The sequence below is a fragment of the Amphibalanus amphitrite genome, unplaced genomic scaffold (assembly GCF_019059575.1).
Source record: "Amphibalanus amphitrite isolate SeventyFive unplaced genomic scaffold, NRLGWU_Aamphi_draft 001788F_arrow, whole genome shotgun sequence".
In the NCBI taxonomy this organism is placed as follows: Eukaryota; Metazoa; Arthropoda; class Thecostraca; order Balanomorpha; family Balanidae; genus Amphibalanus; species Amphibalanus amphitrite.
This window is the reverse complement of record NW_024883281.1, coordinates 1-108,846: the sequence shown is the minus strand read 5'-3', so window position 1 is coordinate 108,846 and position 108,846 is coordinate 1. Positions and strand designations below refer to the sequence as shown.

Here is a 108,846-nt window from a genome sequence, read left to right as displayed (position 1 = left end):
TGCATTTAAAATTAGATCTATCATCTATCAATAAAGTTCCAGCCTGATGGGATTTTTAAAGCAAAACAAATAGGTACGTTCAACCTCTAAAAGTATTTGAGTGAAATCAGATAACTATCTGATGTGAACTGGTATTTGCAGTATTTCCATAACAAACTATGTAAAACCACCAAGTGTTTGATTGTTTCAAGGGGTTATGCTCTTTTCATTCTTAACAAAACCATTTCACAGCAAGGATGTTGACTGGCAGGAGTTAGGGAAAGTCATTGCTCTATGCAGATTGCAGCCACCCTGGTAAGCTGCCAGGGGTGAAGCCATCACACTTCGCATGAACCCCTGGACTGCCCAGCCAGCCCCCTCACCATCACCAGCGTAACCTCACTGCTCGATAGGCCTGCTCCAGGGAGCTTGAGCTAATCACATCAGTTGGTGAATGACTGACCAGTCCAGATCGGGGGTTTAAAGCGTGGAGAAGGGTTACACTGTGCTGAGGATGGAAAATGATGGAAAGATGTGATAGGTATCCATCAAAAGTTATTTTATCACAATAAGAACAGCAGACAACAAAAATATCTAATGACTAATAACAGCAACACTGGAAAAATAAAGACACCAATGAATAAAAAATCTTCCACATCCAATGGAGCAAATATTAGAGTATATAGACCACCATATATATCAATTAACTATATCAAATATATCAATATGAGCCACACAAAAAAATGTGATAAATTCGTTGGAAATTGAAAATAAGGCTAAAAAGATTTGCCTACAATTTACAGGTCCCAATCACCAAAGAAACAAATGTTCGAAAGCTCAAAACATCAATATCAGCTCACCAGGGCAATCAAATGAGCACCAATAAGAGCATTGATTTGTGAATTTTCCGAAATCCCATTGGTCCCCTTGAAAGGGAAGCGGCTCGTGTTGACAATTATTTGAACATAAAAGCACCAGATTCGCTGCTGGACAGCGTTTTTGACGCTTTTGCGGCATTTGTTTGCATGCTGCCCGGCGCATATCGACGTTCATAAAGTTGGCTTCAAATTCGGATTCGGATTCCAGCACCACATTCGTGGAAAAAATGACAAAAACGGACCCCTCAGAATCGATTTAAATTAACAGGATAGATAAAGCAGGACATGCTTATTATGAAAATAAATCACCTAGGCTTGGCACCCCCTAAGAACTGAGGAATCTTAGGTCAAAGTTCAAGGTCATTCTCGGCGGACCCTTTGGATTCTCGTAAAAATTTGTACAACTATAGTCCATGAAGAGCTGATTTCAAAAATATCAGTATCTTACTTTGGCAAGCAGCACGAACTGATATATAGTAGGTCAAAGGTCAGAATCAAGGTCACGTATGTGTAATACAGGAAGTGGAAGTGACCACGTGGTCAGGTGAGAAAGGAGGACCCCTTAGATTTCAATAATTTTTTGCTCAATGATGCAACCAATGTTGGAGATGCTACTGCTGGTTTTTCTTGTTTTGGCAAGGTCAAACTACGGAGAAATGACGGGTCAAAGGTCAAGGTCATTTTTAGCGGACCCTTTCGATTCACATATAAATTTTTATCCCTATACAATTTTTAATTCTGGTTATTATTCTGCGTATTGTTAGGCTTGGCAGGTCTTAAATTATTTTAAAATATTTAAATAATTTAACCTTTAATTCACCTATCCCAACATGGCTACCGTGCGAGCACTTATCAAAACCTTGATGAAAATAACAAACCGAAAATCTGAGAAACGCGATTTGACCTTGGACGTGCCCCGTGCCAGTGCACTGGCCTTAGGGGTGCTGAAGAACTTGATTTGGTAGCTATAGTGTGTTTTGGTGTGGGTTATTGTAATTTTAATGTATTGCACGTTGCATGATTTGCGACACAACTTACAAAATTGAAATAGCAGTCGTAAGTAGTGTCAGTGTTGTGGTGACGTAGCCCTTGCCCTCTGAACTTTGTGCAGTAGACTAGGTGGCGCTGAGCTCGCTGCGCTCGTGGGCACGGTGCGGCCGTGCAGCAGTCGGGCAGCGGCCCCCGCCGGACACCGATCACCAATACAGGACTACGTTATTCAGAACGCTGTGTGAGATCGCGGACCGAGATCGCGGACCCGGAAGCTGGAACGAACTCAGCCGCGGATACAAGCGGCGTAACAACTTGGCGACACGGACGAGATTCGCTTAGTGGTGCACTCGGAAGGAAAAGTGGCGTTCTCACGGATTTGGCGTTCTGGTGATGCGGCACCGGTGGCCGACGCGGATATACGTCACGGGGAAGTGACAGCGTCGGGACTCGGACAACCTCGTTTGGCGTGCTGGATGGTACAGTGCGCGGCGGTCGGCGCGGATATACATCACGGTGAAGTGATAGCGTCGTGCCGGGTGATATTGCTTAGTGCTTAGTTCTGCTTAGTGCTTAGTATTTTTTTTTTTTATACTGCTGCATAATTTTGTGCATTAACGCTGTAAGCTCTGCCGCTGCGTTTCGCTGTATCGTTGTTGGGAACATTTGTATTGCACCTCCGTGTTGGGTGAACAGTGGTGCGGGCGGCGACGGCGGCCGCTGGACTCTGAACTTTGGACTCTGCTCGGTGTGGCGTGACTGGTGAGTCAGCGCGGTCAGTGCAGTGTGCAGTGCCTGACCCCGGTGCAGCCTCGGGGCGGTGGCAAACATGGCGGCCGGACTGCCGAGCGTGGCTCCTTTTGCAAAGGGGATGGACTTTAGCCGGTGGCTGAAGGGTTTGGAATTCTACGCCGAGGCGATGGACATAACAGACGACCGGCGGCGGACTGCAGTCCTGCTCCATCTAATGGGGCCGGACATCCAGGACGTGTTCGACACCCTGCCGGAGCCGGCTGCAACGGCTGCAACGTCACAATACGACACAGCTGTGGCTAAACTACGCCAGTATCTACAGCCGACGTCTAACCTTATGGCGGAACGTGTAACGTTCCACCGCACGAGCATGTACGCCGGCGAGTCATTCGACGCGTACCTGGCTCGTTTGCGGGCGGTGGCTGGGCGGTGCGGGTTCCCGGCGGCTGACCTCGACCGTGAGCTCCGGGACAGGAGCGTGGCCGGCGCGACTCCACAAATTCAGGAGCGACTGTTGCAGACGGTCGGAACCAAAGGAGATAACTTTTCACTGCAAGATCTGCAGGCTACGGCTCGTGCATACGAGCAAACGCAAATGCTAGTGACGCAGTTCCGTAACGCGTCTCTGAGCACGGACGGCGTCGGACGGTCAACTACCGCATTGGACGAGCGGCCAGAGGTCGATGTGGTGACCTCGGGGCCGGATCAGCTTAACGCTGTCCGGCCACAGCGCACGGCTGACGGTAACCGGAGCCGCCAGCGGCGCACGGTCCGCTGCTACCGCTGCGGTGCGGCGGGACATTTTCAGCGGGACTGTCAGGACAGCCGACGCCCGGATGAGTCAGCGCGTGCGGCACCAGCGTCACGGCGGCCGACGGGGCCGGGGCGCCGGGAATCTGACACTCGTGGGTCCGACGGGGTCAGACCGGCACCGGAGACGCGGCGGTGCTACCGCTGCAAGCAGATCGGACATCTGCGCAGTCAATGCCGACAGCGGACTGCCACGGCGGGCATGTGGGGGCTGGGGCAGATAAACGCTGTTAACCTGACGGAAGCGGTTAAAATGACTCTGCCGGTGAACGGGGTGGCCATCAAAATGGTGGTGGACACCGGCAGCCCTATCACTGCTGTGGGGCGGGACACGGTCATCCCGCGGTTGCGATTGAAACCTACACAGCTACAGCTGTCGTCATTCACTGGTCACCGGATCCCTCTCCGGGGTGAGGCAGACGTCTCGGTAAGGTTTCGCGGTCGGGACTATCGACTGCGTCTGGTCGTGGTGGACCTGCCTGGCGATCGCCGTCTGCTAGGCCGCGACTGGCTGCGGGCTCTGGACATAAGTGTGGGCGGCGGAGAGACGGCGGTGATGGACGTCACGCCGGAACGGGGGACGGCGGATCTGGAGGCGGTCTGTAACAGGCACGAGTCGGTGTTTGACGGCACACCGGGGCGCATCAGTGGAGTAAAGGCGCACCTGACACTGAAACCGGATGCACGGCCGGTGTCACGGCCGGTGCGCTCGCCTCCATATGCACTGAAACCGGCCGTCGAGCAGGAGCTCGACCGCTGGGTGCAGGCCGGGATCGCGGAAAAAGTCGGTCCAAACGACGCGCCCGGCTGGGGAACACCACTGGTGACGGTGCCACGGGCTGATGGCGGTGTGCGTCTGTGCGGTGATTATCGACTAACGGTAAACCCGCAGCTGCAAATGGCGACGCATCCTACGCCATCCGCCGAGGACATCTTTGCGAGCGTCCGAGGACGGCGGTTCTGCAAACTGGACCTGAAAGACGCCTTCCTGCAGCTGGAGCTCGCGGAGGAATCGCGGGATATGACAACAGTCGTCACGCACCGAGGACGGTATCGGATGAAATCCCTACCGTTCGGCATATCGGCGTGCAGTTCGGTGTTTCAGGCAGCAATCGATCACATCCTGGATGGCATAGACGGGTGTGTGGCCTATCAAGACGATCTGCTGGTGACGGCGGCGAACATGACGGACCTGTGCGAGCGCTTGGATGAAGTGCTAACTCGGCTGGAAGCTCATGGAGTGAAGCTGAAACGGGAGAAGTGTCAACTTGGACTCGACGAGGTGCAGTACCTCGGCTGGCGCATCTCAGCACAGGGGCTGCGTCCAGTAAAGGAGAAAGTTGACGCAGTGATCGACATGCCGGACCCTAAGGATGTGAAAAGTCTGCGCAGCATCTTGGGGAGCATCAACTACTACCAGCGCGTGCTTCCCAACCTCTCCACGGAACTAGCGCCGCTGTACGATCTCTTACAGAAGGGCGCCACGTGGAAATGGACTAATGTGCACAAAAACGCACTGGTCAGAGTGCGGAAACTGCTGGCAGGGGACACAGTCCTAAAGCGGTACGATGCAGAGGCGCCGCTCAAGCTCGTCACAGATAGCAGTGAAGTCGGCGTGGGAGCCGTGCTTCTGCAGCCTGACGAGGAAGGACTGGAGCGTCCGGTGATGTACGCCTCTCGGACACTCACAAAAACGGAAAGGAAGTATCCGATGGTAGAGAAGGAGGCGCTGGCGGTGTCTTTCGCCGTCAAGCGTTTCGGTCAGTTTCTCTACGGCCGGAGGTGGACCCTGGTCACGGACAACAGGGCGCTGTCGCGCATCTTGAGTCCGGAGCGTGAGCTGCCAACGCTGGCTGCGGCCAGGCTACAGCGGTATGCGCTGCAGCTCGCGGCTTTCACCTACGATGTGGAGCTGCGTCCATCAGAAGACATGCACCTGGCGGACAGTCTGTCTCGTATGGCAGTGCCAGGCGGAGAGGTCGAGCCAGCGGACGCTGAGGACAACACCAGCGGCGGCTCGTATCTGCTGTTCATGGACGGTGTAGCTCCAGTTCTGACGGCCAAACAACTCGCGGCGGCGACACGCCGCGATCGGGTACTGTCGCGCGTCCTGACGTACGTGCACAGTGGGTGGCCCGGACAGGTGGAGCAGGAGCTGGCCCCGTTCCGTCAGAGGCGGGATGAGCTCTCCACGGACCTGGGATGTCTGCTCTGGGGTGGCAGGACGGTGGTTCCCCACTGCCTTCGGCAACAGGTGCTGGCAGAGCTGCACCAAGGTCACCTGGGCAGCGCCAAAATGAAAGGTGTGGCGCGCCGATACGTATGGTGGCCTGGCATGGACGCCGAGCTGGAGGCCCTGGCGCGTGACTGCGCGGCTTGCATGGAAAAGCGCGGGGCACCACCGCGTGCTGAACTTCACCCTTGGGAACCGACGGACAGCTGCTGGTTCAGGGTTCACATCGACTTCGCTGGACCCTTCCAGGGCTCTTTCTTTCTGATAGTGTATGACAGCTACTCGCGCTGGGTGGAGGCAGTGCCGATGCGTGAGACCAGCACGGAAAGCACTGTGCGTGTTCTGCGCGAAATGTTCGCCAGGTTTGGATTGCCGGTCCAGGTGGTCAGCGACAATGGACCCCAGCTGACCGCCACTGCGTTCTCCCAGTTCCTGAACTCGAATGGGATTCGGCACATCAGGACAGCGCCGTGGCATCCCAGTAGCAACGGGGCGGCGGAGCGCGCAGTTCAAACCGTAAAGAATGGCTTGAAAGCTGCACTCAAGGACGGAGGAACGCTTTCTCAGCGCCTCCAGCGGTTCTTGCTGGCATACCGGGTGGCGCCACACGCGACCACGGGGAGGTCTCCAGCGGAAATGATGTTGGGACGGAACGTGCGAACCAACCTGGACCTCCTAAAGCCGGATGTGCATGTGCGGCAGCGCGAGGAAAAACTTCGCCAGTGGCAGGCCGGTAGGCCAGGTCACAACAGGCAGTTCTCGATCGGAGACCACGTCTGGACACGGGCCTACGGTGGACCGTCCAAGTGGCGGCGGGGCGTCATCACCGCCCGGACGGGCCCGCTGTCGTTCGAAGTGGACGTGGGGAGCGCGATCTGGTCGCGGCACGCCGACCAGCTGCGTCTGGCGGGCACCCAACAGGCTGCTGCAGCGTCCGATGGCGCGGAGGAAATCAGCCGGCAGCCGACGGTGGCAGCACCGAACCGTACTGGACAGGTTCCGGTGGCACCCACAGGGATTGGCGAACCACCGGTGACCATCAGACCGGGGGTCATCGTCGGGACAGGTGTGACCGGCGGGTCGGAAACGACGGTCAGGTCACCGGCCACAGACGGACCAGAGGCGACGGGCAATGATGCTGTGACAGCACCTGCTACCGCTACCGGTGGCAGCTCCGAGGAAGCGCAGGTAGCTGCAGGCGGCGACGCTGGTGCCGAGGAGGCGCAGGTCAGCAGAGGTGGCGGTGTGACCTCATCGGCGACAGGAACAGGAGCTGGATCAGCAACTGGAGGCATCGCTCAGCGTGTTTCCGTCAGGCAGCGGAAGCAGCCGCGTCGCCTCATAGCCGAAATGTGACGGCGACACAAAGTCGTGTTCGACGCGACTGGTTTTGCTTTGAAATAGTTTTAGACGGATGTTTAGTCTTATTTCGGCCAGTTTTTGTGTTGTCTGCTTCGCCACGACTGTCATTCCTGTTGAGGGGGGTAGTGTGTGGTGACGTAGCCCTTGCCCTCTGAACTTTGTGCAGTAGACTAGGTGGCGCTGAGCTCGCTGCGCTCGTGGGCACGGTGCGGCCGTGCAGCAGTCGGGCAGCGGCCCCCGCCGGACACCGATCACCAATACAGGACTACGTTATTCAGAACGCTGTGTGAGATCGCGGACCGAGATCGCGGACCCGGAAGCTGGAACGAACTCAGCCGCGGATACAAGCGGCGTAACAAGTGTCGCAAGTTGACCTTGCCTTGGGGTATACCGAATAGGTCACAGGTCATTCGGGTCATTGCCTCGAAATTTACGTGGTACGTGTAAAATTGTTTGAACTTAAGATCCTGAAAATTTTGTTGCAATCCATTGATGCTAATGCAAGTTATAGAGCTTGAACTGACAGGTCGTTTATGAGGCCTCCATCCATGCCAGCGAGGCAGCAAGAGTGTTGAAAATGGTCCATAATATGCTATTTCACATTTATTGGGGTATTCAGGAATTGGAAGTAGCCTAACACCATTCCAGCAACTACTGGCGAATCCAGAAAGGCGGTCTTGGACGCTGCAAGGGTCATCCCCCCAAAAAATTCTCCCGATTCCAAAAATGTGTCCCAGATGACCCCCACGACCTCCAACGAGCTCTGCGATGACCCCAAGTTGACCTTTTTGACCTGATGTGTCCCAGATGACCTCTGTGACCTCCAGTTTAGCTCTGATAACTCTAAGCTGACCTCTGTGACCTGGCATGTCCCAGATGACCTCCATTTGAGCTCTGTGATGACCCCAACTTGACCTCTGGGACCTCACGTGTCCCATATGACCTCTGTAACCTCTAAGTGATCTCTCTGATGACCCCAAGCTGAACTCTGTGACCTGACATGTCCCAGAAGACCCCCAGTTGAGCTCTGTGATGACCATAAGTTGACCTCTGTGACCTGACGTGCCTCCAAGTTGCCCTTTGTGACCGACGTGTCTCAGCTGCATCAGTGGTCTCCAATTGAGCTCTGTGATGACCCCAAGTTGACATCTGTGACCTGACGTGTATCATATGACCTCCAATTGAGGTCTCTGATAACCCCAAGCTGACCTCTGTGACCTGACATGTCCCATATGACCTCTGTGACCTCTAAGTGACCTCCCTCATGACCCCAAGTTGACCTGTGTGACATGATGTGTCCCATATGACCTCTGCGACCTCTAAGTGATCTCTCTGATTGCCCCAAGCTAACCTCTGTGACCTGACGTGTCCAAGATGACCCCCATGACCTTCAATCAAGCTATGTGATGACCCAGGTTGACCTCTGTGACTTGACATGTCCCAGATGACCTCCGTAACCTCCAATTGGGCTCTTTGATGACCCCAAGCTGACCTCTGTGACCTGACGTGTCCCAGATAACCCTCAATTGAGCTCTGTGATGACCCCAAGTTGACCTCTTTGACTTGACGTGTCCCATATGACCTCTGTGACATCAAGTGACCTCTCTGATGACTCCAAGCTGATCTCTGTGACCTGACATGTCCCAGATGACCTCCAATTGAGCTCTCTGATAACCCCAAGCTGACCTCTGTGACCTGACATGTCCCATATGACCTCTGTGACCTCTAAGTGACCTCCCTCATGACCCCAAGTTGACCTGTGTGACCTGACGTGTCCCAGATGACCTCCGTGACCTCCAATTGAGCTCTGATGACTCCAAGCTGACCTCTGTGACCTGATATGTCCCAGATGACCTCCAATTGAGCTCACTGATGACCCCCAAGTTGACCTCTGTGACCTGACGTGTCCCATATGACCTCTGCGACCTCTAAGTGACCTCTCTGATGACCTTAAGCTGACCTCTGTGACCTGACGTGTCCCAGATGACCTCCGTGACCTGCAATTGAGCTCTGATGACTCCAAGCTGACCTCTGTGACCTGATATGTCCCACATGACCTCCAATTGAGCTATTTGATGATCCTAAGCTGACCTCTGTGACCTGACGTGTCCCAAATGACCCTCAGTTGAGCTCTGTGATGACCCCAAGTTGACCTCTGTGACTTGACGTGTCCCATATGACCTCTGTGACATCAAGTGACCTCTCTGATGGCTCCAAGCTGATCTCTGTGACCTGACATGTCCCAGATGACCTCCAATTGAGCTCTCTGATAGCCCCAAGCTGACCTCTGTGACCTGACGTGTCCCAGATGACCTCCGTGACCTCCAATTGAGCTCTGATGACTCCAAGCTGACCTCTGTGACCTGATATGTCCCAGATGACCTCTAATTGAGCTCACTGATAACCCCAAGTTGACCTCTGTGACCTGACGTGTCCCATATGACCTCTGCGACCTCTAAGTGACCTCTCTGTTGACCTTAAGCTGACCTCTGTGACCTGACGTGTCCCAGATGACCTCCGTGACCTCCAATTGAGCTCTAATGACTCCAAGCTGACCTCTGTGACCTGATATGTCCCAGATGACCTCCAATTGAGCTCACTGATGACCCCAAGTTGATCTTTGTGACCTGACATGTCCCATATGACCTCCACGACCTCTAAGTGACCTCTCTGATGACCCCAAGCTGACCTCTGTGACCTGACATGACCCATATGACCTCTGTGACATCTAAGTGACCTCCCTCATGACCCCAAGTTGACCTGTGTGACCTGACGTGTCCCAGATGACCTAAGTGGCCTCTCTCATGACCCCAAGCTGACCTGTGTGACCTGACGTGTCCCAGATGACATCCGTGACCTCCAATTGAGCTCTGATGACTCCAAGCTGACCTCTGTGACCTGATATGTCCCAGATGACCTCCAATTGAGCTCACTGATGTCCCCAAGTTGACCTCTATGACCTGACGTGTCCCATATGACCTCTGCGACCTCTAAGTGAACTCTCTGATGACCCCAAGCTGACCTCTGTGACCTGACGTGTCCAAAATGACCCCCATGACCTTCAATCGAGCTCTGTGATGAACCAAGTTGACCTCTGTGACTTGACATGTCCCAGATGACCCCCATGATCTCCAACAGAGCTCTGTGATAACCCCAAGTTGACCTCTGTTACCTAATGTGTCCCAGATGACCTCAATGACCTCCAATTGAGCTCTCTGATGACTCCAATCTGACCTCTGTGACCTTAGGTGTCCCAGATGACCTCCAATTGAGCTCTCTGATAACTCCAAGTTGACCTCTGTGACCTGACATGTCCCATATGACCTCCACGACCTCTAAGTGACCTCTCTGATGACCCCAAGCTGACCTGTGTGACCTGACGTGTCCCAGATGACCTCCGTGACCTCCAATTGAGCTCTGATGACTCCAAGCAGACCTCTGTGACCTGATATGTCCCAGATGACCTCTAATTGAGCTCACTGATGACCCCAAGTTGACCTCTGTGACCTGACGTGTCCCAGATGACCCTCAATTGAGCTCTGTGATGACCCTAAGTTGACCTCTGTGACCTGACGTGCCCCCAAGTTGCCCTTTGTGACCGACTTGTCTCAGATTGCCTCCGTGGTCTCCAATTGAGTTCTGTGATGACCCCAAGTTGACCTCTGTGACTTGGCGTGTCCCATATGACCTCTGTGACCTCTATGTGACCTCTCTGATGACTCCAAGTTGACCTCTGTGACCTGACGTGTCCCAGATGACCCCCATGTCTCTCTCTTTCTCTCTTTCTCTTCACGTGCCGGTGTCGCGGATCCTATAGGCAAATTTTGTACATACCAGTGTTGATCCCCAGTCTCTGACCGGACATGTATTTTTCCTTCCCTTAGGATGCCGGCGGCGGCGACGACAGTGCGCCGGCGCACATCTCTATGGAGGTGGACACGGCGACCCGTGGGCGACCGCCGCTGCCGCGGTTTGCTACAGGTGGCGATGGCCACTAATCTGTTGGAGGAGGCGCCCCCGGCACAGGTCCCAACCGCCGGAGACGCGGCAGAGACCGGGCAGTGGGCTGGTTTCCAGTCGCGATACGACGCGGTCGTGACAGCGTCTCAGTGCACAGGAGCCGCGGCTGTGGACGATTGTTGAGAGACGGCGCGGGGCACCGATAGAAGCTTGTCTGCTAGAGGGGGCATTCCACGATAGATCGTACCACTTTTTTCCAATTTGACACCCTCATCTCTCGAAATTTGACGAGAATTGGTCTAAGGGGTAATCAGGGGCTCTGAATCCACCTGTAACAATTTCAGGCTTATCAGATAAGTATTTTTTGAGTTATGGTGTATAACATTTTTTTGATCTTGCTTTGCAGCGCTAAGTTTGGCGGGCTGTAACTCTAAGACGAATTATTCAAATGCCAAATGTTATATAACATTGAACTTGCAATGAAACAGAGATTAATATGTATTTTTGAAATTTCGAAAAATACGCTATTTTTGATATATGACATATCAAGTTTTCTTTCATTTGTATTTTTTGGACTTTGGGACCAAATTTTTTTGAATTTTTATTTCTTTAAAAAAATATTTGGCTCATTGTTAAGAAGTATGCAAAAAATTAGGAAGGTGTTCTTTCTATAAATGTATTTATTTTACGTCACGATAACGGTTTCGAATAGTGATTTCGGGAGGGGAGCTTACAAATGGCGTGGTAAAGCTGCCTAGTAACATCACGGGTTACTGAAATTTCAGTTCAAGTCTGAGTCATCTGAAAAAAGTAAAAAGAGGGTTCATTCAACCCTCTTTCCTATAAGCGCGAGGGTGAAAAAGGCTGTTTGGTTATGACATTGTTTTGGACGCCAATGACCATAGCTGTCCGAGATGAAAGTTACAGGACGCATACATGGTGTCCTCCAGAGGTCTCACAACTTGTATATCTGGGAATTTTTCAAGGTTACATGAGGTCAGGTCGGTCACGTGACATCACTGTTATCAATCAATGGGGAAATATAAAAACTGTTATTTTGGCGCCGAGAATGATCTAAAACTATCCCACGTACATGGTATCGTGATTTCATGCACTCCTTGCGAAGTCCAATGCTTTACTTTTGCATTGTTAACCTTGCGTGACGTCATTTATGACGTCACTAGGGTCGCACGAGTTTTTCGTCAATAACTCCCGATCAAATGGAGCTAGAGAGTCGGGAAAGCCATCACTGGACTCGGGAAGACCTTCCGAATCGAATGATATGCCATATGATACCCTTTGCCCAGCTTCATGACCTGAGGGGCTCTGACCTGACCTTGACCCGAGGTCAACTACTTAAGTTGACCTCACCCTGGCAAAAAGTATACCATTCGATGCACCTGAGCTAGGCGAACACAATGATGCCAAAATCGCGGCTCTGCGGCCATTTTTTGCGAAGTTATTTACTAAAAACCGAACCCGTAACTTCAGTCACGTGACCTGACCTCAGACGCTACCAGTTAACCTGAGACCTTAAAATCGGGTACCAATCGCTGCGACTTGTAACGGCACACACGCTCGTTTTTTCCGCGAGGCTCTAGCTCTATTAGAAGCGAAACGGCGTGCTGGGGTCGTATCAACCCCTCCGAAACCCATTTTGTTTGCGGGAAAATGAGGAACTTATAGAAAGAACACCTTTCTAATTTTTTGCATGTCGATTTGCAATGACATGAAGATTATTTTGAAAAAATAAAAATGTGAAAAATTTTGGTCCCAAAAGTCATTAGAGGCAAATGAAAAAAGATGAAGGTTTTTGCTCAACAATGAAATTTTTTCTTTGGAATTTTTAAATAGTAATATTAATTTTTGATTCATCGCAAGCTTAGTGTTGTTTACTTTTTGTTGGTTGCTTAACCCGTTCTTGAGTTATAGGCCATCAAACTCACCGTTACATACCGAAGTTAAAAAAATGTAATGCAATATAGCTCAAAAAGTTTTGATCTGAGAAGTCTGATATTTTGCCAGGCGTCTTTGGGGCCTATGATTACCCCTGGGACCGATTTTCATTAAAATCTGAGAGATGAGGGTGACGGGCCTGGTACGATCTATCGTGGAATGCCCCAGAGATCAAATCCTGTCTGCTGGTAGTATATAATGCCGCGTAGGCGCTAATGCCGCACTTCTCGCTCTCGATCACCTCCAGCAGTCGCGCGGCGTACCTACGCTCGCTGCTCCTCGAGTAGATGGGGCGGCAGCGGCGCGGGCGGAGCCTGTGGAGGTGGTGGCGAGGGCGACACAACTCTGAAGCTTTGGAAAAAAAGCTGATAATACATACTATATAATAATAATACATACTATATATAAAAAAATGCTGATAATGCATACTACATACTAAAGCTGATAATACAATATATACGAGCGGAAGCGGCGCGCGCACAGCGCCAGCACCGTGTCGAGATCCTCCGGCGGCCTGCGCTCGTCGCTGAGCGTATGTAGACTACTTGTGTCTTGTAGACAGTAGAGCTCGTCTTGACGGCGAAATGCCATTGCCCAATTTTTCACTGTCCGGCGACCGCGGGATGACATTAACACTGTATGTCACGCCGTGCACATTATGAGCTGACCTTTCCGTGACCTCTCACTGGTAGCCCGGCCCCGCTACATAGCCATGAGGGGTGGTTGTGTCTGTCGTTAGGCGTCCCGGCCGGTCCGCCGGCTGTCTGGGTGACGAACGGCGTCCGTGGCGACCCCGCGCGGGACGCACCAGCCGCTGGCTCTCCAGCAGACGGTGCACGACCTGGGTGTTACCCGTTGCCATTATCCATTATCCATTAGCAATCCACATGTGCCTATGTCTGTTTTCGTTGTGAATAAATGTTTGCCTTGACAAGCGAGCTGAAACATCTTTCAATCGCCCAGTGTCATTCGATGCAATGCCCGATCACGTGCCGTCGAAAAGGTTATATCTCACTCCACGCTGGGGCTCCTAGATTTTCGCGCCTGGTGGGGGAGGGGCTGAACCGTGAACCTCCCAGTGAAGGGGCTGAACAGCCCCCATCCCCTCGATTTCAACTCAGCTCCTTGACTAGATGTGTTGGTAGTATTAGAACGAGTATTAGAACTCTACCTGAGACGAGGCCACTTGAAGTACCTGGTGCCCTCACCCTGCTGACCTTGAAAGACACGAGCCTAAACTTTTAGTGTAGCACAGATGCATGCTAAGGCGTGCCAAAGAACGGCGGCGCTACCGTCTGATCGCTTTCAAAATGACCTCACTCTATTTCTCGTCAAAAGCTGTAGCTTGATCACCAGGGTTCTATATTTACTTTGAAACTGAACACGCCCAGCGCTGGTACACACGCGGAGCGGCTTCACATGCGTATACACTCGGTCATCACATGTGGGCATTACACGAGGCCCGGCCGAACAGAACTTGGTGCCGCTAGCGGCCTGGTTGTGCAAGGTCAGGCACGGCTCGAAGCCGACGCCATTGACGACGGCGAAGCGCTCCATGTCCTTGACTAGCTGTGCGGGACCGATGCGGTCCACGAAGCGGAAAGGTCCGCCGGTGAGTGGCGGGAAGCCGAGACCCAACACGCTGGCTCCGAGGTCGCCACGTCGAGACCTGTCAAAATGCGGTGCACTTAAGGCCTACAACTGAGGCAACCACAATCACGAGTCAGGAGTCAAGTTAATGGTGGCAATACGATTAATACAAATAGATTAAGCTAAATAAATCAGGCTATGAACTGAATAATTTGAGTCACATCCACCTTCTCAGCTAGCAATGTGAATCTCTCACCGACGTCGGGCTCGTCTTCCATAGCCTGTTCGGTGAGCCCCAGAAGCCGGGCGCCATCCACAGAGCGGGCGACGAACGCGTCGGCGTACTGGGCCAGACCGAGAGAGCGCAGCCAGCCGCCCACCGGAACGCAGCTCCATTCAGAGACCTGACAAAGAACGGAACGGTCACTCTACCTGTACCATAGCATTGCAATATTTTCACTGTCCACGTAGCCATCGGGAGTCGGTGTGCCGAACCCTACCTGTGTGGTAGCAGCGCGAAGCGGAGCGCTGGGCGTCGGGTCCACCACGACCGGCGCCGGCACTCCCACCGGCCACTGCATCACGGCTCAGTCTTAACAGCCTAATATCAGCAAACATCCGTCTCTAGAAAACCAGCAGCACGTGACGTACCGCTAGTAGCCCTGTGGTGCTCGCAGCAGCGTCAAGCTCTCCTGGCGACCGACGAACAATGGACGGTCAAAGAAAGTGAGGGCAGGAATATGGTCAGGGTGGGATCAGATATACAACTTACGGGAGCTGACAGGAGCTGCCAGGAGCCTACGGCAGCTGTCATGAGCTATCGTGAGCTGCCAGGAGCTGAAAGGAACTTACGGGAGCTGAAAGAAGCTTACGGGAGCTGCAAGGAGCTTACGGGAGCTGACAGAAGCTGACAGGAGCGAGGCTACAGCTAGGCGAGGTCACAAAAGTCGGTATAGGTCACAGGAAAACAAACGAATGTCACAAGTAGTCACACGAAGACGACGGGTCCTACGAGGTCACAGGAAGTCAGGCGAGGGTGGGAGAAGCCACTCAAAGTTCAGCGAGATAAAAGGAGGTTGAGGAAAGCTCACGTGGTTATGCGAAGTCTCTAGAGGTCATATGAGATCACAAAGAATCAGTAGAGCTCAGAGCTCAACTGAGGGTCATTTGGGACACGTCAGGTCACAGAGGTCAGCTTAGGATCATCAAAGAGCTCAATTGGAGGTCATCTGGGACATATCAGGTCACAGAGGTCAGCTTTGAGTCATCAGAGCTCAATAGGAGGTCACGGAGGTCATCTGGGACACGTCAGGTCACACAGGTCAACTTGGGGTCATGAGGGAGGTCACTTAGAGGTCACAGAGGTCATATGCGACATGTCAGGTCACAGAGGTCAGCTTGGGGTTATAAGAGAGCTCAATTGGAGGTCATCTGGGACATGTCAGGTCACAGAGATCAGCTTGGAGTCATCAGAGAGGTCACTTGATGTCACAGAGGTCATATGGGACACGTCAAGTCAAAGAGGTCAACTTGGGGTCATCACAGAGCTCAATTGGAGGTCACGGAGGTCATCTGGGACACGTCAGGTCACAGAGGTCAGCTTAAGGTCATCAGAGAGGTCACTTAGAGGTCGCAGAGTTCATATGGGACACGTCAGGTCACAGAGGTCAACTTGGGGGTCATCAGTGAGCTCAATTGGAGGTCATCTGGGACATATCAGGTCACAGAGGTCAGCTTGGAGTCATCAGAGCTCAATTGGAGGTCACGGAGGTCATCTGGGACACGTCAGGTCACACAGGTCAACTTGGGGTCATGAGGGAGGTCACTTAAAGGTCACAGAGGTCATATGGGACATGTCAGGTCACAGAGGTCAGCTTCGGGCTATCAGAGAGCTCAATTGGAGGTCATCTGGGACATGTCAGGTCACAGAGATCAGCTTGGAGCCATCAGAGAGGTCACTTGATGTCACAGAGGTCATATGGGACACGTCAAGTCACAGAGGTCAACTTGGGGTCATCACAGAGCTCAACTGAGGGTCATTTGGGACACGTCAGGTCACAGAGGTCAGCTTAGGATCATCAAATAGCTCAATTGGAGGTCATGTGGGACATATCAGGTCACAGAGGTCAGCTTGGAGTCATCAGAGCTCAATTGCAGGTCACGGAGGTCATCTGGGACACGTCAGGTCACAGAGGTCAGCTTAAGGTCATCAGAGAGGTCACTTAGAGGTCGCAGAGGTCATATGGGACACGTCAGGTCACAGAGGTCAACTTGGGGGTCATCAGTGAGCTCAATTGGAGGTCATCTGGGACATATCAGGTCACAGAGGTCAGCTTGGAGTCATCAGAGCTCAATTGGAGGTCACGGAGGTCATCTGGGACACGTCAGGTCACACAGGTCAACTTGGGGTCATGAGGGAGGTCACTTAGAGGTCACAGAGGTCATATGGGACATGTCAGGTCACAGAGGTCAGCTTGGGGTTATCAGAGAGCTCAATTGGAGGTCATCTGGGACATGTCAGGTCACAGAGATCAGCTTGGAGTCATCAGAGAGGTCACTTGATGTCACAGAGGTCATATGGGACACGTCAAGTCAAAGAGGTCAACTTGGGGTCATCACAAAGCTCAATTGGAGGTCACGGAGGTCATCTGGGACACGTCAGGTCACAGAGGTCACTTAGAGGTCACAGAGGTCATATGGGACACGTCAGGTCACAGAGGTCAACTTGGGGGTCATCAGTGAGCTCAATTGGAGGTCATCTGGGACATATCAGGTCACAGAGGTCAGCTTGGAGTCATCAGAGCTCAATTGGAGGTCACGGAGGTCATCTGGGACACGTCAGGTCACACAGGTCAACTTGGGGTCATGAGGGAGGTCACTTAGAGGTCACAGAGGTCATATGGGACATGTCAGGTCACAGAGGTCAGCTTGGGGTTATCAGAGAGCTCAATTGGAGGTCATCTGGGACATGTCAGGTCACAGAGATCAGCTTGGAGTCATCAGAGAGGTCACTTGATGTCACAGAGGTCATATGGGACACGTCAAGTCAAAGAGGTCAACTTGGGGTCATCACAGAGCTCAATTGAGGGTTATCTGGGACACGTCAGGTCACAGAGGTCAGCTTGGGGTCATCAAAGAGCCCAATTGGAGGTTACGGAGGTCATCTGGGACATGTCAAGTCACAGAGGTCAACCTGGGTCATCACATAGCTTGATTGAAGGTCATGGGGGTCATCTTGGACACGTCAGGTCACAGAGGTTAGCTTGGGGCAATCAGAGAGATCACTTAGAGGTCGCAGAGGTCATATGGGACACATCATGTCACACAGGTCAACTTGGGGTCATGAGGGAGGTCACTTAGAGGTCACAGAGGTCATATGGGACATGTCAGGTCACAGAGGTCAGCTTGGGGTTATCAGAGACCTCAATTGGAGGTCATATGATACACGTCAGGTCACAGATGTCAACTTGGGGTCATCACAGAGCTCAATTGGAGACCACTGATGCAGCTGAGACACGTCGGTCACAAAGGGCAACTTGGAGGCACGTCAGGTCACAGAGGTCAACTTATGGTCATCACAGAGCTCAACTGGGGGTCTTCTGGGACATGTCAGGTCACAGAGTTCAGCTTGGGGTCATCAGAGAGATCACTTAGAGGTTACAGAGGTCATATGGGACACGTGAGGTCCCAGAGGTCAAGTTGGGGTCATCACAGAGCTCAAATGGAGGTCATCTGGGACATGCCAGGTCACAGAGGTCAGCTTAGAGTTATCAGAGCTAAACTGGAGGTCACAGAGGTCATCTGGGACACATCAGGTCAAAAAGGTCAACTTGGGGTCATCGCAGAGCTCGTTGGAGGTCGTAGGGGTCATCTGGGACACGTTTTTGGAATCGGGAGAATTTTTTGGGGGGATGACCCTTGCAGCGTCCAAGACCGCCTTTCTGGATTCGCCAGTAGTTGCTGGAATGGTGTTAGGCTACTTCCAATTCCTGAATACCCCAATAAATGTGAAATAGCATATTATGGACCATTTTCAACACTCTTGCTGCCTCGCTGGCATGGATGGAGGCCTCATAAACGACCTGTCAGTTCAAGCTCTATAACTTGCATTAGCATCAATGGATTGCAACAAAATTTTCAGGATCTTAAGTTCAAACAATTTTACACGTACCACGTAAATTTCGAGGCAATGACCCGAATGACCTGTGACCTATTCGGTATACCCCAAGGCAAGGTCAACTTGCGACACTGACACTACTTACGACTGCTATTTCAATTTTGTAAGTTGTGTCGCAAATCAGGCAACGTGCAATACATTAAAATTACAATAACCCACACCAAAACACACTATACCTACCAAATCAAGTTCTTCAGCACCCCTAAGGCCAGTGCACTGGCACGGGGCACGTCCAAGGTCAAATCGCGTTTCTCAGATTTTCGGTTTGTTATTTTCATCAAGGTTTTGATAGGTGCTCGCACGGTAGCCATGTTGGGATAGGTGAATTAAAGGTTAAATTATTTAAATATTTTAAAACAAGATATCTTGGCTCGCTCCGCGTCGCTTTGGCCATAAAGAGATTCGGGAGAAAATTTGGGATCGAATGGTGTTTTTCCGGTGACGATTGGACGTCTAGAAGCTTCGATATTGGCGAAAAACTTGCTGAACTTGCAAAAGTACTTGGTACTTGCTTGGTACTTGCCAAAGTACTCGGTACTTGCCAAAGTACTTGGTACTTGCTTGGTATTTGCATAAGTACTCGGTATTTGCCAAAGTACTTGGTACTTGCTTGGTATTTCCATAAGTACTTGGTACTTGCTTGGTACTGCGAAAGTACTTGGTACTTGCACTCGCCCCCCGTTCCCCCGACTCTACTCCCACACCTACCCCCTCGGGATAATTCCGGGTTCGTCGGGTAGGAAAACTTGCCACTCTACTCCCCCCCCCCCCACACACACACACAGAGCCATTTGGTATCGATCGGTGTTTATCCCGTGTCAATCGGTCGTCAATAAGCCGAGATATGCACGGCGAATTATTTCAATCGGCGTCGATCAGAATCTTCAGAACGGAGGGACCCACACTCATTTCTGGCCGTATCTCACTTTTCCGAGATTTACGTCAAACTACGTATTTAAAACTACATATTCTACAGCCGAATCTTCAAACTGGGGGTACCTCAGACCGTGGGAACGACTCGGCTCAGCACTGCCGCACGCGCATTCAGCGGCGGCTTGTCGATTTTTCGAGTGTCGGCTGCCGATCTCCCGAGAGCCGGCCACCTGTCAGCCGCCGCTCGGCTCTGTGTTAAGCATATGGGGACGGCGAATTTCTCCCGGAGGGAAGCACCTCGCTCACAAAAGCACGTGAATCAGCCGCATTCCTGTGAGGCGCGCAATGTTGAAGAGATATGTGTGCACGCAGCTATCTCGCAAGCCCTAAGAGAAAAAGCTCGCTGCAAAAACTCAGCGTTTCAAAAAGTTTGTCACGTGAATCAGCCGCATTCCTGTGAGGCGCGCAATGTTGAAGAGATATGTGTGCACGCAGATATCTCGCAAGCCCTAAGAGAAAAAGCTCGCTGCAAAAACTGAGCGTTTCAAAAAACCCGAAATCCTACTCAAATGAATAATTAAATAAATAATTTAAGACCTGCCAAGCCTAACAATACGCAGAATAATAACCAGAATTAAAAATTGTATAGGGATAAAAATTTATATGTGAATCGAAAGGGTCCGCTAAAAATGACCTTGACCTTTGACCCGTCATTTCTCCGTAGTTTGACCTTGCCAAAACAAGAAAAACCAGCAGTAGCATCTCCAACATTGGTTGCATCATTGAGCAAAAAATTATTGAAATCTAAGGGGTCCTCCTTTCTCACCTGACCACGTGGTCACTTCCACTTCCTGTATTACACATACGTGACCTTGATTCTGACCTTTGACCTACTATATATCAGTTCGTGCTGCTTGCCAAAGTAAGATACTGATATTTTTGAAATCAGCTCTTCATGGACTATAGTTGTACAAATTTTTACGAGAATCCAAAGGGTCCGCCGAGAATGACCTTGAACTTTGACCTAAGATTCCTCAGTTCTTAGGGGGTGCCAAGCCTAGGTGATTTATTTTCATAATAAGCATGTCCTGCTTTATCTATCCTGTTAATTTAAATCGATTCTGAGGGGTCCGTTTTTGTCATTTTTTCACGAATGTTGTGCTGGAATCCGAATCCGAATTTGAAGCCAACTTTATGAACGTATGGTCATCCTTTTCGTGTCCGGTGGCTCTAGGACCTCGTGCAGGGCCTTGCTCGTGCTGTGCATATGTTCCGCTTCGAAATTACTTCGATAACCACCTAAGGACGGATATATTAGTACAATTGTTAGTTTTCTTATAGAACAACTGTCTACAAGGTAAAGTTTGGGGCTAAGGTTGTGTATGTCGATGATAAAGTTACCGTAAAAAATCAGATGTTGGCAGATGGTGTTCATGGATCGTGGTTAAAAGATATTTATATCATGAATTCATTTGTAAATTGGCTGCAGTCTGTCCCAAGTGACTTCTGATTAGTACTGCTGTTCATGTACTTGTGCTCCGGAGTCCGGACAATGTTGGAAATAAGACCCTTTGCTGGTCCCCGTCAATTTCAAAAGATTGTTGAGATGTGTGTAACATCTCAACAACATCGCATAGTGCACGTCAATCTTTGTGATTGTGGGAACTGGCATTTGGCAAGGAAAGTGGAAGAATAGAGGGGGTGATTTGACTTGTGAGTCACGAGTGCAGGGAGTCGCTGTGTTTAACTTGCTTTAACCACAATTCACAGCCCTAGCTAATAGCTTGATCTTATAAGTTCTAATCCTCTTTCCCTTGGCATTTTATGATCACTTGTTCCTGTTTTTTGTATTTTTTATTTATTTTTTAGCTTGTTACAAAAAAATCATAGAATTAGTCAAGTGCTGATATATTATTGTAGGGCAGGCAAGCTATTCCTTTAAAGGCTAAAAGAGATGGTATTGAGACCTAAATTGGGCATTGTTGCAATGTCATTGTCATTTCGCACTGAATTAGGGTTAATAAATAATAGGCATGGAGACTGTGCAGGTAATCTTGTGATGAAATAAATGGCATTAAAGCTAAGAAAATCAGGTTAAATGCTTACACAGTATCAACTGATGATGTTTTTGCTGAGATTCATCATGGTTCTATGTTCAAAAGTTCCATCTTCTTGCACTATAGAACTCATTGGAAGGGTTTTTGTCTAATTATGAAGTAGAGTACCTACATCATATTTCAGTATCTCAGTGTTTGTTTTAAATCAGTGTAGTTATGCTTCTCTATGCCTGTTATTTATCATCTCTCTTTGCCTTTGATCGCAAACAAGTCGAAAACATTTGTCTCATGCACGAAGCTGACTGAAATGTTTCTGTTTACATTGCAGTCGCCGCCATCATGCCGCTGTCGTGCCGATTTTATTCGCAAAAGTTCCCCGAGATAGACGACGTGGTGATGGTGACGGTACGTCAAATCGCCGAGATGGGCGCCTACGTGCGCCTGCTCGAGTACAACGACATCGAGGGCATGATCCTGCTGTCGGAGCTCTCGCGGCGACGCATCCGATCCATCAACAAACTCATCAGGGTCGGCAAGACAGAGCCCGTCGTCGTCATGAGGGTTGACAAGGACAAGGGTGAGTGGAAACCGCTGGCTGCGCGGTGGGAGTCGAGCGCTTTGCTTTGTCTAATTTCGTTGCTGTCGTTTTGCAAGTAAACCCCACTTCTAACTATTCAATTTATCTCTGATGAGCGCGGATAATGGTATAGTAGTAGATTGTGGTAGGTATCGTCTCTTTTTTTGTCGTTTCGCGGTATTTTACTTTTCGGACCAGACCACGGTATGTGCGTATCCTTCAGCCTTCTCATCTCGCATGTGCCTTGTGCCTTGAATACACCTATCAAAAACAAGAGGGTCCTTGCTGATCAATATACATCCGACACTCGATGTTTCAATGAAACATCACAAATTCACACTTCTTTGTAATAAATGTGGCTTTAAAAATGTATCAATAAAAAAAAACGGGAAAAGTAAGCGAAACAGGGTGCAATGTTTGCCGTGGAACCGGTCCTAGAGTCGTACGGGATAGAGATGAATGAAGAGAGATGCGTGTATGAAATGAAAGGATTTGGATTTTGGTATATAAAGCGAAAGCAAAGAGAAAAATAGAAGAGTTGGGATCAGTAAGCTCGAAACATTGCCGGAGTAGTACTGATGGTAAATCTGCTCGTCTATTTTCCTCTATTACCTTGGCTTATTTCAAATTTATATTTGCTTGTAACACTCATGCCGTTCTCTGGGTTTTGTACCTAATGTTGCACTACCGATTCACTGGTGATAGGCAGAAGTTCAGTCATTTGCTGAAATGGAATCGGAACTGTAACATTTCAGCTATTTCCTTGACGATTGACACTTGATGCGTATCGGTGTTGGTCGAATCAGCCGTGGAATCCACATCACGGGGTCGGGATCGGATCGTAAGCCGGGAGACCCGAGAGCGGCTGCCGCATTAGGAGTAGCTCGTCACGAGGCCCCCGTGACCGGCGCCCTGTCCCCCCCCCCCCACGCCCGTTGGAACTGGGCGGTCATAGTTCAGCGGCGCCGCGCGGGCCCACTACCGGGTTCTCGGGTTACATCGGAGCCTCGGCGACAGGCACCTGTAGCCGTGCCGGCTCATGTGACAAACAGGGCTGTCATGGAGCACGAGAGTCGCTTCACCGTTTTGTTCGACTCAGGAGGGCGTGGTGAATCACGGTCAGAAGTTGAAACGAACTGTATGTTGATTTTTTCATCGCAAGCGTCAGTCACTGATACAACAGTTACCTGTAATGTATCGATGTTACGAACTGTTGTTGGTGTTTTGTTAGCTTTTTTGCAAATATTGCTCGGATTGTTCCGGAGCCAATGTTGGAATTGTCGTTTTCGGTCGTCCCGGATAATAAAATCGGTCCGGAGAACCGGCCAGCGTTTACAACAGCCAACAGGAAAATCAAATGTTTGGCCTGCTAAATGTAATAGCCGATAAACTGTGTTCCTTTCGATGCTATCTCTGCATATTTTAGGTGTAATAATAGCAGTTTTTTATCACAAAGGCTGGGAAATTTAGAAGATTTCAGGTGCCGCGGAGTATAAAGTTATAGAGGAGAACAAAATCTTTTGAACCCCACGGGAACCAGCAAAGGGTCTTATTTCCAACGTTGTCTGGATCACAAGGCGAACAGATCCCGCACCTGCACAAGTTATTTTATATTTGTGAGATCCATCTCCTCAGTCAACAGCGAGTTGTTCTCTTTTTGTATTACGCTTGGCTTGCAGTCCACCGTCATAACATGGATGAAGTATTCCTGGATAGGACACTCCCTATTCCCCAACAGTAGCGCCGGCGACCAAGCGGCCGCCCTGGTGGCGGAGCTCCGAAACATCGGCGGCGAGTGCGCCGGCGGCCGCCGCACCGGGTTGCGTGCTAAAAAACGCGGTATTGGAGGGCGAAATTAGCGAGCTTTAGCTCATAAGACACGATTTCAGAGACTTCACACATATTTTAAGATCTTTCTTATAATTATTATGGCTCCATTTAGTCACTATCACATACGGAATCATTACCTTACCTACCTAATCATTACCTACGGCGCACGCGTTATTTCAGGCCGCCGCTAATACGACCACATCAGTGACGTGTTGAGAACGCTGAAGTGGCTGTCAGCAGAAAATCTGCACCTCTACCACTCTCTGACCATGTTAAAACAGGTTTTGTCAGCTTGCCAGCCTGAAACCCTGTACAGAAGCCTCGTGACCCGGGGTAGCATTCACCGCCGTGTGACCAGACAGGCTGACATGCTGGAGAGACCTGTAACACGGACGGAATCGGGACGCCGACGATTTCTGTTTTCTGCCGTCACGGGCTACAATGAATTGCCGCCGAGTTTCCACAACATGGGAACGCGAGAGTTCAGGCTAAAACTCCGCAAACATCTTCTGGCAAAACAACAAAACGAGTAGCGCGATGTACAAATGTGATGTGAGCTGAGTGTGTGTGCGTGAGTGTGTGTGTTAGTTGTGCAACTGAATCCCGATGTTCCGTTTTTATGACATGTCAATCATAATAGCCATGTGTTCATGGACCGATTGCACGATGTAAATACAATACAATACAATACAATACCTGATGCCCATAAACTGAGCCGGTATTCTTGACTTGCCGATGCAATTTATCATCAAATATCATCGTTCCTCGGCAGTCAAACAAGTACCTATTGATGATTTAATACAAATATCAACTTATTTTCATGTTATCGCATAAAACTTCACTTTATTCTAACATTGGCTCTTCGACTGTAATCGCGAACCCTCACTTGTCAGCAGAATTTAAGCAACTTCTTAAATCAAAACTGGGAAAAGAATATTTTCATGACATTCCTCAATTCCTGTTCTACCAGGTTCACAAAAATTTTCATCAAAATCGGTTACAGGTAAGTAATAAACGACAAAAATATACAAAAAAAAAAACACGCTCCGCCCATAGCACGCAATGCTAAAATGGCGCCAGCGCCCTCGCCGTCGGGAAATCCGCCGCCGCCGCCGGGTGGTCGGAAAATCGGCGGAGTGTCCAATCCAGGAATACCTAATCCATGGTCATAACTTGAAGGTGCTCTCTGAAAATGATCCGCGTTTTATTTCGAAGAACATATTAAGATTGTGCTGTTTCTGTCCTCAAAACGATTTTCATATTTTTATCTTGATTTTCATGCCACCCCTGGCCCATATAACTGTTATTTCAAATCGGGTTTTGTTCTATTTTAGCGGCTAAATTTTGTCGTTCGCGTTGTCAGTAGCGCGTCACGTAGCGCGCTGTCAGTACCTTGTGCTTAAATTTGGCGTTTGCCCGTGCGGCACCCTCGGTTCGCCATGGAGGCGTCGCTGCAGGACGACATGCAGGCGCTGCTGACCTACTCGGCCGTCACCTTTTTCGTGATGATATTCACCGCCATCACCATCATGGCCTTCTTCACCGTCCTGCGGCTGCTCTGGAAGGCCTGGAAACTCATCACATCGCTCTAGCTGAAATATCCACTCCCACCGTTATCCCAATCACCCCTCCCCTCCGAGCTGGATAAGGCCAGGCCGCCATGTTGTTACACACACCGCTCCGTCGGCAGGCTACATCGACCTGTCCAAGCGGCGTGTCTCGCCCGAGGGCATCGAGGAGTGCACTGAGAAGTACTCCAAGGCCAAGGCGGTGCAGTCGATCCTGCGGCATGTGGCAGAGCTGCTCGGCTACGAGACCAACGAACAGTTCGAGGAGCTCTATCGGAAGACCGCCTGGCACTTCGAGGAGAAGAGCAAGAAACAGGGCTCGGCGTACGATGTCTTCAAACAGGCCGTCAAGTGAGTCATCCTGTCGAAATGCCCTCATGCAGCGTTAACTAAACTGATGTGAACCTAATACGATCAGAATTTTGATGACGTTGGCAATATGTTCATTATCGCTTCTTCTATAAAAAGCCTTAAACATGTTTTTTGCTGTAATAAGGTTTTAAATTTTTATCTCTGCTTACATTTCGTTCATATTTAGATCCTATTTGTTATTTGAGTCCTATACAACTGCACTTACCTACAAGTCCATTGCACTTTTACTCTACCATCCTATCATAGAGCGTCTTACCTTAATAAACATCATTGTTTGAAATTGCACACGTGCCGTGAATCTGTCGGCTCATGTGGCGGTCATTGCGCTGACTGTGCGGAGTGTTCCGCTCGCTCACCCCCTTTGGCTGACCTGCCTGGTATATGCCTGGTACCCGCTGACCTGCCGCCAGTGAGCCGTCGCTGCTGGACGAGTGACCTGCCCCTGCACCCCACCCCTCTCCATTACCTGACCCGCTGACCTGCCGCCAGTGAGCCGTCGCTGCTGGACGAGTGACCTGCCCCTGCACCCCACCCCTCTCCATTACCTGACCCGCTGACCTGCCGCCAGTGAGCCGTCGCTGCTGGACGAGTGCGGTCTGGACGAAAAGACCAAGGAAATGCTGCTGCTCAACATCCAGCGAAAGCTGACGCTGGCCTCCGTGAAAATCCGCGCCGACATCGAGGTCGCCTGCTACGGGTGAGGGGCCGCGCGGCTGACGGACGAAGGGGGGGAAGATGGTTGACGGTGGGGTTGACGGTGGTATGACAGCCATGGAGTGGTAGGTCGGTAAGGGGCAGCTGAGGAGCAATTACTCTAACCATTTGCTCGCTTGGCGTCATAGTGTTTCTTGGTAACGAAATTATGTTGGGAGGGTTACGAGAGTTATGGGCTTGGTTGGCGGGCTGAGATGGTAGATATAAATCTAACCTAATAACAGGACATAGTACGGTATGTTTTTGAACATCTCTGTCAATTATTTACATAACGTAAGTTTGTGAATGCTTTCACCAACGACTTATCTGACAGCGGTATGTGTGTGAATGTGTTCGCCCACGCCTGACCGCACCGTTCATATGTTTGCCGCCAGGTACGAGGGTATTGACGCCGTCAAGGAGGCGCTGCGGGCCGGCCTAGCCTGCTCCACCAAAGATATGCAGATCAAGATTAACCTGATTGCGCCTCCCCTCTATGGTAAGACCTCTCTGTGGACGTAGCATTAGTGCGGGAGCCTGATGATGAAGAGGTTCCGAATAATGTCATCAGCTCCGTCCTCCTGGTCGCCATCCGTAGTCAGGATCGTCTGGAATCCGATATGCGCGTGTACTCTTAGATCTAACGGCTAATACTACCGTAGCGTTTCTGATATTTTTTTCTTTTTTAGATGCGTTAGAACCAGTAAAGTGTGGCGCAAGCATAGTTGAATTGCGCCTAACCCGCGCCCCACTGGGGTCTGCGTATAACACGCCCTACTGGGGGGGGGGGCTATGAATAGCCCCCCCCCCCTCCTAACTCCGAAACTACCGGGCCGATCGTCAAAATTCAAACGGCATTTGATAGCCCCGGAAAAACTGTCGAGCGAAACCTAATTTCATTGACCTCGAGGTCACCGATGACGTCACAGGTCAGGTCAAAGTAAAAATTATTAGCATTTTGGCTTGTTCACGTTTTGGGCTCTGGCCGCCGTCTTACAAGTCAGATCAGGCTCATTTTTGGATCACACACTCGGGAACAGATGCTCTAGTTACCCTGAGGGTACCAAACTTGTACTTTGATTTTCAGGTCAAAGTCAGGTCATCACAGGTCACGACAATATTATATCATACGTCGGTCGCGTGACACATGTTTTATGGTCCATTTAGGTCAGAGATTTCGAATTTGATGTCGTCTATGTCATTCGAGGTCATTTTGAGTCGAATTTAGCTTAGGTCAGGTCACTTTCAGGTCAAAAAAGGTCAAATTTTGAAGTTAAAATTTTTCAACAAAAAAGGTGTCTATTGGATGCAGTTTGAGCTCAGGAACACGATGGTGCTATTCATATTGGCGTACGATGTCAAATACGTGCTAAAAAAATGATTTGAAAAATTAATAATTGTGAATTTTTGCAATAATGCGTAAAACTTGGACATTTTTGAAGATATTTAGCTAAAACTTGCTAGAGTTAGTCATAATAATGCGTTCTATCACATATATTCGTTTTTTTTTTCGAAAAGTCAATTACTTTTTGAAAAAAAATGTAAAAATATAAATTTTGGATTTTGTTGTATTAAATTTTCCAAATTTTCAAAATTTCGAAAATCCGAGATAGAAGTTTGATAGCGCAGTCTATTCTGAGTCCTCTCATGCAAAGAAATTGTATCTAGCTTAAAAACTAAGCTCTTGGAAGCGATTGCAGTGGTTCAATGTTTTGCGTCGAAATCGGCCGAACATGACGTCACTCTGACGTCATTTTCCGCCGACCTATAGTAGTTACGAAGTTCAAATTTTGACACAAGGTGTCAAATTGATGCAGCCTAAGGTACTGAAAGTTTGTTGGCGTTGATACGTCAAGCGGTTTGGAAGTTATTGCAGAAAAACGGGAGGGAGGCTATGAATAGCCCCCCCCCCCCCCCAGTGGGGCGCGGGTTAAAAGAGCTGATAGTTTTTCAAATCACCAGTTACATTTTAACCCGGTCTCCCTTTTTATGTGCTGCGTTTATGTGCTATGGGCATCCGACTAGGCCTGTCTGTTACGCACTGTGACACGCGTCGTCCGGTGTCCGCAGTTATGACTACGAATACGCCAGAGAAGCAGGACGGCCTGAAAACGCTGGAGGCCGCCTGCGACGCCATCCGGGAAAGCATCAAGGCGCAGGGCGGCAAGTTCGAGATAAAAATGGCGGTAAGTTAATCTCACTGTTCCCAAATGCAACTTCCTGTGGGTTATTCAGGGATGAAGTCACCGCCGCAGGGGATCAGTATTTTGTCGGCACCCGAAGGAAGCGAAGAGGGTTGTGTCTGTTAGCGGCGTAATTTATTTTATTTTCGATATCAGTGTCTTCACCAACAAGCTCGCAACATACTCAATACGAATGACACTTTTACGATTACTATGTTATTTGTCTGACTTTCGCCCCTTCTCGTCACCGTAAACCTTGTTCTTTTCCTTTATTTCATACGAACCTTGCAGCATTGGGACCTTGCAGAACTTGAATTTGTTTAGGTGCTCGTTTGTCTTTATGCCGTTTCCCTGACCCTGGTCGTACTCGGTCTGTCCTGTGTCTGTGAATGGTGTCCTCTTTGAGTGTCTGAGTATCCCCTCCGAATTCCTTCTGTCTGTGAGTTTTCCCTGTAAGTGTCCCCTCCGCGTGTCTGAGTGCCGTGTGTCTCGGTGCCGCAGCCCAAGATTGTCACGGACGTGGACGAGGCGGACCTGCAGAAGCAAATGGACACGGCCGAGGCCGAGACGCGGCAGGTGGCCGGCGACGACTCCGAGAGCGGCTCCGGCTCCGGCTCCGACTCCGACGGAGAGGGCGACGGCGACGAGGACAAGGCCGAGGAGTGACCCGCCCAGCGGCCGGCCCGGGGCGCGCAGGACGCACTGGCCCCGTGAACGTGTGAGCGATGAGACCGCGGCGGTGCTGAGCAGGGCCGGCCTCCCTATACCGAACTCTGATCTGCCTCTGGAGTCCTTTCCGCTGCCGCTGTCAGCTCCCCGGACTGTGGCCAGGCGCGACTCAGCTGCCGCCGCCCGGCCTCTCACTGCAGCTCCTGCGGCCCGGCGCCCCGGCGGACGAACGGACGGAGCGGCCGACTGGTGGTGGGACCGCGCTGTCGGACCGGCCGGGCGCGCGCGGCCGTTCGCCAGACACCTGACACGTTCCAGGGTCCGAATGCTTTTATATTTTGGAGTTGCCAAGGAGCGCCGACCGGTTGTGAGGGCGTGGCGCGCTCTGACGTGACGTGACGTGATGAAATAGATGTCCACCGTGACGCCGGGTTTGCGCAGAGTGGCGTGGCGCGAGGGTGAAGGGCGACGGTGAGGTGTCTGCCGATGGCGGTCGGCCTTTGGGCTCGTGATGGATTGACTATTTTCCATGAGCGATGCGTTCAATATTCTGCTTGTCTGTTTAGGGAAATTGAATTTCGAACCAAACTGTCCTCATCTCGGTAATGTTTTATTTACGGTCACGTCAAGCAGTTTCATATTCCGTCACTTCCTTGGATATGGGCGAACACTGATTGGGTGTTGCTTCATGACAACCTTAGTGTTTTGGAATGCACGCATTCATAGCGGACACACATGGCTTGGTTTCCGGGCCTCGATTTGTTTTGAAATTGTGGCCATTACCTCTCAGGTTGGCGCTGTAACTCTGTTGTCCAAATCAAAATGATTGCCGTTTCTCTACCTGTTATCAGTTATTGACTTCGAAAGATGGATATGATCGCACGATAGGAAAGAAGGGGATAATTTCTAGCACCCATTAACCCGCGCTTGGGCTGTGCGTTTTTCTCCCACTACCAATTTGAATTATCTTGGTATGTGAACTTCTTTTCTTCCCAAGTGTTCCGAAGTGTATTCACAACCCAGAAGATAACCCAGTCAAAATCACGCGTTAAGGAGGGCTTCTTTCGATCTCCATGCCGAAACGATTTGTTTGCGAAATCGTTTGAAGGTCATTCCGCACAACCCAATGCTCGAGCCTATGGCTCGAGGTCATACCCCTATCTTAGAAAGTCGTCTCGCCCCACCCGGCTCGTACTCATAGTAACTATCCAAGGTATCTCCATGCATGTGGCATTCGCCTGCCCACTTTATGACGGCAAACTGTCGATCCTATCCCCCATTAAATTAGCTCATGACGAAAGGCACTTTCGACAAACCGCATGACGTGTATTGATTTGTGCAGCATCGGCAATACACATTCGCAACTGTGGCAGAACTGAGCCCTCTTGCACCAAACTACCTGTAGCTAGGTAAAATCGAAAAACCGGTTTCAGAATAAGCTAATCAAACGGTGGTAAATTTGTTTGCAATAGCCCAATATATAATCCTACAGGTGCTTGGTAAATTTTACACGCAAATTGTCACATTTGAGTCTTGGATTGGGTATACGATGCAAAATAATTCAAGCATTGGTGCAAGAGGATTTTGGTGCAAGAGGCCTCTGTTCGGGCAAAGAGTGGCTCTTCGTATAAGATATATACATACTAGTAGTCTTACAGATCCATAGAGGCACGATGCCTCCGCAGGTTTACATACAAAAGGCAGTAGCCCACACAATATAAGTAAACGCTCAACATTTATTTCAAGGGATGAACCACGGACGCGAGCATTGAAATGAAAGCACACTTAGACTTACCAATAGCGGGGGCACGACAGGTGCGCCGGGCTCGGGAGGGGACAGTGCTCGGCAGCAGGGACATCCTCTCCCCCCACCCCCTAAATATAGGATCCCAGTCATACATTCAACGGGGTATTTCGAGGCGATCATGGGCTCTTGGCTTCAAGCTGAAACCGCAGTATCACAGGGAAAGTATTTGATGGTTCTAGCCCAAGCTTGGACTCTGGTAACGTTTTATCCTCGGAAACAAAAAGAATAACGTTCAAAGCATACGTTGCTATGCAAATAACATGTTCGCATAATTTCTGAGGAAAATTCCAATGAAGTGTAGCATCGCCAGTGCATCTCATGCCAGCCCGCCCTCTCGGATGGTGGGCCAACTCGTACTGGCCTCTCTTATTCACACCTCACGGCGCCATCTGCACTTTGCCTCGCACGGCACGGCGCCACCTGGCGCGCTACACACCACCCGGCGCTGACGCCCCCTGTGCATAGCCCGCTCGCTGACCCGCGTCTCGGGCAGTGTTTCTCAACTCCCTCCGGTCCACTCTATGCAGTGGTCCGTCTCCAGTGTGTTCCCCTTCCCTCCTCCCTGTGATTTGTCCCGGCCGGGTCCGACCACTACGTCCCTCCAACCCCTCCCCACCCCGGTCCGTCGCTGGCTGCGCGTCCGGCGGCTACTGGCTGAAGCCGCCGTTCAGCCGGCCGGCGATGTCGACACTGCCGCTCCGCCGGCCGGCCGGCGGGCAGGCGACGTAGACGACGAGCACGACGAGCCGGACCAGCAGGCAGAGGCAGGCCACGCCCAGCACGGCGCCGAGCACGGCCGGCACGGCGCCCGGCGCGCGCCAGTAGTTGTTGTCGAACACACCGGACAGCGCCCACACCAGGGCTGAGGGGCACACGGACAGAGTCAGGGTCAGATTTAGCTGAACTGGCTCCACATTACATTGGCTTCTTGTCCGTACACGTCAGGAACCTATCAAAACAAAGAATGGGCTGCGGGCACACGCACAGTGTGTATGGCACACGGATCCATAATGTCGCCGTTCATTGCTCGACAGGGTATTAGAGACTAGAGAGGTTGTGGGTGAAGACTATTAGCGATTAGCTAAGGAACAGACGAACTCACTGAATCCAGGCGATATGGTCCACCGGGTGTATTTGTCTAGCACGGTGAGCTCCAGCACCAGCCAGAGGATGATGAGGGCGCCCAGCACGCAGGCGATTACCAGACTGGCCACCTCGTTCGACGCCTGGGGTGGACAGGGGTGTCAGGGACCAGACGACATCACCCGGGGGCGTGACTGAGGCATCGGAGAGGGACGATATTTCAGGGCTCCATAATAAGTTGTATGTTTCATAATTCATACTATAAATATTTAAGGGCTCCAGTTTCTATACTATAATTTGTTATAATTTGTATATTTCATAATTCATACTATAAATATTTAAGGGCTCCAGCAGGGGCGGATCCAAGGGGGGGGGGTCACATGGGTCATGGCCCCCCCTTGAGGCCCGGGGGCCCAAAGACCTGTCAGGGGCACCACCGGCCTATCAGGGGTATCACAGTCCTGACAGGGGCACCACAGGACCACCAGGGGCACCACAGGCCTAGCAGGGACACCACGGGCCTGGTGCCCCTGGGCCCTGACAGGACTGTAACGCCCCTGACAAGCCTGAAGTGTCCCCGGCAGGGACGTGGTGCCCCTGACAGGCCTGAGGCGCCCCTGCAAGGCCGGTGGTGCCCCTGGCAGGCCTGTGGTGTCCATGGTAGGCCTGTGGTGCCCTTGCTAGGCCTCTGGTGCCCCTGACAGGCTTGTAATGCCCCTGGAAGGACTGTGGTGCCCCTGGGCCCTGACAAGCCTGAGGTGCCCGGCCATGACAGGCCAGTGGTGCCTTGCTAGGCCTGTGGTGCCCCTGGCAGGCCTGTGGTGCCCCTGGCAGGCCTGTGGTGCCCCTGACAGGCTTGCGGTGCCCTTGGAAGGACTGTGGTGTCCCTGGGCCCTGACAACCCTGAGGTGCCCCTGACAGGCCCGTGGTGCCCTTGTTAGGCCTGTGGTGCCCCTGGCAGGCCTCTGGTGCCCTTGCTAGGCCGCTGGTACCCCTGCGCCCTAAGAGGACTGGTGCCCCTGAAAAGTCTGAAGTGCACCTCGGCAGGCCCGTGGTGCCCCTGACAGGCCCAAGGTGCCCCTGCGAGGCCGGTGGTGCCCCTGGCAGACCTCTGGTGCCCCTGGCAGGTCTGTGGTGCCCCTGGCAGGTCTGTGGCGCCCCTGGCAGACCTGTGTTGACTGGTGCCCCTGCTAGGTCGCTGGTGCCCCTCACAGACCTGTGGTGCCCCTGGGCCTTGACAAGCCTGAGATGCCTGGCTATGACAGGCTCGTGGTGCCCCTGATAGACCAGTGGTGCCCTTGCTAGGCCTGTAGTGCCCCTGGCAGGCCTTTGGTGCCCCTGCTACCCCTGCGCCCGGCCGAGGACTATGGTGCCCCTGAAAAGCCTGAAGTGCCTCTCGACAGGCCCGTGGTGCCCCTGACAGGCCCAAGTTACCCCTGCAAGGTCGGTGGTGCTCCTGGCAGGCCTCTGGTGCCCCTGGCAGGCCTGTGTTGACTGGTGCCCCTGCTAGGCCGCTGGTGCCCCTCACAGGCCTGCGGTGCCCCTGGAAGGACTGTGGTGCCCCTGCCCCTAGGGGTGCTCATGGGCCCAACAGGCCCGTTGTGCCCCTGACAGGCCTGTCGTGTATACTTGCTAGACCTGTGGTGCCTCTGCTTCCTGGCGGGCCTGTGGCGCCCCTACAAGGCCGTAGGTGCCCCTGACAGGTTTGTGGTGTCCCTGGAAGGACTTTGGTGCCCCTGACAAGCCTGAAGTGTCAAGGACAGACCCTTTAGACGCCAGGGTCAAGTTCGTCGGACTGACAACGATTCGCTTACCTGATAACGTTCCTGGTAAGTACTCACTACTCAGCGTCCACGACATATATACACATAGCACATTCATATATATTTGCTTACAATTGGTAAATGTGGTTGTGGCAAAAGTTAAGATACTGACTAAAAATAAAAATTAAAAAGAAAAAAAACTGAAAATGGGGGCACCACCAAAATGAAGTGGACGAAATCCGTTGAGTTTTTAATTTTGGGTATAGGTAGGGGCACCACTTCGATTCATGACCCTCCCCTTGGAGTTTTCCTGGATCCGCCCCTGGGCTCCAGTTTCTATACTATAATTTGTTATAACTTGTATATTTCATAATTCATACTATAAATATTTAAGGGCTCCAGTTTTTATACCACACTACGACCAAAACTCTTGTGTTTTGAGATTGTTTTGGATTTAGGAAACATATTTAACCCTCGCATGTGTAGGGGGGGTCGGATGGACCCCCCCCCCCCATGGTTTTTCGCGAATAACTCGCGTAAAAAGCGGCCGATCGCGACGAAACTTTCAGTACCCTCGCATTGATCAATTTTACACCTACCCTGAAAATGTCATGACCCTGACCCAAATGACCTTTGACCTGTGACCTCTTTTCCGAGACCGTGTTTGGCCGGAATCGCGATTCCGCGTATGTCGGCTCGCATTAGCCGCGCGTTTGCAAGCTTTTCGTGGTTTCAAACGTTCAAACATGTGATTTGATGTTGCTCCCATGCATTAGGGTGGGTGTCAAGGTCACCTGAAGGTCAGGTCAGGTCATTGACCTTTGGTGACCTCGTGTGACCTCGGTTCACTTTTTCGAGTTTTACATGTTTCTAGGCTAGTTTTTTAGCTGAATTCGAATTTAGCAACCATTTGAACATTTACGAAGTAGTTTTGTTGCCTTCGTAACATGTTACGAAGCTGTCAGAGGCGGTTGACACGTACTACGAATACCCGTCACAACCCCTACTGGTTGACCTGACCTGACCTGACCCGACCTGGTCTAAATGCTTAAAGACATCATTTGTGATCAAAACTAACACGATTTTCGTGATCAGCACCCCGAAAAACCCCTTAGCAGCCACACTTTACGACTTTCTAATAGGTCCCGATTTTCCCGACTTCGGGTCATTGATTGGGTATCATCGGCTTCCTCTCGTCACGGGCAACACGCTCGTTTTTTCCGCGAAGCTCTAGCTCGATCAGGGGCCAAACGGCAAGGGAAGGGGGGGTCCAACCGACCCCCCCCTACACATTAGAAGCTGGAAAACGCCGCACACATGCGAGGGTTAATAAGTTTTAACGTAATTGCTAAGAAACCCATTTATCAGAAAAGTATGGGCTAACATTTTAAGTGCGCAGTGCACACTAACTGTGAGGATGAAGGACACATTTTGTCGGGCGGCCGGAGGGTTCTGCAGTCTGTCGTGTCGGAATTCTGTCTTGGAAATCGTATTGCGGCACTGGCATGAACGTTTAATTAGCTATTGATCGCTCCAGCCGCCTCCAAATTAAAAAGACATTCACCGCTCGCCTATATGTACTACGCAACACGGTATTGGCAGGTACTTACCTATATTATACAACTTTCACTCCATCAGGTCTAGGGCTTTGTAAAACGTGCACCGTTACATCATTCACAGCCCATTAGCCTGCCGCGTAAATGATCCGCCCCGGCGACCGAATATACGCACCCCGGCGACGTATACGATGGCGATGTCGAGGTTGAGCAGCGCCGCAATCGTGGTCCAGGTCGTGTAGACGGCCAGCCCGTTATGCATGGTGACCCGGAGAGCGATCAGTTCCGGGCGGGGCAGCTCCACGGGCACGCCGTCCTGGATCAGCCTGACGGGCAGCGGCAGACGTCCCGTTATTACGGCAGCCGTATAACCCGCAGTTATTGATCGCTGTCAGCGCGGAATGACGGCTGCCAGGTGCAGGGATACACACCGGCGAGGACCGGGTGTGGGATGAATTAATTAATCATATATCAATGAGTGATAGCTGCAGTAACAAGCAGGTGAACCTAGCGACAGCATCGGCAAGTTAGTGCAAGTGCCGCTGGTCCCAGCAATCAATAGCAATGACATGCATAATACATATGTCACATATGCACTCGAGAGGAGCCGAGCTGCTTTGCAGCACTTAGGCCATGGCCAAATTATTCCTCACCTATGGAGTGCAGGATGTAAGTACAGTTGGTCCTCACCGGGAGTGCAGGATGTACATGGCCAGCCAGTTGGTGATGACGATGAGGAACAGGAAGACGGCGGCGGCCGTCATTAGCTCCCGGTCCCAGACGAACAGCCAGGAGATGTTGAGCGCCTGGTTGGTGATGAAGAGCACCCAAAACTGGAGCGGCACCGTCACAGGGCTCAGGTAGACCGGGCCGGAGTCGGAGCTGCGGCACAGCTGCGACAGCGCTGCAACGACAGCCAGACGCTCGTCAGGACTTCATCAGAAGAAAGGGCTGGAGAGAGGTCAACAATGGTCCCTTGGATTGATAAAGGGCGAATATCAGTCGCAGTTCTCGCTAGGTCATACAACCGCCAATGCCACTGGCATCTCGCATGGATATAAATTAAACGGCACACTTAAATTAGTGGCAATTAATCAATCAATTGACGCATACAACACAATTGTCAAGTGCACTGTGAGGCGTTATCGTGGTGATAACTAGCTGTCACCAACTGGCGTGAACGAACAGTTCGCACGTGCACTGTACTTGGTACCTAAATAAATTCATAAAATAAAGATATTTGCTGTAAAAGAGATTATGAGCAGATTTGGTCAAATAAGTGCACTTGCCGGATAGCCAGTCGTGAAAACGGCTTATAGGTACCGTCGGTCTGCGCGGGATGAATTGGCCGGCATTTCCCGGCTCAGTGGTGCCATTTGATACCCGGTGACGCCACCGTTTATAGGGTCGGTGGAGTGTTTATCGGTCACCGCTGCAGGTTATCTGTCCTCCAGTCGGCAGCGGTTAGCAGCCGAGACGGCGACCGGTAAACAACTCCCGTATCTATCGAGACGACTGGTTATATAAAACATGCATTTACCAACGATCAACACGTGCAGTATGCCACATTCCGCGGATGAAGGGACGAACGGAGAGACGGACTATGCTTCAGATACAGCACGTGCCATAGATACGCTCCAGATAAAGCACGGGACGGACGCGCTCTGCAGGGTAGGTGCGGCATGTTACCCTTGCAATGTTATGTCTTATGTTACGCGTGTCAGGGGTGTCGTTTTCCGAAAATGATTGGTAGTGCCCAAAGGCGGCGGCTGGCCATATATGACGGGGCTTACAAGGTAGGGTACCCCCAAATATGCCTTTCTCATCGGATTTCGGCCACTTATTTTTCGCCCTGGTCATTGACAAGACTAACCGAAATCTAAAAAAACACAAAAAAAAAACTTTGGAAATCTGGGTCCACACCGGACGCCATGCACAAAACGTGCAGTTATATAGGCAATAGTGCCGGAGGAATGCACGCCATTCTGAAAGAGGCCCACATCGACTTAAAAGGACGGTTGTGCTGAAAGGGGACAGGAACAGCTTTGAGGGCCCAAGCCGACTAAAAAAGACGGCTGCGGGGCCAGGAACGGTTTTGAAGACCCACGCCAATTGAAGGGTTCGACAAATAACGAGGACTGGAAACACAACGATAGTTAGACAGACCTGCTTGCCAAAATAAAAGGATGACAGTACGAGGGGCGTTCAGAAAGCTACGGGCCCGACCATGAAGGAGCAGAGAGATACAGCATCGACTCATTAGACCAAAAAGTTCATTTATTCAAATAAACACCGTTAAGACAAACACATTTCGCGCAGCGCTTCGCGAGAGCCCTCAAGGCCTCCATAACCAAGTGGGTTTTGGACCCATCCTGCACGTCCAAGACGGCTGATTTCGTCTCCCTGCTGTTAGCGAGGTTGCCGCTGCTAATTTTCTTATGTTGGGGAAGAGGTGGCAACCACTAACCAAAGTGTGCAAGGTTCGGAGAGAAAAAAGTGGATGCGACAACAACTCGAAGCTCATCGCTTCACTGTTCGTCATCCCGCCCATGTACGCAGGTGCGTGGTCGCGGATCAGGTGCACACTTTACGTCAGCTTCCCTATAGCCTCTCCTCGATGTTTATCGAATGGACGCACATCATCAATTGTGTGCCCCTGTTTTGGAAAGTTGACGAGCGGAGGGGGGTCGCATCGACCCCTCCCCCCTGCCAGGCCGTGTCATGAAAAATGCCCAGGGCGAGGGTTAACGCTTGGTGCCTTTTCTGCACTAACTACTATGAAACGAATCACTGCTCTCTTCTGGGCGTCGCCCATCCTATCCGAAATGGCGAACTATGCTACGAATAGAAGCCCGAATCAATCACAGAAGAGACTTAATTAATGGCCACTTACTTAATTTGCGTAAGTGGACATCCCAATAACACATCATTTAACACACCGCCTTGCAGGCCAAAATTCCAACTTCTTCATTGTTCGGCCCGAAACTTTTTGAACGCCCCTCGTAGTTACGAGCTTCAGTTTTCGGGGTCTGATGCGGTAATGACCTGGCGTTGAACCCTGGGGAATCAGGCTGTATCACCCACTCAAATCAATATACCTATGGCCTATTCTGGAGCACCGCGGCACCTTCCGAAGTCGGTGTAGGGCCTCCAGCGGCTGGTGTGCAGACGGATCGGGGTCTATTAGGGGCGGTCGCGTGGTATGCGGGACTCAGAGGCAGTTATGGACCTCTATAACCAATTGCGTTTTCGAGCCTCTTAAAATCCATTAACTCATTAACGACGATAATTCCGTGGGCAAATTTCGGCAGTTTTTCTTGATGCCCTGTGCTTCTACATGCACTAGAAATGCACATACGGTGTATTGAAAAATAAAAATATTTTTAACATATATTTCTGGACTGGCAACTATAGTTGCCACTCGGCGTTGGCGTAGTCAAAAATTGCCGCTATCGTAACTTTTCATTAAACAAATACTAATCGCCGGGATGCATTGAATCTATTTATGTCCCAACTTATCCCCCACGAGCCTTAATCCAATTTCCAAACAGAAAAAAGTGGTTACGCCACTTCAATATAAATTTTTAATAAGATAATTACGTCTAAGTAGTGGAATCTACACTATGCCCTATGGTATAAGCCTGTAGCCTGTGCCCAAAGCAGCTGCAGTCCTTGGTATCCAGGAAACACAGTTCATTTATCCATCAATAAGTGTTTTTCTGTACCAAAGCAGATGCTCTTTACCAGTCCTTTTTAACCATTTATCTTGACATGCATAAATAAAATCTGCTCGAAAACAATTCAACAAAGAATGCATATTATCTCATACGTAGTTCTCACCAGATCCCTATTTACTCGTACAGTGTGTCTAAAAAGAATGTACCGTCGCCACTACGTGGCGCTGGTGTCGCGAGCCGGTAGTTGGCTGAATCCGCACCAGACCACACATTCCCAAGCGCTAGGTGACAGCTGCGCAGCGGCCGGTAGTAGCGTAAGCCCGAACCTTCGTGACACGACCCCGGGGGGGGGGAGGGGAGCGCGGCGGGCGGGGCAGCGCGTGTAGGGAGGGGTGCTCCAGCAAGCTGGCAGTTGTCGCGGCCAAAGGTCAAGGGGTCACACACCAAGCGAACGGACGCTGATGTGGGTTCGTGAGGATCATGAACTTGTGTGTGGTAGGTGCGTCTTGCGATGCACGGGTGATACGCCAGGTCTAAGCCAAAGGATTCAGGGGAGAGCTGAAGAAAAACATCTGGTCAACTACGGCGAATAATGGTGCTGAAAAATGGAAAGTATGGGTCAATGCAAGCCTTCATGACTATAAACAACTTTTTTGAGGACGCAAAGGCCAGCATTGAATAACGATATCCGGATCGAAATTAGCAATGATTTATAATTAAATGCCGAATTAATAGCGCTGCAAAACCCTCCTAGTAAATTGTCAAGTCGGATTATACCCACTTGAATTAAACTATCCTAAATAAAATTGTTAATCAACTTTCTAACACTGACGTTCTTTATCATACGATAAGTATGGGGTTAACCAAGATTCAGCATCTTCCGCGTTCAAACTATCACCTGTAAGGCTAGAACATTAATGGCCAGGTAAAAACATGGTCGGGATTTGATTAACCGGATCATAAGTCGATTTTTTTTAGTCGGGATTTGATAAGTCGGATTTTTTTTACGCCAACCGCATTTTTAAGTCAAGTCAGGTCACTGATCTATGACGTCATAAATGAGCAGTCCTAAAATGAACTGTGTGAAACTGTCCTAAACTGTCCTAAAATGAACATTTTAGGACTGTGCTAAAATGTTCCAACTTCGCAGCACCCTCAGTGCATGGCTTTCATAGGGAGATGAAACTTACAGGATCTTATAGTATGATCGAGAGGTCTCACAACTTGTATAAATGTAGGTATATCTAGGATTTTCTGAAGGGTCGCCTGAGATCAGGTCAGTCTCTCACCATTAAAAGTCAGGGGAATATGGAAATTGCTAGTTTGGTCCGGAAATGATACACAACTATCTCAAATTCTCAAGCACACGGAATCGTGATTTCATGCGCTCCTTGCAAGGTCTGATGCTTCAATTTTGCTTTGTTGATCTTGCGTGACGTCATTTATCGCGTAACTAAGGCTATCAGTTTTTCGTCAATAACTCCCGATCAACTAAAGCTACCGAGTCGATAAAGCCACTAATGGACATGAAAAGACCTGCCGAATCGATTGATATGCAATATGACCTCCTTTGACCAGCTTCGTGACCTGACGGGCTGTGACCTGACCTTGACCCGAGGTTAACACCTTAACTCTCGCCCGTATTGATGTTTTTCCAGCCTCAAACGTCTAAGGGTTCGTTGGACCCCCCCCTTGCCGTTTCGCCCCTGATCGAGCTAGAGCTTCGCGGAAAAAACGAGCGTGTTGGCCGTGACAAGAGGAAGTCGATGATACCCTATTTTAAGGTCCTAGGTCATCGGTTGACTTTCCAGGTCAGGTCAATGACCCAAAAGTTGGGGAAATCGGGACCTGTTAGAAAGTCGTAAAGCGTGGCTGCTATGGGGTTTTCGGGGTGCTGATCACGAATATCATGTTAGTTTTGATCACAGATGATGCCTTCATGCATTTAGGCCAGGTCGGGTCAGGTCAGGTCAGGTCAACCAGTAAGGGTATTCGTAGTAGGTGGCAACCGCCTCTGACAGCTTCGCAACATGTTACGAGGGCACCAAAACTACTTCGTAAATGTTCATATGGCTGCTAAATTCGAATTCAGCTCCTAAATGTAAAACTCGAAAAAGTGAACCGAGGTCATCAAAGGTCAATGACCTGACCTGACTTTCCGGTGACCTTGACACCCACCGTAATGCATGGAAGCAAGATCATATCCCATGTTTGAACGCTTAAAACCACGAAAAGACTGCAAACGCGCCGCTAATGCGAGCCGACATACGCCGAATCGCGATTCCGGCCAAACATGGTCTCGAAAAGTAGGTCACAGGTCAAAGGTCATTAAGGTCAGGGTCATAAAAATTTCAGGGTGGGTGTAAAATTGATTAACGCGAGGGTACTGAAAGTCTCGTCACGATCGGCCGCTTTTTACGCGAGTTATTCGCGAAAAACCGAGGGAGGGGGTCCGTTCGACCCCCCCCCCCTCTATACGGGCGAGGGTTAAGTTGATCTCACCCGAAGAAAAAGTATACCATTCGACACGCCTGAGCTAGACAAACACGATGCTGCTAAAATCGCGGATCTGCGATCATTTTTAGCGAAGTTATTTACCAAAAACCGAACCTGTGCCTTGGGCCACTTGACCTGACCTCCGAAGTCATCAGCTGACCCTGGTCCTTAAATCGGAGAACAATCGCTGCATTTCGTAACGACGCACACGATCGTTTCTTTCGTGAGGCTCTAGCTCAATTAGGGGCGAATCGGCGAAGGGGGTTGTTTCTTCACTTCCAACCCCCAATGTCCCCTCGGTATTCAGAAAACCTGAAGGTCCGGTGAGGGTTAAAACGTTTCTCCTGAACGAGGAAGAAATGTAAAAGTCAAAGCTCTATAGACGTCCTGTAAAAGTGGCCATAATAATAAATTCGTTAGAAATAAGATGCTTTTTAAACGACTTCCTCATATAAAATCGGGTGCTGGGACCAATCTTATAAACGCTTTAGAATGGACAGGGTGTCACTGGCTAAAGTTTGGGTGCAGAAAACGGCTATTACCTAAATGCAAAATGGTTTCCATGCATTTCAGTCAATTGTATATTGTCGGTCCCTGTGGCCGAGCTAAAAAAAAAATCGGTAGTGTTTTGCATCTTTTACGCCCTAAGAAACTACACCATCTATCGAAGTGGGCGGGCTTATTTGAATGGGAGGGCGCATTATGCACGAATCGTGTGCTTTCGTTTATTTTGGACTGTATTTTACCACATCCACTGCTGGTATCACTATTAATATTATCTAATGCCGTGAATACGACAGCATTCCATTTATAAGATTGGGCCAATGGAGTCGCGCCCCGCGAGCTCGGTTTTCCGCTGGGCCGCTACAGGCCTGGAAGTTGGTCTTCGCCTGAGGGCAGGACAAAGGTCAGCGAGGGAGCGCGGGGTCAGCCAGGTATCGCCAAGTGCCGAGCGAAAGCCGCTCCCTCCCCTCTCTTCCCCTCTTCTCCCCTCCCCACCTCGGTATAGATGGGGAGGGACCGAACTGCCAATGACATGCGAGCGGTCAAGGCCGCTCGCGCGGCAGCGACCCTGGCGGCCGGGTGCCGCAACTGGGATTCAGCCAAGTTACCGATTCGCCTCCTGTGGGAGAGCCAAACCAGGGGACATACTTTTTAGATATACTGTACATGGTTGATGGCAGGTATACCGTCCTATCACAAAACTTTCTACCGGGTATGATACATTTGTAAAAACTCGGGGTACAAAGCAACTCGATTATTCATGCCTATTTGCGAGCACGCTGATTACAGGCCTACCGGAGCCATGGAATTGTATAGTATATTTCTGATTCCCGCATACGTACGTACTTCTGCTGTCCTTACCTAACCAGTAAATCCGTTCGCCTTCGAATGTTTTTTAGACTGTTCGGACGAGAGTCTGGACAAATTGGATCCCTTTCGTGATCACGCGACTCGAGCACACACTGGCGGTTGTACTTCAGAATAAGAAGGGGGATATGTTGATTGACGAGTAAAAGTGGTGTAAGTACAAGGCGACCACCACTACTTGCACTTGAACACATTCCACGTGTCATAAAAATATAGTTCAATTTCATCTAGTTTAGGACAACTGAACAGGCCCACATATTTTCTACCACCTGAATCCCCATTTCCTCGTTTCCAGCTGGCAGTGCCAGGAATCAGCACTGCCCCAAGTCAGGCGATGTCTCGCCTTTGGTTCACAATTTTCATTCAGTCCCATGAGACAACATCAGCTACGTGATCGTAACCTAAAGTTTCGTGTGCTGTTATCCTCGCACGAAACCCAAAGCACAAAGCCGCCTCCACCGTCTCATTCAGCTGAATCACCAGCATCTGCTGTGAAAGTTCAGATAGCAAGCAGCTTCATCGGAATCAATTCGGTATCACGACTGTGTCAAGGTCATAATCGGCGTCAATGGGAGCTCAGGGGAGGAGGTGGGGGAGCTTTCGTTTATGGGTCCCTGTTTGTAAACGTCATACAGCGTCTTTACGATGCTAAAAACTTAATTTGTTGATGCAAATAGGCTTAATACCTACGTGCCCCTCCAAATTGAAACACGAGCTGGTCACACGATTTAGCATCATGGCACGGTGCCTGCAGATGAGCATGCCTGAGTTTGGTTATGCATACTGCAAGTGGCGCGACTAACGAACGCTAGGAAAAACCAGCAAAGCATAGTCTTCGACATAGAAAGCGAGAGCGACTCTGGTTTATCCAGAAAGGTGATAGGTGATATCACACGCAGCAGGGTTTGAAAATTCTCGTACCTAAACTTCTCGGATTTCGGTTTGTTATAAATGCATTACTGTGCAATCGTAGGCAATCTTTATCGTATAAATGCCGTTTTAGTTCTCTTTCTTTACAAAGAAAACGAAACAAAATCGGGCAAGTCGGACTCTGTGAGCTATGAATGTCCGTAATGTTTCCTGCATCCGCCAGTGGAGGAACAGGGAAAGAGAGCGAGAGAGAGAGAGAGAGAGAGAGAGAGAGAGAGAGAGAGAGAGAGAGAGAGAGAGAGAGAGAGAGAGAGAGAGAGAGAGAGAGAGAGAGAGAGAGAGAGAGAGAGAGAGAGAGAGAGAGAGAGAGAGGAAAGAGAAAGCGAGATTGCATCCCATTCCACAAAAATATCTTCAGTAGATGATAAACATAAACAGATTTAACAATGTCGAGAATAGACCAAGAAAACAATGGATGGGGGTAGGGTTCACTATGGTAATGTATAGACATGCATGTATTTTTTAATTAATTTCTGCCTTAATTGTTAATTTATTTGCAAAAGTCTACACGGGGACAGTCTGGTTGAATAACATATGTTTCGTTACAGTATATCCGTAAATACAACTATTTAACTATGAACCGCTCATATTTTTGACTACGCCAACGCCGAGTGGCAACTATAGTTGCCAAGTACAAATCTAGTACAAATAACTACAAATGAGTAGAGTGCTTTCAAGTTTTGAGACACTGGTAGCCTGCCTACATCCTTTCTGGATCAAAATAAGCCGAAAATGCTCGGAAATACCGGACACTCTGGAAAAACAGCGTCGTTTTCTTCGGGACCGTCAAGCCAATATGGCGGCCGTCTCTGCAACGTCTGACTATTTCTTGATTTGTGAAGCATGTTGCGCACAGGACGTGACTAATTAAACCGTCTGATCATGATGAGAAGGGACTATGCTGATTAGGCATCCCACAAATGCTGTTCTGACGTCATTAACTTGCCTTCAGCAGTAGGTTTTTGTAGATGGCAACTATAGTTGCCACTCGGCGTTAATGAGTTAAGGACCGGAGTCCTAGACACGTGAAACCTCATTGTCAGCTACATGCACCTACTGTGGCTAGAACCTTATTTATGTACTTGCATATGTGCTTATTTAATATTTGCTTATCTGTTTATTTTGCTTTTTATCAACTGATAAGTGACAAAAGATTGGTAGGGCTCAGCGAACATTGGTAGGGCCCAAATAAACATTGGTAAGGCTCGGGCCCTACCAGGCCTATACAAAACGACGCCCCTGAGTCTATTGTGAAACTTGGTAGGTAGGTAGGTAGGTATAGGTACCACATAACTTGAAATTACTTGACGTAATGACATGATGTGGAAAGTGAAAATGATGCCTAGGTATTGATGGAAATTTATGGACTTAGGTACGCTACAAGAAGATTGAATTGGTCAACCAATTCAAATTCAATCTACTTGTGGAGTAAGTCTATAGATTTCATCAATAGTTACCACTTACCATTGAAGTTACTTGCTATCATGTTGATTTTATACATAAGAACCTCATTCATTTTATTTGTATGACATGTTTGAATGCAATTTTCTCAATAAGTGAAGAAAAATGTTGGTAGTGCTCAACAACACATTGGTAGTGCTCAGCTGAACATTGGTAGTGCTCGGGCACTCCCAGGCCTATACAAAACGACACCCCTGACGCGTGTAACATGCACGCTCCAGCTCGAGTCCCCGGCCGTGACGTGACCACACCTCCCGACGCATAATGTACGCAGTCTGTGCAGCTCGTGTCCCCCGGCTGTGACGACGCCCCATGTATACGTACCTATGACGTATGCATGTGTAAGTTTGTACGACAGCGGTTGATCAGACAGCTAGCGAAGCGAGGCTCCGCTCTGCTTATTTCTCGGATCTCATCATACGGCCTAAACGCATCGATAGTTCAGGATCAGTGGCCAATCCCGTGATAGGATTTATAGATCCCGATCGCTCACTTCCTTCTCGGGACAGACGAGAGAGGATAAATCACAAGCCAGAGTTGCGATTTCTGCCTGAATGGAACGCGAACCAGCATGCATAAGATAAGACGAGAATGGGCACAACAGACTGACATTAGGTAAAGATATAACACGTTGAAAATCTAGCACGTGTATATGGGTAGAAAGACGAGTTAATTAATAAAATTACTGTAGCGGCCAGGACACTATATCTTTGAGCACCTCAGGCTTCAGAGGCCACCCACACGGCTTGCCGATGCGACTGCGCCGAGTGTCCGTCCCAATACCCCGGCCACCCTCATTACTGCGCTGTTTACAGTGCGGATGCCATCGACGCCACGTGCCAGGCACGGGGAGGGGGAGGAGAGAGGTGCCCCCACCCGCTCCCGGTCAATAACAGAGACCCGTGTATACCAAACGCATGTGTTATTTACGCCCGGCTCCCGAGACAAAAAAAGTCAGCGGTTGGAATAGCTGCCGCCGCTGAAAATTGACCCGTCGACCGAGTTGGCTGATAATTTGCACCTAAAAACCATCCAATGTCCACAGTCGTAGTTTAGTCCACATCCCGTTATCGATTCTGAGCGCCCTTCTACACACACAGCACGCTGAAATGCGAACCGTCGATCCGGTTGTATGCATTGTACAGTAGGTCTACAAAAAAGTCCTCTCCGTATCCGGGCAGGTAGCGCCTGAGTAGTGCTCAGGCGCTAACTGCCCACTGGTGACCCGCATACGGAGAGGACTTATTTTGTAGACCTACTGTACATACAGTAGGACTCGCGGGGACGATCGATACTGACCGGCCCGTGCTGCCGGTTATACGGACACCGTTTGACGGAAGGGGACCCCCGCGATAGCCGGCTCACTACATATATGGATCGCCTGCATAACTTACTTACCGTATATGATGGCCACCGCCATCCAGGTGTAGATGATGGCCCAGATGATGAACGTCCAGCCGGAGGGCGTGATGTAGGTGTTGAACTTGTCCGAGACGTTCCCCGTCGGCTGGCTAAATATGCCTGAAATATAAAGAAAACATTGAGCATGCCCTATACACAAGTCATATCGCTAAAATGGCGCCGAGGGTTTGGAGACTTATGTGTCAGGGACGTTTACGTTTCACAGCAATACGCGTTTCAAGCAGGTATGGAATGAAATGTAGGTATAGTACCTAAAGACAACTTAATGCACGGATCGTATGTGTGTAAAGCACTGGACTATATATTATAATGGTTAGGTGTACACAACCTGTGGTTAGAAGAGTTATGGTGAGCGACTCTTCATTCTATCGCGAACAGCGCTACAAAATGAATGAACGGTACGAGATGCCGTTACACATACCGAGGTCGGGGCTGTTGGTGCTCCCGTTGAAGAACAGGACCAGCAAAAAGCTGATAAGTCCGACGACACTGAAGGCAATGTGGAGAGCAGACCGGGTACTCTGCTCCATATTTCTCGTCATTGTCTTCGTGGGCTGGACCAGCTGAAACGGGGAGCATTCATTCTGGCCAGGGTTCATAATGTCCAGGGTACGTTATGCCCAGTGTCGAAATGGCCAGTGCCTTAAATGGGCCAGAGTTCATAATGTCCAGGGATTGCATGGTCCAAATGCGGCCAACTGGCTGCAGATAGGGTATATTCAAAGAGGCCAGGGTTCATAATGTCCAGGGCACGATGTGTCCAGTGTTCGAAATGGCCAGGGTTCATAATGTCCAGGGCACGATGTGTCCAGTGTTCAAAATGGCCAGAGTTCATAATGTCCAGGGCACGATGTGTCCAGTGTTCAAAATGGATAGGCCAGAATTGAATAGGCCAGAGTTCATAGTGTCCAGGGATTACATAGTCACTGAAAGTGACGTCATTATGTAAAAAACACGGAACCAGCTCAATGCGAAGCAGTGCAGTGCCGAAGGCAATGCCTTAGGAGAGATTACAGGCAATAGTAAATCAAATATTTTTAGGTTAAGTGGTTATGTATCTGGCTTCAGGCCGAAGGCCTGAAGCCTGATGCATAACCACTTAACCTAAAAATATTTGATTTACTATTGCTTGCAATCTATTCATGCGAGAAACTATTTCCTTATCCCCGGTAGGCAAACATCATTACCTTAGGTTAGGTTAGGTTAGGTTAGGTTAGGTTAGGTTAGGTTAGGTTAGGTTAGGTTAGGTTAGGTTAGGTTAGGTTAGGTTAGGTTAGGTTAGGTTAGGTTAGGTTAGGTTAGGTTAGGTTAGGATAGGTTAGGATAGGTTAGGTTTGGTTGGGTTGGGTGGACTATGTAATCCCTGGACACTATGAACTCTGGCCTATTCAAGGCACTGGCCATTTTGAACACTGGACATATCGTGCCCTGGACATTATGAACCCTGGCCATTTCGAACACTGGACACATCGTGCCCTGGACATTATGAACCCTGGCCATTTCGAGCACTGGACACATCGTGCCCTGGACATTATGAACCCTGGTCTCCTTGAATTTACCCTATCTGCAGCCAGTTGGCCACATTTGGACCATGTAATCCCTGGACAATATGAACACTGGCCAATTCAAGGCACTGGCCATTTCGAGCACTGGACACATCATGCCCTGGACATTATGAACCCTGGCCTAAATAATACGCACCCGCTGAAACACCGCCGAACGTTTTTTAATTCGTTAAGTGCTTGCTGAATGTAAGGCATTTATTTTAATCGTTTAATTGTTTTTTGAATGACCTCCTTACAAAATTATACTTTTCATTCATTCAAAATCATACTTTTCATTCAAACCGCCGAACGTTATTTCAGAATGTGCACTTGAACACTCCTTCGCACTTACAGTGATATAATTTAGAGACTACCATTTAGGTACTTTACCACATTCTTCTTACGTATGACAATGCTAGCGAACAATGGGCCAGTCACTTTATGCTGGTCGTAGAGAACGACCTTTAGAATTTAGGTCAAGAACACAACGTCACTCGTCAATGTATCAAAGAAAAACGACATTTAACTGAGGTTACTCCTCCGAACAAATCGGCTCATAGCTCGTGAAATAAGTTCGAGATACATCGCAAAAAAAAACATTCGAACGATATATACTTCATTGCATTGTTATGTATGTTTACTACGGTTATTATGAAAGCATGGTATAATTAGCCATGGATGATATAATACGTATAGCCATTATCTACTTATACATAATAATAGCGTCAATATCTATATATAACACAGACGACCAGCATATAGGAATATGTATGTACGTATATTGATAGTGACATGTTGGGCTTGTTTAAACGTCCATCCACCAGTGGATTCGAGTATGTACCTATATACCTATAAGGCAAATAAAATAAAATAAAATAAAATGACCTCTCGGGGTCGGAAGAATTAGATACCTATCAAATTATTATAAGCCACACTTCGGAGTCGATCGATCGATGTGTATTCGTTTATAAAAGATAGCAGTTTCGGATCATCTCGATTCCTACTCAAAACTATTATCAAACTGAAAAGAAACTAAAAACAAAATATCAAATTGAATACAAGGTAAGTATCTGCTCGGTCCGTCCACGCTTAGATACAGCTAGTTTTAATAACGCAATGCTAGTTTTAAAGAAGGTTATAAGTTAGCGCGTTTACTTGGGGTCGATATAAGTATCTTAATGTTCTTTCTGGACTCTGGAAGTGAGGTCACGTGAAATGGCCATAGGCGACCTTAAGGAATGCAAATGGAAAAATATGTTCTTACGTGGAAATGGGTCATTGCAAATTTCGCCAAAACAAAGGTTGTACTTGTTTAACCCGCGCCCCGCTGGGGGGGGGGGGTGTTTGAACACCCCCCTTGTGGTTTTTTGCGAGCACCTTATCATACATCAATTCTACACATGTTGTAAAAATTTCAGACCAAGGTCATTCAAGGTCAGGTCACCAGGTCACTTGAAGTGACCTCACCTCATAAAAAGTTTCAATGTCTGTCATATCTACACCGAGTGACTGATCGCTTTGAAACTTTCAGCGATTGCTAAGAGCAATAGCATGTACAAAATGCATATCTCAGAATTTTGATATCGATGACCTAAGGTCAGGTCAATTTTGCGACCTTCCCATTATAAGTCAATGGGAGAAAATTGAAATGCACCTCTTTTGGACGAAAGACATTATAAACACTCCCAAACACCGAATTACAAGTGGTTTAGACACACTGAACATGAAAATGGTGTCCGTGACCCTTGTTTATGCCCTGAGGTCATCTAAGGTCACGAATGGTACTTAACAGTTTTTCGCAAATAACTTTTGATAGAGGCATGCTAGAGCGATGAAAACGCCTTAGATGTGTTCAGCTCGACGATACGGATCGACTGATATGCAACATGACCCTTTCCGGTCAGGTCATGAACTTGACCTGAGGTCAAATTTTCAAGTTGACCTTTCAAGGTCAACTTATAGTTCATTCGATTTGTCTTGACGAGAGGAACACGATGCCGGTAAAAGTAAGCTCGTACAAGGCTTGGGTCAAAAATTATTGCAGAAAAACTGCTTCCGAAAAAAATCGGCTATTTTTGCAGTTTTTGCCCCCTGCAGGCAAAACCGTTAACGTTAGGTCAAATCTGAGAGAATTAATCAGAAAGGGCGTTAATAGGGCTATCGAATGCGCTTTTCTGCGTCGCTGTAGCTCTATTGGTTCCCGAGTTATGCGTTGGCTTCTTGGAAATTTTCGATATTCGACCTGGAAATCGGCGAAATTTTGCCTTCAATGACCTCTGGTGACCTGACCTTTGCCCTGACCAAAATATTGACTGAAGTGATTTCGTCATTATTTTTGACGCTCTTTCGAACGCCGCCTTCCGCGTATCGCTACGTGGCCCAGGAGCCGAGTTACAAGGGGGGGGGGGGGTGTTCAAACACCCCGCCCCCAGCAGGGCGTAGAAATCCAGGACCCCCAGCCGGGCGCGGGTTAAACGTCCATTCACCAATGGATTCGCCTTTTTATACGCGACTACCGTCTCTCTCAGCCCGCGGCGCACGAATCCTGCCGCATGAGGCGTGCACAACCTGCAGCCCTGCGCCACGGCTGCTCCACGCTCTTACGCTCATGCCGGTAGCCACGGGCCATGGGTCACCAATTCACCATGGATGGCACTTCCAATAGGATAAACGCATGAAGGAGCATTCTGCCTTGAGCACATCGCTCGAAACGAGTCGACCTCTTTGGGAAGCGGGTCGTGGGTCTGGAGTCGGTGTAAGAAACGGCAGAACCGACGCTTACTGGGTCAAAAACGGTCCGTGGCCCGTGGCTACTGCCATGAGCGTAAAAGCGCGGTGCTGAGCCGTTTTTACGACGGCGGCAGCCGGGCCGTGGAGCGAGCCGAGCGGCCGGCCGAGGGCTCCTTTCACTGTGAATGGATGTGAGGTCCGCGGACCACGCGATGGGAACCGCGCCGCACAAAACGAGCGGTGGACGGCCGCCATGTGATTACATGTGTCCTGACCGACTACCGGACAACCCCATGAGCAGATAGCTCTTACGTCACAAAGCTATAAATAGTAACACCGGGCCAACTTGCATCACTATGAGAGCTATGAATAGAGAACATATGCTCATGGCCTATTAGCAGAAACAAATGTCCATCTAATTGTCATTATTAATGGCGTGTTTCCATGCGTAACGTGCAGCTATCTATCTACTATTCGTGAGGGATGGGTTGATGGTTCGGATGCAATGACTGTGTGTAACGAGCAACACACATTCATTATATACGGATAATTTTGGGTATAAGGGGCCCAAGGTGACGATTAAGCCATTACCTAATTATGCCATTTCGCGTCTTTCCCTATTAGCATTCCTTTTCTATAAGTCAACTTAATATTAAGGCTAACAGGTTCATGACTCCGATTAAAAAATATTTAAATTAGATAAACGTTAACAATTAAATAAATTTGCAAATAGGAAGATAAATGCCAAATCACCAGGGTGCCTAACATCAATTCATTAGATACAAGTCGCAAGTCGCAATATATTATAATAATTAATAGATTATACCTAGATCGCAATTAATAGATCGCATGATTCGGGAGCCTGTATCGTAATTCGCCCGATTTGTAATAATAGGTATAGGTTTGAGCCCTGACCTACACTGAAAACAATTTAACCCAAGGCCCGCGAGTAAACCGGTGTTTTGCGGGTACCCCTATCCGCAACCATTTTTAACCACCCTCCCAGGAGTACAGTAAGGTCCCATTGCAGTGTAGTCGTCCCTGCTCTCAGCGGACTTGTTCGCTGACAGCGGTTATATCCGCTCAGAGCAAGTACGACTACACCGCAATGGGACCTAGCACTACTCTTGGGAGGGTGGTTAAAAATGGTTGCGGATAGGGGTACCCGTAAAACACCGGTTTACTCGCCAGCCTTAGGTTAAATTGTTTTCAGTGTAGCTTTACAGTCCTGATAAACGATGTAGGAAGAGAAAACGATACTCTTACAGAAACAACAGACCAATTTTGTCGCCATAAAAATGTTTTAGTTGCCTACACGTTTCTCACAAAATCTGAAAAGGCACTTCGGGCTTCGTTATTTACATCAACAGAACATGTGTAAACGCCACGTGGATGTGGTCATCCGAGAGTCCCATGCGGCGTTATATAAGCACTAAGCAGCGCAGAATCAAGGCCCGCAGAATGCGCCATGTGAGTGCAGACCATGACTGCATGAATTAGTGATGAGCGGACGACAGTGACACAGCACCAGAGCTGAGTTCGGTTTCACCAGAGCATTGCGGTTGGACGGCGCCGGAGCGCTGTAATACGGTTACGCTCTCCGAAGTAAATCTTGTTCCGAACCACTGCGACTTGCCGCGGCGACCGCCTTGCCCTTTCGTGAAAGACCGGAGAACTGAGAAGGGTTCACACAGCTTAATTCAGTTTGTACGGCTAACGCTGAAAGCTATGAAACTGTTTACCTGCCCAGCCCAGTGAGGCAGCATGAGACACACCTTTGTCGCACAGCAATTGCTATAACCTGCAGGTGCTATAATTATAGCACCTGCACATTGGAAAACTGCAGAGGTGGAGCAGCCATGTGCCTAGCGCTAGCTCCACGGAACCACCAGGCCAACACCATGCAGCCGGGTGCCGATCCAACTGGGAAGGTTTGTTTGTCGTGGTTGGCTCGTGGTCGTCCTTCGCCGGTCTCCCGCCCCGCCCCGCGTCGGGTGTAAATCCAGATCACTGCGCACGTGCAGGACGGGAGTCGATACTGCAGCTAAATAAACTACCGCAGGAATTTCAGCGTAAACAGCGGCAACATAACGAGGCGATTGCGGATCACCCGGCACCTCGACATGAGAAGGAATGATGCGTTGCTTGGCATCATGACACTAGCCAGAACAATTTAAAAGCGGTCACGCAAACCTTTCCGGGCGTTGGCTATCGCTCGCTACACGTTTTCCGCTGGCGAGACCATGTCCTGAAGGCCTGCTTCTGTGCGTTGTGGTACGTACTGAAGTTGCTAGCCCATTATCATTTCAAACGATGAAGTGTGAATGTAGTGTCAATAATGCCATTTCAGCGATTCCTGTAACCAATGGAATAACGTAGCGGCGTTGAAATCCTTATGACTTGACTTGCATCTAATTCCTGAATACGGTGGGGCAGTTTCGTTGACACACGCTTCACTTGTTTGCCGTGGGACACCGGCATCATTTCCCAGAATTTCTCTTAAAAGTTGTATAAAGCCAAACACTTCTGCTAGACCAATTTTTATACTATAGCAAAAGCAAACAGTGTGACGATTTGTGGTCCCGTGAAACGATAAAAGATCAAAATCCCGACGCTTTCAAGGTAAAAGCAGGGTCAGCACCGATAATTTAGCGAGAACTGTAGCTCGAAAAGTGCAGGAGACACCTGTAAAGCTATACCTAGCAGATCTGTGTCCTCCCCGCCCCCTTCCGCCTGTCACATCAGATACAGACACACGGTGGACCACATCCTCGGCCACAGCGGCTGGCCGCAGCGGCCGAGGCCTGAGCGCTGCGCCCCACTGAACGCAATGTGCTGCATCATTCCTCGCTGCACCGCTAACCAGGAGCCACAGACACAGCACGAGGGAGTCCGGCCTGCAGGATGCAGAGGACATGGAACCAGTGCGGAGCGATGCACAGTGCATGCACACCATCGAGTCGGTCCCATGTCCGCCAGCTGCAGAGACCATGATCGGCTTACATACAGCGTTGCACGTGCACTGGTCAGTACCGACGGCCGTTAGCAAAGTGACCCTGACCCAGCCCCTGGCCCAGTGGGCAGTGGGCAGTGGGCACGGTCCCAAAGATCGTCCGCAAAGTGATGCGACCCCTTCACAGCTGAGCTGTGCCCGTGCCGAGGCCGTTAGAAGGGTGACCCAGTCCCCTTCACAGCCTAAACTGACCAGAGGCCGTCCGACCGTGCAGCGTCGCGGCCGGCGAAAGTGGCGCACGGAAACGGTCCGAATGCTCCGGGATTGTCGACACACGGCAGGAGAGCGGCAATCACGTGACGTCAGCGTCAGAGACGGAGAGGTCAAACAGACGGGTGTTAATAGACGGGGTGCCGGCGGCAATAAACGGGGGCGCGGGTGGAAAAAAAGACGGGGCACGGGCGGCAATAAACGGGGGCGCGGGACTGGACAAAAAAAAAAGACGGGGACGCGGACGGCAATAGACGGGACACGGGTGGAAATAGACGGACACGGGTGAAATAGATAGGGCACACGAGTTGAAATAGATGGGGAACGGGTGGAAATAGACGGGACACGGGTGGAGGCAGATAGGGCACGGGTGAACTAGACGGGGCAAGGGCGGAAAAAGACGATTGTACGCGAGCATCACCAATCAGTGGAGGGCGGTGGATGAAGTGTGCGGGAAAATCCTCGGGATCTGTCACTCCAATATTTGTGATTTACACTTCAAGGCCTTACGGAAGTCACCAAAAGGAGCTTTGAATGAAAAAATAATGCACACGGATTGATTAATTGGTGTTTGACTAGACAGTAGCTAGGCACTAACAGCTGAGACACCAGTCGGACAGCACGCCTGGGAGCAAAAGGTTCATTTGAGAGACAATTATCAAATAGGTCTAGAATGTCTCCATTATCCCGCACATGCTCGTGTGTAAATAGGCGCGGTAACCGGGGGGGGGGGGCAGTGGGGGCAGCTTGCCCCCACAACTCTATAGGCTGTGGGGGCGGTGCCCCCACAACTTTGAGACGGATTACCGCACTTTTTGCCAATGTTTTCTTTTTTTGTTGAAAAAGCAAAGGGATGAAAAATAAGTGGCCTAAAACCGGTGAAAAAACTAGATTTGGGGGTACCCTAGGTTAATCTCTATTATGGTGTGCCCCCCCCCCCCCCCGTCTGAAAGTAGTTCCCGCGCCCCTGCGTAAAATCCAACAGACTTTTGCTACTATAAATCGGTGACAAGATCGGCAGACCGAAAGAACAGAACTGGTTCCTACCCATGGTCAACAACGATCGTTTTTGATAATTGGTTCCTATTAAAATTACTCTATGGCGTCAGCGTCAAAGCCGACCATTAGCAATCTGAGCCGTCTATGAGATATTGTGCCCAAAAACAGAATCATACATACTCATTGTAAAAGTTGGCATCCGATTGACATCTCTACGCCTAATATTTACCTACAACAAATGTATAGGTATGATGTATATCGGCCGTTTCTAAACTGGCACGACGTTTCACAGCTTGATACGCATGCTGTTATTGATGCATTTCGGCATTTTATCTAATTTTGGTTGTAAATTCTTTACTTGACGAGGCAACGACGTCATTTATTATTATCATTCCGTGCGTTACCGAGAAAATCGAGTACAATTTGTGCGGCTAACATAGGCAGGTATGAGAAGTCCTATACGAAGGTATGCAAAAAAAGAAAACATTTGACATCCGACCAAAACTTATTTCTTCTAAGCCAATGGACGAGACGACAATTGGTCGCACCGGCTCGAGTGGACTGTGCCGCACTTGGTTTTAATTCCCGTGAACCGGGCGCGGGCCGTGACAAGTGACATGGCTGAGGTGGGGGGTCCGTGGTGCCAATTACATGGCTCAGGTAGTGTGGTTCAGGTCCGTAATGTACTTATTTGACCATCCGAACCACTATTTTTTCGAACAATGCGACCTTGTTGTGCCGGGTAGCTTTCGCCAATTAAATCGTACTGACTTATGTAGAGTGGGTACCATAGGCGGCGGAACGGGGAGGGCACTGGGGCGCCGTGCCCCCCTTTGATTTTGACATTTTAACATTAGCCCTATGGGCGTTGCATGGAAAGAATGGGACCAAAAGTCGGCAGTGCCCCCCCCCCCCCTCCTTTAATTGAAGGTGTTCCGCCGCTACTGGTGGGTACCGACTCAACCAACCATCTTTCTTGCTGCATCTAACGATCTTAAACTGTATAGTCGACTGCAGAATGATGTTCCACTTTTCACAGGCAATTAGTTGCCTGGAGTGGTAGGCTGTGCCGCATCACACGGGCTGAGTTCACAAATTAGGTATAGCTTTGTCCCGATGCTATAATCGACACGCAATCGACACGCTTAATTGCGTGATAAACGGCACAACTTAGCGCTCCGGTCAACTGATAGCTTCTGAGGAGTGGAACATCATTCTGTAGTCGACTATACAGTGCACAGTGAGTGTGCAGTTGCACAGATATCAGATCGTTAACAAACAGCAGTTTTCAAGAAAAGAAACACTGAAGGATTGGTTACCTATCACTTCTCTCGAAGATTTGTCTCCATAATGAATAACCCAGACGATGTTCCGCACTCAGTGCCAGCGACTCACCTTTCAGTACATCCAGTCACTGTCGGTTTCACGCCGTCTCACCCATTCCCCGGGCTGCGACTCACCTTCAAAGCACGTCAGGGCCGTTCCGCTTCTCTCCGTCTCCGGACCGTTTATTACCAGCCTCCGGAGCGGCGGAACAAACAGCGGCGCGCGTGCAGCCAGCAGCACGCCGAGCCAGGCCCTAAACGTTCTGAGCGCGCACACCGACTGCGCCCACAGCCCCGAGCGACGCACGAGCAGCGGTCGTCACACGCAGCACGCGACTGCACGGGCCGAGCGCGCCGCCGCCGCCGCCGCCGCCCGTGCAGCCCCGCCCCCAGGAGGGCTTCCAGCAGTGCCGTCTGTTGTGGTAACGCGGCGTGTTGCCATCTGGGGGGGGGGGGGGGCGAAGGGGAAGGGACGCACGAAGTTATGTAACTCGGACGGTAACTGGGTGATAGATCGGCTGATGTCATTGTCCATCCAAACGGCAACATCAGGCATAATGGGAACTTATCCCTCGCCCGTACCAATTGGTGTTGTAAGTATGTACATACAAGCGTTTAGCCCTCGCGCTGCTGGAGGAAGGGGGTGTTTGAACAACCTCTCAGATTTTTCGCTCATATGTCAAAAAACGGTAGCCACACTTTATTATGCATCTTTTCGGCATAGGTTGTGAAAATTTCAGACCAATGTCACCTAAGGTCAAGTCACCAGGTCAGGTCAGGTCAAGTGACATACTTAATTTCATAAAAATTTTCGATGTCAGGCGTCAGCGATTGATAAGAGCAATAGTGGGTACAAAATTAATCGGAATTTTGACATCGGTGACGTGACCTACCTAAGGTCAGGTCAACAACAATTTTGCGACCTCTGGCCATTTGGTACCTATAAGTCATTGGGAAAAAATTGCGCCTCTTTTGGCTGGACGTCTTTCTTAACCCTCGCCTCGTTGCGCCAAATTTTCAGTACCTTCCCGGGCATCAATTTGACACCTTCACACCAAATTTCAAGTCTTAGGTCACCTTAGGTCAGGAGTTGTTGAGGTCAAACTGAGGTCATGTTCGAGCAAAAATGAGCAAAAAACATGCAATCTTGAAACGCTCAACAAATCTACAGTTACCAAGCAATTTCAAAGTTCTTTATATGGTCTAGTAGACAAAAAGCGGCGCTACCAAACTGCTATCTCGGATTTTCAAAATTTTGGGTTTTTGACCCCCAAAAACTCAAAAAATTGATTTTTTTTAGAAAACTAAAAAAAAATGCCAGCCTCTAAGCAGGGCTCTGAAGGAAGACCTTAACCCGGCAAGCGGTGGGCCTACCAGCCACCTTCCGCGCGGGGGGGGGGCATTCCCCCCCCGTATCTCCGAAACTACTGGACGGATCCGGAAAATTCAAACGTCGTTCGATAGCCCTGTCAAATTTGTTTTGAAGAAACCAAATTTCATTGACCTCGGGGTCACCGATGACGTCACAGGTCAGGTCAAAGATAAAATGTTTCACCGTTCACGGGGCTTCTAGGGAAAGCGCTATAACACCGAGTAAAACGCATTTTGTCGAAAATCAGCGATAAGGCGTCAGTTGTCTAGTACATATGTTGCTATTAGAGGTCACTGGTCATACCAGGTCAGGTCACAGGTCAGGTCACCAAAGGTCACCAAGGGTCACCACATGAGCCCAACTTTACTAAGGTTATGCGATGCATGTTTTATGGCCAGTTTTTCATTTCCAACTCAATGGTGTTGGTTATAAGACCATCTGGTACGGTTTAGGTCACTTTCTGGTGGAGGTCAGGTCAAGGTCAGGTAAAAAAAGGTCAAATTTCAAAGTTGATATTTTTGCATAAAATGGGTATCGATTCGATGCAGCTCGTCACGGGGAGTCTAATGGTGGTCTTTGTTTTGCGCTACGAGGTCTAGAATTGCTAAAATTGAGTTTGAAAATTTGACGTAATCAATTTTGAACAGTTTTTTCGCTATAACTTGGCCAAAAAAGAGGTATCGATCTCAAATTTGTTATGTAGATATAAAGCGGTAGGGACTATCACATATATTCCGTTTTTTTTTTCGAAATTCAAAAAACTTTTTGGATTTTTTGCTATTATATTCAAAAAATCTATTTATTGATTTTTGGGGGTCAAACTCCAAAAATTCGAAAAACCGAAATAGCAGTTTTGTAGCCCTTTTGATTTCACAATTCACACCTCTTATGTCTGAAACATTTTTCTGTATCTCTAAAGCTGTAGGCCTGACAGCTCTTCCCGCGAAACCTTTTTTTGGGTCGAAAATGACAAAAATGACGTCACTCTGACGTCATTAGCGGCCAACCTATCATAGCCTTTGGAAACATTTTTGGTCACCATGTGCGCTAGCTGCCTCCGGGAGGGTACTGCAAGTTTGGTGACGATCGGCGCAGCGGTTCTCGATATATATTGAAAAAACTAAGGGGGGGGCAAAAAAATGCCCCCCACCGCCTGGAAGGTTAACATTATCAGTCAATGACAAGTGCCTTTATTTTTCAATTTTTATTAATAGACCATTTTGATAAAAATTAGGTAGGGCTCTCAAACTACCAATGCCAAAAAATTGGTTAAGATCAAACACATATACAACGAGAAATAGCCGAAAAGGAGGGTTCCACAGGGTCTGAAATGCATAATAGGTTATAGGTAGTGAAAATTTGGTGGCGCTGTGCGCCGCCATTTTTCGCTTTTCAAGAAAAACCACAGGGGGGGGGGGGCCAAAATGGTCCCATCATGACGCGAGTTAAGCCACAGTAAGCCAGAGCAGTTACGAGACCACCGGACCTAGCATAGCACGCCGTGGCAGGCAACCGGACTTGAGCCGGGTTTGGCGGTCCGAAACAATACCAACTCCGGGGTCCGGAGCACTACGGCAAAGTGTAAAGTATCTGTTGTAAGTATGTAAAGTATCTAAAGTAAGTATGTATGTAAGTATGTAAGTATGTAAAGTATCTAAAGTAGTAAGTAAAGTATCTAAAGTGTAAAGTATGAGTTGTCGTTATCCAACTACGGCAAAGACTGACTAGACGGAATAGAGCCATATCGACCCAAACCCCTGTTCCGACGGCGTTCCGTTTACATCGGCCCAAATCTGGCATGTCGGAAACGGAGTTGCCGGGGCAAAATGGTCTTCAGAGCCAAACCCAATTGCTGGCTAGTGGCTGGGCGGCTGGGGTAGTTCCTGAGTTAGGTAGGCATAAAGTGGCTGTCATAGGTGAAATCGTCAAGTTGACCTTTTGAGGCTTTTGAGGTTACTGAGGTCACCTGAGGTCACTGTCTCCTTATGGGCTGATGAAAGAGCACACCGAAAATCGACATGGTGGCGTTTTCGTCTCCCGCGGCCCAGTATTTCCTGAGTTTAGAAGAATCTTGGCTTACCTAGAATGGCTGCGAAATTGACCTTTTAAGGTCACTGAGGTTACCATATTCGAAGAAGCTTATACAACTGGAACACGCAGTGGCGGATCCAGGGGAGGGCAAATGGGGCAATTGCCCCTCCCAAACGGCATAATTTTAACAGTTACGCCTATGGACGGTGCATGGAAAGAACCGATAAATTTGTATGGCTTGCCCCTCCCAAAACTCTGAGCTGGATCCGCCAGTGGGAACACGGCGACTCAACTGGTGTGTTTTCGTCTCGATCAGCTAAGTAGTTCCTGAGTTATAGTATCGCTGTAAATGTAGCAGTCGATTAGTGATGTATAATTGTTTTCTTCGTTTGGGACCCTCCCACCTTAACATTAGTTTTGAGTTGAGATAGCCAAATTGGTGGCCATGGCCTGAAAATGGACAACACTATTCGACCGCCACCCTTGCAGCCATTCTATAACTCAGGAACTACTGGACCGATCGGAACGAACGAAACACCATTCGAATCAGGGGGTACGATTTTATCAGCCGTTTCGAAGCTCGTGACCCCAGGTGACCTCGGTGACCTCAAGAGGTCAACTCGCATTGACGCCTATTGCAGCCATTCTATAACTCAGTAACTACTGGGCCGATCGCGAAGAAAACACCACCAGTCGAATCAGCGTATGCGATTTTATCAGCCGTTTCGAATATGGTGACCTCAGGTGACCTCGGTGACCTCAAAAGGTCAACTTAACGTTTTCGCCTATTGCAGCCATTCTATAACTCAGGAACTACTGGGTCGATCGTGATGAAAACAACACCAGTCGATTCAGCGTATGCGATTTCATCAGCCGTTTCGAATATGGTGACCTCAGGTGACCTCGGTGACCTTGGGAGGTCACATGACCGTTGTGGCCTATGGCAGCCATTCTATAACTCAGGAACTACTGGGCCGATCGTGACAAAAACACCACCAATCGAATCAGCGTAAGCGATTTCATCAGCCGTTCTGAATATGGTGACCTCAGGTGACCTCGGTGACCTCAAAAGGTGAACTTAACGTTTTCGCCTATTGCAGCCATTCTATAACTCAGGAACTACTGGGCCGATCGTGACGAAAACACCACCAGTCGATTCAGCGTATGCGATTTCATCAGCCGTTTCGAATATGGTGACCTCAGGTGACCTGGGTGACCTTGGGAGGTCACATGACCGTTGTGGCCTATGACAGCCATTCTATAACTCAGGAACTACTGGGCCGATCGCGACGAAAACACCACCAGTCGATTCAGCGTATGCGATTTCATCAGCCGTTTTGAATATGGTGACCTCAGGTGACATCGGTGACCTTGGGAGGTCACATGACCGTTGTGGCCTATGGCAGCCATTCTATAACTCAGGAACTGAGGTCACCTGAGGTCACCATATTCGAAACGGCTGATGAAATCGCATACGCTTAATCGACTGGTGGTGTTTTCGTCGCGATCGGCCCAGTAGTTCCTGAGTTATAGAATGGCTGCCTTAGGCCACATTGGTCATGTGACCTCCCAAGGTCACCGAGGTCACCTGAGGTCACCATATTCGAAACGGCTGATGAAATCGCATACGCTGATTCGACTGGTGGTGTTTTCGTCACGATCGGCCCAGTAGTTCCTGAGTTATTGAATGGCTGCAATAGGCCATATTGGTCATGTGACCTCCCAAGGTCACCGAGGTCACCTGAGGTCACCATATTCGAAACGGCTGATGAAATCGCATACGCTGAATCGACTGGTGGTGCTTTCGTCACGATCGGCCCAGTAGTTCCTGAGTTATAGAATGGCTGCCATAGGCCACATTGGTCATGTGACCTCCTAAGGTCACTGAGGTCACCTGAGGTCACCATATTCGAAACGGCTGATGAAATCGCATACGCGGATTCGACTGGTGGTGTTTTCGTCGCGATCGGCCCAGTAGTTCCTGAGTTATAGAATGGCTGCAATAGGCGTCAATGCCGAGTTGACCTCTTGAGGTCACCGAGGTCACCTGAGGTCACCATATTCGAAACGGCTGATGAAATCGCATACGCTGAATCGACTGGTGGTGTTTTCGTCACGATCGGCCCAGTAGTTCCTGATTTATAGAATGGCTGCAATAGGCGAAAACGTTAAGTTGACCTTTTGAGGTCACCGAGGTCACCTGAGGTCACCATATTCGAAACGGTGGATGAAATCGCATACGCGGATTCGACTGGTGGTGTTTTCGTCGCGATCGGCCCAGTAGTTCCTGAGTTATAGAATGGCTGCAATAGGCGTCAATGCCGAGTTGACCTCTTGAGGTCACCGAGGTCACCTGGGGTCACGAGCTTCGAAACGGCTGATGAAATCGCATACGCTGAATCGACTGGTGGTGTTTTCGTCACGATCGGCCCAGTAGTTCCTGATTTATAGAATGGCTGCAATAGGCGAAAACGTTAAGTTGACCTTTTGAGGTCACCGAGGTCACCTGAGGTCACCATATTCGAAACGGCTGATGAAATCGCATACGCGGATTCGACTGGTGGTGTTTTCGTCGCGATCGGCCCAGTAGTTCCTGAGTTATAGAATGGCTGCAATAGGCGTCAATGCCGAGTTGACCTCTTGAGGTCACCGAGGTCACCTGGGGTCACGAGCTTCGAAACGGCTGATGAAATCACATACGCTGAATCGACTGGTGGTGTTTTCGTCACGATCGGCCCAGTAGTTCCTGATTTATAGAATGGCTGCAATAGGCGAAAACGTTAAGTTGACCTTTTGAGGTCACCGAGGTCACCTGAGGTCACCATATTCGAAACGGCTGATGAAATCGCATACGCGGATTCGACTGGTGGTGTTTTCGTCGCGATCGGCCCAGTAGTTCCTGAGTTATAGAATGGCTGCAATAGGCGTCAATGCCGAGTTGACCTCTTGAGGTCACCGAGGTCACCTGGGGTCACGAGCTTCGAAACGGCTGATAAAATCGTACCCCCTGATTCGAATGGTGTTTCGTTCGTTCCGATCGGTCCAGTAGTTCCTGAGTTATAGAATGGCTGCAAGGGTGGCGGTCGAATAGTGTTGTCCCCTGAAAATACCGGTTTGGGCATTCACAACATCGAAAAATGTTTTAATTCGGAGATATGGAATTTCAAACTTGCAGTTTTCGGATTCTAAGGGGCTAATGCATTGGTATGCCCCCTTAGAATTTGTGACGTCAGCGGAGATCTAACGATTTTTAAATCTTTTACTAAAACGTTTGGCAGCACGCGGTGGTATATGCTGCTTTGCGCGCAACAAATGCCGCACTTTCAAATAAAGTCGCTAGGAACAGCGGAGATCCCAAAAAGTAAACAAAAGTAAAAGTCTAATATCTTGAAAACCGGTGAATATTTTTCGATGAAATTTGGTAGATATTCATTTTTGCTCTTTCTGAACCGAGCGACATCACTTTCATGCCAATTCATCAACTTTTTTGAAGGTGGGAGGGTCCCTTTAATGTTCAATGCATTTAGCTGCGGGTTTTCGAAAGACCATTTCTCCGCCGTCTGTTTTTAGTTATAGTCCTTTGTCGTCTTGTTTTAAATACTTTTTCTCAAAAGAAGATTTATTGAGCTAGCAATTCAGTCCAAAAAACATTGCAAATCATTGCAAAACACTTCTGTTGAAAGAAATCAACTGAGAAGTTTTGGGTCCTCATAAATTACGTTTCAAATATGACGTGCTGCACAAACTGACGCTAAAGGACTGTGTTCAAAAGCGAAGGCAGCTGCTCCACAAACACTTTCCGACGCTTTAACCAACATTATATGTTCCACAGTTGTCATGACAACAGCTCAGTACTTCAAAGCTTGAACACTACCTCTTTTATACGGTGTGTTTTGAGATGGAGGAGAGCGGCGCGGCGGTGATATTATTTTTATCATTATTATTGTTTATTTGTATTATTATTATCATTATTATTATTATTGTTGTTGTTATTGCGCGCACTGTGCAGTGTGGTGTCAGATATTATCAGTTGATAAGTCGTTTTTTTGCCTTTTCGTGCAACAGACTCATGGCAGTTCAAGTTTGAGTTCATAATGGCAAGCGCTTTTTTGAGGCTCATTGTAAATAAAATGATAATAAGAAACCGTAGCATCATAATAAGGTTCAATATATTGCCGAATATGTTTTTAATAATTTTAGATATAGTATGTTTATTTAAATATTATATGTGATATATTTTTTAAAAACTGTTACTTCTTTTGATTACCTAAGTGTCAAAACATTCTTAAATTTGGAATGCAAGAAATGAAGGAGTTAGATTGAGTTAGATGCGAAAAACATGTGCACCATACACCTAAACCTACAATAAAACCAAGCTTATTTGAGAAAATGCAAGCATACCATGCAGAATGAGAAATCAAATGTGTTATATGCCTGTGTTCAAGCTATGACAGACGTTGTGTAGGATCTCCCTGAACTAAGAAAGGGAATAGGAGCACATACTGCCACCATGGGTAGGGCATTCCAAGCAGGAACTAATCATAATGCATCTAACAGTGAAAAACATGTTCTGACATCTGTGCATTGTGTGTGAGGGAAAGATCATGTAATGGTGATCTGTAATGCGAGTTTGAAGACTTAGTCTTGAACCTTAATGGTTCAGTTCCCAATTTATATAAATAAGATTGTCAAATTGTTTTTTTATTCAGTTTCTGAATTTGATCATTTGTGACCTGACTTTCACTTTTGGACTTGGTCATGCGGGATAATTTCACCAATCATTTTCGATGCCTAGTCAGTTAGACATTTGAATTGGGTTTTCTAACATTGATAATGCATTTACACAGCTAAAGGCTAATGAGGATATATATATATATAAATATATAAATATATATATATATATATATATATATATATATATATATATATATATATATATATATAAATATATATATATATATATATATATATATATATATATATATATATATATATATATATATATATATATATATATATATATATATATATATATATATATATATATATATATATATATATATATATATATATATATATATATATATATATATATATATATATATATATATATATATATATATATATATATAATTGTGACATTTAACCTGATCTTGGCCTGCCAAATTACCTCAAAACTTGGATTCTATGAATGTTTCAGATGATATCTTCTGTCTGTGATATCTTTGTAATGCTGCCTCACATGTATTTCTATGGTGCATGGTTTATGGGATCCTTAGTCAATGACATCTAGGCGAAAGCTCGGTCAAGTGTGATCAATGTGACTCAGTAAGTCACTCTACATATGTCCATAGGCCAAGCTAACCAGTAATTGAGCAAGATTCCTCATTACCATAATTCTTCACTTGCTAATTAGTTATTGTACATTCCATCTGGCACATCTGAAAAGATGGCATCGCTGTTAGAAATGAAAGGAATGCTGTGAAGATAACACTCCAAGGCTTGCACATCATATACTGTCTACTGCTGTGTCTATCTCTGACGTCGGGAGGAAAAAAGTCGTAACTCGCATGAAAAAACAGTGCCCCAGATACAGCTTTTTTCCTCCCGACGGCAGATCTTTATACTTGGTGGTTATTTGATTATTCATGGTGCATTCTTCGTTCCCTATGATGCTGACCCCGGAAACCGATTCTGTGGTCACTCTGCATTCTGCTGGTCTCATTCATTCTGCTGCATACATTCTGCAGCTGGCCTTCATGTGTTTATTTGAAGGCCCCAAGTGGTGACTACTGACTAAGCTGCCTGATAGGCACCTTTCGACTTTGAAGTTTCAACCTTCGCCGGCTTTTCCATGTCTAAATGGCCCAAAACAGGAAGGAGCGGTGACTGAGTTCAGTTCCAACTTGCGGCGACTGAGCTCAGTTCCAACTTCCGGCAACTAGCAGGTCGTCAGCGCATGTCCGAGTGACGCGGTTTGATACATCGGAACGGCGAACGACATTCCTTTGAAGCTCCTCTGCAACATGCTCGGCTGACAGGATGCTTCAGACCACCATTGCATCGCGCTCGCAGATCATGTCGTCCTCTCGCAGCCATCGCAGCTCACTCAGCAGAGGCGTCACTCGATCGCGGTACCGTGCATTAGTGACAACACGTGCGGCAAAGTTCATGACCCTCTGAACGCGACGCTTTTGTGTTGCGGTGCAGCCTCCCCAGACAGACCAGCAATACCACTCATGAGGGAACACCAGCGCCTCAACAAGCAGTCGCTTAGTTTCAGATGGGAGACGGCATCTCGTCCTGGCGAGCCCTATGAGCGCACAGTAACACCGTCGCACAATGGTCGATACGTGTGGCTCCCACGAGAGGTACGAATCGACATTGACCCCCAGTATCCTGAGTCCCTGACGCTGAAGGACGGTTTGGTTTGAGCATTGCCGAAAGTGACAGAATTGTGAGACCGTGGCAAGGCGTCTCGATTTAAGGAGAACCGTTTTGACAGTGTGGATTTTGACGCTATTTTGTGTAAACCAGTTACTTGCTACCGCTAATTTGCTCTCGATCCGAATTTTGATGTCCGATATGTTACGAGGAAGTTCAGAGTCAAGAAACTGGACGTCGTCGGCATACAACGTGATCTTTCTATGCGGCATGTGCTGCGTCAGGTCATCGGTAAAGACCAAAAACAGGGCCAGGCCATAATGGAGCCTTGGATCACGCCGTGGGTCACAGGAAGGACACCGCTACCGCCCCGCAGCGACTGCGTGCGGCCGCGCAGCCAGGCACCAAACCAATCAGCCTCGATACCGTACCAGCCTTATCGATTGGGACCTACAATTGGGAGGTCGCGAAATTGACCTGACCTTAGGTCACCGATATCAAAATTCCGAGATAGGTATACATTTTGTACATACTGTTGTTCTTATCAATCGCTGAAAGTTTCACAGCAATCGGTCAGTTGGTGTAGCTATGGCAGACATTTTAACTTTTTATGAGGTGAGGTTATGTGAAGTGACCTAGTGACCTTGAATGACCTTGGTCTTAAAGTTTAACAACATGTGTAGAATTGATGTACGATAAGGTGTTCGAAAAACCATAGGGGAAGGGAGTTTCAACCCCCCCCCCCCGCAGGGCGCGGGTTAAATAATTATCAACGTCATGGGAAAGCCATGGCACATAGGTATTCGAATGCACATTCTCTGAGTCGGAGTCGAGGCAGCTTGGATGACCCCAACTCCGACTTCTAGCTCGTTGCCACGACGCTGGGTGACTCCGACTCCGGCTCCGAAGTTTTGACTTGTACTGTTTTGATTTGACTTTTTTGACTTGTACTGTTCAGCCGCCTTGTTTGAGGAAGACGTCAGATGAATTGTGTTTCATTTCAGATAGCTGACTTATGATGCAGTAACATTAGTGGAGCTTCAAGGCATGGTATGATACAGCCCAAGTCTGTGACTACTCACTGACCGCAAGATGGCTTCCAAGCCAATATCCATAGTCCAGTCATACATCAATGGACTTCGCTCCAAGTCTGACGAGGAGAAATCCAAGACTGTCCATGTAAGTAGCCGGGTTTCGGCCCGTGCATTGGTGGAGGGGACGCGTCCCCACCTGCTAGACTGGAGATATTTTCTTGCTTCCCCTCTTTTAATTTAGTTTATAGTATCTTTATCGTTGCTGAACGAATCTGGCTGATTTTGTGCTGGCTTTTGAATGAGGGCAATGGACACCAATCCTGATGATACATCAAGTGAATGTGATTTTGAGGTCACTGTGAAGCTCTAGGTATGTCATTTGACCATTATTTATGAACGATATTGGACCCCAGAGGCAGCTACCCAAGACCTGGTCCCCTGACCCCCCCCCCCCCACACACACACACAGGAGCTGTACCGCCATGTCAGCACAGAGCTGCTGGAGGTGCCCCTGACTCCCCTGACTCCCCCTGACCCCCCCCCCCCTCCCTGCCCACACAGGAGCTGTACCGCTATGTCAGCACGGAGCTGCTGGAGGTGCCGCCGGCCGAGCTGCAGGCCTTCATGGACGAGTTCAACCACCAGATCTTCAACCTGGCCTCCAGCGCCGACATCAACGACAAGAAGGGCGCCATCCTGGCCATCGGTGGGTCGCCGGCGCCCTGCTGCGTCAGCCCCGGCCGGAGTGGTCGCGGGGAAGGCTGACATGTCTTCTGTTTTTAGGGAGTTGCTGATAATTTGAACTGCCTTGTAGGAAGACTCGTAGTTTCAACTATTTACGAAGTGTTGCCTGTTGCGGTTACCTGTATGGGACGTCGTCTCTCTAGCCTCTGTGACCACTGAGCGGCAGGCGCGGTGTTCTGATTGTCCCCAGTGACCAACTGACCGACCCGTTCCCCACCCTACGCGCGCGCGGGCAGTGAGTCTCATCAGCGTGGACGTGGGTAACAGCACGACGCGCATCACGCGCTCTGCGAACCTGCTGCGCAACCTGCTGCCGGGCGCCGACACGGGTGTCATCGAACTGACGGCCAAGGCGGTGGCGCGGCTGGCCATCAGCTCCGGCCTCAACTCGGCCGAGTATGTCGAGTTCGAGGTGAAACGGGCCATCGAGTGGCTGGGAGCGGACAGAAACGAGAACCGGCGCCAGTCAGCGGTGAGTGTGTGTGTGTGTGGGGGGGGGGGGGAGGGAGAGAGGATGACGGAGAGGGAGGGAGGTGACTGGAGGGGAGGAAAATGTCTCGTCTGTCGTTGTTTTGGTGCCAAGAAGTGGTTACTGCCTATTTTGGCATAACTACCTAGATGCAACGATAAACGACAAATCAAATGTTGTTGTCAAACATCATCATCGTTTCTCGAGACCCCTCTCGCTGACCACCCCTAAGCTGACCACGATGTGACCTCCCTCTGACGTCCCCGTCTGCCGACAGGTGATTCTGCTGCGGGAGCTGGCTGCCTCGGTCCCCACCTACTTCTTCCAGCAGGTGGGGCCGTTCTTCGACATCATATTCTGCGCGGTGCGCGATCCCAAGCCGAGTATCCGCGAGGGCGCCGTCGGTGCCATCCGTGCCGCGCTGCAGGTCACCGCACAGCGCGAGGGCAAGGAGTCGCAAAAGCCGCAATGGTGAGTGCAGGGTAAATGAGAACCGCTGCGCGTGTACCTTCCTGGATACAATACGCCATGGTACCGCCACTAATGTCATGTCTCAAGTTATATTTAACATACCAGTAAAACACCTTTTGGGGCGACGAACGAGTGAGCGGAGTGTGAGTCCTGCACTGGAGGATGCTGCTGGTCGGCGCCCACTGTCTGGCTGACACCCGCCGCTCCGCCGGCAGGTACCAGCAGTGTTACGACGAGCTCGAGCTGGGCTTCACGGACGAGTCGCTGCGCGGCCTGACGCGCGAGGACCGCATCCACGGCTCGCTGCTGGTGCTCAACGAGCTGCTGCGCTGCTCCAACGTGGACTGGGAGACTGAGCAGCAGCAGCTCGAGGCCGTGGCGCTGCAGCACACAGATGGAGCCGCACGGGTGAGAGGGGAGAGGGAGCATTAATGCTGGTTAGTTAGGACTGGTCGTGGTTATTTCCCGGTGTCTGTCTCTTTGTCTTGTTACCTGTAAAAATGACTATCCCCCGTTGCCCCTGCCGGCAGCCGGCGCACCACCACCAGCACCTACAGCCGATGCAGCAGGCCCCGTCCCCGGCCCCGCAGCAGCAGGCGCCGCGGCAGCGACGCTACAAGGCCATGCTGATGCGACTGACGCAGAAGCCGAGCTTCAGTCCGAGCTACCTGCTGAGCGGCGCGCCGGCCGGCGGCGGCGGCCAGCCGCTCTACGCCAGTCTCACGTGCCGCGCGCTGCTCACCAGCAAATACGCGGCCATCTGCCACCACGTGAGTCGGCCGGCCGGGGCGGACGGAGCTCAGTCACAGTTCTGGAGTGGCTAGGCGTCATCAGGCTGCTGTCATAAGTGTCTGTGTGTTTTTCTTTGTCTGTTACGAGCGTTGACAATATTTACTGAGCGGTTTGATCACCGTCTCTAAAAGTTGCGATGTGTCGTCGTTTATTTTTTTGGTGAACTCGTTTGGGTGGCAATCGGCCCCTGTGTGGTTGGACGGTGTTGCGTGGTTCGTGTTTGTGATGCCGCTCCTCCGTCACAGGTGACGTCTAACATGTACAACAAGAGTCCGTACGTGCAGCAGGTGATCCTGTCCATGCTGCCGCGGCTGGCTGCTCTCGACAGGGACCGGTTCTGCAGCAAGTGAGTTTATTGTTGGGCTGGGGCCTGGGAACGGTGGGTGGCGGTCCGCCCTCGACAGGCCGACCGGTTCTGCAGCAAGTAAGTTTATTGTGGGACTGAGATGGTAGGTGGGGAACAGAGTGTGACAGGGACCGGTTCTGCAGCAAGTGAGTGTTTATTGTAGAGCTGGTAATGGTGAGTGGTGGGCCGCCCTCGACAGGCCGACCGGTTCTGCAGCAAGTGAGTACTTGTGGTAGGGCTGGTAACGGTGAGTGGTGGGCCGCCCTCGACAGGCCGACCGGTTATGCAGCAAGTGAGTTTGTACCGGCGGGGCTAGGGTCTATAGCAGAGGCCGCCCTCGACAGGGACCGGTTCTGCAGCAAGTGAGTACTAGTGGTAGGGCTGGTAATGGTGAGTGGTGGGCCGCCCTCGACAGGCCGACCGGTTCTGCAGCAAGTGAGTTTGTACCGGCGGGGCCGTGGACGGTGAGTGGCGGGCAGAGCCGTAAAATGACCTTAAGTGGAGTCATCCACAAGGCTGGTCTCCTCACTGACTTGGCGGTGGGCCTCCATTCGCCGTTCACTTTTTTCTCCCTGTTGCTGAGCTGCTCCCTCCCCTGCCCTAGCTCTCTGTCCCGCTGACCCCCGCGGCTGCCGCATCGCCAGGTACATGTCCAAGGCGGTGCTGTACATCCAGTGGTGGCTGCAGCGAAAGGACGCCGCCAAGTCGTCGGCCTTCCTGTGTCTGGGCTTCCTGGCCGCCGCTGTCCGACAGCACATCACCAAATACGTGGGCAGCGTGCTGGAGCCCATCAAGACGCACATCATGCCCAAGGTGGGCTGCCGAGACTAGCGTGGAATTCTCGTGTGTCCCATTGCTGGTGTCTTCCTCCTGTGATTTTATTCTATCTTTTTTTACGTACTTTGTCAAACTAGTAACTGAGCTAACTTTACCATGGCAGCGTTATGAATGAATTGCTTGTGATTACTGAGGTGATCTTAGCAACTGAGCAGTTGAAATGGGAACAAGTAACTCTTGATGCGTTATCGACTGTTTTCGGAATTGTCAGCATCCCTCTTCTTCGCTGTCGACGCGCCCGTAAACCCTAATAAACAAACAAACAAACAAACAGCATCCCTCTTCTAGCCCCTAACCTCCCCTAACCTACTCCATGCCAAGATCATTGTAAGCTGTTCGATCATAAACTTCTGTACATAGACGGTGAACAGAGGGATAATGGTTCCGTTGTTAAGTCACGTCCAAGATATGAACACACTACGGCCTTCCATTCTCTCCACACTATTTGCCCCCCCCCCCTCCCGCTCCGTCCCCAGGACGGTTCTCTGAAGAAGCGCGGCGCGCCGGTACAGACGGATCAGGCGGTGTACGTCTGTATCTGGCTGCTGGCGCGCGCCGGACGAGCAGAGCTCCGGGCTGACATGGACGAGCTGCTAGGACACATGCTGGCCTCGTCGCTCACGCCGGCGCTGACACACGCGCTTCAGGTGAGTGGTGGGGTGGCACGGCCAGTGTCGGCCGGGGGGCTGAGACCCTGCGCAGGACACGAGACTATAGGGTACTAGGGGGCCTGCGCTGGATGATAGGCGCATGTGCGCGCCGCGTCATTGACATTTCTTTCAGATATCATGCTTAGCGATCGCGCATTTTGTGAAAAGCTTTAACAATACGTTTCAAGTTAGGTGTCATTTTTTTTCATTCGACTAATACCACGCCCTTCTTTCTCAAGAACTCTGTTCGCTACTGTACCGGCCATCTCACCGCCGCTCGTGTTCGCTACTGTACCGGCCATCTCACCGCCGCTCTTGTTCGCTACTATACCGACCACCCCACCACCGCTCTGCCCCCCCCCCCCCCCCCTGAACAGGAGGTGGCCACGCAGATCCCGGAGCTGCGCCAGAAGGCCGGCGAGGGTCTGATGACGGTGCTGTCGGCGCGGCTGGGGGTGCGTCCGCTCGTGCTGCGCCACCGGCCGCCGCCGGCCGGGCCCCTGGCGCGACCCGCCACCGACCGGCTGACCGTCATCAACACCGTGCTGGCCATGAGGACGCTGTCACACTACGAGTACGACAGTGAGTAACCTGGTGATCGGCCCGTGGGGGTATTGCGAGTACGACAGTTAGTGGGGCCTGCGGGTCGGCCCGTGAGGACGCTCTCACACTACGAGTACGACAGTAAGTAGAGCCGGCCCGTAATGACACTATGGGTACGACAGTGCGTGGGGTCTTAGTGGGGGCCTCAGTGAGTGGGGGCCGGAGTCGATAAAGAGTGGTTGGAGGGGATCCGCGGGGAGCTAGCAGCTGGGTGGATGTGGAGATGACATGAAGCCTTTTGACAATCTTTGCAATCTGATATTTTTTTTAGTCCGAACATTTTGATTGGAAGGATTTGCAAGGACAGAGCCCCCGCTAAGCGAAGCTTATTGCGGTGACCCTGCCCTCTACCCTCCGATCGCGCAATTCCGGTTCTATGGCAGAATGTAGAGTCCAAAGTTTAACGTGCGCACATCGCCGCGCACGGCCGGTCCCCTCACTGACTTCGCCTGGCTGCGGCCTGCCACCGACCGCAACCATACCAGTCAGGAGGCCCATAAACGTCAAGCGCCCGTCGCGCTTCGAACCCGGACTGTTGTAACCGGGAACGCGTGCTCTCACCACGCGGAGTCCAACGCTCTACCGACTGAGTTACGAGACCGGCAACCGACTGAGCTACGGGACCGGCTTGCTTTCGTGATTCTTGCTTCCCGGCTTCCTTGGCGCTAAGTGATTAAACGCTGCAGACTTTCGCAGACTATGTGGTGGTATTTCTCGTGAACATTCAGCGAGTCTGACGGCCTTTTGTTCCGGCAGACCGTTCGCTGATGCTGTTCATCCAGTACTGCGCCGACAACTACCTGACCTCAGAGGACGCCCAGGTGCGTCTGGAGGCCGTCCGCACCACCTCGCACCTGCTGACGCCCTCGCTGCTCGGCGTCACTGGGCGCAGCTCGACGCTGCAGAAATCGGTCAGCGACGTCATCAGCAAGCTGCTGGCGGCCGGCATCACCGACACCGACCCCGACATCCGTCTGACCGTCTTCTGGTCGCTGGAGGAGCGCTTCGACAACCACCTGGCGCAGGCCGAGAGCCTCAACGCCCTGTTCGTCTCGCTCAACGACCAGGTGTTTGAGATCCGCGAGATGGTGCTCTGCATCATCGGCCGGCTGAGCGCCATGAACCCAGCCTACGTGATGCCCAGCCTGCGCAAGACGCTGATCCAGATTCTGACGGAGCTGGAGCACAGCGGTCTGGCCAGGAACCGTGAGCAGTCGGCGCGCCTGCTCGGCCACCTGGTCTCGTCGTCGCCGCGGCTGACGCGCCCCTACCTGCGGCCCATCATGAAGGTGCTGTGTCAGCGCCTGAGGGAGAACGAGCCGAACGCGGCCGTGGTCAGCAGCATCCTGTACGCCGTCGGAGATCTGGCGCACGTGAGTATGACTAGGAGAGAGGCACGAGTAGAGAGCTCTGGGGCACGTGAGGCCGGAAGAAAGTGCGTAGATATAGCCCGGGATAAAAGTTTTAGTAGGTTGACATGCTGCTCTAGACATTTCTCGTCTGACATTTTTTTTGGGGGGGGGGAGGAGGGATGTGTGGCCGTCGCGGCCTGCCATCTGTTGCGTCTCGTCAGACCGCCCGCACCCCACCGCCCCTCCCTCGCTGACCCTCGGCCCGCCCCTGCCCTCCTCCCCATCAGGTGAGCGGTCCGGAGATGGGCCACTGGGTGAACGAGCTGTTCCCGCTGCTGTTGGCAATCCTGGCCGACAACAGCTCGCTGGCCAAGCGGGAGGCGGTGCTGTACACGCTGGCCAACCTGGTACAGGCGCGCGCGGACCCCAGCGGGCCGACCAGCAGCGCCTACCAGCAGTACCCGCAGCTGCTCGACGTACTCATCGGCTTCCTCAAGACCGAGCAGCAGCCCACCATACGGTCAGTGGCGGACCGGAACGGTCAGGCCGTGGAGGGGGAGACGTGGTCATTTAGCTGCGAATAATCGTAAAATGATGTTATAAAGTAGAAACAGCAAAAGTAGGAGGAAATTAGGAACAGGAGGCGTAGTTACTGGAGTTCTGAATTGCTGTGATTCGCATTCTTTAGTGCGGTTTCAGTTGACTTGTGACGCTTAACCTACGAGTTACGTCAAATCCTGATGCTACAGCTGTACCGTTTACAGCATGTCGAGACCCCTTTGCTATTTTCACGCCGCTATTGTCCCTCCTATTGTGCTGCTGGCTCTCCGTCGCCTTCCGTCATGTGTCTGACGGTCGCTCGGTCCGTGTTCCAGTCGTGAGACGATTCGTGTGCTGGGTCTGCTGGGCGCTCTAGACCCCTACCGAAAGAGGACACTCAACCAGGAGTCGAACGAGGAGTGTCTGGTGATCCCCGACCCGGACACCACCGATACACTGGGTAAGAGAGAGAGAGAGAGAGAGAGAGAGAGAGAGAGAGAGAGAGAGAGAGAGAGAGAGAGAGAGAGAGAGAGAGAGAGAGAGAGAGAGAGAGAGAGAGAGAGAGAGAGAGAGAGAGAGAGAGAGAGAGAGAGAGAGAGAGAGAGAGAGAGAGACAGAGAGACAGAGAGACAGAGAGACAGAGAGACAGAGAGACAGAGAGACAGAGAGACAGAGAGACAGAGAGACAGAGAGACAGAGAGACAGAGAGACAGAGAGACAGAGAGACAGAGAGACAGAGACAGAGAGAGAGACAGAGAGACAGAGACAGAGAGAGACAGAGACAGAGACAGAGAGAGACAGAGACAGAGACAGAGACGAGAGAGACAGAGAGAGAGAGACAGAGACAGAGACAGAGAGAGACAGAGACAGAGAGAGAGAGAGACAGAGAGAGAGAGAGAGAGAGACAGAGACAGAGACAGAGACAGAGAGAGAGAGAGAGAGAGAGAGAGAGAGAGAGAGAGAGAGAGAGAGAGAGAGAGAGAGAGAGAGAGAGAGAGAGAGAGAGAGAGAGAGAGAGAGAGAGAGAGAGAGAGAGAGAGGGGGAGAGGGAGAGGGACACTACCGACACTTACACCATCTGACAGATGACACGGGACACCACCGATACACTGGGTGAGAGAGGGGGGTTACCGACACTGACACCATCTGACAGAACTGACACGGGACACCACCGATACACTGGGTGAGAGGAGGACACTACCAACATGTTGGGTAGGGGTAGAGCGGTGGTAACTGCGTCAACCTTGGAGCCCACTAGTTGGCGTATGTTTTGTGGCAGTCTCTGTTCTACCATCCTCGGGCTGTTGTCATTTAGACCGCCTGGTGTCTGTCTGTCCAACTGAGCCCTCCGTGTTCGCAGCGGACGCCAACAGCAGCGTGCGGCTGGTGAACATGTCGCAGCACTCGATGGACGAGTTCTACCCGGCCGTGGCCTTCGGAACGCTCATGAGGATCATTCGCGACCCGGCGCTCTCCCAGTATCACACCATGGTGGTCCAGGTACGGATACTAACACCATACACACACACACCCACACCATACCCCGACCCGGCGCTCTCCCAGTATCACACCATGGTGGTCCAGGTACGGATACTAACACCATACACACACAGTACCCACACCATACCCCGACCCGGCGCTCTCCCAGTACCACACCATGGTGGTCCAGGTACGGATACTAACACCATACACACCCACCCACACATACCCCGACCCGGCGCTCTCCCAGTACCACACCATGGTGGTCCAGGTATGACAATTATACACCCACACATAGACCTCTACATACCAATACTTGGTATGTAAAGGTCTATGACCCACACCATACCATACCGACACCAACACACACCATACCCCGACGGTGGTCCAGGTATGGCCTTTTAATTCAGATTCATGCGCCCACACTCACTTCTACTGTGGGTATAAGACGTGGTACCGGAATTCGACGGAATTCGACCCATGACAGGCAGTTGGTATGTTTGTGACCATCCCCTTCATATAGCCCATAATATGGCAGCGTCACTCTCCCGTTTGGCCGAGAGCCGGCCGCCGCCTCCCACCGCTCCGTCTGACCGCCTGCCGCTCCGCGCGTCTGTTACAGGCGATCTCGTTCATCGTGCAGTCGCTGGGCACCAAGTGCGTCTCGTACCTGTCACAGGTGATGCCCTGCCTCCTGCTGGTGATCCGCACGGCCGACGCGCCCTTCCGCGAGTTCCTCTTCCAGCAGCTGGCCACGCTGATCGACGTGGTGCGCCAGCACATCCGGCCCTCGTTGCCCGACATATTCCTGGTGATCCGAGAGTTTTGGCAGCTGGACTCGCCGCTACAGCCCACCCTGATCGCCCTGGTGGAGCACATTGCCGCCGCGCTCGGATCTGAGTTCAAGACGTATATGCCGCAGCTGATCCCCAACACGCTGCGGGTGCTGTACCACGACACAAGCCGAGGACGCGTCGTCACACTCAAGGTAGGGGGCGAGGAGGGTGTGTATTGCCTGCAGAGAGGGGAAGGGGCGCCACTGGCAGAGAGGAGAAGGGACGTCACTATGTAGTGGGATGGACTCTGAATATGTATGACGCATATTTTTTACAATTTGGTTTGGACCAGTCCGCGGCTTAGACGCCCTTTTTTTCTCACGAGCTCGATCCGTAGCCGACCATGTTACACGACGTAGAGCTGCAGTCCCTTCTTTACTCTCCAAACTCACCCAACCTCCACCGAGCGGCCCAGTGTTCCCTGCCGCGATTTTTCCTCCTAGTCCGTCACCCATGAACAGATGGCCAGGAGTGCCCCCGCCGCAGTCCCAGCAGCCCTGAATGACGAACTGTGACCGCCGTCGCTGCTGCAGCTGCTGTCGGCGCTGCGGAAGGTGGGCCGCAACCTGGACGACCACCTGCACCTGGTACTGCCGCCCATGGTGCGCCTGTTCGACCCCAAGGACGCGCCGCTGCCCGTCTGCCAGGAGGCGCTCGTCACCGTCGCCGACCTGGCCACCAAGCTCGACCTCACCGAATACGTCGGGCGCATCATGCACCCGCTGGTGGGTAGTGGGTAGTGGACCGTCCGCTGGTGGGTAGTGGGTAGTGGACCGTCTGCTTGTGGGTAGTGATTCATGGGCTGAACTGGCGATTCTGGCGATTATGTCGGTCAAATCCGCTGTCTGCACGTGACTGCACTGACTGACACTTCTCCCCCTCGCTCTCTATTGGATCCGCTGTCAGGACACGTGTCCCTCGCTCCGCTCGCCGGCCATGGACACGGGGTGTGGATACTGACCCAATCCCCTCCCTCTCTAGATCCGGTGTCTGGACACGTGTCCCTCGCTCCGCTCGCCGGCCATGGACACTCTGTGCGCGCTGGTACAGCAGCTACGTCGCCGCTACGCCCTCTTCATGCCCACGGTGAACAAGGTGCTGCTCAAGCACGGCATCCAGAACGTCGAGTACGACCAGCTCATCAGCACGCACGTACTGGTACGTTGACTCCCTGCTGTTACAGCCAGGGGGGAAGATAGAACGGGGAGCGGAAGGTCTCCGTGCCAGTCCCGTTCCGTCACACCCGTAGAAGAGGGACGTCTGCGGGTGTACGGACTGCAGCTGCAGCTCGACGGATTTTGAGGTTAACCTTGCATGGTGGGATGGGCTTTCGTTTGTGTGCGTCAAAGGCTCTTTGTCATTATTTTACTTATGATCAATATGTTCAGAATCTCCTGCGTCGGTAAATATCACACATGCTGTGATAATTCGTGATATTGATGTAATGTAGCCCCGCATTGTTGTCATCGGCTTGACATCGGTCTTACAATCTGTGTTGTTTACCTATCCTGACCCCCAGAAATCCAACTTCCTGACCCGCTCGACCCCGCTGACCCGTCTGTGTCTATGTGTTTGTCTCCAGACGTCAGCGATGGAGGAGGACAGTCCGAGCTGTGTCTACCAGCCGGGATTCGTGCAGCCGGAGACCGCCGAGCCGGCACCATCCAAAAAGGTGGGCACTCGACGGGGGACGGCACTCACATGACGTGTAATGTGACTTGTGACTGATGTGTGATTTGTTACCGCTGCCTTGACGGGAGCATGACTGTGATCTGTGACTGTGACGTGTATTTGGTCATTCTGTAACCCAACACCCTTGCCTTCTTTGGTATCGGCCGAACAGTGTGCGCTATGTACGACCTGTGACCCGGCCTCTGGAGACACGCCCTGAGACCCCTACAAACAGCCGTGAGTCGTGACCCTACCAGCATCACTCTCTAACCGTGACTCGGTGTCTGCCGCTGCCGACAGCTCTCCGTTTCCGTCAACAACCTGAAGCAGGCGTGGATGGCCTCCCGGCGCGTGAGCAAGGACGACTGGTCCGAGTGGCTGAGGCGCATCAGCATCGCCGTACTCAAAGAGTCGCCCTCGCACGCGCTCAGGTGAGGCGCCGCGCAATGTCAGGTGACGGCCCATCGCCACCGCTCGTGCTAGGTCTGTGAAATTTATTTGTGCAGCGCTCATCATTGGGTAGTAACAACTAACAAAGTGGTGGTACTCTGTTCAATGGATCTGGAGCAAACAGTTGCCATTAGATTAACGTTTATGATCGCAAGCTAGCGTACGTTTTAATCTCTTTTTTGTGGACGTGTAATAAAGATTATCAAATTTTTCAATTGCCTTTAGTAACGGTGTTTTCCGTTGCCGACGCCTATTCTAACCCGTTCCGCTCACGGCCGCTGACCTAGTCGGTGGTACTCTCTCAACTTAATGTGACATGCCCCCCTCTCCCCCCGTCAGGTCGTGCTGCGCGCTGGCCCAGTCGTACCCGCAGCTGTCCCGGGACCTGTTTAACGCGGCGTTCGTCTCGTGCTGGTCCGAGCTGGATAAGGACCACCAGGGCGAGCTGCTGGACGCCGTTCGGCTGGCGCTGCGCTCACAGGAGATACCCGAGATCACGCAGACGCTGCTCAATCTGGCAGAGTTCATGGAACACTGCGACATCGTGAGTTAAGAGGGACGGGGCTGTTACTGGGACATCGTGAGTTGGGCGGGGGCGTGCGGCTCTGGGAGTCTGTGCTTCCGCAAAAGCGTGGACTTTCTTCTGTAGAGTGCTCAGCTTTAGTGCTATCCGTGCATCACTGGCGTATTTGACCGTTCACATCCTTCCGTCGCCAGGAGTCGCTGCGTATCGAGAGCCGACTGCTGGGCGAGCAGGCGCTCCGGTGCCGCGCCTACGCCAAGGCACTCCACTACAAGGAGGAGGAGTTCCACAAGGGCGCCACCACGCAGGTGATCGAGACGCTCATCTCGGTCAACAACAAACTGCAGCAAAAGGAGGCCGCTCAGGGTGAGAGACGCGCGACGGGCGATGTAGGGAGGGAGCAGAGTGCGGCTGGGGGGGGGGGGGGGATTTTGATGATGGTGGGTAGCATTAAAGACCAAAGAAATTCTTGTTTGCTTATGACGGACAAAAGAAGTAATAATGGCATGGATTCTCGAATTTGTGAGCGTTTCAAATAAAGGCAATGGGAATGGCAAAATATCCGTTGTGTTTGAGTGACTTCCGTGAATGTAAAAACGTTTTGGAAGCGTCGCCTTCAAGTGCCGTCGTATATTATGACGCGCTGACCTCTCCCGTCTCCCGCTGTCCGCCAGGTCTGCTGGAGTTTGCGCGCAAGTACCACACCAAGTCTGTGGCGGTGCAGGAGCGCTGGCACGAGAAGCTGCACGACTGGCAGTCGGCGCTAGACGCGTACTCGGCCAAACTGGCTGAGCCGGCCGAGGACGACCGGCCGGCAGACTGCGACTTCAGCCTGCGGCTCGGACAGATGCGCTGTATGGAGGCGCTCGGACAGTGGTGAGTAGTCAGACAGCGGACAGCGGGCGTGGGGGGGGGGGGAGGGAGGGCTCGGACAGATGTGCTGTATGGAGGCGCTCGGACAGTGGTGAGTAGTCAGACAGCTGACAGCTGACAGCGGACTGAGGAAGGACGCAAGGGGAGGTGGAGCCAGGCTTGGACAGATGCGCTGTATGGAGGCGCTCGGGCAATGGTGAGCGGCGGACTTAGGACAGGGGGAGGGAAAATAGAGTTGGGGCTAAGGTCGAAGTTGTTATGAGCCATGACTGTTGGAGTACAATTTTCAGATGGAACGATTGTCTTGTTGTCTGTCGTATCGAATCAATGTCCAGCTGCGTGAATATGGAGCTGCTTTAAAGCTTGTTCTCGAAGTCCCACTCTGACCTCTCCCTCTCCTTTTCCCCAGGGACCAGCTATCCGGCGTGGCGGCCTCGGTGTGGCCTCAGGCGCCGCTGGAGGTGCGCCAGAACATGGCGCGCATGGCGGCCGTCTCGTCACTGGCCACGGCCACCTGGCAGACCATGGAGCCGTACGTGCAGGCCATCCCGCGCGAGACACAGGAGGGCGCCTTCCACCGGGCCGTGCTGGCCATCAAGAAGGAACAGTATGAGGAGGCCAAACAGGTGCGCACAGAATATGGGTCGACCACAGTGGAATAGGGCGAGGTGGAGTGTCTGACCATTTAGACGGACGGGACAGCCGGGACTGATGAACTCTTAAAATCATTGATTGTCGGTGATACCCAGTCATTATTTGTCGGGGCTCGTGCCTTTCTGTTTCATGCGTGTGAACTTACGGTTTCAACTGGACCTTCCTTCATCCCCCTTTCTTTGATTGCAACGGTACTGCACTACCATACTAGGTACCGTACTTAACACCCCTCCCTCCTCTGCAAGGGATCGACACGGCTCGGGACCTGCTGGACACGGAGCTGACGTCTATACCATTATACCCCGTACTTAACACCCCTCCCCCCCGCAGTGGATCGACACGGCTCGAGACCTGCTAGACACGGAGCTAACGGCCATGGTGGGCGAGAGCTACCAGCGCGCCTACGGTACCCTGGTCAGCGCCCAGATGCTGTCCGAGCTGGAGGAGATCATCACCTTCAAACTGGTCAAGGAGCGCCGCTCAGCCATTCAGACCATGTGGTGGGACCGGCTGCAGGTGAGAGAGTGAGAGACGGCCGTGGGGTGGGTGAGAGAGTGAGAGCCTGCGGATTGTGTGGGGTTAGAGAGTGAGTGTGGACATTGGCTGCTAGCCGGACGATGAACGAACGCTAACTCATGCTGAGAGTAATTAGTAAGGGGGTGGAATGGTTAGAGAGTGAATGAATTAGCGTACTTTCATAATATCCTCAGCTGCAGCACTGTTAAACGCATTGTGTAATGCTGTTGCACCTTTGCCCGACCTGAGACGTTACCTGACTAATTGTTATGCCATTCCGTCCAGGGCTGCACGGCGGCTGTGGAGGACTGGCAGCGCATCCTGCACGTGCGCTCGCTGGTTCTGCCGCCCCACCTCGACATGAGGACCCGGCTCAAGTTCGCCGCACTCTGCCGCAAGAGCGGACGGCTGGTGAGTCCATGGAGTCAATGGGTGGGAGCTGGGTGGTCGGGCCGAAATTACCGCTAGACTTATTAAGAAATTGTCTTAATGGACCATCAGCTGGAATAAATATTGGACGCCATTTAATTGCGTCCCAGAAAAGCTATTTCTGGCACCTAAAAGCTGATTCGCCCCAAAATTGGTCCTCAGCACCTATTTGGTGGATACCAGTACCAATCATGGAAAATGACCTTAATTAGCTGTTTCTGGCACCTATTCATCGGTACGCCTTACTCTTTTTTTTCTGAATCTGGCACCTAAATGCTGAGCGTAGCACCAATCTAGTAGAAAAATGAAATACTGGCTGGTAGAATCATGTTGTTCTGGTATAATGACCCCTGGAGTCTAGCCTAAAGGTTGCCAGTGCAGCTACACTCTAAGACAGCCCCGTAGTGATCTCAGCATTGTATATGACGTTTAACCCGGCAGTTGCTGGGGTATTTCGCCACCCACCGTTTGCTGGGGGGGGGGGGGCGTTAAACGCCCCCAGCCGATAACTCGAGAACCAATAGGCGCAGCGAAACGCACGAGGCGGCAAACGAAAGAACGCGACGAGACGCTTCAGATGAGTACTTCAAAGTTGAATTTTGAGGTCACAGGTCGGGTCAAGGTCAGGTCAAACACCTGAAATCGGGCTTTCAGTAGCATGGATTTCAGGACTTCGCAATGGGCGCCTCTCGTCATAAACTCTGTTAAAACGGTGCACAATCCATCATATAAGGCCTACAAGAGTGTCAACTCCATGTAGGGGTCAATCAAGCATAGGTCAGGGTCAAGGTCAGGTCAACCGGGTAGGCACATATGCCCGAAAATCAAAACTGATATTCGCAGCCTGTGACACATGTTTTATGGGTAATTTGGGGCGTAGAACACGATGGTCACATTCATTTTATCATATGTGTACGTGTTTGGCTCAAAAACCTCAATTTAAGAAATGCATATATCATGGTCGTGAAGTAGTCACGATAAATTGCCAAGATTCAGTTCAAGATTTTGGAAAATGCGGAACGATAATCAATAATCGAAGATAGCCATTTGATTGTTCATGGTATTGGCAGTCTAATGGCGTTTACGGCATGTCTGTATGTCTATTCTGTGATTTTATATGATTTTTTGAACATATGCCGTTTTTGGTCGAAAACTCAGAAATCATGACGTCACTAAAACCTCGATATCTCAAAAATGTTCCGACCGATTTTTTTGAAACTTTGTCACAATAAACTTCAATTAATTCCCTACAGGTACCCCCCCCCCCCCCCCCAGCAACTCGCGGGTTAAGTAAGCAAATAATATTGATTTGTTTGAAAAAACAATGTCATTTAGATATTTAGAAGTATTTATTTGTAATGCTTAAAGGGAAACATTTTTGTGAGTAATTGTCTCGATTTTGACCATTAAAACGGGTATTGTATCTTTTGACGTCATCAAATAGCTCCAAAAAAGAAATGTACTGTTTTCATTCCGTTCAAGGCCGCTGAAGAAACGCGGGATCTTGCGTGGGACATTGTCCGTTGTTTGCTGCGCAGAGTTGTGCCGTGGTTGTGCCTTTTTCATCCGTTTCTTACTTATGTCATATGTGTGCATGAAGCTTTGATTTTGTTTTTGGTTATTGTGTGGCCGGTCAGTCAAACGCCCCTGTAGAAACCGGATGCTGCGTTTGATCGAGATGGAGTCAGACGATGATTGCAGGCCAGAAAGCTAATAATATTGAAAAGAGGGCCAGTTGCGTGGCATGTCTGTTAAGAGTTGACATTTTGCTTTACTCCAGTTTATGACCTGAGAGCCTGGCTGGAAGTGACGGATCCAAACTTTTCACGTTAAAATGGCTGAGGGTGCAATAATCTCTAGTAGTAGTCTCTACATAGCGGGCTGGTATAGGAGCGTCTTGCTATGCTGCACCATAGCTGGCTAGTGATTCTCTTTTGGCTAGAAATGGCATTAATCATTATCTCCACTGGCGAAAATGGCACTTGACATCACCGAATGCAACGTTCATGTTGTTAGGATACATAAAATCAGGAAGATTACGCGAATTAGGTAGGCAAACGTGGAATAAAATAGGTGCTGGATGTTTTGGTTTTGGTGCTGAATCAGCAAACAGCAAATACGGAGTTCAACTAGACGATCTGGCAACTTTAGGCTGTGTGGAAGCAATTAGGTGCCAGATTCAGATATTAGGGTCGAATAAGCATTTTGGGGCTGATCAGCAATTAGGTGCCAGAAACAGCTTTTTAGGGACCAGAAACAAATATTCCCCATAAATATTGGTCACGACTTCCAATCCTTGCTCGCTTTGGTACACAGGCGTACGCGTCTGGTACAGGTAGGTACCTACTATAATACACGATGTCGTCGATAAAATATGTGAGATATCTTCCAGCTTGCGTATTGTAGGTCTTGTATACCGCATTGATCGGCTAGTATTTCACCAGACTAGTCGCACTCCGTCCCAATGCTAACCCTCACTCCCTCCTCCGTGCTTCAGAACCAGTCTCGTCAGATTCTGGACGAGCTGATAGCGGAGAACCCAGGTCCGTCCCAGAAGGATAACCCGCACGTGCGCTACGCCTACATCAAGTACCAGTGGGCGGCCGGCGACAAACCCGAGGCGCTCAGGTCAGCGGATGGTCGGAGCTCCTTAGCCGGAGATGGTCAGGGGGAGGGATTGAGGAATGTGATTTGTTGTTAATCAGGTGGTAGTATGTCTACAATCTATTCATGGTGCACCCTAGGTTTCATTCATGTATTTTTTATATTTCTCGTGTCTTGTGTCAAAGTATATTGTGAAGGTCGGCTAAGCACGACAGATCGTAAATCGCATGCGAAATGAGGCAATCCCCTCCGAACAGAAGAACTGACCTCTTACTCCCATATCGCACTCCGCAGACGGCTGGAGAGTTTCGTGTCGGCGTCTGTGAGCACCTACGGCCGGGCGGCGGCGCTGTACCCGCTGACTGACCTGCCCCCTCCCCCTGCAGACGGCTGGAGAGTTTCGTGTCGGCCCTGTGTACCCTCTGACTGACCTGCCCCCTCCCCGCAGACGGCTGGAGAGTTTCGTGTCGGCGTCTGTGAGCACGTACGGCCGGGCGGCGGCCCAATGTACCTTCTGACTGACCTGCCCCTCCCCTCCCGGCAGACGTCTGGAGAGTTTCGTGTCAGCCTCCGTGAGCACCTACGGCCGGGCGGTGGCCCTGTGTACCCTCTGACTGACCTGCCCCCTCCCTGCAGGCGGCTCGAGAGTTTCGTGTCGGCCTCTGTGAGCACGTACGGCCGTGCGGCGGCGCTGAGCGCCGGCCAGGTGCCGCAGCTGAGCTCGGACGAGCCGCGCGGCGAGTCGCCGGCCATCCTGCTCTCCCGCTGCTTCCTCAAACTGGGAGCCTGGAAGGAGGAGTTTGAGCCGCTCTCCGAGACCACCATACCGGCCGTGCTGCAGTGAGTACAGGGGAGATGCAGTGAGTACAGGGGAGAGAGGAGGGGGAGGGGAGACTGGTCCTTGGGTGGAGTTCGAGTCTCTCTCCGAGACCACCATACCGGCCGTGCTGCAGTGAGTACACCGTAGAGAGAGAGGGATGGGGGACTGGTCGCATTATGGAGTTTGAGCCGCTCTCCGAGACCACCATACCGGCCGTGCTGCAGTGAGTGACGGGCGGGGGAGGGGAGGGGATGGACCGGTCCTTTTGAGCCGCTCTCCGAGACCACCATACCGGCGGTGCTGCAGTGAGTGACGGGCGGGGGAGGGGATGGACCGGTCCTTTTGAGCCGCTCTCCGAGACCACCATACCGGCCGTGCTGCAGTGAGTGACGGGCGGGGAAGGGGAGGGGATGGACCGGTCCTTTTGAGCCGCTCTCCGAGACCACCATACCGGCCGTGCTGCAGTGAGTGACGGGCGGGGGAGGGGAGGGGATGGACCGGTCCTTTTGAGCCGCTCTCCGAGACCACCATACCGGCGGTGCTGCAGTGAGTGACGGGCGGGGGAGGGGATGGACCGGTCCTTTTGAGCCGCTCTCCGAGACCACCATACCGGCGGTGCTGCAGTGAGTGACGGGCAGGGGGAGGGGATGGACCGGTCCTTTTGAGCCGCTCTCCGAGACCACCATACCGGCCGTGCTGCAGTGAGTACACAGAGGGGGAGAGAAAGGGGAAAGGGGAAACGATTCTTGGGTAGTTGAGGTACTTTTGTTCCTTGAGCTTTCCTTCTATTCTTAGTTTTGTTTGATTTTACAGGATTTATGTAGGCTCCTTACCTGTTAAACGCTATGCTAACGCTGGAAACGTTTATCCTCGGCTTGCTACTCGGGGAGTTGTTTCGTGACTCTGTGGTACTGAGTTCCCAGTCGTTGGTAAGTTACACTCTTCCTTCCCTGCGTCTCTTTGTGCGCAGGTACTACCAGTACTCGACCAAGTACGACCCGAGCTGGTACCGCGCCTGGCACGCCTGGGCCTTCATGAACTTCCAGGCGGTGCTCTTCTTCCGTGGCCGGTGCGCCGTGTCGCCCGCCGCCGGCGCCGGCGAGGCGGTGGTGAGTGTCACAGGGGCGAGCAGTATGGGGCGCGGGCACTGGTGGGTAGCGTGTGGGGTGGACACTGCCGTGTCGCCCGCCGCCGGCGCCGGCGAGGCGGTGGTGAGTGTCACAGGGGCGGGCAGCAGGAGGCGCGGGCAGTGGGTAGCGTGTAGGGTGGACGCTGCCGTGTCGCCGGCAGCTGAGGCGCCGGCGAGGCGGTGGTGAGTGTCACAGGGGCGGGCAGTATGGGGTGCGGGCGGTGGGTAGCGTGTGGGGTGGACGGTGTGCCGTTTCGCCGGCAGCTGAGGCGCCGGGGAGGCGGTGTTAAGTGACTGCAGAAGTGTGGACATCGGCAGAAAAATAGGATATGGCGGATGGTGTGTTGATTTGGAGGCTGGGATCGAACTGAGAATGTGGTGACGGTAGGCTTGGAATCACAACGTGCTTTGCTTGGAACTGGAAGATGACGGATGTGCTGAGTTCTGTAACTAGTCATTGAGGTATTAAAGCTGACCATAATGACTCACCCCGCCTTTTCCCTCTCACAGCGCTCTGGCCGCCACCTTCCGTTCGTGGTTCCGGCCGTGCAGGGTTTCGTCCGCTCCATCTCCCTCAACACGGGCAGCAGTCTGCAGGACACCCTGCGCCTCCTCACCCTCTGGTTCGAGTACGGGCAGGTGCCTGAGGTCAACGACGCCCTCACCGAGGGACTCCGGAAAATCAAAATCGACAACTGGCTGCAGGTATGTCGGCCGCGGTGGTTGGTCTGGAATTCCGAGGAGGGATTGGAAGGAGTGGCTGAAACACCAGCTGATATGGTCTTTTTAGTGGCGAGGGACGGTCTGAAGTTATGACATGTCACTGCCAGCTGGTCAAATGGGAACATGCCCGGATGGTAATGCTGACGGTGCTTCTTTTATAATTCGTGTGTAAAATTCACTTTAAGCCGTCAGTTTGGTATTTGTTCTTCGGTCACTTGTTTACGGTGAGGCTGCTGCTAACGACGGGTGATCGTTCTCACAGGTGATTCCGCAGCTGATAGCCCGGATCGACACGCCTCGGCCGCTGATCGCGCGGCTCATCACATCGCTGCTCACGGAGCTGGGAAAGGTCCACCCGCAGGTCAGTTGCTGCTCTACACACAGGTCACAGGTCCACTCGCATGTTAGTAGTTCTCGTCCTGTACGCAAAATGCTTACTGACCATACTGGAGGTCACCCCAGGTCAGTTATATAATTAAAACATATTAACCCGGCAGTTGCTGGGGTATTTCGCCACCCACCGTTTGCTGGGGGGGGGGGGGGCGTTAAATGCCCCCAGCCGATAACTCGAGAACCAATAGGCGCAGCGAAACGCACGAGGCGGCAAACGAAAGAGCGCGACGAGACGCTTCAGATGAATACTTTAAAGTTGAATTTTGAGGTCACAGGTCGGGTCCAGGTCAGGTCAAACACCTGAAATCGGGCTTTCAGTAGCATGGACTTCAGGACTTCGCAATGGGCGCCTCTCGCCATAAACTCTGTCAAAACGGTGCACAATCCATCTTATAAGGCCTACAAGAGTGTCAGCTCCATATAGGGGTCAGTCAAGCATAGGTCAGGGTCAAGGTCAGGTCAACCGGGTAGGCCCATATCCCCGAAAATCAAAACTGATATTCGCAGCCTGTGACACATGTTTTATAGGTAATTTGAGGCGTAGAACACGATGGTGACATTCATTTTATCATATGTGTACGTGTTTGACTCAAAAAGTTCAATTTAAGAAATTCATGTATCATGGTCGTGAAGTAGTCACGAAAAATTGCCAAGATTCAGTTCAAGATTTTGGAAAATGCGGAACGATAATCAATAATCGAAGATAGCCATTTGATTGATCATGGTATTGGCAGTCTAATGGCGTTTACGGCATGTCTGTATGTCTATTCTGTGATTTTATATGATTTTTTGAACATATGCCGTTTTTGGTCGAAAACTCAGAAATCATGACGTCACTAAAACCTCGATATCTCAAAAATGTTCCGACCGATTGATTTGAAACTTTGTCACAATAAACTTCAATCAATTCCCTACAGGTACCCAAAATTTGGCGCGCCTGCGGCGCGCCGTTTTTATGCTATGGCCCGGCGAAAAAAGTGGGGGCGTTTAACGCCCCCCCCCCCCAGCAACTCGCGGGTTAATGCACTTTTGGGTTCGTTAGCATCTTGTTACACCCGGCTTCTATCATATTTGTTTAGTTTATGCAGCCCAGTGCCGTGTAAGCCACGCAAACTTTTCATAGGTAAAGTCAGAATGTGGAACTCAAAGACCGCTGCCCTGCCACGTCATTCGTGCTCTGAACCGGCCTCCCCCTCCTTTCCAGGCGCTGGTGTACCCGCTGACGGTGGCCAAGAAGTCGTCGGTGCCGGCCCGGGAGCGCGCCGCCCAGATGATCCTCAAGAACATGCGCGAGCACTCGGAGACACTCGTCCAGCAGGAGTTCATGGTGGGTGCGCCGGTGTATCGCTGGTGCAACAGGGGTTAATTTTTGTGTCCAATATCGGCTGGTGGATCAAAGATGGTTGCGCGAAGTTCAACCCTTCGCCCGCGTTATGCGCATTCCGACTGTGCTATTTAGACCATCACCATAGGGTCAGCTCCCAGTGACCTACCTGACCTGTTTGAGCCGCCGCAATCATCAGACTGACCCCTACGCCCGCCTCCCCTTCCGGACAGGTGTCGGACGAACTGATCCGCGTGGCGATTCTGTGGGACAACCGGTGGCACGAGGGCCTGGAGGAGGCGTCCCGGCTGTATTTCGGCGAGCGCAATATCCCAGCCATGTTCGCCGTCCTGGAGCCGCTGCACGCAATGATGGAGCGCGGGCCCGAGACGCTCAAAGAGAAGAGCTTCACTCAGGTGAGGGAGAAGACTTTCACGGAGAAGAGCTTCACTCAGGTAAGGGAGAGGGGGCAGTCAGAGAGAAGAGAGCTTTACTCGGGTGAGTGAGGGAACGCTGGCGGAGAGCTTCTTTCAGATGAGGCACGGGGAGATTCAAAGAAAGTGGTTTCACCCGGGGGTGAGGAGATTATCCTGGGAAGAGGCTCACCTCTATGGAGTATATTGGCTCCATAGGGGCATCTCTGTGTGCTCGGACGTTCAAAGCTCGACTACGCAAGTTTCATTTATAACAGCGCCAGCGAGTCGCGTAAGAAAATGCTTGACACCATTCATCATGCCTCACTTCGCGTTGCTACGGGTGCTTTCCGTACTTCGCCAACAAGCAGCGTTCTGGCTGAGGCTCACGAGCCACCGTTATCTCTCCGTCGCCAGATGTTGGGCATGCGGTATGTTTTAAAACTTCGTCAATTTCCCTCGCACCCGGCATACCCGTATGTCTTCTCACGGGAGATCAGTCGGTCTGACAGAGTGGCTGGTCGATCGACTTCCTTCGGTGGACGTATGCAAGCTCTCTTCTCAAAAGCAAACATTTCTCTTCGCGGCGTGAGGCGCACATGGAGCGCGCCCTCGCCGCCCTGGAGAAATGCGTATCCACGAATCGATCTTTTACTGACAGACATCAGGAAGGACGATCAGCCGCCATGCACACTACGAGCACGGGCGCTGGAACACATTGCCTCATATGATGGTTTTACCTCGGTTTTTACAGACGGCTCGAAAACAGAACATGGTGTCGGCTGCGCTTTTGTGACTGGTCATGACACACGCACATTCTCTTTGCCAACTTCTGCCTCTGTTTTTTCTTCCGAGCTCGTTGCGATTGAGAAGGCTTTGTGTTTTATCGAGGTGTCTGACAGCTCCTGCTATCTGATCTTGTCAGACTCCCTTAGCAGCCTCTTATCTTTACGGAGTTTTAATCCAGACAACCCGATAGTACAAGACATTTTATCTCGTCTTACGTCGGTGGAACGAGCAGGTAAATTCATCCAGTTCTGCTGGATACCGAGCCATGTGGGCATAAGAGGCAACGAGCTTGCCGACGCGGCCGCAAGACGCGCTGCCGCGGCCCCCTGCCTCCGTCGTTTGCCTCTGCCGGCTCGCGATTTTTACCCAGCCGTTCGATCTTTTACGACGTTTAGCTGGCAGACAGAGTGGCGTCTCCATGGATCCGAGAAGCTACGAAAGGTGAAACCTACTCTGGAGCCCTGGCAGTCCTGCTTTCAAGGCAAAAGACGCCATGAAGTGGTCCTCTGCAGACTACGGATAGGGCATACGTATGCAACGCATGGCTATCTCCTCCGTGGAGATGATCAACCAACATGTAGCCATTGTGCCGTGCCGCTCACAGTCACTCACATTCTCTTAAGTTGCCCGCACCTCGAACCAAACCGGACACGCTGCCTCGGCCGCATTGCCCCAGGCACCACCATTCGCCACCTGCTGGGTGATGACTCACCCTGGGTTTTATCCGGCAGCATCTTTTCTTATATTCAATCCATCAGTTTTCCTGTGATATACTTGTTTTACTAGTATAACGTATCTCAAGTAGTTCTAGTCTTCTTCAGTTCGTCAGTTCTCTGTTGACATATCCGCTTTACCAGTACAGCGTTATGGGCGCAAAATGACCACCGCAGTCGACGCGCCCGTAAACCCCAATGAACGAACGAACGAACGGAGAGATCCACCCAGCTGAGTGGATAGTTTTACAGACCGTGAAAATGCATTGTTCCGATAAGGTATCCAATACAGTGAATGAACTCATGAGAGGTCGTCCTGCATCTAACTTTGTAACCAATCTTCGCATTTTGACCGTCTCCACCAATGTGAGTGTAAGTGAGTGCCCGAGGCCGAGTGAATTATGGCGTTGACCGCAAGATCTACCACCACCCCCCACCCCCCCCCCAGCTGACGCATAGCCTGTGACTCCCCTGTCAGGCTCACGGCCAGGAGCTGCAGGACGCGCACGAGCTGTGCCGCCGCTACAAGAGGAGCGGCAACGAGCGAGAGCTGAACCTGGCCTGGAACCGCTACTACCAGGTGTTCCGGCGGATCTCCAAACAGCTGCCGCTCATCACCAACCTCGACCTGCCGGTACGGAAAGCCGGGGAGATGGAGGGAAAGGGGGTCTTTGTGTTTCTGAGTGTTTGATCCATATTTCGATGAGTCTAGGTCAGACACTGGTGCGTGGTTTCAGCATTGTATTATCTCGGCATGTTCTCAGTACGTGTTCTCTCTGCTCGTTTTCACAGTACGTGTCGCCGGCGCTGATGAACGCGCGCGACCTGGAGCTGGCCATTCCGGGCAGCTACGTGCCGCACATGCCCATCATCCGGATCGCGCGCGTCAAATCCACCCTGACCGTGTTCAGCACCAAACAGAGGCCGCGCAAGGTCACCATGAGAGGTGCGTCACCGTGTGTGTGTGTGGGGGGGGGGCTTGCTGAATCCTCCTCCCTATCTGTGTAGATGACCTGTGTGACCCGATCAGCGGTCGCTGATGGTTGGGGCAACGTGTGCTAGATGAGGGTTCAATTGGGCTGCAGCTGGTGGTCTGTGGTTGTTTATGACATCTTCAGTGGTTTAGTTTTGATGTTACTCAAGCTAAGCTTTGGTCTTGAAAAAAAACGTATTAAATGTTCACTGTCTCTGTCGTCTACTCAGGTCTGGAGTGATTTCATTCCGTAATTGCTCCATTATTTTTCTATAACGTAGCGGTATAGCTGTCAAGCTACAGTTTCCCGTTTAACTTTGTCCACTGTTGCGCTCCGCAGGCAGCGACGGTCGCGACTACACGTTCCTGGTGAAGGGCCACGAGGACCTGCGCCAGGACGAGCGGGTGATGCAGCTGTTCGGCCTGGTGAACACGCTGCTGAAGACGGCGCCGGAGACGATGCGGCGCAACCTGGCCATCCAGCGGTTCGCTGTGGTGCCGCTGAGCACCAACAGTGGCCTGATCGGCTGGGTGCCGCACTCGGACACACTGCACACGCTCATCAGGGACCACCGCGAGAAAAAGAAGATCATGCTCAACATCGAGCACAAAATCATGCTGAGGGTGAGTGTTGGAATATTGTACGCCCAGGGGTGAGATGGAAGAAGCAGTGGTGGATATTTCAAACAGTGTGTCTGTCTAGCCTGTGAATGATTGTGCCACCTCATCCCTATGACCTGAGGGGTGTTCACGGGCACCGCAAACTGCTGCGGGGGTAGGGGATGGGTAGGCGGTTCTGACGTAATGGCTGCGTGCGGTGGACGGTCCGCTGTGGCCGGTCCCGACCGACCACAGCGGTCGCTGTGTGCGATGACGGAAGGATGACGAAGGGACGCAGTGGGCGGAGCTTACAGCCTGTGTACGGCCCGACCGCACACAGGGCCCGTGAACAGCCCTCTGACCAACCCCTCTGATATCGCCAGATGGCGCCCGACTACGAGCACCTGACGCTGCTGCAGAAGCCGCCGTGCTGTCTGTGTGACTGACCCCTCCCCCTGTCTCTGATATATCCTCTCAGATGGCGCCCGACTACGAACACCTGACGCTGCTGCAGAATCCGCCGTGCTGTCTGTGTGACTGACACCTCAGTCTCTGTCTCTGATATATAATCTCAGATGGCGCCGGACTACGAGCACCTGACGCTGCTGCAGAAGCCGCCGTGCTGTCTGTGTGACTGACCCCCCTCCCTGTCTCTGATATATCATCTCAGATGGCGCCCGACTACGAACACCCAACGCTGCTACAGAAGCCGCCGTCAGCCGTGCTGTTTGTGTGACTGACCCTCTCTCTCTCTGTCTCTAATATCGCCAGATGGCGCCGGACTACGAGCACCTGACGCTACTACAGAAGGTCGAGGTGTTTGAGCACGCGCTGGAGACCACCAAGGGCGACGACCTGGCGCGCCTGCTGTGGCTCAAGTCGCCCTCCTCGGAAGACTGGTTCGACCGGCGCGCCAACTTCACCCGCTCACTGGCAGTGATGAGCATGGTCGGATACGTGCTCGGACTGGGAGATAGGTGAATGAGGGGAGGGGAGGGGCAGGAAGGAGGAGAGAGGGATTGGTGGGGAGGAAACTGGGAAGGGACGCGTCGGAATTGGGGAATTATGATGACTTGTGAAGCAGTGGTTGGTATACGAGCTCTCATCCCGTCACATGATACTCGATAGTCGATACCGCTGTTTTTAGTGGGAGGGGAGTAGAAGAGGCCGGGGCACTCCTGTCCGAAAATTTTGCTTCGCTTTCAGTTACACACTGACACGTCTTTGTTTGCCGCAGACATCCGTCCAACCTGATGCTGGACCGTATGAGCGGCAAGATCCTGCACATCGACTTCGGCGACTGTTTCGAGGTGGCCATGACGCGGGAAAAGTTCCCAGAGAAGATCCCCTTCCGGTTGACGCGGATGCTGGTCAACGCCATGGAGGTGAGCCGATAGAACGGTCACCGGGGCTGAGGCAGGGGCTGGTAGGACTCCGGTATATGATCCTCTACGTCGAAAGCAAGTCTCATTTGCATTAGTGTGGCTTAGAACCTTTGCAGCATGTTCTGCTGCATACCATAATTCACGTGCTGCCGCGTCTGATCTGTGCCACATGAGCCGAGCCGTCCTGCCCGGCGCCCGTAGTAACTCCAGTCCGACTGGTAGGTGACTGTCATCAGACTGACATATTATCACGTCTGACCGCCAGGTGACAGTCATTTGAGAGGCAGATACTTGCCCCTCACTAACATCTAACATCTAATCTCCAGGTGACGGTATCGAGGGCACGTACCGGATGACGTGCGAGTCTGTGATGACGGTGCTGCGGAAGAACAAGGACAGCCTGATGGCCGTGCTCGAGGCGTTCGTGTACGACCCGCTCTTCAACTGGTGCCTGGTCGACAGCCCGCGCGCGGTACGTACACCAGCGGTGGACGATGAGGAAGGCACACTAGGCTCTGTACCGTAAGCGGCTAGCTGGTGTGAGGGGTTAACTGGAGTGCCAAGGGTGAGTGGACGCATGGTACCAGCTGTTACCCAATTACAGGCTATCGAGGGTGTGGGATGGGGACGTATGATCTTTGCGCACAATCACAATAAAATATGCCAACATAAAATGGACGATATGTATCCCACAGTGAAAGTGTCGCTCTCGTCTGTACCTACTTGTGTGCCTTTCTCTTCTGTCCGACCCTCGCCCTGACCCCATGCTCCCTCCCCGCTCCGCAGCAGGTGCGGCGTCACCCGACGGGCGGCGGCGGCCCGGGCGGCGCCGGCGGGCCCGCAGAGGGCGACGCCGCCGACCTCGAGCAGGGCGCCCAGCTGGGCTCCAGCCCGCCGCTGAGGAGTCGGCACAACAGCAGCATCGAGGGACAACAGCGCATCGGTGAGGGCGCCGCGCCGCGCAGGGATCAGTAGCGAGGGACCTATCGGTTGATCAATGCATGTGATCGCACGATTGTTGGCTGGTTTCATTGGTGTCATTATTGGGCTCACGTTGCTGACGCGTATCTCTCCTTTACATGTGAACTCATGATGGTCACGAGCTAGAGAGCTCCTCTAAACCGAGCTGACTTACTTTACCTTTAATGTAATGGTCCTGGGTAAAATAAGACGGTAAATGTATAGAAGACGCGGCTTGTATGAGGTCTCTGTATACCGGTTGTATCCCGTCGACACGAGTCTCTGAGCGCCCTGCTCTCCTCTCTCCAGGGGACGGCGACGCCGTAGTGCCCGAGGCGCAGAACAAGAAGGCCGTGCAGATCATCCAGCGGGTGCGGGACAAGCTGACGGGCACGGACTTTGCCAACGAGGTACCGCTGTGTGTGCGCGACCAGGTGGACCGGCTCATCCTGCAGGCCACATCGCACGAGAACCTCTGCCAGTGCTACATCGGATGGTGAGTTGACAGGGGGGGGTAATGGTAGTCCGGGACCCGGGGGAGATGGACATTGCCAGCCAAAGTGATGCATTTGGAGGAATTAGTGATTTAAAATCCATCGAGCTATAATATGATGACGTGGACTTCAACTGTTGCATTTTCTTGGATCGTTGAGAGGATGTTATATATCAGAGGTGGCAAAAGATGAAAATTTTGGGAACCAGACTCGAACCAGACCCGGCTGGACATTTCTGGAACCAGTCGGACCCGGTCTCAGTTGGAATCGGAACCAGTTGGACCCGTTCCCCTAAAGTCAATTAATACAAACTACTTCTAGGTATCATTAGTTGCATCATGTAAAACAGCCTATTTCCCACTGAGAATACTCATGGCATGAGCTACTGTGTGCAAAGAAACATTCACTTCATTTACTTCATATTTTGCAATAATGTGTAGTGTGCAAGATGTATAGTTTATGGTAGGACCCGGTTGTACCCGTCAGAAAATTTCCAGGAACCGGTCTGGACCCATATGGGTCCAAACTGGTTCTTTGGACCGGGTCCTCGGGTCCACATTTTGCCACCTCTATTATGTATCTTATGGGCTTGAAAGTGTGCACTGTGCACTTGTTATGTGCCTTCTTTTGGCGTACTGCTGGAGGTACGGCTGCCCCGGCCGGTTCTGATGCGAGCTCGGTCTCCGTGCCATGTGCCCCCTCCATCTCATATAACTGTGGTGTCTCTACTCTTTCCTCCGCCCTCCCCCTTCCTGACGTGTTTCTGTCTTTCTCCACCAGGTGCTCGTTCTGGTGATCTCTGCGATGTCGGTGTCTGCGCCATGGAGCACCGGTTTGCGCTGCGGAGCACCGGTACGCGCTGTGGAGCCCCGTTACGCGGGCTGTGGAGCTCTCCGCGCTGTGGAGTCCCTGTGTGACAGGGCTTGTGTAAAAAGCAGGGACAGCGGCGGCGCCTGTGAGCCGCCCGGCTTGCCATCGTGTTTGTGCCAGCTGCGCCGACTAGTGACGGGTGTCTGATGTTTATAGCAGCTGAGAGGAGTTTGATGAGAATTATTAGCCTTCGGGCGGTCCGGGCGGGGTGAGCGGGCCCTGTCCGATTACAGAGGAGGTACTGGCGTGGTGCGTTTGTATAGCGGCCGGCACGTGAAGTCTGCGCGCCCCCGCCACGCCCGCTCTGGCCGGCTGGAGCTTATCGTTATGTGCGGGGCAGATATTGTGCACGCCGCTCAGTGGGAAATGCATATACTGTATGTTTATTTGAGGCATTTGTTGGCTCTACACCGAACCGCAGTCATGCTCGAGATCAACCGTTTGTTCTTATTTGCGAGTCATTTTGAGATAATCTCTGACGTATTGAGTTGGCCACCGTTTCTAATATCGAACGCTGGTCTGGCATTGATTCGTATTTGGATCCGGTTCCAGCCGCGTTTGCCTGCGAAATGTTACTGTGGTCATTATGGAATAGAGAGCTGGTTGAAATGCTGCGATGTGTTTGTTGGATCCCTCTGATAAAGTGTGGAGTTTTGCTCGTGATCTATTGGAGGGATGCCCGACTCGGTGGTAGCGAGTTCGAGGCCGGGTAGTGCTGACCGTTTGATCTGAGTGGTCATTGTTCAGTCCAGCTGCTGGGAACTGGTGAGGCCGGAAAGCCACGGTGTGGGTGAGCCAGGACCTGGAGGAAGTTGTCGCTTGAAGAAGGTGTTGGATCCAAGGCCAGCTATGTTGGATCTACTTTTTTCCTGTACCGGGAAAGGGCTGTGCGACCGTGTACTAGGCCCTCTCGGGTCGCGCCACCGGACGTGACGCCTAGCGTGCGGCAGGACCGCAATTCAACAATGCCGATTAAATCTATGAACAGTGCTCGCGACTCGCAGTACCATCAGGAGCAGCGTCTTATGGGCTTGAACCAGGAGTAGCCGCGGTCCTTGGGGTAGGAGGGGGAGGGGTTTAGACGATTTCAATGTCACCGGCGATTTTTCGTTAGGGAGAGCTGGGGAAGTTCGTGGGAGTTCGATTCCCAGGGCCAGCTCCGGCTAGAGCTCCGGTCAATGGTGTGTCAAATCTGTCATCGCCACCCGCGTGAAACGCGTACAAGAACCTTGTATCGAGCTTGTGCCGAGTCAAGATTCTTTACCGAGTAGCTGCGAAGAATTGAAAACTGATGACGTCATCTTAAAAGTATGGTTAACAATTACAAATATATTTGGCATCCTTGATTTTTGATACATTTGCGGTGCGCCATTTGCTGATGCTCATAAATGAGAAGGGGGAGCTGCTGAGGGGTGGATTGCGCCAAGGCCAGGCTCTCTCTATCGCCTGGATAAAAATAGGCCCCGCCCATCCCAATCAGCTGCTGTATGACGAGTTGATGACGACAACCACTACTTACCAGCAACCAATCTAGGGATAGCGTACGTGACAGTAATGGTGCAGCAGTTGCAAAATATTACATTGTTATTCAAACGGTTTTTGCTTTTAGGGCATTGTTGTTTAACCCATCTGCGTTTGATTGTATAGAGATATGTGATTATTAGTAGAGGTGTTGATGAAGGCAGGTATTTTTTAAAATATTTTTGACAATTTTTTGCCCTTGTTCTACTTAATAGCTGATCCCGGGGCCACCTGAAGTCTAAACCTTATTTATATAGCATGTCAATGCTGATGCTGTCTTGAAATGTGAAATTTAGACAATGGTAATAGGAATAATGAATAGCAATTTGACCAACAACTTGTTAATCTCTAGGAAGTGCAATTAAAATTAAAATCACTGCCTGCCACACTGCTCCGATCCTGGTCATAGGTATAGGTATAGGTATATAGATAATGGACTTGGGGTAGCAGTATGCTATTTGTTGTCCATGTCATTGTTGGCAAGGAAACATGTCAGGGTACTCATTGAGGTTGGAGGTCACAGGTCACAGTTGGCTTTGAGCTGGAGGTGCTTATCTAGCTTAGCTTTAAATGTAGCAGTGGTGTCAGCAGACACAACATCATCTGGTAGCTTGTTCCAGTCATTAGCCACCCTCTGTGAGAAGAACCTTTGTCTGGCTTGATGGACTGACTGCTCCTTGTGTAATTTCATATCATGGTCTAATTTCATATCATTTCATATCATTTCATATCATGGTCATGCAACCAACATTCATGGGTGGTGTTTCACGGCAGAGCACTGCAGTGCGCTGCGTGTGTCAGAGCATTGGGTTTCCATGGCAGTGTCAACAAACTTCACTGTGACGCTAAGCTATGACAGCATCCCAGAACGCTAGCACACTGCGGTACGAGCACCAGCAGCATGCTAGCAGTATTTGAACTCAAACCTCTGTTTTTGGTACGGTTTTTCAGAACCTCTCACTCTGTTCCAAACGTGATTCATCATAAACTAAGAGATCACATGCAACGTCATTTGGGTGATGCTATGGTATGCCATAGCTACCAGTGCACACAGTGTCTGGATGGTGAAACAGGGCCATTATTAATCACATTTGCTTTGCTTTGTTTCAGCAGAAACCTGTCTGCACATGGGAGGAGCGCAACAAAAGCCCATCACAATCAAGTTCATGCATGGCAGTGGATCTCAACAGGAGAAAACCAGAAAGAACATGGATGCTTGTAGATTGCAGTTGTACACTGCTGTTATCACCTGATGTGCGTGGCTGGTATTGCTCCTGGCAAGAACCACCTGCAAGTGATGAGATGGTGCCTCGTCGTTGAGTGTGCTGCAGTGTGAGAGGCGCCCTGATCTCTACTTTGTGATGGGTTTCCATTGGAGGTTCAACTGAGAAGTGAGAACTGACTGTGACCATGCTTGAGCATGCCAGTGGAGCTTTACATGCTTAGGGCAGCTTTTGAACAGATGCTGCCCATGGCATGTCCCATCCAGTTATCACGTGCACAGAATGGGGGGGAGGGCAACTCTGGGCTCTTGAGTCAGCCCTACTGCACACTGCACAGGGGGTACAGATGGCCGCTTACGTTTGGGTGTCCTGCACTGCATTATTAAGCCCAGTCTGCTGCCACAGGCAATGGGTCGGGCTGCACTATTAAAGGCAGACTATCTTGCAAAGGAGGCTGGCATCCTCTTCCATAATGACACACCAATTGGCAATCATCACTGCGATGATCACGAGGGTGTCCGCTTATCTAACATGGTGAGGTGGAGACTGAGAGCCAGCTCAAGCTGGCCTGAGGGATGGTTTTACTTCATCTGAGGCCCCCTTCCCCGCCTGCCAGGTCCGGTCAAACGACCGCTTCACAATGAACGACTTGCAGTGGATGCCGTCCCACAGCGCAACGAGCGCGCCGACCAGAGGCGGCGGCAAGAGGCGGCCGCGCTCCCCCAGTCGACGGTCCCGGCGGACGTCGGCAACGCCCACCGCGCGACCATCAGATCGGCTCGCGACCGCGCCGTCGCCGACTGACCGCATGACTGGTATCTGTCTTGATGTGGGACCGACTGCCACCGCCGGTCGCGGAAGAGCATCGCTCATCGGCCATCGACGTCCACCAGCTTCACGTGGGTCACTGTTCGGGCTGCCACCAATACACCGAATCGGATGGAACCCTGTCGGCGAATGCCGGCGGTGCCCCGACATCGACTGCGCGGCGGCCAGTGCATCGCGTGCCGGGAGGAGGCTGGCACCCCCGATCGGTCATTGGTCACAAACCGTGTCCCAGCTCATGACTGCATCCAGCGCAGCTCTGAGATGTTCTGCTGCAGTTTGCCGCGTGTGTTGAAAGAAGAATGAACATGAGAAAACATCAAAACTTTATGCCTATTAGTATTTGACCAGTATTGGAATAAGTTTGGATTTTGAGAATTTGTGTCCCTGTGCTTGTGCCTGTGTGGAAAGGCATGCTTTACGGTGTACCATCTCAATTTGTGCGGCTGCTGACAGGCCACCTGGGTGCCAACGTATGTGCGAATCCGCGAATACTTTGTGTTTCGTCAGTCGGTATCGTTCTGAAAATATTGACTGCAATAGGCTATATAGCGTATGACGGTTCAGCCCAGCAGTAATAACTGACCATTGATCGGGCGAATTTTGTGTGGTGGTTCGCTAATACATAACCTAAAGAGTGTTTGCCGGAATCGTTTAGTAGCAGAACTGACCGGAATATAAGTAGAATGCAACGGTTTGAATCGTTAATTTGTTGAACCGATTGTTCTCTGAGACCACTGTGTAACTTTTGACCTGACAATCACCAATTATAACGACAACGGTGGAAGCAGTAGGCACTGTAGAGTGTAGGCAACACTATATAGTTGGCACACTTACGCAAGCACACGACTTACGCAGTGGACATCTGCATCTGTGCATGTTAAGGTTTACGGAAGAGTGAGAAATTAGTCAGAATATAACTGACTAAGGAAAATAGGCGATATTTCCAATTGAGCTAGGGCGGAGAGGGGGAGGGGACGTATGGTCAGCTATGCTCGGGGTTACATGAGCAGAGTTAATACGCATTACAAACGGACTACAATGGTGAGCGAATAGGAAAATCCGTTCCTGATACGCATTTACTTGCTCATGTAACCCCGGTATATGCCAATAATTCATTCTCGTTATGCAGCTGTGTAAAAGGGCGTCCGTTTTTTTGGGGTGAGACCTTCCCCATTGGCCATTTCCAAGCTAAATCGTGGTGGAGAGTCTGGAGACCTCAGCCTCGGGGCTCGGTAGTCGGTACCCTGCGCGCTGCGCCACCTTGCGAAACATAAAGCAGCAGTCCTGACATCTGCAGGCGTTACTTTTCATGAAAACGCGGATGTGTTCGCGCTTATGCGAAGAAAATTCTTCCGAGTATGGTTGATAATGAGATTAATTGTTGTCATTTATTTATTAACTCATTGGCAAAAGTACCCTAATAAATCGGTAAAGTAGCTTAAACTGTATCGTATTTCCTTGGAAAAAAAATGACGAACTCATCCTAAGACATCCAGATTATTGGATGCGTTCGTCAGTTGGCAGTAGTTCAAGTTTTTGGAAACAATTTGCTTGTGGAAAATCATAATATTTCAAAGATATGCCTATTTTCGAATACTTTATGCATTTATCTGCATTGAAAAATGATTGTAAAGCAAAAGTGCAAAAGATTATTGTCAATTTATTTTCTCAAATCACGATTTACGAACGCACAAAAAAACTCCAGCTTTTAATTTAGTGCGTGTGCGAATTGCGGTCAAGAAAAAATTTAAACTGTCTATATTCCTCTTAAAACAATCAAGGATGAATGAAGAAAACGCTGTTTTGAACAATTGTATATTTATTTTTTCTTAATTAAGCAAAAGTAGAAAATTTTCAACTATTATTGCATTTGCTCTCACAAAACCCATCACATGACGTCATGTCAGCCGAATTTACTAGCGCCATCTCTGGAGAGCATCTTTCGAAACCTCCAGACGATAGAGAGCCCAAGGCCATCTATAGATTGCCTTGGCCAAGGCCATCTATAGAAGGTACAGTCACTCCCCCGCCGACCAATCAGAGACAGATCCTGAGTGACGTCACCCCTGATGCTCGCAAGGGGTACTCCATTCCTTTGCAACGTAAAAATGACTAACTTCATTTGAAGATTATTGATGGCACTCTACACATACCGCTCAGCCGTTGATGTCAATGGAAAGCTCAACTAATTTTCCAGCGACAAAAAAGAGCAGCAATATGCTAAGAAATGGCCGGTTTTGAAGATATAGACGATTTAAAAACCCTCTGCAGCAGCAGGAAAGCAACGTAAAAACGCATCGAGCTTATATTTTTACTATGGATAATTCATTTTTAAGTAAGTTTTTAGTTATGCTATAGATTTAAGTTACAACTTTATTACAATATTTTCATTACTTGGAACTTTATTTCAAAATAATATTTTCAAAAATGGCAGTTGTTGGCCAGTAGCTTGGGAGCGATTGTGGCGCACCGCGCCATTAATTGTCCTGAGACCCCCTTATGATGTCATCAAAAGTGGAGTGACATGGGCCTGGCCTTGGCTTGGCTTGGATTGCGCGATTATTTCAGTGGTTTTTCTTGTAAGTAAAGAGGGTAGTGCACTTAGATCTAGAAATATTTTCCATAAACCCATTTATACTAAATGGACACACGAATATGCATTTAAATCACTTGAAAACATCATAGGAGCGGCCATTGGTAAATGGTCATTGTGATTGGTTATCATCATGACTCACTGGCTTTATGACTCACTGGCATAAGCGTAACTTTATATCTCTTTGTGGGTGCTCAAGCACCCCCAATGCTGAGCTCAGCACCCCCTGCCTTCTTAAAGCACCCCCAGCCTCCTCAAAAACATTCCCAGCTGACTCAAGGCCCTCAATAATCAGAATGTCCATCTCCTAGTACTGTAATGAGCCCAGTGAATCATGCAAATACTAGGCTTACTCAATTCAGTGACTAAGAGAATACCTATACATTGAATAAATCACCACAAATTAAGATGCATGATATTTGTGTTAACATTACATCTGATATTATCAGGGGCCCGGGAACGATTTTCAAGTTGGGGGGGGCCTAAAATACCTGACATGATGCATATAAAACAGTGGCATAGCTAGGGGTGTAAGGGGACACGTTTCCCCTCCCCCCATCGGGTTCAAAGGGACCCTTGGGTCCGAGAGGCCCTGCGGCGCCATTTGACCGCTGAGGGTTAACGATGGCCATATTTCTACTCAGAAGGGCCCGTGGGGCTCTTTAGAGCACCTCATGGGCCATAAATAGCCACACTAAGGTCTCCATAAGGGCCCCACGCCGACTTCTGAGGGCCTCTTGCGGCTTTTAAGGACACCTCGGTGGTCTCCAAAGGCCCGTTAAGCCCGAAACAGACCTTTTCCGCAGTCAGGAAATCGCATGCGAGAGCCTATTCAAATACATGGAAGCACGCTCGCATCAATCGCACGCACCTCCCGCGAGCGATTGATGCGAGAGGAATTACAATGTTTTTGAGTAGGCTCTCGCATGCGATTTCCTGAACGCGGAAAGAGTCTGCTTCAGCCTTTACTGGCCTCTGAGAGGTCTTACCGGCCAATGAGGGAAAGTTCTAGACTTCTAGGGGCATTTCCCACCTGTGATGGTCCCACACTTATTTTTCTGAGGGCCCCATAACGGCAACTATGGGGCCCTCGTCGGTGCCTATGAGGGCCCACACCGGTGTCTCTGAGGGTTTCACACCCCCAACTCTGAGTGCCTACACCAGTGCCTATCAAAGCCCTATATCGGCGGCTCCGAGGACCCAACCAACACAACCAACACCTGCACATCTAAAGGCCGCCCACTGATGACTTGAGGCCTGAGGGCCCCACAACGGTGACCCTGAGGGCCCACCGGCGTCTGACAGTACCATGCCGGTCTCTTAGGACCCCACAGGACTTCTTCTGCCGGCCTAATAAGGACCCCTTGCCGGTCACTGAGAACCCCTGCCGGCTTGTAGAGAGTTCGCGTCAGCAGCTCTAAAGGCCCCACACCCGTCTGTAACGGCTCTACACCAGCGTCTATGAGGGCCCGGAGCAACGCCTGTAAGGACCCTCATCGGCGCCTCTGAGAGAATCACACTAGCACCTCTGATCGCCCACACCGGCACCTGCATGGCGGCCCCACACCGGTGCCTCCCTTACCGGCGGCTCTGGGGGCCCTACGCCGGTGATTCTGAGGGTGCCACCGATAACTGAAGGCACCACACAAGCCCTTAGTGTAGCTGAGCTTTAATCCCATACCGGCCCTCCGAGGGCGCCACGTCAGTGCACTCATTGCCCCACACCCCTCCCTCACACCCGGAGCGGGTAAACTGTGTTATACCTATAGCAACGATTTCACCACCGTTGTACGTTATGTATTTCTCAAAGTTGACTCAAAATGGTCCAGTACAAAATCTGGCCTGCCAAACTTATGGCCAAGGTCAGGCCCAAACACGTTTTGGGCAATCAGTCTCAGTCCATGACTCCATTCTTCGGCAACTACGGTGCAAGGCCGATACTGTAGAAACTTGCAATTTGTACCCTTGACCTGACCTTGGCCTTGACCTCAAACTTTAAATTAAGTGCATGTTTTTAGTTATTCGTGATGAGATCTTTCGATTGGTGTTTGAATTTTCCAAATCGGACCAATAGTTCGGGAGATAACAGGGGGTAAAATTTATCCCCCCCAGCCCCGCGCGTTCGGCTGGAGAGTGGAGACCCCAGCCCCGCGCGGGTTAATGCATTGGTGAGCCAAAATTGTTTTAAAGTGGCGCTATTAAAACAAGCTCTCGAACCGATTTAACATCATTTCTTGCATGATGCCTGATGGCTACAGTAAAAAAAGAACAGATAAAAAAACTACAAAACTATGGAATGCCTTTCTGAAAGCTATTGAGCACCCCCAATGATTTTTGGAAAACTACACCCATGCTCACTGGCTTTATTTCCATTTAATATTTCACATACCCTTCTTACACATTTTAATCTGTAGTGGTCCCTTCTTTCCAAGGCCGTACATAGGTGGTAGAATGGTAAGCCGTTTGTTTACATCGGTGACTGAAAGATGACGTCAGCTGGTGTCTGCCAATCTTTGCTAATATTTATCTTTGAGGATTTTAGCCTCTAAGGCAGTTTGAAATTAACTTTTGGGCTCAGGCCTAAAAAAGATTATTTGCTGCACAGCAACATCTTTAAAATGACAAAAATCTTGACACCCCATGATGTCATCCGTCTCCTGTGAGTCCTGACTCTGAGCCCTCCCTATGTGGCAGCATAGAACTGTAGTCTGCTGCTTCTTTCAACAGATGTATCGATTACTCCCTCCTGTACTTAAAGTCATTTTTATGGAGTATGAAACATGGCATTGTGTGACACCATTTGCTTCTTTTTGATTATTTCTTTTGCTTTCATTGAAATGAAATACCTATAGTCAGTAAATTAGTTATTTGGAAAATGCTAGCCCATTAAAACTGAAGTCATTTTACATCCCTTTGACTGACACTTCATTTCATCAGTCACAGTGTCTCGCCAGGTAAAATGATTTTGTCAAATAGCTTCTAAACGTGTAAAGCCTGCACTGTCAAACCTTCTGTACCTTATTGTACGTCAATTGGACATGTTGCCTTTAATTTTTAGCAAAATCTATCCAAAGGTTTAAGGAAAATGACATTTTAGTGATGTTATGTTATGCTGTATGCACTTGAAAAAGCTCAAAGCTTGAAATGCTTAAAACATCTTCATTTTTGAGAAATCAAGAAATAGCAACTAGCAGGGGTTTGTATGTGATTCTAACCTTTCCTTTCTAATGGGCGAATGGCTGTCAGTTTTTTTGTTATTGAAAATTTGGGATTTTGATTTAACATAAACACTGATTTTTTTGGCAAACCATTTCAAAATCTAGAATTTTGATTGAACAAAAAAACTAGAGTATGTGTTGGAGAATTACTGTCTTGTGTCTGTGCATTTACATTCACTTTTTAGAAGAATCAGTTCAAAAATGTAGGAGTTGTTCAAATTTTGGTGACATAATGACACATGCATTTTTCAAGGTTGACCTATCAAGGTTGACCTCTAGACCTCATACAGTAGGTAATAGCAATGGCACTGCTCTGTTCTGTTTGTCATGAAAACTATCTTACAAGCCTTTTTTAGGGTTTAATAATCGACTTCAAGCTTTGATCCTACCTGACCTTAACCTGAGCTTCATCCAGATATGGTCCAAATCACTAGCTGAGTAAGTCCATTGAGTTCTATGAATAAATCGACAATAAATAATACGTGAAGCGTTTCAGTTTTTTGCGATAACCGCCCAAACCACACCACCTACAGACACGATTCAACCACCATCGACAGCTCTCGATCGTGGCTATGTGCGCGGCACATTTTTAATCGCATTTGCACCCCCCAAATAGCCAAACTCGGCCCCTCGACTATGTCGCCCGACGCTCCAGAGATGGCGCTGACTGTCTGCGTGACGTCAGCTCACACGACCGGCGATCGCCGATCATAAAACGTTTATGTCACCGCTGGACAACCAATTCCAGCGTACTGTCTTGCTTTTGCCCTCTTGTTCTGAAAATTTGGTCAAGAAACATGGCGTATAACCTTCATTTAAAACCAATTTGCTCCCAACCACTTCGCCGGAAAACACCGCAATACGCACCAGACCATGTCATTAAGCCGTGCAGATTACCAAGGCTTATTCAAAGCACCAACGTTTGAGTCGTTGATGGCTCAGTTGGTAGTGTGGCGGACTTCTGAGGTGTGGGTCGCTGGTTCGATTCCAGCTTGGATGTTTTAAAACGTACTTACATCTTTAGTTGCAGTACCCGGCCGCTAGGGTCGCGACCCCGTAGAGGTCGCTGCGGTCCCCACGTGACCGACCGGCCGCAGCCACGGGCCGGCGGCGGCGCAGTGTGGGGCGAGCGGGCAGAGGGTTGGTGCGGTAACTGCGGTGCCGTCAGAGCGGCCATGGGAAGGGCCGATTGGTAGGTAAATGGTGGATGGATGTAAAGAAATGATGGAGAGAGAAGGAAGTAATGCAAATGATTGAGTCGGTGAGAGAACAAGTACAGAGGATGGAGCCGAAAGACGTTTTTAAAATGCACTTACAGCTTAGTTGCAGCACTCGGCCGCTACGAATAACTACATTACCGATCCTGAGTGGCGGGCGGGGGGGGGGGCGAGGTACCCAGAATTGGGATAGGTTGGTTACAGAATTCCACAAAATTTATGTTTAGTGGGGACGGGAAGGGCACAGGGAAGGGCACGGGACAGGACGGAGACGAAGACGGAGACGGAGATGTAGCGGCCAGGAGCGGCGACGGAGACGGAGACAAAGAGAGCGGGAGCGGGAGCGCGGGAACGGGGACGGAGACGGCGACGGAATCGGAGACCAGACAGATACAGAGACAGAGACAGACGAGACAGAGACAGAGGCGGAGACGGAGATGAAGCGGTCAGCGGGAGGGGTGAAGACGGGGACGGAAAAAGAGCGGAGCGGGAATGGGAGCTGGACGGAACTGGACGGAGATGAGGATGGAATCCGAGACGAGACAGATACAGAGACAAAGGCAGAGAGGGAAGACGGACGGAACAGAGCAGGCATGATTATATCTTTAGCACTGAAAACATTACCGATCGTGTATGGTGGGTCCCGGGGGGGGGGGGGGTTGTTGCAGAGGGAGGAAGGCGGGGAGGGTCGGGGCGAGTTACTCAGATTTGGTAGGTTTTACATAATTCCACAAAATACACTGAAAAAATAGCGATCATGTTAAGTATACGACGTACCAATATACGTATAGCGTCTTGAGCTGGGACATAAAAACTTATATGTATCTGCGGCGCGGGCGGGGAAGAAGTCACTAGCCAGTACTTTTTTCAGTACCAAGAGGGGATTGGAGTGGAGTGGAGGGGAGGAGGGAAGGGAGGGAGTGGAGGGAAGGAAGGAAATCGGGAGGAGGGAGGGGGGGCGAAGAAGTGCGATGAGGAGACGGGATAGGAGGGAGAGAGACGGATGGGGAGGGGTAAGTAAGCATACGATTGGATGAGTGATCGACAAAGTCAGAGAGCGGAGAGGAGGAAGAAAGAGGATGGAGGCATGGGAGGGAGGGAGAAAGGGAAAGGAAAGAGAGAGAAGAGAGAGAGAGAGAGAGAGAGAGAAGAGAGAGAGAGAGAGAGAGAGAGAGAGAGAGAGAGAGAGAGAGAGAGAGAGAGAGAAGAGAGAGAGAGAGAAAGCGGGCATTATGGACGGGATTATTGACGGGACGGCAGGATTTCTATATACCTAGATTTCAAACGACGATTAGCGCCGGTAGGCGCGGGAGGGTGACCTATTACGAGCGTACCAATATACGTATAGCGTCTTGAACTGGGACATAAAAACGTATATGTATCTGCGGCGCGGGCGGGGAAGAAGCCACTAGCCATACTTTTTTCAGTACCAAGGGGATTGGAGTGGAGGGGATGAAAGGAGGGAGTGGAGGGAATGGGAGGAAATCGAGGGAGGGAGGAGGGGAGCGAAAAGTGCGATGAAGGAGACGGGAGAGGAGGAGAGAGACGGATGGGGAGGGTAAGTAAGCATACATTGGATCAGTGATCGACAAAGTCAAGAGCGGAGAGGAGAGGAAGAGGGATGGAGGCAGGAGGTGATAAGGGAAAGGAAAAGAGAGAGAGAGAGAGAAGAGAGAGAAGGAGAGAGAGATAGAGAGAGAGAGAGAAGAGAGAGAGAGAGAGAGAGAAGAAGAGAGAGAGATAGAGAGAGAGAGAAGAGAGAGAGAGAGAGAGAGAGAGAAGAGAGAGAGAGAGAGAGAAGAGAGAAGAGAGAGAGAGATAGAGAGAGGATAGAGAGAGAGAGAGAGAGAGCGAGAGAGAGAAGAGAAGAGAGAGAGAGGAGAGAGAGAGAGAGAGAGATAGAGGAGAGAGAGAGAGAGAGAGAGAGAGAGAGAGAGAGAGAGAGAGAGAGAGAGAGAGAGAGAGAGAGAAGAGAGAGAGAGAGAGAGAGAGAGAGAGAGAGAGAGAGAGAGAGAGAGAGAGAGAGAGAGAGAGAGAGAGAGAGAGAGAGAGAGAGAGAAGAAGAGAAGAGAGAGAGAGAGAGAGAGAGGAGAGAGAGAGAGA

The 108,846-nt window shown here is 50.7% G+C and overlaps 5 protein-coding genes and 1 long non-coding RNA gene across 17 annotated transcripts; 4 read left to right on the top strand and 2 right to left on the bottom strand.

Annotated features, from left to right (window-relative positions):
* Positions 1–2,328: 2,328 nt before the first annotated feature.
* LOC122375170 (uncharacterized protein K02A2.6-like) lies at positions 2,329–11,003 on the top strand. The gene is made up of 2 exons (XM_043354410.1): positions 2,329–6,870; positions 10,890–11,003. The coding sequence occupies exons 1-2, from the start codon at positions 2,677–2,679 to the stop codon at positions 11,001–11,003; spliced, it is 4,308 nt and encodes a 1,435-aa protein (XP_043210345.1). The 5' UTR covers positions 2,329–2,676.
* Positions 11,004–14,266: 3,263 nt separating this feature from the next.
* On the bottom strand, positions 14,267–18,984 carry LOC122375167. 3 transcript variants are annotated; one of them, XR_006255351.1, is made up of 4 exons: positions 18,869–18,984; positions 15,012–15,203; positions 14,768–14,915; positions 14,267–14,590 (listed from the first exon to the last, which is right to left on the bottom strand). It is a non-coding gene; the product is annotated as an uncharacterized LOC122375167 (long non-coding RNA). The 3 variants fall into 3 exon arrangements; XR_006255352.1 differs by having other exon boundaries at positions 15,012–15,135; positions 18,869–18,968; XR_006255353.1 differs by lacking the exon at positions 18,869–18,984 and adding an exon at positions 18,774–18,792 and having other exon boundaries at positions 15,012–15,135.
* A 1,778-nt stretch (positions 18,985–20,762) lies between these two features.
* On the top strand, positions 20,763–29,935 carry LOC122375165 (eukaryotic translation initiation factor 2 subunit 1-like). 2 transcript variants are annotated; one of them, XM_043354396.1, is made up of 7 exons: positions 20,763–20,918; positions 21,947–22,195; positions 25,716–25,944; positions 26,534–26,662; positions 27,054–27,157; positions 28,729–28,844; positions 29,343–29,935. In XM_043354396.1, the coding sequence occupies exons 2-7, from the start codon at positions 21,958–21,960 to the stop codon at positions 29,505–29,507; spliced, it is 981 nt and encodes a 326-aa protein (XP_043210331.1). In that variant the 5' UTR covers positions 20,763–20,918; positions 21,947–21,957; the 3' UTR covers positions 29,508–29,935. The 2 variants fall into 2 exon arrangements, with proteins under 2 accessions (XP_043210331.1, XP_043210330.1); XM_043354395.1 differs by having other exon boundaries at positions 20,815–20,914; positions 21,945–22,195.
* Positions 29,936–30,815: 880 nt separating this feature from the next.
* LOC122375166 lies at positions 30,816–57,314 on the bottom strand. Of its 6 annotated transcripts, none has more exons than XM_043354402.1 (7): positions 57,033–57,314; positions 47,498–47,639; positions 47,053–47,175; positions 36,410–36,623; positions 35,895–36,045; positions 32,420–32,543; positions 30,816–32,179 (listed from the first exon to the last, which is right to left on the bottom strand). In XM_043354402.1, exons 2-7 carry the CDS (start codon positions 47,616–47,618, stop codon positions 31,965–31,967), a joined length of 948 nt encoding a protein of 315 aa, XP_043210337.1. In that variant the 5' UTR covers positions 47,619–47,639; positions 57,033–57,314; the 3' UTR covers positions 30,816–31,964. The 6 variants fall into 6 exon arrangements, with proteins under 6 accessions (XP_043210337.1, XP_043210338.1, XP_043210336.1 ...); XM_043354403.1 differs by having other exon boundaries at positions 47,498–47,660; positions 57,033–57,306; XM_043354401.1 differs by lacking the exon at positions 57,033–57,314 and adding an exon at positions 48,973–49,167.
* A 10,352-nt stretch (positions 57,315–67,666) lies between these two features.
* LOC122375169 (serine/threonine-protein kinase mTOR-like) lies at positions 67,667–96,756 on the top strand. 4 transcript variants are annotated; one of them, XM_043354405.1, is made up of 41 exons: positions 67,667–67,863; positions 68,280–68,424; positions 68,699–68,934; positions 69,209–69,402; positions 69,618–69,810; positions 69,933–70,172; positions 70,440–70,540; positions 71,185–71,353; positions 71,854–72,024; positions 72,405–72,609; positions 73,387–74,003; positions 74,270–74,502; positions 74,858–74,982; positions 75,883–76,022; positions 76,624–76,989; positions 77,371–77,562; positions 77,819–77,995; positions 78,420–78,509; positions 78,809–78,939; positions 79,298–79,502; positions 79,676–79,847; positions 80,156–80,357; positions 80,764–80,980; positions 81,339–81,524; positions 81,810–81,935; positions 84,451–84,581; positions 85,194–85,397; positions 86,348–86,486; positions 87,017–87,211; positions 87,492–87,590; positions 88,827–88,949; positions 89,180–89,362; positions 91,340–91,495; positions 91,654–91,807; positions 92,175–92,458; positions 93,206–93,411; positions 93,672–93,819; positions 94,146–94,291; positions 94,606–94,762; positions 95,089–95,275; positions 96,054–96,756. In XM_043354405.1, exons 1-38 carry the CDS (start codon positions 67,777–67,779, stop codon positions 94,173–94,175), a joined length of 6,972 nt encoding a protein of 2,323 aa, XP_043210340.1. In that variant the 5' UTR covers positions 67,667–67,776; the 3' UTR covers positions 94,176–94,291; positions 94,606–94,762; positions 95,089–95,275; positions 96,054–96,756. The 4 variants fall into 4 exon arrangements, with proteins under 4 accessions (XP_043210340.1, XP_043210342.1, XP_043210344.1 ...); XM_043354407.1 differs by lacking the exons at positions 95,089–95,275; positions 96,054–96,756 and having other exon boundaries at positions 94,609–94,747; XM_043354409.1 differs by lacking the exons at positions 67,667–67,863; positions 68,280–68,424; positions 68,699–68,934; ... (2 more) ...; positions 69,933–70,172; positions 70,440–70,540 and adding an exon at positions 70,608–70,618.
* LOC122375168 (serine/threonine-protein kinase mTOR-like) lies at positions 94,190–96,069 on the top strand. The gene is made up of 4 exons (XM_043354404.1): positions 94,190–94,291; positions 94,606–94,762; positions 95,089–95,275; positions 96,054–96,069. The coding sequence occupies exons 1-4, from the start codon at positions 94,190–94,192 to the stop codon at positions 96,067–96,069; spliced, it is 462 nt and encodes a 153-aa protein (XP_043210339.1).
* Positions 96,757–108,846: the final 12,090 nt, after the last annotated feature.

Coding starts and splice junctions, on each gene's coding strand:
- LOC122375170 (XM_043354410.1), top strand. CDS start 2,677: ATGGCGGCCGGACTGCCGAGCGTGGCTCCTTTTGCAAAGGGGATGGAC. Junction 6,871..10,889: donor CTGGTGCCGAGGAGGCGCAG/GTCAGCAGAGGT, acceptor TCCTTCCCTTAG/GATGCCGGCGGCGGCGACGA.
- LOC122375165 (XM_043354396.1), top strand. CDS start 21,958: ATGCCGCTGTCGTGCCGATTTTATTCGCAAAAGTTCCCCGAGATAGAC. Junction 22,196..25,715: donor GAGGGTTGACAAGGACAAGG/GTGAGTGGAAAC, acceptor CTCCGTCGGCAG/GCTACATCGACCTGTCCAAG. Junction 27,158..28,728: donor GATTGCGCCTCCCCTCTATG/GTAAGACCTCTC, acceptor CGGTGTCCGCAG/TTATGACTACGAATACGCCA.
- LOC122375166 (XM_043354402.1), bottom strand. CDS start 47,618: ATGACGAGAAATATGGAGCAGAGTACCCGGTCTGCTCTCCACATTGCC. Junction 36,046..36,409: donor ATGTACATCCTGCACTCCCG/GTGAGGACCAAC, acceptor GCTGCCCGTCAG/GCTGATCCAGGACGGCGTGC. Junction 32,544..35,894: donor CCATCGTATACGTCGCCGGG/GTGCGTATATTC, acceptor TGTCCACCCCAG/GCGTCGAACGAGGTGGCCAG.
- LOC122375169 (XM_043354405.1), top strand. CDS start 67,777: ATGGCTTCCAAGCCAATATCCATAGTCCAGTCATACATCAATGGACTT. Junction 69,403..69,617: donor GAGTCGCAAAAGCCGCAATG/GTGAGTGCAGGG, acceptor CTCCGCCGGCAG/GTACCAGCAGTGTTACGACG. Junction 77,563..77,818: donor GGCGCATCATGCACCCGCTG/GTGGGTAGTGGG, acceptor CTCCCTCTCTAG/ATCCGGTGTCTGGACACGTG.
- LOC122375168 (XM_043354404.1), top strand. CDS start 94,190: ATGACGGTGCTGCGGAAGAACAAGGACAGCCTGATGGCCGTGCTCGAG. Junction 94,292..94,605: donor TGGTCGACAGCCCGCGCGCG/GTACGTACACCA, acceptor CCCGCTCCGCAG/CAGGTGCGGCGTCACCCGAC. Junction 94,763..95,088: donor CGAGGGACAACAGCGCATCG/GTGAGGGCGCCG, acceptor TCCTCTCTCCAG/GGGACGGCGACGCCGTAGTG.